Source organism: Prosopis cineraria, unplaced genomic scaffold (genome assembly GCF_029017545.1).
Source record: "Prosopis cineraria cultivar Desert tree isolate PC_DT_omini unplaced genomic scaffold, ASM2901754v1 PC13, whole genome shotgun sequence".
Taxonomy (NCBI): domain Eukaryota; kingdom Viridiplantae; phylum Streptophyta; class Magnoliopsida; order Fabales; family Fabaceae; genus Prosopis; species Prosopis cineraria.
Window position 1 is genome coordinate 11607101 of NW_026555344.1, and position 144179 is coordinate 11751279.

Consider the following 144179-nt stretch of genomic DNA (forward strand, 5'->3'; position numbering starts at 1 on the left):
TTCTCCCAATACTAACGACCATGAGGTGTCGTACCTTAATCTAGCCTCATCATGAACCGATGGAGACTAGTTAGGTTTGAGTCTCTCATAGAACAAGTGAGATAATCCCGAATCAACCATAGGATAATGGCTACCTCCCAATTCCAACGGTGGGTGCCATGGTTAGTTCCCGATTCCAACGATCATTACCAATACCATATAGATTTCAATCAATCTACTCCTCTCCCTGGGTGAACTCCCGCCAATGAGCATGCTATGCACATGTTTCACATAATATGTATTTTAACAATCAATTCATAACACATGAACTCACATAACTCAAATATTCCGCAATTCAACACATAATTCATCACACTTCTCCACCCATAGTAATAAATCACAATTAATTTCATAAAACACTAAAGGTGGCAAAATAAAGGTTTTCTTTCCAAAAACCATTTCACAAATCAAATACTTTACCAATATGCATCATTAATTTAACTCATAATTCACATTTTATAAACACAATTAACATTCAACTATAAAGATTAAGTTTTCCCTAGTTACCTCAAACCTTTGAGAGGTCAAAGATTTATCTCTCACTATACCAACTTCCCAAAGTTTTAACAAGCTCGAATGGTGCCAAAAACGAACCTCTCTACATCCATACCACAAGAATTTCATCATTGCTAACTCTTGAAGTCTTATCAACATAAAACTCCACACACCTATTTTTATCAACTCATAATCACTATACATTCATACCTAATGGGCTCATTAAATTTCATTAATACACATTATCATTAATAACACCTCAAACCATCATTAATGCACATAAACCTCTCCCAACTACCTCATAAATATTAATTTTCGGATAATAAATGCTCCTATAGACCAATCACTTTCAAAATCATCAATGTGGTGTTCCAATACATTAAACAACTCCCATTATACTCATTTTAACCAATAGAATTGGACCCATACTCTTATGGGCCAAAAATCTATCTCCCAATTCAAATCCTACCATAAATCATCATAAATGAAGGAGAGAAAGGAAGAATGAGGCTTAAATTACCTACCTTAGGTGTTTGGGAGCTTCAAAATGTTAACAATGAAAGCCAATATGCATGCCCTAGCAGAGCCCAGCGTTCTCTTCTTTTTCCTCTTCTTCTTCTCTTCTATTTTCTCGTGCAGACATGATTTGATTTATTAGAAATTTTGCTCGTGTGCTGCAATGCATGCTGCCCTTCGCCACGGCGCATGGCACAAAGGAGCTCGTTGTATTTAAATTTGTCTTCGTGCACTACGACGGACAAACCACGCGCCGCGGTGTGTGGCACAGAAAACAATGCTTCACTTTTCTTCCTCTTTCCTTGCCCAGGTGGCCCGCCATCGATCCGAACCTACTGCTAGGGAAATCATAACAATTATGCCAAGTTAAGCCCCTCTAGCCACACACCTCATTAACTCACTAATTACCCTCATTAAGCTAATAAACCATGGTTAAATTTTTCCGAATGTTACATTCACCTTCAAACCAGAGCTTTCACAAAAAGCTATGATACACTGATTAATAATTTCTGCTTGATGACAGGTCACCTCTAAGAAAATAAGAATATCATCAGCAAAAAAAAAAAAGTGCAATAAAAGGAGCCTAAATTTCATAAGCCTAATCGGACTCCAATCTCCTAACTCTATAGAATTCTAAATCAAGTGTGCAAGTTTTTCCATGCAAATAACAAACAAGTAAGGAGATAAAGAATCACCTTATCTAACTCCTTTCGATGAAAAAATTCATCAACTTTTTCCTCATTCCATGATAATATAAGATTTTTTTTTTCTATGCTAGTTGAGATAGAAGAGTTGCGTATTAAAAAAAAAACGAATAATGATATAAAAAATTTTGCAAGTTTACCAAATACTTTCAAAAATTAATTATTACCCCGATAAAAAGTAAAAACACATTCTCAGGGGTAGCGGATCCATTTGCCTTCGTCGACGAACTAACATTCCACGCTCTGTCGGACGCCTTCCACTGTTGTCAGCCCTGCGTGTTTGTTCTAGGGCAAGCAGTGAAGGATCGAACCCTAAGGCTTTTTCTACTACCAAAATCTGGTGAGATTGATTTGTTCAATCTGGCTTTGAATTTAGATTTGAATTTGTCCCCCGCTTCATCTGTTCCCTGCGTGGCTGCTCTTACTTTGTTTTAAATTTTTCATGTTAATTTGGCTTTGAACTAGGTCGTGTAATCGTTTGAATATTGAGGTTTTTTTTTTTGTACTGGTTTTTGCTTGAATGGTATGTAATTGGGCTATTATACTTCTTCCCTCTTCATTTTTATCACTAGCGACCTCTATGATTTGGATTGTGTTTTTTTTTTTTTTTGCAATGTTGGATTTGTTGTGAATTGGCATTCTTTTTATTAATCTTGTTATATTATCATCAATTTTGGAAAAGTCTCAAGGTATTTGTGATGTTCTTTTAAACGACTTGGCTCGATTTGTGTCAAAGCATCTAGAGCAAAATTGAAAGGGTATTATATCCACTATGCATATTTCAAAGATCTGTTTCACGAAGCTGGGGATGTTTTGGCTGTCTCGATAAAGTTAGACAAATGCAAAACATTCTCTTGAGGTGCAGGACCCCTACCATGCTCTGGGCTAAAGGCGTTAGAAAGGCACTCTCGTGTGTGAAATCACTAAAGTACCAAAGCTATGCTATATAAACGAGATATGGATGGACATAAATCTGAGATAGTATTTGACACAAATTAACAGTTCAAGCAAAAAATATCAGGTCATAAAACTGTAATCATCAAAGCACAAAATTAAGTCACTGATGGTCTGATATTTCTACTCAAGCGTGATAATCATTCAATACATGCATTGCAAAACTAAGCATACCCAACCTATTATTCATTCATACCATTCACATCTATATATCTCCTATGCATACTTAGAGTTAACGGGGTTTCCTTTCCTAAGAGTACTTACAAACTAACAGATCACTACTTACTAAGTATCCATTAACATCCATGTAATATTATCATATTGATATACTACTTTGGGTTTGAAACAGGAACTGAACACTCATGTATTCAAGACAGGCATATAATTTTTTGCATTGAATACCTTGATTGAACATCCACAAAATGTTGCAGGTTGTGTGTGAGTTTTGGTTTTGTTGAAGGATAGCTTATTCAACTATCCTTTTATTGGCACTAGCTATGCTACCCACTGGAGCAAAAGAGACACAATTACGTGAAAACAGTAGTCAGAAGGTCCATCCTCAACCTGTGGAAGAGGCCATGAATCAGAATCCTGAAGCTTTGGAAACTTTAATGTCTAGAATCTTTACAAATATATCTTCCCTGAAGTCAGCTTATATCCAGCTCCAGTCTGCTCATACTCCCTATGATCCTGATAATATACAAACTGCAGATAAACTTGTTATTGCAGAGTTGAAGAACCTGTCTGAACTCAAGCATTTCTATAGGGAAAACAACCCAAAACCAGTGTGTGTTTCCCCACAAGACTCTCGTTTGGCTGCGGAAATTCAAGAGCAGCAGAGCCTCCTGAAAACCTACGAGGTTATGGTGAAGAAGTTTCAGTCTGAAATTCAGAATAAAGATTCGGAGATCCATCAATTGCAGCAGCAGATCGAGGAGGCTAGCCAAAAGCGGGCCAAGTTAGAAAAGAATCTGAAGCTTAGGGGCTTGTTAACCAAAGATTCTGAAGATGAAAATAGGTTTTTTCCTGTTGATCTTACACCAGATCTTTTTACATCTGCTGCAGAAGCAGCTTCCAAAGCCATCCACGATTTTTCTAAGCCGTTGATCAACATGATGAAGGCAGCTGGGTGGGACCTTGATTCTGCTGCGCACTCAATTGATTCTAATGTCATTTACACAAAGAGAGCTCACAAGAAGTATGCATTTGAGTCCTACATATGTCAAAGGATGTTTGGTGACTTTGAGCAGGAAAGCTTCGGCGTCAAATCAGACCGTGTTACAGTCACTAAGGAGAGCTTCTTCCATCAATTTCTTTCGTCAAGGGAGACGGATCCCTTGGATATGTTAGGGCAAAATCCAGATTCCATTTTTGGTAAATTTTGTCGGAGCAAGTACCTAGTGGTTGTTCATCCAAAGATGGAAGCATCGTTCTTTGGAAATCTAGATCAGCGAAATTTTTTAGTGGGGGGTGGACATCCAAGGACTGCTTTTTACCAGGCTTTTCTGAAACTTGCCAAGTCAATTTGGCTTTTGCACAGACTTGCCTATTCATTTGAGCCAAATGTCAAGGTATTTCAGGTTAAAGCGGGGAGTGAATTCTCTGATGTTTATATGGAAAGCGTGATAAAGGATCTGGTCATGGATGAAAGTGAGGTGAAGCCCAGAGTTGGGCTGATGGTCATGCCTGGATTCTGGATTGGTGGAAGTGTGATTCAGAGTAAAGTCTATCTCTCTAATATGAAGGTAGCCGAGTGATTTTGGATAATACATGCGGACCTTTTGTCCAGACAGTCTGATGTATGTAGGTAGTTCAAGTTGCGTTTTCTTATCCTGCAATGTGTAATGTAATGCTGTTTGTAATATATTTCATTCCTGTTAGTGGTCTCTCAGATGAAATTGTGCTCTCTGGGTGTCCTTGTTTACCTTCAGGTTTTATTCTACTGTTTGCTCATATCCCACTTAAAAATCCAGAGAGATTAAGATTGTAATTTTTCTGGGACCTCATATCCAGAATCGTATTAATGCAGATATATATAAAATGCGTGGTGTTATCATTATTGTCCTTTGGAAAATGCTGTCATTTTCATTTTTCCTGGTGATATCTTTGTTGGCTGCCTCAAATACTACTTCAAGCATCCCTTTTTTCCTTGTGGAGAAGAGCGATTTCATCTCTATTAATTTAACAGGGTTTAGGTCTTTAACCCTTTGGTAAAGGAAGGGTGACAGATTATTATTATTTTTTATGTTATTTGAGAAATTAAGATAAGCATGATGGATAATCCAGGAAGAGAACCTAGAAACTCCAGCAACATCCCTCATTCTTTGAGGGTTAGACGAATCAAATGGTCCAGGCGTATAATCCTCTTAGACAGAAAAGCTAGATGTCGCACAAATTGGTTAAATCGAAACTGTACAAATGCTGTATCGTGATGTTCAAGGAGATCCGGTGAAATCTCCAGATATGTTATGGTGGCGCAAAATAAAGACCAATGGCGGACATTTTGATACACCGCAAATTCAAATAAGGTGGTGGTGGTGCGCAGAAGAGATGGAGAGGGATAGGAATCCAAATTGATGGAGTTTGCTGCTGTTAAAGTGGTTTTTCCTGTATCACCTGGTGATAAAAATCCTTCTCTCTTTACTTTTTAAGACTGTTAAAGTGGTTATATTAACTAAGAGAGCTGAACTTTTGTTGCATTATGTTACGTTTGGAATATCTGAAATCCTGTAACTTATCAATATCATAGTGGAACACGCATGCCTTTGTTTTACTTTATATATGTTCATCTAATGCTACTTCATCCAAGCTCATAAAATTGCTGTGTTTTTGGATGCCCTACAAAAAAATAGCATGTTCATTGGATAGTTTTATCAGGCAAGATGTGTTTAAGTGACCTATGAGGCATGCACTGTTTTATCAAATTACATTATGGGCCTGTGCTTTGCGTGGAGTTTGAGGTGAGTTGCAAGTTTGATGGTTTATAAATAATGCATCTTCTTATAGATTTATATTATGTATAGATTATGTAGACTCTATCTTCTATTTGGATGCCATTGCATCATTTTTCTTTGCCAGTTACGATCTGGCCAATGTTACTTAATTATTTTGAGCTGATTAACTTTTCCTCGTCTCTTTTTCATCAAGCGTCCTTTTGCAGGTACCTCTTTGCTCATTGTTCTAAGGGAAAACATAACATTGGATTCTTGCATTTTACTCGTGTTTAGTTATAAATTCCTGCATTTTTTTCGGTATTTTAAACTCCTACACTTTCATTTTTTGATGTTCTAGATTCCTCCAAGGCCTCTATACTTCATTCATTTAAAGACTTAGAATACCAACAAACAAGTATAAGAACCTAGAATATTAAAAAAAATACATGAGACCTATAACAAAACGTAAACAAAGTGTAGGGACTCAAAATTATGTTTTCTCTTGTTTTAATGATTAACTTCCCCAAAGTATTCCCTTTTCTTCAAACTCTTAACAGAAATTTCTGAACACGTGTTTGGCGTGATAGAATGTGGCCTGATGGCTGGACTGCTGTTAATGCAGATGGCAAACGCAGTGCTCAATTTGAACACCCACTTCTAGTTAGTGCAGATTGGTAAACTTAAAAATTACATGCTTGTGTTTTCTGAGTTCTAATATTATCAGTGAGGATCCTAATGTTTTATTTATTTATTCACTACCTCCAATCATACTTATACTCTTTTTAACTGAATGACAAAGATTAAAAAATTGATTAAAATTGCCACCAGACGCTTGGATCAATTGGCTAGAGACTTGGTCCAATTTATCGAGAGATTTTGAGTTTAAACCCTTGATATGCAACATCAATTAAATTCTTAGTGGAAGGTATGCCCTCCAAAGAAGTGCTTGCAAGCTGTTGACCAGATCTGAGTCAAAAGTCTCAGGATGTTAGAGCAAAAGAAAAAAATTGATTAAAATTAGTTAATGTTCTTGATTTTATTAAAAAAATTGTCATATTGTAAAATTGGCGAGCAAGTCATCCATGGACTTGGTGCAGCTGCGCTTGCCGTACCCGACCATGTTTAGGTAAACAGGGTTGGCCCATACAACAACAACAACAACAACAAGCCTTTATCCCACTAGGTGGGGTCGGCTACATGGATTGCAAGACGTCATTGTGCTCTATCATTTATCAAACTTTTAGGAATATTATTAATTAAGAGATTGCGTTCAACAACTTCTAAGAGTATTCTTTTAGGCCTTCCTCTACCTCTCTTAATCGGACTCAAAGTTATATGTTCCACTCTTCTCACTGGTGCCTCCCTTGGTCTTCTTTGTACATGCTCAAACCATCTCAACCGATTTTCTACCATTTTTTCTTCAATAGGTGCCACCCTTACTTTTTCGCGTACGTGCTCATTTCGAATTTTATCTTTACGTGTATGTCCGCACATTCATCATAATATTCTCATCTCTGCTACTCCAACTTTATGCTCTTGCTGTCCCGTTAGAGCCCAGCATTCACTACTATATAACATTGTCGGTTTGATAGCAGTGCGATAAAACTTTCCTTTAAGTTTATTAGGCACCTTACGGTCGCAAATAACTCATTTAGCTTTTCTCCAATTAAACCACCCAACTTGAATTCTATGTGAAATATCTCCACTGATTTCGCTATCATTTTGAATAATGGCTCCCAAATATCTAAACTTTTCTACTTGAGGTATAATTTGATCTCCCAATTTTACTTCCAAATTATTGTCGAATAGTCTTTTACCAAATTTACAATATAAATATTCCGTCTTACTTCTACTCAGACGAAAACCTTTCGACTCCAATATCCTCCTCCATAACTCAAATTTATAATTAACCTCTTCTCTTATCTCTGCTATAAGAACTATATCATCCGCGAAGAGCATACATTTCGGAATTTCCCCTTGAATATGTTCTGTCAAAACATTTAAGATCAAGTTGAACAAATAAGGACTCAGAGATGATCCCTGATGTAATCCAATCTTTATAGGAAAATCCTTTGTTTGACCACTAGGCGTTCTTATACTAGTTTTTACCCTCTCATACATATCTTGTATGGCTTTAATATAAGCAATCCGTACTCCCTTTTTTTCCAACGCTTTCCAAAGCACTTCTCTTAGTATACGGTTATAAGCTTTTTCCAAATCAATAAAAACCATGTGTAGATCTTTATCTTTACAATGATACTTTTCCATTAATCCCCTTAGTAGATAAATCGCCTCTGTAGTTGATCTACGTGGCATAAAACCAAACTGATTCTCAGAAACACTTGTCTCCAATCTCAACCTGTGCTCAATTACTAGATGAACCCTCTCCATCATTGAAAAGTTTAGAAAAGTAAGTCTCCCATCTATTTTTAATTTCATCATCTGTAACTAAAATTCTTCCCTCTTCATCTTTAATACACCTTACCTGTTCTAGATCTCTTGATTTTCTTTCCCTACTCTTAGCAATCTTATAAATATTTCGCTCTCCTTCCTTCGTCTCAAGGCTCTTATAAAATTCTTCAAAAGCTTTAGAACGAGCTTCACCCACAGCTCTCTTAGTTTCCTTCTTAGCCATACGGTACCTCTCTCAATTTTCTCCATTGTTACACAAATGTATAGCTTTAAAACAGTTCTTCTTATACTTGATTTTGTCATGTACACTATTATTCCACCACCAAGACTCCTTATCTCTCGAACTAGAACCTTTTAATTCTCCTAAAACTACTTTTGCAACCTCCCGTATCTTTTTAGCCATATCCTCCCATATGATGTTAGTACTTCCCTGAAATTCCTAAATTCCTTTATCCAAAAGATTTCGCTTGAAAATATCTTGCTTCTCACCTTTTAATTGCCACCACCTAATCTTTGGTGCTACTACTTGTCGACGTTTTTGAATTTTACTCATAATACACACATCAAGGACTAGGACCCTATGTTGTGTCGTTACAGCTTCTCTGGGGATCACCTTGCAATTTTTACAAAGTCTTCTATCTGTGTTTCTAACTAAAAGAAAATCAATCTGTGACCTTGAGGCTTCACTTTTGTAAGTGATGAGATGCTCATCTCTCTTCTTGAAACAAGTGTTGGCAATCTTAAAATCATACACCAATAAGAAATCAAGAAGAGTTTGTCCTTCATTATTTGGCTCTCCAAAACCAAAATCACCATGCACCCTTGCATACTAACCAGCTTCCCTCCCGACATGCCCATTGAAGTCTCCTCTAATAAAAATCTTTTCACTCTGTGGTATGTGTCGAATCAACCCCTCCAGATCCTCCCAAAATAATTCCTTAAGACTAGCTTCTGTCCCGACTTGCGGCGCATAAGCGCTAACAATATTAATAGTCTCACGTCCAATTATCATTTTTAAGGAAATAATTCTGTCTCTAATTCTGCTAACTTCTACAACGTTCTTCTTCCACTCTTTATTTATAATGATGCCTACTCCATTGCATGCACTTACTTTTCCTGTATACCAAAGTTTGAAACCTTGAATATCCTTAGCTTCTTCTCCACGCCATTTTGTTTCTTGCAGGCAAAGGATATTGATTTTCCTTTGAATCATAACCCTTACAACCTTTACAGATTTACAATTCAATGTCCCAACATTCCAAGTACCAAATCTAATTTTGCTCTCATGGACTAACTTCTTTAGCCGCATGCGTCCAGAATGACGCGGTAGCCCTTGCTCATTTAACACTACATCCGGGCGCCGATGCAGCAGCTCTAACTCACTTATCACTGTACTCGAGCCATGCAGCGCGTTACTTACGGGCAACGACCTAGCATTAACATTATAACGTCTATTGTCCATGTTCATGATAGATTCAACAAAGTTTTACATTGACTGTTGATGGCCTAACACAACCCTCCTCCTTTACCCGAGCTTCGGATCGGCTATAAACATAGGCGGAGTTGGTGAAAAGTAATCAGTCGTGTTTTGTCAAGACTTCAATCCAAATTTTAGTCCATTTAAATCCGATAGACATGAGAGTATTTAAATTAATAATACAATGTATGCATAGGATTTTAAATTACTGCCTAAATTTACTTGTGTTTTGAATTCTTTAATTATGCCATTTATTGAAACCATTTGATTCTTTTTTTAATCAGTGAAATCGTTTTGTTCTAGTTATACTTTTTTAACTTCTAAAAGCACCAAACTATTGTCTGCTTTGATTTTCTTGAAAATTCATATGCATGAAAGCACTGATAGATTTTTTTTTTTTTTGAATGGGAAAAAAGGAACTATCATTAAACCAATGAGGCAGCATGTTCAACGGCGAAAAACATACATCTCGATCATTTTGCATCCTACGACATTCGAGGTGGACAATGATATCGAATATTTGAATTTTTATTCGGGTGGACAACCCATTTAAACCGTCGTCCCTGTGGCTCTTAAAAGTTATGCATTAACTTGTTTTGCTTGTTTGATGAATTTAATAATTTTTCTTCACAATCTTCAATTTGATGTCATTTTGCTGCTTTTAAAGTGAAGATATGAATCATACTCTCTCGGTCAAAAAGTTTACATTTTTTAAGGAATTAAAAGTTTAAAAATATAATGTATTTTTAATCTTTTGAGATGTAATCATTTTTTTTTTCAAAAGTGCCCTATTGATAATGATTTTATATTTATTATAGTGTTTAATAAGAATAAATATAAAAAGATAAAGTTAGTTAGAAAGTAAGTAACTACTTTATTAAAAGATAAAATTTAATTAAAAATATCTTATATATTTTTAAATGATGACAGTACTGTTTTTTTTTTTTTCATTTTTGCTGTCAGTCATATATATTTCAAATCTTTCTTTTCACTTTGCTCGTCATTTTGTTTTGTACATCAAACAAATCAAATAGGTAGGTGGTTGAATTTGTCTGTCTAGATATAATATAAAATTTAGGAGGAACTATATCGTTTGAAAACCAAAAATGGTGCTTTTCATTTTAAATTTCATGAAAAAAAAAATAGAACCCAAAATCTAATTTTTACAATTTTACTCAATGTCACATCATCTAACCCACCAAAAGTTTCCAAGAAGTTCAGGTACCAACCGCATCAAGTGGGAATGAGTTAGGTACCAACCAAAATATTTGTTGGATATCATCTAACCCAAAACTATTATATTTTCTGAATTTTTTCCCTGACCATATTGTATTTTCAAAAAAAAATTAAATCATTTTTACTGCCATCAGGTTTTATATATCCAACAAATATGTAGGTAGTTGAACCTATATCGATATAAAATACTCCTTCCGTCCTAAATTATAAAACATTTTTAAATAAAATTTCATATACCAATAAAACTCATTAAATACACCTTACAACCTTACATTTTCGAGACAAAAAAAAAACTTTCAAAAATGTCCTTCATTTAATATTCCATTGATGAAATAACATTAAAGATAGAGAATATATGAGAAGGGTAATATTGAAAAACTATCATTAATAAAACTTTATTTTTATCAAAATGCCTTATATTTTGAAACGTTGAATCTTCCTTAAAAATCTCTTATAATTTGAGATGGAGAGAGTATAAAATTTATAGAAAGCTGAACTATTTATAAGCTAGGAATGGGTGTAATTCATTCCAAGTTTCATGCGAAAACATGAACACAAACTTTTTTTTTTTTTTTACTCAATGTCACATCATGGAAGCCACCAAAAGTTTCAGAGTTAAAATATCATCTACGTCAAGTAATAAAGAAAAGGAAAGAAATACTCTCACATCATTTTAATTCGTTTACTGCTTGAAGAAGAATTACGAATCCCTCTACTGGTCACAGAATATCTTGCAGATGCAGATTTAAGAGATGGGGACTTGTCAATGTATGCATGTCGTTCATTGTTATTCCAATACAAGATTATCCTGTTTGTGCACATATGTGACCAGCTATCACCTATTCAACATCACAACAACACACTTTAATCATAACCCATATGATAATGAGATTGCAAAAGTTTGTTCATAAAAAAATAAGTGAGTGAAATATAAAAAATGAATGAAAATAAAAATGGCACTTACCCAGTGCAAGGGTCAATTGAAACGAACCATCAATGAGCTTGGTTGTTACTTGATTTAACATTACAACCTGGCACAAAATGGAATTTATAACTGGAAATTAATGGAGCCATTATGGATATTATCAGAGAATGAAAAATATTACTTGACTTGAAGCCAACAAAGGCTTTTTTGTAAAGCAAGAGCTTAATATTGATGGTAAGACTTTAATCCAGACAGAAACTTTCCTGTGAGTAAAAATTAAATTCAAAACTGTAACACCTCTGACACAGAACATAGTAATTCTTACAGCCAAACTGAACTTTTTTGAGAGCTTCATAAATTTTAAAGCCATTTCACTAAGTAATCGAGTCCGGAGGGCCATATCATCAAACTCTTGGCGAAAGTGGAAAGTAACACTGTCAAGAATGATGATCTTCACCTGAAGTAACATAAGAGGAGAAAATTGGTTGGATTAAGGATGAGAAGGAAATGAGGTCAAAGCAAGAGTACTCTCATGGTCTAAAGTCGTAGCAGATTATGGAGCAAATGAATAAGGCAATTAAATATTAAAAATTATCCTCAAGAAAGTTGCTGGGAAAAATCTCAATACGATATATAAAACTTAATACCTACATTTTTATGTTCCGTGACGAATTTGTCCAAGTAATTTACCAACGCAATTTGCTCAGTATAGCTGCAAACACGAAAATAAAATATATTTTGCAAAATATTATTAGGGTGCATTTTAACTTCACAATTTTGAGCATCCTTGCGAAGGTGGCTATATTCTGACAAGTCTTCTATACAAGCTTCAGCAACTTGTAGTACACGTTCCACCATAAAGCTACCCTCTGTATCTGTGAATTATGCATGCACAAGAACAGCAATCGATAATCAATAAATCCCTGTATTCTCTTTTTGTCGGTGTTTCCTTGTATTTGTTCTTTGACCGTTTATTGCTAGTATTCAGATTATCATTCCAAAAAAAAAAAAAAAAGAATCAATAAATCCTGTTAAATGCTCAACAGTCAACAAGCACCCAAAAAAAAAAAAACACACACACACACACAAATGGCTCTTATCTTACCGATGTATATAGCTTGCCCGCTCAGCCCACCATATTCTATTGGAATTTGAACATTAACTGCAAGCTGAATCCTGTCAAAGTAAATATCATGCGATAACCAAAATATCTCACAATTGACAGGGTAAAAAAGTATGATATGATGTAGAAACTTGGAATGACAAAGCATACCCCATTTGTGTTTTACCAATTCCTGGAACTCCACCTAAGAAATAAAATAAATAAAATTGAAATACAGAAAAGGGAAGAAGGTTCTTGCAAAGCTTTGTATCTTCAATTAGCAGTCATTATCATACAATTCACAAAAAAGAGTTGAATGAAATTGCTGGCTAACCAATTTCAGTGACTTCTCCGCACCTAATACCTCCACCAAGGATGTTATCCAGGTCCAGACAAGACGTGGTAATGCATGACTTTTCCTCATTGAGCATTGCCCAAGCAGTCTGAGCACCTGCATGAAACAATGGCAGAAAATGAAGAGAAAACAAAGGGACTACTGATTCTAAGGGGCCCTTGAGAAGAATGTACAGAGAAGAGTTCAAAAGAGGGTGGACCAACAACAGAATTGCTAGTTCAATGCAATGACTTACCTGATAAAGAGGCCATTTGGTTTCAACCATTAGACATCTAGACTAACAGAAAATGCAGCCTCATTTTCATTGTTTCAATGACCACCCTTGAGGACAAGGGCTGTTTTTGGGGAAGGGAATGTTGTCGAGTGCATAGTTTAAGTGCTAAGAAGAATCTATCTTTAGCTTGCATGAGGATAGGCCACAGTCATGACAGTTGTGAATGCAAATTCTTCTTCTTAAATCCACTCTATTTTCCTTCCATATCAGAGTGTGTGAAGATTAGTGGGGTTTATTGGGGTTCTGAGCATGTAGTGAGGTAAGAAGATTTTCAGAGAAAACTGTAGGAGACTAGGAGCGGCATTTTCCTCTATAATGCCAATGGTGCTATTTTCCTTTACCTTCTGCATCTTTTTTTCCTTCTTTCCAGGTTACTGTATCTCTGAGTTCTCTCAAATTCCTAACTGGATTCCATTGTCAAGAATAGTTGAGAGCTTTTACACGCAAGTAATACTATGCCCAAAGGATCTTCATGATTCATCCCAGATTCTAAAAACTAGATATTAAAGACTTCACATTAAACTCAAATCTATCTTCCAGTGTCTGAAAAAATGCCCAACTATAGACTATCAAGTGACAATCAAATATGGTTTTTTTTTATCCTCACCCACTTTGGACCATCAAGTTTCATAACAACTGACAAAGATTTATCTACTGAAGATGTTCTCATTTCACTCCAAAAATTTCAGACAATTTAGTATAACAAGGCATCCATTGAATTCTTCACATTTCACTAATAGTGGAGTTCATTATTCATGCGAACCACTGTACAATGATGATCTTTCTAAGCAATTACTCGGTGCTTCATAATTTCAGTTATTTTGCTCAGTTTTGGCATCCAGTATTTTGGATTACGCTGTAACTTTTCCCCCCCAGTTTGGACAGACTTCACATAAAGCATATTGGATTGATATAGCCCAAAAAATTGCGATACCTAACTAACTGCATCTTTAGAAGAGGGCATGCATATGCTTTATGGAAGACTAATGCGTCACCAATGGGGATAAAAAAAGAATAAGGAGAAAGCACACATATATCTAATATAATCAGATGACAACACGTCAGGGGAAAATCCAATCAAGCCATAATCTGTAATATGATGAGTCACAGGGTGCGCAACAGTGGTGTCATACTAGTTTAGCATGCAAAAATGATGTATGTTATAACTACTATTATTTTTCAAATAAAAACATTGTCATTCAGAGAACAAATTTAGTACCATCAAAAGTAGCAGGACCCCTGCTTGACCCCTCCAGCCTACTAGTTTGTGATACACATTTCAAAATTTCAGAAGCTTCACTCTCTGAAACATCTAGATCTGTTTAGGAAAAAGAGTATAAAAGTGAGGAAAACATTTAACATATAAACAAGTCCAAATATAAGATATCTAAATATGAACAACTAGGAAGCTATATTGTATTGTACTCTAAATAAAAAGTATAGCATTTGCAAATGATCGTGAATTTAAGAACGCTGCTAAAAATGGGTTCCCACCACTCGAATACCTCGAATCAACCTGACAACCAATATAGCTAAAACAAAACAGACCCCAGTTTAGTCCCCTCAAATCTTAGGGGAAAATCCGTAGGAAAACACTAATTAGGTGCCTTGAAATTTAAATACATTTGGTTCAAGATCGTGCAATCTTCAGTAAAACAATAATTCCAGCAGCCAACCAAAAATCCAAGATCTCGCGATAGCCAATTCCTAATATGAGAAAATAACCACTCGAAGGTCTCTCTAAAGGATTACTAGTTCATATATCACGCCGAAAACCATGAATCTGCCTTAAGTTTCTATTGTTATTAATGAATTAATAATTAATGACGGTGCATGGTGATTCATCGCATAAATTCACAGACACACACACGCTGAGTTGTAATACTTGAGAGTGAATAAATGGAGAAGAAGATGGAAACCTCGAGCAAGGTCGGAAGAGGAAACGTGAAGGATGGTAGAAAATGTGGTATAGCCGGCAGATATAAGTTTCCCTCTCTTCGTCGCCGAGATCGGTAACCTTCCGACTTCCATCACTGTCACTCCCTCAAACGGGCGCCAACCAGCGGCTTAAAGGTTAATGGTTTAAAATTGAAATTAATCGAATTGAGTACTCGGGCACTTTTAAAAAAAAAAAATCATCTTAAAATATTTGGAGTAAATTAAAATTTCATTAAATACATTAATTTTAATATTATTTTTTTATAATTAATTTTTATCACTTCTCTTTTCGGTATATTAAATTATAGGTATTTTAGAAAGTTTATATTTTTATTTTAAAAATATTAGATTGTTAAGTGTATTTAATGAGGTTTATTGGCATGTAAAATTTTATCTAAAAATATTTTATAATTTAAAACAAAGAGAGTATTAAATTGGAAGACTGGCACTAAGACCCAATCAAAGAAATTTGCATCTGAAACCTAATATATATTAAATTTATTTTACATACTCAAAGGCCTTAAATACACTTTTTTTTTTTGGATGAAAAAACTCATTTACCCTTCAGTCTTTGCTGATTGTCCTATTTGTTTGATTAATGTTGAGACTAGGGAGCATGTTTTGTTTAAATTGTCCTTGGGTTAGAGCTAGTTGGTTTGGCTATAGAGTGAGTTTTGATTTCTGATTTTGATATGAATAATGTTGCTGACTAGTTTGCCATTATGTTTTATGATAATCAATTAATTGATTCAGTTGGGAGATCTGTTATTGCCGTCACATGTTGGGAAATCTGGAAATGTAGGTGTAGTTTGGTGTTTAATGGAGAAAATGTAGATGCTATAGAGGTGGTTTTGAATGCTAGATGAGTTGTTGATGTTGTATTCATTTGAAGATGATTAGAAAGTCTAATTTTTTGAAATCGAATCCTATTATGATTTCTAAAAATTCTTCTTGGATTTGTCCAATTGAGGGTGAAGTAAAAATTAATATAGATGGTTCCTTTGCTAAGAAAATGAATTATAGAATTGTGTATAGAGATTGGTTGGGGAATTTTTTACGTGGTCGTGGAAAGCAAGTGTTTGCTTCTTTTCCTTTTGTTTTTGAATGTATGGCAGTATTGAAAAATTTAAAGGTTGTTAGTAACTTTGAAGGAAGAAAAGTTATTATTGACATGAATTGTGAGCTACTTTTTCGTATTCTATTGGATGAGTTTTTTGAGAATCAAAATTGGCATTGTATTGATTTTGTATAGGACATTCTAGCTATTCATTAATCTAGCAAAGCTATCTCTTTTTTATTGGTGACTTGCTAAGGTAATGAAAATGTGAACATCTTCTTTATCTAGTTTATTACTTGCTCATTTAAGGACTACTAAAGCTTCTAATGCCACTGACTTTTATAATTCCTAGAATAGAACTAGAATTTGTTAATTCTTTTTGTTGTTGTTTCTTGCTTTCTTGTTTTTCTTAATTTTTTTTTGTGAGTTTGTATGTTAGTTTGTCTTTAAGTTTTTTTTTTAGTGTTCTTTTTAGCTTTGGCTATTGGTATTTGTAACATGTTTTGTGATTAATAAAATTGGCCCTTTTTTTAGCAAAAAAATGTACAATAAAATATCCATATATAACATGATAAGATTCATATGTTAATAACACAATATCTATTCAGTATACATAATTTATTTGATTTAGTTTAAACAATAATATACAAGTTTTCCTAGTGTATGAACAACCAAATGTTTTTATGTAACACAATAAGATTCATATATTAACAATAAAATATCCTATGCACTGTTATTTTTTTCAAAGTGAGGGATAAATGAGTTTTTTCACCAAAAAAAATAAATTTTCATGTAAGGCATTTGTCCTAACAAAATAAATTCAAAATGTATTAGGTCTTGGGTGCTAATTTCTTAGAAGAATCACATACAAGGATTATTCAAGAAACTTATTTACATATAATGACTGATAATAAGTCTCATTTAAAAAAAAATTATATTTTTATTTTAAAAACAATCAATTCTATATTAGTCTTTGTTAACAAAAAAAAAAAAAACTTCTTGTGTTGTTCTTAGACGTGATTTTCCATAATTTCTTTGATCAGGGACCTTATTTGCCATTCTCCCTATTCAATATAAAATTGATTTATTACAATCTAATAATATCAATATAAAATATAAAATATCTGTAAATTTTTTTATTTTTCAATAATTATTATGTTTGTGCATTATAAAATATCAAATATTTTTTTATCAAAATTTATATTTTATTGTTAATAAATGTTTAATATATTTACCTATGAAATTAAAATTTTCAAAATAATATTATTTTATTATTTCATATTTGTTATATATTTTGAATTATTTTTTTAATATTTATATATATTTTGTGTTAATACAAAATTATATACTAAAATATAACATTAGTCCTTTAATTTTATACAATATTTTATTTTGGGCATTAATTTTTTAAAGTGTTTTTCTAATCCTTCACTCCTAACACCTAACTTCATTAAAAGAAAAAATAAAGAATCATACATTAAATTTTTAAATATTGATAAAATATTTTCAAGTGTTAATATATTAAAATTATTTTTAAAATAACTATAATTGACATAAAAATAATAATATAAAATTAACAGTGTTGATATTAAAGGATTAAAAATATATTTTATTAAATTAAAGAATCAAATATAAATATTATATTAAAATATTAAAAATATACTTTAATTCAAAATTATGTGTTAAAATAGGTTTTTACTTGCTTTCAGCATGATTAATGTTTTTAAATTATTTGAAAAAAAAATTGAAGAAAATGGATATGTGAAAATGAGAAAAAGATTGAACATGAGAGGAAAACAAAATATAAATTTAAGAGTGCGTTTAAAATATTGAAGAGGTTAAATAAAATATTGGTAATACTTTTATTTGATTTGTAAGAATTTTTCAATACTATTTGAGAATGGAGATGAAAGAGTTGAGTGAAAAACAAGAATAATTATATAAAAAATTCATAAGTGTAATTTTATGAAATAACTTACATTATTTTGGAGTAATTAATTTTCGACCTATACAAATTCTTCTAAAAATTAATTAAAACCCCAAAACACGTTCTAGTGGGTATTGCCGTATTGGATCCATTCCTCTTCGTCGACGAGGAAGCATTCCAAGCTCTGTAGCACGCCGTCCGCTTTTGGCAGCCCTGCGTGGTTGTTCTCGGGCAAGCAGTGAAGCAGGTTCGAACCCTAGGGCTTTTTCTACTACCAAAATCTGGTGAGATTGCTTAGTTCAATCTGGCTTTGAATCTAGATTTGAATTTGTTCCTCGCGTCATCTGTTCCCTTCGTGGCTATTTTCACTTTGTTTTAAACTTTTCTTTTTAATTTGGCTTTGAATCTGGTCGTGTAATCGTTTGAATATCGACGCTTTTGAATTTGGGAATATTTACACATTGAGTTGTGTGTGTGTGTGTGTGTGTTTTTTTTTTTTTTTTTGGGTACTATTTTTTGCTTTAATGGTCTGTAATTGGCTATTATGCTTCTTCCCTCCTTATTTGGATGACTAGCGACGTGTATGATTTGGGTTGTGTTGTTTTGCAATGTTGGATTTGTTGTGTGTTGGCATTCTGTTTATTAATCTTTTTACATTATCATCAACCTTGTAAATGACGTGGCTCGAGTTGTGTCAAAGCATCTGCAGCAAAATTTGAAAGGGTATTATATCAACTGTACATGTTTCAAAGATTTCAGTGGGGGCAGATGCCCTGACTGAGTTTAGCATAGGTCCGCCTATGATACCCACCATTTGCAGTTTTTGTATAATAGATCTCTCTAGGCTCTGTTTCACGAAGCTTGGGATATTCTGGCTGTCTTAAGCAAGGTAGGCATATGCAAAAGATGCTCTTAAGGTGCTGGACCTCTACCATGCTTTGGGTTGAAGGCGTTAGAAAGGCACTCTCTTTTGTGAAATCACTGGCGTACGAAAACTATGCTTATAAACAAGAGATGGATGGATATAAATTTGGAGTAACATTTGACACGATTAACTATTCAAACAAAAAAATCAGGTCATAAAACTTTAACCATCAAAGAACAAAATTAAGTCATTAATAGTGTCATATTTCTGCTCAAGCGTAATAATCATTTAATTCATGCACTGCCAAACTGAACACATCCCAAATATAATTCATTTACACCAATCACATCTATATATCTCCTATGCATGCTTATAGAGTTAATGGGGTTTCCTTTCCGAAGAATACTAGCAAACTAAAAAATTCTGAAGAATACCTTGATTGAAGTTCAAAATCTTGCAGGTTGTGTATGAGTTTTGGTTTTGTTGAAGGATAGCTTATTTAACTATCCTTTTATTGGCGTTAGCTATGCTACCCACTGGAGCAAAAGAGACGCAATTACGTGAAAACAATAGTCAGAAGGTCCACCCTCAACCTGTGGAAGAGGCCATGAATCAGAATCCTGAAGCTTTGGAAACTTTAATGTCTAGAATCCTTACAAATATATCTTCCCTGAAGTCAGCTTATATCCAGCTCCAGTCTGCTCATACTCCCTATGATCCTGATAAAATACAAATTGCAGATAAACTTGTTATTGAGGAGCTGAAGAACCTGTCTGAACTCAAGCATTTCTATAGGGAAAACAACCCAAAACCAGTGTGTGTTTCCCCACAAGACTCTCGTTTGGCTGCGGAAATTCAAGAACAGCAGAGCCTCCTGAAAACCTACGAGGTTATGGTGAAGAAGTTTCAGTCCGAAATTCAGAATAAAGATTCAGAGATCCATCAATTGAAGCAGCAGATCGAGGAGGCTAGCCAAAAGCGGGCCAAGTTAGAAAAGAATCTGAAGCTTAGAGGCTTGTTAACCAAAGATTCCGATGATGAAAATAGATTTTTCCCTGTTGATCTTACACCAGATCTTTTTACATCTGCTGCAGAAGCAGCTTCCAAAGCCATCCACGATTTTTCTAAACCGTTGATCAACATGATGAAGGCAGCTGGGTGGGACCTTGATTCTGCTGCCCACTCAATTGATTCTAATGTCATTTACACAAAGAGAGCTCACAAGAAGTACGCATTTGAGTCCTACATATGTCAAAGGATGTTTAGTGACTTTGAGCAGGAAAGCTTCGGTGTCAAATCAGACCGTGTTACAGTCACAAAGGAGAGCTTCTTCCATCAATTTCTTTCCTCAAGGGAGACGGATCCCTTGGATATGCTAGTGCAAAATCCGGATTCCATTTTTGGTAAATTTTGTCGGAGCAAGTACCTAGTGGTTGTTCACCCAAAGATGGAAGCATCTTTCTTCGGAAATCTAGATCAGCGAAATTTTTTAGTGGGGGGTGGACATCCAAGGACTGCTTTTTACCAGGCCTTTCTGAAACTTGCCAAGTCAATTTGGCTTTTGCACAGACTTGCCTATTCATTTGAGCCAAATGTCAAGGTATTTCAGGTGAAAGCGGGGAGCGAATTCTCCGATGTCTATATGGAAAGCGTGATAAAGGATCTGGTCATGGATGAAAGCGACGTGAAGCCCAGAGTTGGGCTGATGGTCATGCCTGGATTCTGGATTGGTGGAAGTGTGATTCAGAGTAAAGTCTATCTCTCTAATATGAAGGTGGCCGAGTGATTTTGGTTAATACATGCGGACCTTTTGTCCAGACAGTCTGATGTATGTAGCTAGGTCAAGTTGCGTTTTCCTATCCTGCAATGTGTAATGTAATGCTGTTTCTCTGTAGTATATTACATTCATATTAGTGGCCTCTCAGATGAAATTGTGCTCTCTGGGCGTCCTTGTTTGCTCATATCCCACTTAAAAATCCAAAGTGGTCAAGATTGTAATTTTCCTGGGACCTCATATCCAGAATCGTATTAATGAAGATATAAATAAGATGTGTGGTATTATCATTATTGTCCTTTGGAAAATGCTGTCATTTTCATTTTTCCTGGTGATATCTTTGTTGGCTGCCTCAAATATTACTTCAAGCATCCATTAATCTTAGTGAAGAAGATTGTTTCCGGGTGATTTCATGTCCATTTATTTAGCAGAGTTTAGGTATTTAACGCTTTGGGAAAGGATGGGTGACTTTTTTTATTTTATGATATTTGAGAACTTAAGATCAACGTGATGGATTATCAATAACCTCAAAGTAGATAGGAATGAAATAACGTAACATACCTTCAAAATTGTCATATTTTGAATCAATAAGCCCAAAACGATGGCAGTTGCACTAATCGCTTGTGAAGCTGTGATCTGGTTTCTAAGATAGTATGGTACGAAGCAAGGGACATATCCTCAATGATGAGCTTATTAGTAGATGCATCAGAGCACTTACCGCTTATCTTCTATGATGATGAACATATTTACAACTTCTGATCTGGTTTTCTGCTTGTTTATAGAATGATTTGAAGTTGCAAGTGTTGAGAAACTTGGTTGTAAAAGAATCGATTTCCAGTAGCTGCTCAGGTCTGAACCTTCAGAGAGCAATAAGCATATAAATTTGTTTTCTTCTCTCTTAGTTTATAACCTAGTTTACCAAACCGCATCAGCATGAGCTTGTTTGATTATATTCTCTATTTTTATATATTTAAAACAATTAGGTAGAGTAATTTTTTAGAATAAATTTTGGAAAAATTTAATAAATTGTTTAAATTATTATTTTGAAAAATAAATCTAAATGACGAAGTGAAATATTAAAAAAATTATTTATATAATTGTCACTAATGAAAACATAACGTTATCTACCTCTATTATGAAGTTATAAATCAAAAGATAACAAAACATCACAAAGATGTTTTGGGTTTTTTTATTTTCTAGAATAAATTTTAACTTTTTTATTTTGCAGAACATATAATTTAAAACATTTTCAAACGGCTTTTTTTTTAACAAAAAATTTTCTGAAAATTTTTCCTCCTTTTTAACAAATGGGATCAAATTCTTTATGAAGTCTCTTACAACTTGAAAAATAAATGATTTTCCTAGATAAATTATATATTCGTTTGCAAGGTAAAAGAAATACACTGCGGAAGCACATTAACTTTTGGAATATGAAGAACTTCTAGGTCGATTCAAATAGTATCATTTTCAATTCAATTAAGAACAAAACCAAACATTATAGCTATAATTAATATCTTTTCATATCATAATTATAACACAAAGTCAACAACAGAACACAGATTAAAATTGAAGACGTCATACAAGTGCAACGTCTTAATATATTATTGTATATGATTAATCAACATCAATGAGCTAACCATAGTAAAGGCTGCTGAAGCTGCCACTCAATATTAAATTCAAAAAGCATATGTATGCACTTACCAAGTATGAAATTAGAATAGAAAATTAGTTTTCTCAAGGACTTCAAGATTGGAATAAAAAACGAAGGTGGTTACATCTAACATTCAATGTTGAACGGCACTTGCTTTTTTCACAACTGACTTTGCATTTTTATATGACCATATTACATTTACAAAGAATTCTCCAAATATTTCAGCTACAATCCCAACATAACAAATGAGCTCATGAGTATTTTGAATGAACTTTGTTACAATATACTCCTTCTGTCCCAAATTACAAAATATTTTTAAATAAAATCTTACATATTAATAAATTTTATTAAATACCCTTAAAAACCTTATATTTTTAAAATAAAAATATAAACTTTTAAAAATACCCGTCATTTAATATATTGAAAAGAGAAGGGATGGAAATTAATTATAAAGAAAGAAATGTAATATTAAAATAAGCCTATTTAATAAAATCTTAATCCTCTCAAAGTGTCTTATATTTTGAGATGTCGAATCTCTTCCAAAAATGTCTTATAATTTGGGATCGAGGGAATATTATCTATTGAGATATATCTTCTATCTCAACAGATAACATATCATAATAGCATTAATCTTTGTTGGGGTGATAAATTCATGGAAATAAACATGTGCACTAATTATATGAAAGTTTTATTACTCATCCAATACAATTTTTCCAGAAGACATCCCTTCTCAAGAATTATCAAGAAAATTGTGAATTTTATCATAAAAAATAAACAATTATTTTTTATCATGTGTTTAGAGAAATAAATAGATGTACCCATCTGCATGCTCACCAGACATCTCGCAACAACTTAGACATTATGATCTTTAAGCATTCACTCCCAATGTGCAGAAACCTAATTACATGATCAGATTTAGTCTCTTTGCACGTCTATCTGTTACCCTGTACTAAAATTTGTTTACAAAGAACTATAATTTTCCTAAGTTTTGAATAGCATAATTTTTATCATGCTCAATGTTATTATTGTTGTTGTTGTTACGATTTTGTCAAGTTTTCTCTACATATTAAATTCAATTCTTTGCACCAGTATTTTTTATTCTTTTAATACTTTCACATATTTTCATAAAATTTAAATGTCAGGAAAAATTGCAACTTTTTTCTGGAAAAAAAAACTTTTAAGTTGTTATCATTCTCATGCATCACATAGAAAAAAAAAATTCTAAATATTTGTAAAGAAATTCTTAATTATATTTTTTAGATTATAATGGCTATTTGTAATGAATTAAATTTTGATCTACGGACAACGAATCATCTAAATGAACATTTGCTTTAATGAGAAACATCTAGTTACGTATTTAAATTTTCTTTATTATACATCTTTTAATGGCTATATGATGAATATTACGATTCCTTGTATCATTTTCTTCTCTCTTTTCTCCATTAAATTGTCCTACAACGATAAAAAATCACATAAAAATTTTGAAATCCAACTAACTAATTGGAAGAATGATCTTTTAAGTCTCTAACTAAATTTTATTTTAAAAAAATAAGTTAATAAATATCAGATAATTATAAATTTAGAAATTTTAGTTGCAAATAATGCATTAAAATTTCAAATGTAACTTTCAAATTATAACTAAGATTCCTATTTACAATTTATCTAAATTGATATTTGCAATTAAAAAAAATTATCGGATATACAAATATAATTTATTCAATCTTTTGATGTTTTACCATCATTTTTCCTAGATAACACCTTATTCTACCAGATAGCAAGCGCCAAATGGAAATCCGTGAACATCACTAAATTTAACCGCAATCACAAAATTCAATGGCCAAATAGTTATTACAAATTGTCAAATTTATATAATTCTACTCTCCTTTCACCATAATGCTTCTTCAATCTTCACCATGAATCGCAAGCAGCAACAATCTCATGCTGCATTATTCAAACAAAGGAGACTGCTCTCAACAGATCTACTCATTCCCTACCTTGTAGAAACGAAAGCCAAAACCAGGAACTACAAAAACAGAGATTTCTAAGTAGTGAAGAACGAAATATGACATCTAACACATTTGCTTGGCTGCTGCAATAACAGCTTCCTTGGTGAGACCAAACTCTTTATATATTCTTCCGGCTGGTGCACTTGCTCCGAACCGATCAATTCCAATTGCCTTTCCCTTGCTTCCAAGGATCTTTTCCCATCCAAATGTTGTTCCCGCCTCAATGCTGACTCTAGCTGATACGGCAGCAGGAAGAACACTCTCCTTGTAGGCATCTGACTGCTCATCAAAAAGTTCCCAGCAAACAAACGAAACGACTCTAACGGCCTTACCTTCATTTCTCAGATCCTCAGCAGCTTTGGCAGCAATTTCCAATTCAGAACCAGTTCCAATCAAAATGACATCTGGCTTGTTTCCTGATGAGTTGTCTGAAATAATGTATGCACCCTTTTCAACTCCTTCAATAGAGGTTCCAGGAAGCTGGGGCAATTTTTGCCGAGAAAGGGCAAGGATTGATGGCCTATTCTTGTTGAGAACAGCAACTTTGTAAGCTCCAGCAGTTTCATTACCATCAGCCGGACGGAGCATCAAAATATTTGGCATTGCTCGGAAGCTTGCCAAGTGCTCTATTGGCTGGTGAGTTGGGCCATCCTCTCCAAGTCCAATTGAATCATGAGTCATAACGTAAATCACTCCAGCCCCAGACAGCGCAGAAAGCCTTATGGCACCTCTCATGTAGTCAGTGAAAACAAAGAAAGTAGCACAATAAGGAATCAATCCAGGGCTGTGAAGAGCAATGCCATTGCAGATTGCTCCCATTCCATGTTCTCTAACACCGAATCTAACATTGCGTTCTTCTGGGGTATCTTTCTGAAAATTCCCAAATATCTTCAACAAGGTCATGTTGGAAGAGGCAAGATCTGCACTGCCACCAAGCAGACCGGGAAGAACCTTTGCAAGGGCATTAAGGTTTTGCTGAGACAGATTTCTAGTGGCATCTGCTGGGCTCTCTGGCGTGTATGTCTGAAAGTTGAAATCAAATTGAAAAAATGATCAATAATCCAGCCATAATCAACTCTTGAATGTCAGGCGTTGATAATTGGAATAACGTTTGAAACCATGCAGAGAGAAATTGCAAGTGCAGTAATAAGGAGTTTGAAGAGGCTGTCTGACATAATTATGCCACTTATTAACGAAGATTTATCTTGAATTTTGTATTCTGTATTGTTCATGCCTTGCAGCATTAAATCAACATAAAGATAGAGAGCAACCTAATAGTTTAAAATATAGAGCTTGACTCACCGGAAGTGCTTTCTCCCAACCAGCAGGTAATTCTCCATTAATAATAGACTTTAGCTGTGCAGCATCCTCCTTGTATTTCTTCTCATATTCAGCAAACTTAGCATTCCAGTCAGCTTCAAGTGCAGCACCCTCAGGCACATGGCGACTCCAATGCCTGTATGAAGACAACCGAGTTTCATTCAGGAATTTACAAATCTTAATTGATGAGTAGAAAATGACGAAATCTTCAAAGCCATCATTAATACTTTTTAACATCCTCTGGAACATGGAAAGGCTCATATGGCCACCCAAGGCTCTTTCTCGTGGCATCAACTTCTTTGGCACCCAGAGCACTTCCATGCACACTGTAGGAGTTGGCCTTGTTTGGAGAACCATAACCAATGGTTGTAGTCACCTGTAAAACAGGATAAGTTCAGCAAAAGACATCCTGATACTAGAGCAGCATAAAACTCATATTGGAACTTTCTCTATTTTGCTTTCTCATCCATCACTTTCAGCTTCAGGCACATGGCGACTCCAATGCCTGTATGAAGACAACCGAGTTTCATTCAGGAATTTACAAATCTTAATTGATGAGTAGAAAATGACGAAATCTTCAAAGCCATCATTAATACTTTTTAACATCCTCTGGAACATGGAAAGGCTCATATGGCCACCCAAGGCTCTTTCTCGTGGCATCAACTTCTTTGGCACCCAGAGCACTTCCATGCACACTGTAGGAGTTGGCCTTGTTTGGAGAACCATAACCAATGGTTGTAGTCACCTGTAAAACAGGATAAGTTCAGCAAAAGACATCCTGATACTAGAGCAGCATAAAACTCATATTGGAACTTTCTCTATTTTGCTTTCTCATCCATCACTTTCAGCTTCTCTAATAAGAATAATCAAGTCATTTATTTGATTAATAGCAATCAAATGGAAAGATTCAGAACAAGTTTCAACATCAATGACTGATAAAGGTCCTCGAAAAATCCATTTTTCTTTGACTTTCAAGTCATGATGGGATCAAAAATCTGTCTTATATGCTAAACTTTACTTATGCTGTGAGTGTGAATTACTAACCTTGATCAAAGTGGGTTTATCTTTGACAGCTTTTGCTTCCTTAATGGGCAGCACGAATATCATCATAGCCCAGTGTTTCCATTCTTTACCCATATAACATGCCATCCAAGTGCCTCAAAACGTTTCTCAACACTCTCAGTAAATGCAATCTCAGTGTCACCATCAATGGAGATGTGGTTGTCATCATAGAAAGCTATTAGCTTCCCCAGTCCCCAGTGCCCAGCAAGTGAGCATGCTTCATTTGCAACTCCCTCCATTTGACAACCATCACCAAGTATAGCATACCTAGAGATAACAATTATTATTGGTGAGATGGCATACTAGAAAACCATAATTCCACAATAATAATTAATTTGAAAATATAGTTCATTTACGTGTAATGGTCAACAATCTCATTGTCAGGCTTGTTAAATCTGGCAGCCAAATGCTTCTCCGCAAGAGCCAAACCAACAGCATTGGCAATGCCCTGACCAAGAGGACCTGAACAAAAGGAACAGTGAAACTGAACTCTCTGTGTGCGTGTGCGTGTGTGTGTCCAACAGATCAAATGGAAAATGTTTTCTCATCTAAATGTAACCCAAGGTATATCTGACCTGTTGTCACTTCAATTCCAGGTGTCTCAAAGTTCTCAGGGTGTCCTGGAGTTCGGCTTCCCCACTGGCGGAACTCCTTCAGATCTCCTTCCTACGAGTTAACACAAACATATAAATTCCATAAATTAACTTTATATCACCCGAAAAAAAACGGATTACAAGAAGGTACAGAACTCCAAAATGACGTAAAGCACACATGGAAAGAAATTCAGAGAAAGAAAGCTACAAAAAAATGCCAGTGAAATAAACATTTACCTGCAAGAAAATTTTGCTACAAACAGTATAAGCTTAATGTGAAACATAAGAGAATAAATGCTAAAAGAAACTGAGCAAACAAAACAAACTCGTTATTAGGCTCTGTTGATCTAACCAGATGACAGGTCAAACTATTCAGCTGTCAAAAGAATATATCACAAGCATTAGCCTGCATAAATTGGAGAAACAGGGTCGAATCAGTCCTACTGAAATCCAACAGGTAAATCATACTCACCCCAACGCTTTCATACCCAGCTAGGTGAAGCAGAGCATACTGAAGCATACACCCATGGCCGGGACAACACGAAGCGGTCACGGTTAAACCATTTAGGATTCTTCGGATTGTATTTCATGACCTCATCGTAGAGAATATGCCCCATCGGAGCACAACCCATGGGCAGACCTGGATGACCCGAATTCGCTTTCTCAACCGCATCGATGGACAAGAACGGATCGTGTTGATCGACTTGTCAACCAAAGAGCTCTCAGTGGTCTTATCGAGAGTCTCAACCGCGGCAGCCCGAAGGGAGGAACCAACCCGACGAGGCAAATAGGAAACGGCGGTGGTTGGGTTAAACGAAGAAGAAGGGAAGAAATTGATCTGAGGGAAGAGAAGTTGGACAAGTAAACACGATCGGTGGATGAATTAGAGGAATGGGAAGAGACGGATCGAGCCAAGAGGGTTTGGTAAAGCGAGAGAGACGAAGAGGAAGCCATGGGTTGTTAGGAGGGGTAGAGGAGGAAGGAGGTGGTGAGTCCATTTTAGACAGAACCGCTTCTGGTTTTTGTAGCTGGTGGGAGCAAGAGGAGGTTGTTGAGATTGTCGTCGCAGTGTTGAACTTCTCGGAGAGAGAAAATAATTTCTTTATGTGTGTTGTTTTTTTTTTTTTTTTTTTTTACATTTTCTCCATTTCAGTACTGAAAAGCATTTCCATGGGAAAGAAGGGCAAAGCATAGCCCAGGCCCACTGATAGGAATGGAACAACTCGGCAAAATTACAGTTAAATTTCCAAAAAGAAAAAAATTTGGATTTAGAAAAAAACACTAGTCCCACAATGTGTCAATTAATATTTTATTAAAAATATTTACATTATGCTGATATTTTTAAATAAAATTATCTCTAATAAAATGATATAAACAAAAAAATTTCAAAAAAAATTATTCAATATGTATTATTTTTTATAAATTTTTCTTAAATGAATTAAAAATTAATTTAGATTAATTATAAATTCAAAAACTTTAATACAGATAAATATTTAAAATTTTTGTTGAGATGTGTAATAAATTAATATTTTGACATTTAATTATAATTCTTCGAAAACCAAGGCTCTGACAATTGGACTGGATGGATATATCGTTGTCAACTGAAAATGGATTATAAAGAAGGGTACGGTGAAAGCATCTGCCACTACTGTAGGCCGTATAGGTGTTTGCTGGCAGTGAAAAAAGGTCAAAACAAATCTCTGAAATGTAGGCTTTAGCAACGATCAAGGATTAAGAGCTAAAACCAGATGTCTTGAATTGGTATCTAAAGTGTGTAGCAACCATTAAATCTATTTATTTATATTTATTTTTTATGAAAAAACATGATTTCTTATTCTTATAATTTTATCAGATTTTATTTTTAATCTTTATAATTTTTTTAATATTTTTATATTTATAAAAATTAACATCAATGAAAAAATAAAATTATAGAAACTTAAAAAAATAAAAATTATCTAATTTTATTGAAATTATAGAGATTGAAAATATTTAAAAAATATAAAAATTAAAAATAAAATTTAATAAAATATTTTTATGAAAAAAACATGATTTCTTATTCTTATAATTTTATCAGATTTTATTTTTTAATCTCTATAATTTTTTTAATATTTCTATTCCTATAGAGATTAAAATCAATGAAAAATAAAATTAATAGAAACCTGAAAAATAAAAGTTATCCAATTTTATTAAATTATAGAGACTAAAAATATTAAAAAACTATAAAAAATTAAAATAAATTTAATAAATAAATATGAGATGTGCAATAAAAATGTGAGCATTAATATGCAACAATGATAATAAATAGTAGAATAAAATATAAAACTAAATAAAAATTTATATTTTTATGGATATAGAAAAATTTATATAGAAGATAGAAATTATCTTTAAATATGATGCATTTAATAAGAATAGATTGAAATTGTTTTCTTTTTTAGAAAAAAAACTAATTATTTAACCCATCTTTTTAATTATAGTGAAGTGATTAAATAAAAGTGAATTATATATAAAATAGGAGAGAACACTATATTATTAGCTATGCCATTTGCTTAATTTAAAGTTATTATTTAACATTTACAAAATTTCTATTTATTATTTTTGGCTATAATTATAATTTATAAATAAAATTATGACATAAATTATAATATAGTGTTTATTATAGTGTAAATTTTATTTTTCTTATGCTGATGCATGGGCCAATAAATTTTATTATTTTTTATTTTTAATATATTTATATAAGGCCCTTAAATAGTTACTCTTATGATATGGGGAATAAATCTAATTTTAATAAAATCATGATTGATTGGGATATTTTCCTCTTCATCACATATTTAGTTAGGAGTGTTCACGAAATGAAATGAATCGGGACACCCTTATCCCGTTTCCATTCCCAAAAAAAGATTAAGATTGAAGTTTTGTCCAATGTTTCGTCCCATCCCGTCCCAAACGTCGACTAGTTTCATTAGGAGTTGAGAGTTTTTAACTTGAAAAATTATACTTTTTTCATTAAAAATATAAACATTTTAATCGAATCTCACCCCCAATAAAGTAATTATGTATTTTTAAACTAATCATATCTTTACATATTTATCCCTATTTAATAAAGTGTTTCACCCTAAAAAATATAAAGTAATATATTTAATAGAGGTATTTTTGAAAAAAAAAGATAATGATTTCACTATAAAAAACTTAAAATACCTTACATTTTTTAACATCCAATCCCTTAAAAAATTTCTTAATTTTTTAATGGAAGGAGTAGGCTTTAGTATAGGTTCTGCTAGGTTGATGTTATACAAGGTTAGTTGTGTTCAAAGTAGGGAGAGGAACCTCTCATTTTCCAAAGTTTTGGTAAGAAAATCCAAAAGTCTTATACAATACTGTCTTTAATTCTAGTTATAAGTTATTTCTATCAATTTACTCAATATCAATATAATAAAAATATAAAGAATAAAAGTAAGTGAAATTTAAAATATAACCTTTAAGTAAAAAGTAAACAAACCATGTACTAATCTCTCTCTGCCCCCCCTCCCTCGCGCTTTTCAAAAGTAGTTTGGAATGACTTTTAGAATGGATTAGATTGCACTATATATAGGACCGGAGAGAATATTTGATGACAAAAAATTTAATTTTTAAAAAAGGAAATGATAAGTATACCCATCCCATCTCTTTATTATTTGTTTCTTTAGAAACTATCTTTTTTGTATACTAAACATGCACTTATAATTCACCTTGCAATAGTTGTACCAACCTAATTACAGTTTTCAAGTTTGATTCTTAGAATTTAAATATTTAGCAGGGGGCTTCGTTGTGTTGATGATCTTGTTCAGCTCAATTCAAGTTAGTACAAGCATCGTTCACTTATTAAAGTGGAAGGAGCCTGGAATATTGTGTAACCCAATTAAAAAATGTTTTGGCCAAAAAAGAATGGCAGCAAAGTATTGTACGGCAAGAAAGTTCATAATGGTGTTTCAAGGGAATGTGGAAAGAATATTAAGACTCCTTTTCTTTTTTGGGCCTAAGAAAGAATATTAAGACTTTAATTGCCATGTTTGGCAAGTCCTATAGCCCCATACTATTTTTGTAACACTAATTCATTTGTCCTTTTTCAAAAAAAAATCAATGCAACTACAATTTTTCTTCCCATTTTTTAGTAAAAAATTGAAAACCAGACCGGACCGACCGGGACCTGGCAACCCGACGTCCAGTCTGGTTCGATTCATCTAGACAAAACGGTCACTTTTGACTCGGGTTAACCCAAGTAACCCCGCACAATCCCCAGGTCAGGAGGGTTATTATTTTTTAAAAATTTGACCCCCAAAACGACGTCGTTTTGGGGGCCATCATATTAAACAAAAATAAAGCTTTGAGTTGACAGAACTCTGCTTCAATCATCCATCAGTCTCGCTCTTGCCTCTGCTAGTCTGCCTTGAATCGAAAATGACCAGCTCCAGAAGCCCTAAGCACTCCAGAATCCTCGAAGCCTCGCCCTGCCCTCATCTCGTCTGAAGCTCTGAATCTGAACCCGTGAACCAAGAAGGCAAGAAATCTGGCTGTGCTTTGTCTGAAGCTCTAAATCTCGTCTCCTCTCTGTGGCTGTCTCGTCTCAACCTCTTTGATCTTCCTCCTTTCCTCTTCAAGCTTGGAGGGTCTCATTTCATCTGCTATCGTGTGTCGTCCTTGGAGCTTCGGTGGTCCGTCTCCTGTAGCTACTCTCTCTCTCTTTCCTCCACTTGATTCAGGTATGGCTTCTCTCTCTCCCCTTTTCAGCAGTCCATCCTTGCTCGCTGTTGCTGTTGCTCTTTATCTTCAAGCTTCATTTGTGATTTGCGTACTATATTCTGATTTACTCTATACCTGCTGTTGCTTTGTATATTTGAAATCTGCTGTCCTGTACTCTTAGAGTAGTATGTGTTCGAGCTTCACTTCAGCTAAAATTAATCTGAGAAATGTGTGTTCGAGTTTCACTTCTTGAAATTATATTAGCTAAAATTAAATTGCTTTATATGTTGGAGCTTCACTTCTTGAATTTGCACTCTGTTGGCATGTCTGCTTTAATCTACACACTTCTTGAATCTTCTCTGCTAGCATGTTCGAGCTTTTTTTTTTCATTAGATGTTTATTTATGTTGACATTATCATAACTTGCAGAGTAAAGCTATAATATGGATATTGAAAATAATTCTAGTAGTGAAGGAACTGAGAATTCTACTCCTAATTCCAACAATCCCACCCCTAATTCCATTAACCCTCCCACAAGTCATAATGACTCCATATCTGGAACCCCATCATTTCATGGGAAAAAAGATCCTACATGGGCATATGTTGTCTTAAGAAAAGAGGGCAACAAAAATGTGTATACATGTCTTTATTGTGTATTGAGCTATAAAGGAGGTGGAATAAATAGATTGAAGCATCATCTTGCTGGTGTAACTGGAAATGTCATTTCTTGCAGCAAAGTTCCTTTTGATATTCGTCATCAGATGCAAGAATCATTGAAAAGTAGGAAAAAGAGAAAGTTTTCTAATGTACAAGCAGACATGGAGGAACATGTGTCTAATGCTAATGAACCCAATGCACCTACTCCATCTAAGTCAATCCCTAAGAGTAGTGCTAGTAAAAGAAACCTCATACTATTCCAGTTGAAAATTATTTTGCTCTTAGGACAACTTCAGGTTCCTAGCCAGGCATTAAGAGTGCATTTACAACTAAAGAAGCACAACACAATGCAAAAACGGCCATTGCTGAATGGGCTATTATCAATTGCATTCCATTTAATACATTAGATTGCCCTTTCTTTCAAAAAGTTATGGGTGCTATTGCTTCAATTAGGCCAGGGTTAAGGGTCCTAATGCTTATGAATTTAGAGTTAACTTGTTGAATGATTGGAAAAAGGAATGTCAACTACTTATTGAAAGTCATCGATCTAAATGGAAAACTTATGGATGCACACTCATGGCTGATGGTTGGACAGATATGAGGCAATGAACTTTGATAAATTTTCTTGTCTATTTTACACATGACATAGTATTTGTGAAATCTGTTGATGCTTCTGATTTAGTGAAAGATGTCAAGACTTTATTCTCATTGTTTTTTGAAGTGATTGAGTGGGTTGGTCCCAAAAATATTGTGCATGTGGTGACTGATAATGCTGCTAATTATATAGCATATGGCAAGTTGATTAAAGATAAATATGAAAGCATTTATTGGTCACCTCGTGCTGCTCATTGCTTGAATCTCATTTTGAAAGACATTGCAAACATGTCTCATGTGTCACAACTTGCAACAAAGGCATCAAAGATCACTGTATTTATTTATAATCATATGGTCTTCTTGTCATGGCTTAGAAAAAGAAAGGGTTGGAAAGAAATTGTGCGTCCTGGTGTGACAAGGTTTGCTACAATATTTATCACATTGCATAGCATATATTTATGCACAAGCATGATTTGCAAGCTTTAATCACTAATAAGCATTTTGTGGATCACAAATTATCAAGGACCGAAGCCAGAATCATCGTTAGTGCCATCATATTAGATAATCAGTTTTGGAATGAATGTCTTGAAGTTGTGAAGATTGTGTCTCCTCTCATAAAGTTGTTGAGAATCGTTGATTTAGATGAGAAGCCTTCTTTGCCTTATGTTTATGAAGGCATGCAAAGGGCAAAAAAAGCAATTAAGGCAGTCTTCAACAATAAGAAGGATCAATATAAGCCTTACATAGATATTATTCAAGCCCGATGGGATAAGCACTTGAAGACCAATCTTCATGTAGCAGCATATTTGTTAAACCCTGCCTTCTTGTATGATGATGACTTTGTTCACAAGAGAAGGTTAATGGATGCTATGCTTTCAGTGTTTGAGTCAACTAAAAATGAAGATATTGATTATATTGTGATGATGAAGCAATTGAGCTTGTATCGTGACCATAAAGAATCATTTGATAAAGCTTCATGTCATAGAGCAGTACAGAAACTAGAGCCTTGTAAGTGTTAATATTTAACATGGTCATGATAATTTTATTTATCATATAACATATAACTAGTTGTCCTTTATTTGCAGATGAATGGTGGTCGTTTTATGGAAGTTCTGTTCCAGAGTTGCAAAATCTTACAATGCATATTCTTAGCCAAACTTCTTCTTCCTTTGATTGTGAGAGAAATTAGAGCTTGTTTGAGCGCATCCATACCAAAAGAAGAAATAGATTGGAACATCAAAGACTAAATGATTTAGTCTTTACAAACTACAATCTACGATTGAAGCATAGGTAAAAATGAAAAGTTATGAATGTTTTTAATAAATAAGAATTTTATTACTATTTCATGTTAGATATATACTTATATTTGATTGCTTTGATCTCATCAAAGGAGCCAATTGAAGAAAAAGACAAGTTTTGATCCAATTGATTATGAATTTATTGACAAACTAGACTTTTGGATTGCTGAAGAGGAACAAGAACCAGCTCCAAAATTTGATGCTGATGATGTCACTAATATGAAAAGTGCTATGTATAATGAAAATGTTGTAGCTTCATCAGCTTTTGAGAGAAATAATGAAGGTTCATACTTACTAACATGTCTATATTACATAATATATAATTATTTTTTACACAATGATTAATGTTAATTCTTGTCATAAATAGGTGAAGAAGATATCAATATTCCAGAGCATCCACATTTGATTGATGATGTTGGAAGTGGTTCTAGTTTCTCTCAATCATCTCTTAATGTTTCAATCCCTACTCCTGGAGATTTGAATGAAATTAATGAAAATTTTGGTGTTAATTATTATTAGCTTTAGACTTTTTGGTGATTAAAGGATGTAATGATGAGTATTTTAAATGTTGTGTTTTTGATGATTGTGTTAGACTTGTATGTGGTATTGTATAAGATATTAAATCTTACAGAATTTATTTTTATTTAAATCATATTATTTTATTATGTCCGATTTGAATTCGGGTTGACCCCCAGTTTAACCCCAAGTGAACCTCTGACCCCTGACTCTTGGCCGGTTCAATGGAATCCGATTTTTAGTACCTTGTTTTTTACCCTCATTCATGTCTATCCTTTCATTAAATGATTTAGTAATTTAATTTTACATTGTTTACCGCAAAAAAAGTAATTTTTACATTTGAAGTTGGTACAGCTATAATAAAATAAAATGACAATGCCTTAAAATATTAATTTAATTATAACTAAAATTTCAAAATATTCTAAAATACTAGTAAAGGACCATTGTAGGAACTTATCTTTAAATTATGCCCAATAAATTCTGAAACATAACTATGAGATCAAGAGACTAGATGGAAAATTGGAAACTATATTTTGACGTAAAGATATTGGGCCTAAAAACAAGACCATCGCTGGTGGGTGATCAATGCTGGTCAGAATTCTGAAATTAAAGGGGCACGTACCATGTTCATCCTCAAATACCACGATAACTACACACAAACAAACAAGGACAATACCGTCAATTAAGATATTTGAATTTCATTTTTCATCAAAAATAAAAAAATTGAAACTGTTGGAATCAACTGAACAATCTGTTCCACTCAAAAAAATGACCAACATTTATCATATTATAAATATAAGATAATCCATAAACCCAAAATCGTTACTGAAGGTCTGATAATATAATATCCTTATAAAATTTATCCTGATACAACTCCTTTATCACTATCAAAGTAATGGAACATAAATAATTAAACCTTTTTGTAGTTGGATTCATTACTCAAACAATATCACGAAAATGAACGTGAATGAGTCAACCCGAGCGAGAGACGTTGACCACACATTATCCTCAATCCTCCTGGGATGCAGAGGAATGATGAGGAAACGTTGACCACACATCAGCCCATGTCCTGTGGCCTTCCGCCACCTCCTTAACAACTGAGGCAGCTTCTTCCACATTCACACGCACTTGATCTTTACTGTCTCTCTCCCTAATAGTCACTGATGATTCTGAATCTACAGTGATTGCAAAGGGAACACCAAGTTCATCTGTTCTTGCATATCGCTTTCCTATCGACGTACCTGTGAAACATTTTTTAGAAGATCCACAAGTTAGCAACATAAACTTCAGATGAATGTAATCTATCATGTAAATATTCAATGCATGCCAATCGCCTCTTATACAATGCCCAGATCTTCGTAATGTTAACCTTTCAGCCAATTTTCATCAGCCAAAAGGTTGCAACATAAGAGCAGAACAAGGGGGTTGGAGGGAGATCTCATTGCAGTGGGGAATACCTTTCAGCAACGAAAAATGCGTCCTGACTGATTACTTACCAGGGAGTTCCTTCAAGATATGATTAAGGACCATGGTCTTTTGTTTGAATTTCTATCATTTGATGTCCTCAACTAGAATAAATGATTTTATAGGGTCTTTAAATGTCACATTTCCTATGTTATTTGCTTTCCCCGATTTCTTTTACATTTTCCTCCCCCTTTTCTCTCCTCTTCTCCCTCTACATCACTTGTTCAAAAATATTCCAAATGCAATACAGATCCCCAAGGAAATTATCTAAAATGTTAGGCCCTTGTGCCCAAAGAAAGCATGAAATGGGTTCCTATGAAGCAGCCCACCAAGTGTCATTTTTCTAATGATGGCACTAAACAATAAAATAAAAAAAAAAATTATTTTGTCCAACTATAGCCTAAATTGGAACTTGGAAGAAAATAATCAACTGCAACATTCAAAAAACCAACAGATATGGGAAGTAAACGGAGACAACTAAAAGTAAACATCACATTTTCATCCAAAAGAAAGAATTAATACCAACTTTAAGCAGAAATTCCAGTATGCAAGCATCTAGTATTTTGTTATCATTACGCATTGGTATGATGTAAATGATAAGAGAGTGTTTCCACATTATCAACATACCCGTCACATCAATCTTATGTGAAATTCCAGCTGCCGTCAATGACTTGGAAATTGATTTAGCAACCGCTTCATATTGCTGGTTCTGGACTAGTGGGAAAACTGTGCATTTAATAGGAGCCACAATAGGGGGAAAGCGGAATACATTTAATTGCTCATCCCCGGCTTTACTTGGCCTCATGTAGAAAGAGTGCTCAAACAGGCAATATATTATCCGTCCAATTCCGAAGGATGGTTCAATTACAGATGGTGTAAAAACTCTCTGGTGTTCTTTTTTTGTCTCCTTGTTAATAGTCACCATATTTTTCTTAATAGTCACATTTTTCTCAAGTGTACAGACATAAAACTCTACTTCCCCTTTGGATTCCAAAGCTGCCTTCATATCCAAAGCTTCCTTCTCCTTCATAGCCTGGCCAGGAAAAGAATCCAGACGTGAGTGATGCAAAATGTTAACTAAGTACTTTACAACCATTAGCAAGGGGCTTCAAATCTATCAACTATAGGAAATAGATATGGCCAAATTTGTCCAAATCAAGTGATATGATATGAATTTTTTCGTTGTAAAACCAGCAAGATTCTGGTTGAGTTGGGTTCAGTTGAGTCCTGCATCACCTAAAATTGGAACTAGTTCACTCTTACTTTTATCTTTTGGGGAGGGGGATAGTAGGAACGATTGTCCAGAACAGCCAAAAACTTGGTCTGGGTCTTGTAGGGTGAATACTTACACTCTGAACCTTATTATTATTAGAATTACATTTGTCCATCTCTTGAAACCCAAAAATTTCAAAAATACCCAAAGCTACTTACATGTCTTATTATACAATAGACTAATATTTGTACTATTTAGACCCATATTAACATATGATTTATTTTGCACAAGACAAACAACCATGTCTAATAAATTTTAATGTATACTTTGTTGTAGCCGACCCCACCTAGTGGGATAAAGGCTTGTTGTTGTTGTTGTTGTTGTTGTTGTATACTTTGTTGTGAATCGTATTACTCATGATTCAAAAAATTGGTGGTCCATATAATTCACAATTTACCAACTGCAGTGATGGCATTCAAACCATAGAGAATTAACACTGCTTAATTACCTCAAGCGATTCAACCACCTTCTTTTGATTTGCCTTGAAAGCTAGACCCAACTCTTTTTTTACAGGAGCTATAACCAATTTCTGGAAACATTAAAATACCAGGTCAGGCGATGACACCATTGACTTCAAATGGATGTACCTAAAATTGCAGCAGCCAATCATGAATGCAGTCCATGTTTATGTGCTAATGATATCAAAACATTACCTCCACTTCCTTAGGTTCTGCAAATTTTTCAGAAGCTACTAGAGGAACACCACTCTTCTCCTGAGATATTATACAGAGAAACATTATGAGACTATAGCACATCATACGGTGTTGATAATATGGGAAGCAAAACAAGGAATTTCTAGTGTAGTAATAATACGTCATAAACATAAACAGTATCTAGTGAAATAAAAGTATTATAACGCTGGCATCAACAAGATTACTGACCATAGGTAAGCCCAAGGAAATTATAGAAAGCAAAGAATACATCCAACAGACCATGCTGTCTTGGTTTAAAGTTATGGATAAAAGATACGTGAAGAGAGTTAATACCGTGTGAGCATGCAAATCATATGCAGACCTATCTGCAATGCCAACACACTCAATCCAACCATAGGAACACTCAATTTCAGCATCCCAGCAGTCACAAGCATAATGGGCCATCTCATTAGCAAGGTGTTGTCTGAATCGTAAACGTTCTTTATCTATACCAAGACGAGTCAAGAAAAGATATACTCTTCCAATGAAGTAACCAAGCGTCTCATTATTGACAATTCCCTGAACAAATATTCAAAAGATAAAAAATGAAACGTCGTGTAACGACAATAGAAGGGACAAAAACAAGGGAAAAAAATCTATTACAATTCAAACTGACCTTGGAAACAGCATCACCAAGGCGTATCATCTTTGCAGATTGACCAGACATTTGCTCCTCCCTTGGGAACATAAGAAACTCTAAGCTGGCAACTTCTGAGTATTTTGGATGGGATTTATCTTCTGGATCAACAAAGTGCTCAATTTCTGCCAATGTGAATTCACGGACTCTGAGAAGGCCTTGGCGGGGAGATATCTACAAATGCAGAGAACCAGTTAACCCATTAACATTAAGAGAGGCACTTGAACATATTCACTAATCTAATGCTAGGCAACCCATGTCAAATCTGGGCCACAAGGAATGGATTATCAACCTCATTTCTAAATGCCTGTCCAATTTGGGCTGCAGCAAATGGGAGTTTATTCCCATTGAAATAGTACAAGTCTTTGAAATTAACAAAGATGCCTTGCGCAGTTTCAGGGCGCATATACCTGCAACATTAGACAAAGGTATTTGCTTCAGTATTAACGTCAGGCTCATAGTTATAGATTAAAAAAAAAATACAGACAGATATATGGACAAGGTCAGGAGAGTTACTCACCCAGGAAGCAAACCAGATGGGCCAATAGATGTCTGGAACATTAAATTAAATGGATAAGGATCAGAAAGTGGATTCTTTGTGTCTGGAGCTGTAATACCATACTCCTTGATCTTCACACCCAGCTCTTCAGAAGAGAGATCATCCAAGGTGGCTAATACATGCTTGAGTTCTGCAACCTTTTCTGGAGCCATGCTCAGGTCCTTCTGTAATTTTTCATTGCAATAATCCTTGAGCAAGTGATCAGCTCGGTAGCATGTCCCAGTTTTCTCATCCTTCACCATGAGGTCAGTGAATTTATCCACATGACCTGATGCCTTGAGTACAACTTCAGGTGTCACGCATGGGCAGTCAACCTCCAACATGTTCTCCTCAAGAACAAAATGCTGCAAACCATGAGAAACTGACAATAAGACGCATTGTATTATAGACATGGAAGATATGGTGGCCAATCAAAAAGATCAAAACCAAACCTAAAAGCTTTATGTCTCTCACATATCAGGTAGCATCGGGATACGTTTCTTCATACAGCTTCAACCAAACGAACCTCATTCACTAGCTGAACCTATTGATCTGATTGAAACCTTTAATTTTCAGGTTGCACTAATTTTTAACCTACCGCTGTAATGCAAATGACCAACTAATAACTATTGAACATTGGCAAATTATACAGCATATCAAAACTCCGACACAATAAGTTCCTGCATGTAGAAGTAATTTGATATGGAATTAAAATTCAATGCAATGAAATGGAGACCCTCGCCTACCTGACGCCAGAAGCTAAGGACATTGGACTTAATGGAGCAACCAGGTGGTCCATAATCGTAAAGCCCAGCAACACCCCGGTAAATCTTAAAGGAGGGTATGTAAAACAAACGCCGCTCCAGAGTGTTAACAACCGCTTGACGGAATGCTTCCTTACTAATGGAACCGTCACGGCCGGCGCCGCCGATGTGTGCTTGGAGCTGTTTCTCAATCGAAGCCTTGTCCAGCTTCAATTTGTTGAGGGTTTCAATGGCGGCATCGATTTCCTGCTTGGACGCAGAGGAGGAGACGGCGGCGGCTTTGAGAGCTCGGACAGCATTTCCCTGCGCTTCCACAGCGGATAGCTTTTCAGACAAGGCTTTGCGAAGTGATTCCTCGACGGCGTCCATCGACGATGAGCGACGGCGGACGAGAGACCGGAGACCAAGTAAATTCGATGTGGATAGAGTTCTAAGCCAAAGCATGCGACGCCAGATATTTGCGGGAACTACTTGCTAGGTTTTAAGCAACATCTTGAAAATTCCTTTTTTTATTTATTTATTTATTCTTTTTTTTTCTGCACTTAGTATTAAAACTCGTTAATTTACTCAATGAAATATAAACATATTTATTGAAAAATACGTACATATTTTAATAATATATTTTTATTAATATTTAATGTGAGTAAAAAAGAAATTGGTAATAAAAATTTAATAATATACTCCCTTCAATAAAAAATATAAGGTATTTTTTGAGAAGTCGGATATTTAAATATATAAAACATTTTTAATTTTTTAAGATATAATTATTGTCTTTTTTTTTAAGTGTACTTATTGATGAATGACTTTATATTTATTGTAGGGTGTTTAATAGAAATAAATATAAAAAGATATGAGTAATTTGAAAATAAGTAACTATTTTATTAGGAGTGAGATTCAGTTAAAAATGTCTTATATTTTTAAACGGAGGGAGTAACTTATAAATATATTGGCAAAAATAAATAATGTTATTGTATATAATTTTAGCAAATATGTTTTTTTGACAAAAATATATTGATATAGATGTTACATTGATAATTGATAATAGTATAAAACAAACTTGCAAGTATTTTATACATTAGTAAAAGTAAATTAAAATACTTGCACACACAAAACTTTAAAAAACAAAAACACTTCAAATGATTCCCAACAAAAATGATTTATGTAGAGATGGGGGAGAATTCTGGTTAAAGAGCTATAGGGGAAGAATCAATTTCCCACTTAGTTTCTACTTTTCGGATATTACTATTAGAGCCTTTAAATAAAAAAATGATTAAAAAAAAGCAGGGTAAAAGCATACTTCATCCTTTTTGACAACTACAGTTACTTCTTTAAACTTATAGTTGATAGTGGATTGATACTATTTTATAAAAGTATTACTTATATTCAAAGTAATATATTTAAAATATCATTATGATTTTGTAAGGATTAAATTGTGAGTTTTGAGAATAAATAATAATCTCAGGTTTTGAAAAAAAAATCATTTTTAAAATCTGTGTCTGGTGTTATTAGGTTTTATTTTCCCCATAACATAGGTCGATCACTAAGACATAGTAACAGTTAGATTACTTATAATTAGTTATTTACATACCCATGCAATCACTAAGAAAATGAATATAAAATAATTAATATGTATGGCTTCCATCTCATTTTATCATCATCATCATCATCATTTTCTTCTATAGTTATCCTTTTAAATAGCATTTATTTATTGTTATAACGCAAAAGACTTCAATTGTCTGCCACTTGCCAGCAACTTCAATATTTAATCAATATTTCCAATTCTTATTAATTTCCATGCATATCAACAATTCAACATGGTTTTATTTTAGAAAAAATAATAAAAAAATTCATTTAAATTATTTAAATAACATATTGGTCTCATGAAATAGTATAATTTTCTTAGAGTCTCATAAAATTTTTCTATCATTAGAGAATTAAAAGAAATGACTAAATTGCCAAAGTAATTGGCGCACGTTCTTGCCTTTGTTTCATCGTCTTTTTGTTCTTCTCTTCTTCATGGTCTTCTTTTGGTTCTTCTTCTTCTCTTCTTGCTTGCCTTTTTTTTTTTGGAGCTGCTGTGCATGGGTGATTTCTTTTATACATTGGTATATATAAGTAATTATTCTTCCTCTGTTAGTTTTGTTGTATGTGGGCAAATTTCTTCTCCTCCTTGAAACTTCTCCTCCCATATGTGATAATTAAAGTTGAAACGGGTTAAGATGCATAAATGATTGAAGTCTTCATTTTCTCTTCATAATTGAGGTCTTCATTTTCTCTGCTGTATATGAATATGGATGCTTACTCATAGATAAATGATAAATGATATATCATTTTCAGTTGTATTGTAATTGCATAAACTAAAATTGTGAATAACTAACACAAAGTTGTGAATATAAGAAAAATAATTATTGTTGGATAAAATATAACAGATATGTATCATGATATTTGAGAAATAGACATGTTGATGAATGGTTATTTTATTATTTCAAGTTGGCATGAGAAATGGCTTCTTCTGCTTCTAGTTTTGAAAAAGAACTATTTTGTTATTTCCACATAATAGGACATTTTGTAAAAAAAATTTGAAGGTAAAATTCAATATAATGGGGGGAGTGTGAGGATAAAAATAATAAGAGAAAGGAAGATATTTGAAGAATTTAGAACAATGATATCATTTTGTTTTAGCATTAACACTAATTTGAGTGACATGAAATACACTGTGAAATTTGATGAAATGACTTTTATAAACTTTGTTGATGATGGTGGAATTGCTACTTTATTTGAGCATAATATTAGAAGCAATCATGTATATATAAGTTGTAAAGGAAATGGCAATGGAGAAACAACAATTGAGAAAGGACCAGTGCAAGTTACTATGTTAATTCCTCTAAGTTGTCATTTATTATAGGATGGTTGTTATTTTAGTAACTAAAGTTATCATTGTCAAGGTAAATGTAAATGACACATGAAATTGGATGGATTGTGAATGCAGGATGGATCAATTCTTGTCACTTTCAAATCTAAACTCTCTTTCTCTTACTATTGAAGATCATGATTTTGAACATGTAGCCTTTAAAAGTAGTGGAGAATGTCTAACCTACCAAACCTCTGGAGAACGTCTAACATTACCATGTGGAGTACAAAGTGCACATACACCGATACTAGAGCTTAATTCTTCTAAGTGGATGGATTTGTTGTCAAGCGTAGGGCAGACCTTTTCTCATGTTGAAGCCTTTAAAAAAGCATTGTACAAATATAGCATTGTCTATAAATTTCCATACAAATATAAGAATAATAAGATTTATTACTGTTCACTATGCCATTAACCAGGTCATAGACGCAAGACCTGTAGAAATCCTAATACTATACCATTAACCAGGTCATAGACGCAAGAACTGTAGAAATCCTAATCCAATCTAGAATATGATATGGATATGACACCCTTTTTGTGTATATTCTGTGAATTCAGTTGGCTTCTGTCTTGTACAGTGTGCAAAGATGACTATTTTTTTTGGATTATAAATATGACATAGCCGAAGCATTTTATATATAGAAGATTTAACCCTCTATATATTTTTGTCAAAAGGATTGTATGGTATTTTGATACAAATTGTAGATCATGTAATTGACAACAAAATCTTAGATAGTTATCATTTTTTAAAGTTTTCTTATCATTTAAATTAATGAAAGCTAGAATTTCTTAGATTAGAGTGATAATTCATTTTTGTTGATTTAGTCAATTCACAACAAATATTGATAAATTATAATTCCTTGTTACATTGTTGTGAATTTAGAGACAAAAAGTTGTTAATATAAAAATAAAAGTTGTGAATGAAAAGTTGCAAATATTCAACATTTAATGCATATCAGAACCTGCGGATGCGGAGTTGTAAATGGCTCTTGAATTGTTGCGAATTTAAAAATAAAAGTTGTTAATATAGAAAATAAAGTTGTGAATGGAAAATTGTAAATTTTTAACACCTAATGCAAATCAGGATCCACACATATGGAGTTGCGAATTGCTATTGAGTTATTGCCAATTTAGAATCAAAAGTTGTTAATATAGAAATAAAAGTTGTGAATGAAAAGTTATGAATTTTCAACACTAAGATGCATATCAGGACCTACAAATGTGGAGTTATGAATGATTATCAAATTGTTACTAATTTAAAAATAAAAGTTGTTAATATAGGAACAAAAGTTGTGAATGGAAAGATACAATTTTTTTAATTTGAATAAAGGAAAAAAGTGTCATTTCTTATAATTTCTCAATGACAAAAAAACATCTTTGAGACTCTAAAAAAAATTATGCCATTTTGTGGGATCAATATATCATTTAAATAATTTAAAAGGATTTTACTGTCATTTTTCCTTTATCTTATACCATCATATTTGTAATTGTAATAATATTTAATTTTAAAACAATGATAGATGTCCCCTCAATTAAGTTTTATTTATTCAACTTCAGATGATATACTATATACTTAGTATTTGAATTTCGTAGGATTTTGATAAAATTACAATTTTTTAATATTTACATAAACCATAATGGGTTGTTTTTGGCCGAAATGATGGATAGGCATTCCACATTTTTTATTAGATATTTGGGAAAATTTTAAAAATGATCCAGTAAAAACGAAGTATAAAAAAAGTAAAAAAAAAAATCATGTGCTTCCACAGCAATATTAAAACTTAATGGCTAAAATTTATCAATAATTTTTTTTTATAAAAGATCAAATTTTAAATTAAATAATCAGGTTAAGAAGATAAGAATGACAAAACAAATAAGAAAGAACAACAATTAAGTTCCAAAAGAAGGAATCAATGACAATTAAATCTCAACAAAATTTTGTGAAAAGTAAGCTGCAAATAACGGTGCAAATAAATTTAAATTTAAAAATTTTAATTATAAATACAGCACTTAAATTAGGTAAACAAAAATGGCACTTAAATTTTAAATGTCACTTTAAGATTGAAACTGGAATTCTTGTTTATAATTGTCTATATTAATATTTATAAATAATGATATACTTTTTTAAAAATTATCAAAAATTCAATGGTCATTAATTTTTTTATTTTTAAAATTATACTATAAAAATAATGATTTGAAAAGGGTTCAAACTCAGTGACAAGTCAACAAAGTTTATCCGCGTGGCCTTAATTGCCAATCTTACGCATGACGCAGCATCAAGCCAGCTACAGGTGACCAATGGAATTTATTGAGAATGGAGCTCTCAACAAACGCACTATGCTATATGTGGAATAACTAGTAAAGCACCCATGATATGATAGTTTTTTTAAATATGTGACATTTATCATTTATGATCAAATTTAATACTTAGGTTTCTTCTATAATAAATTATGCAAAATTATGAACCTCTAGATATTGATGATTAGGGGGAATATGATAAATATTGAAATTTATAAACAAATTAAATTAATATATATGATGAAAATTTAATAACAATATTTGGCATACATAGAATAATTTTAATTAATATTACATGCAATTAATAACAAAAAAATTCTGTATTAATTCAAATGATCAATTTTAATTTATATGTTTTTAAATAATTTACTTAAAATAAAAAATACTTATAAGTACATATAAAATTAAGTATAATTCTTTTTTATTAATGAAAGGCTAATGTTAATTAACAAAAAATATTTTAATTGTTCTAAAAATTATATATTTTTGAAAAGAGTAGAAGAATTAAATAGTTTATAATGTGTTTGTGCGTGTGTGTGTTTTTTTTAATATAATACGTATAATACATAACATTATTGGAAGCAAGAAAGTAAGGAATGAGTCACTATTAGATGAGGGACAAAACCAAAGTGAAAATTAATGGGAAGGAGGTTTGCGGACTAATTACATTTAATGTGGAATAAAAAGTCGATGTTCTTCCCCTAGGGTAAAGAAAACGGCACAATATTAATTGGTTAATTGAATAAAATAATTTTTGTCTGTTTACTGTAGTCATTTCATTGATAATATGGAGGTTCAATGAATTGGAATGATTTCTTGTCTTCTTACATAGCTGATTAACATGGCTAAAGAGAATAAAAAGTCATGAATGGTCGCAATTTATATTTTTACATAATTTTTCTACTCAAGACAATTCATATACCTACAAAAAAACACCCTTCATGATATAATAATTTTTAAATAATTAGTATTTATTTTGTTATACTTTCATTGTCCAATTTTTAAGGCTAGCATTAAAAGTTAAAAAACTATCATAAAAAAGTCACCAATAAAATTTTGATTCTTTTGATCTCATTAAACGAAAGAAAGAATGCTAGTATAATCACTACAAATTGATCATATTTGGAACCAGTAGTTATTAAAATGAACAAAAATAGTCATCAAAACACAATACCCCAAAATGAAATTAAGGAAGACATTTTATTTAAACATAACATAAAACAGAACACATTGTATCTTCATACATGTTTATTTCCTTGCCTTTACATGCTTCACTATGTTCGATATAATTTCATCATCATTGCTATCCACATCAACAACTAAAGAGTGGTAAATTTATGGAATGGGTTCAATTGCATCCAAATATGTCTAAACCTATGTAGTAGGTTAAAGGCGTGAACCTGACCAAAAGTTTATATAATATTTTTTGTCATGGCTCAAATACAAGTCTGCTTAAAAGCTCAAAAGCCTACTTAAAAACTACTCCTTCCGTCCTAAATTATAAAATACTTTTAGACAAAATCTTACATATTAATAAACCTCATTAAATACACTTAACAAACTTATCTCTTCAAAACAAAAATATAAACTTTTAAAAATACTCATCATTTAATATATTGAAAAGATAAGAAATGAAAATTAATTATAGAGAGAGAAAGGATAATATTAAAATTAGTGCATTTAATGACACCTTAATTTACTTAAAGTGTTCTATATTTTGAAATGAAAAAACTCATTTAAAAGTATTTTATAATTTGAAATAGAGGGAGTAATTTAAATAGGCCTTTTAAATAGGGCTACTGGTGAGGCTTTAAAGCTTTAAATAGGCTTTAGGCCTTTAAAGCCTACTTTAAAGCTTTAATTATGTTTTAAATAGACTTTAAGCTTACAATAACAACATAATTTGATTAAATATTATAATAATATTAAGATCAATGCATAAGTTTAATTAGACTTTAAACTAAAAAATTAATTTGAATAAGTACAAAGTAAGTAAGATGCATTGATTAAATAAGATGTAACTTTAGAGATTTAAATTGACAACATAAAAAAATTTATGTTAGGATTTAAATTATAACAATATCTCAGCTCAAGCATGGTAGTTTGAATAAGAGCTACAAATACAAGTTGCTAGTTTGAACTTATATTTTAGAGCTTGGACTTAAAAATTAAAAAATTTTAGTATAATTGAGCTTCAAAGCTTAAACCCTTTTAGCCCTATAGAAAGGTGTTGGATTTGGGTAGCTTATTTAAGCTCGTTTTTATTCTGCCCTTGAAAAATAAAATGCTTTTTTATTTTTACATTGATTCTAGACTTTATAATATATATTTATACTTGAAAATTAACAGTTATGCTACTTATTTTTTATCCTTAACATTATAATTTATATTTTAAAAAAAGAATATGTAATAATATAATGTAAAAATTAAATCTTTTTAAAGACAAAAAAATTTAAAATAGGCTTATGAGCTTGGCCATAAGCATGTTAAATATAGGCTGGGCTTTGAAAATCAGTTGATTTTGAGATAATTGGGTTGTAGACCTAAGCCTATAATAGCTAGGCTCATATAGGCCATTGCATCTTGTTTCTCAACTATAGTTTGATTCTAAAATATGTACTTTTAGATGGATAATTATTTAAGTAAGTGTATGTAGTTAAAAGATATACATCTTGTAGCCATCCATAATTGGAATTTTAAGCAAAGATGTTGTATAAATGTTTAAAATGGTATTAGATGCTGGTCCATTAATTGTTAATGTTGCATGCCTAAATACATTAATTTATTATATTGAGTACAAATATTTATTCATTAACAAAAAGTACTTAATGTTAATGATACTACTTAGATTAAGTAATTACCATAATTAAACTAAGTTTAATAACGTATGATTAATTATATAAAATTTAAAAATATATGCATGACTTTGAACAGAAAAAATATTTAAAAATTGATTGGTTTTTTTACCAACAAAAAAAAAGATTGATTTAAGGGCTATAGTGCAAATCTGCCCCAGGCATTTTTTAGGAGGTGCAATTGGTATCATTTCATTTTTAAAGGCACAATGTCGCCCTAACATTTTTAAAATAATACAATTTTACCTTAAACAAACAGATCTAAGTTTTGACCATCAAGTTGACTGTTATCTGCCACATGCCATGTATTGTGGAATAAAAAAATTTTTTAAAAAAACAATACATGTTTTATCATCCCTACATCCTTTTTTTGATACTCCATTTGATTTTTTTTCTTTGAGTTAGATAAGGCAAGCATTGAGGCTTCAGAAAGTAAGATTACTATTAATGTAAACCTCATATTTGAACAAAATTTCGGACCACATCTTTATAAATCATCTTACAAAAAGCATTTGCATCCTTCAATTATTGGTGTGAACAAAATTCCATGGCTTCTTAAGTTCTTGACTTCTCTCAGATTCAAACAACCCGCCCATGGCTTCTCGAGTTCTTGTCTTCCCTCATGCTATCATTGTCCCCTTAATTATTGGTGTGAGCTTCAATGGAGTTTAAGGGATCATGGGTTTTGGAAGAGGCTCAAACTCACTCTCTCATACATCATCAACGATGACAATAACCTTCACGATTTCATGTTCAATCTTCCCTAAGCAAAGCTTGAAGAGTTTGTATCTTCCCTTAGGCCCATTGTCTAGGTTCCCTTACGACTGCATGTCCTTTCACGACTTCTTCTTCTACTCTTCCTACAGTCCTTGTGTCTTCGGTCTTCCCCTTGCCTTCTCAACCTGGTGAGTTTCTCTACCTTCTTGGTGCTCAATTTCTCTGCCTTCCCTCTATCTTCGGTCTTAGTTTTATGGATTGCTACATTTTGGGGCTATAATTTTTTTTGTGAATAATGATGTTTGGCTGTGAAATTGTTGAAGAAATTAGTTTTGGTTAGTTTGTTCATATACTTATATGCAATTGTGGTATTGAAATAGAGTGTTAAAATACCAATTTTGGTTAGTTTGAGGGTATGATTATGTGTAATTCCAGAAAGAAAATTTTGATGGAGCTTTGGCATTCTTGTGACAAGATGCTTTCAATTTGTTTGGATGAAGCCATGGAATAGGTGTAAGGGATTCATCTGGCTAATTAACTTTGATTTTTCTAAACTATAGACTGGTTGAAGATAGAGGTAAAATCATGAAGAAGCATGAGATTTAGGTTGATTTCCACTCAATTGGATAAAGGTGCGTGAGAGATTTAGGATTAATACAGAGTCCCCTAACTTGGAAGAAGAATGAAGAAGGACGAAGGGGGGAAGAATGAAGATGCTTGTACTAATGAGGGAACAAAATCTCATATGTGGCATCAATGTGGCACTCTAGCAAGGCAACTAAACAGTCAAACACGATCAAACATTTAGATTTGTTTGTCTAGGGTAAAATTGTGTGATTTAAAAAATATTAGGGTGATATTACGCCTTTAAAAACAAAAGAACATCAATTATGCCTCCTCGAAAACGTATGAGGTAAATTTATACTTTAGCTCTTAATTTAAATATCTTTCACCTAGGAGAATATTGAATTTTCTGCAACTTTATCCAAATTTAAATCTGCGGTATTCAAATCTATATATTTCACAATTTCACAATATTTTGAGATTTAAAGATTTAAATCTATGTGGAGATAGATAAAATTAATTTATTTTTATTTAAAAATATATACATCTTATAACAATTTTTTTAGGTTATATATATATATATATATATTTCAGTCTGATTCTATTCAAGTTTCATGGGCTACCACTATCAATTTAGATCCTTTTTTTCTCCCATGAAAATTATAATACTTTCAATTCTTAAATTAAATTAGACTTTATAATACATCCTTATACTTTAAAAATAACATTTATATTACTTACTTTTTATTTTTGAATATTGTAATTCATATTTTAAAAAAAATGGCCAATTTTAATAAATAGGCTTATATGGACTCTGCTTGCCTGTTTCTCAACTATAGTTTGAACCTCAAATATATATTTTTAGATAAATAATTATTTATTTAAGTTTACATAGTTCAAAGAAATGCATCTTTTAGCCACTCATGATTCAACTATATGCTAGCCTGTCCATTAATTATTTAAAGTAGCACGCATAAATTCATTAATTAGATTATATTGAGAATAAATATTTATATAATGACCAAAAGTCCAAAAAATAATACTACTTAGATTAAAGAATTGCGAGAGTTAAACTAAATTTTTAAAAAGTATGATTAATCCGGTAAAATTTAAAAATAACACATGACTTTGAACAGGAAAAATATTACAAAATTATTAATTTAGATATCTTTTCAATTGGAGAATATTGGATTTCATGTAATTTTATCCAAATGAAAATAGTTGAAATTCAAATCTATATATTTCATAATATTTTGAATTTTAAAGATTTAAATTTAGTGAATATAGATAAAATTAATATATTTTTTTTGGAATATATACATCTTATAACTATTCTTTTAGTTTATATATATAAACATTTAAAATTTTAGTTTGAATCGATCCACAAACTAATAACTAAACCTAACTCTCAAAATACAAAATCTCAAAAAAAGGCAACCTGAAACATATAAAAAATGATAAATTATCCTGAACCTAACTCTAAATCTAAATATTATATTTTATGTACATATAAAAATAATAAATTATTCCAAATCAAGTACCAAACTTGATTTTGAAACACAAAATCAACTATGTAGATGCATATGAAGAAATTTTCAAAACCTATATATTTTTTTAGAGGAGATGCAGTATATTTTTACATTAAATAAGATAAACTAATTACATAATCCAATAATGTGAATGAAAGAGAATGTCATAAAAGTGGGCAGATACATGAAAATATTATGAAATATTAATTTTTTTGTAACTAAATATTAATTTGAATTTTAAATATTATTTATTATTTTAGTTAACATATGTAAATATTTAAAAATTTAGTTGAAAACCTATCAATAAACCAACAATCAAACCTAATTTCCAAAGCATGGAAATGTGAGGCAGCACCTTGAAGTATAAGAAAACAAACACTAAATCTAATAATCATACTTATGTGTGTGTGTGTGTGTGTGTGTATAATGATTTATATATCCAAATTTTGAAAGTTCTACTCATGCATTTTACAATCTAAAATAGGAAAAAATTATATACTTAATTATGATATTCTCTTAATAACATCAAGATCCTTAATATTATTACTTCGAAATGATTATATTTCTATACTCAAGACATACATCCCTAATTAGGTTAGGATATATATTTTATTCATGATCTAAAAAAAATATCTATTATATTAAAAAATTGTAGACTCAAAATTAGTCTATTAAAAAATTATTTATTGAATTTTTATTTATACTACATTTTTTAAAGTTTTCTTTACACTGTAGTTATTAACAATTTTTCCCAAGATAAAAATTATTTTAAATTTTAAATATTATAAAATTGTAATAATCCAAAAATATTAATAGGATGTGAGATATTGGGATATTAAATATCTTAAGTGTAAAAAAGACTGCATCATTTGTTAATGGCATACTCACTAAATAATTGTTGTTGGTACCAACCTTCTTTCAAATGTCTACAATCCTAAAAAATCAAAACTACTATAAGATTGTATAGACCTTGGCCCCTCACTAAGGACTTTCAAGTAATTAGAGGAATTCAATAATCCCATAGACTATGGGTATAACTATAAAATAAAAAAAATGATAGAGTAAAATTTGACATTATTTTAAAGTATGAGAAAGGACTTTCAAAATAATTGAAAGAATTCAATCATCCTATAAATAGAGAGTATAACTATAAAATTAAAAAAAATATAGTAAAGTCTAGTATTACTTTAAAGAAGATCATACACACAAAAACTTACATTAGCATATTGGAAAACTAACTCAACACTGCATTTAAAACTCGTGTAAAAGAAATTCATGCATATCAAAGTTTGAAACTTTGTATATGCTTCTTTGCTACAAGCTATCGCCAAGTAAGTTTTGGTTTTGATTTAATTGCATAGTCTATAAATTTAAATGGTGAATACTAAGTAAAATAGAGGAAATTGTGGTTCTTTTTATTAATCTGATTGTTAAATTGATTTTTTTCTAACATGAAATTGTTATATTAATTTTTAATTTGAATATCAAATCCAACTTGAATTCTTAACTAAATCATCTATCAACAAAATTTTGATATTTAATATTTTCAAGTAAATTTTTTTATATACATATAAAAGATGAAGGGGTGAAATGTGATGTATCGTCAAAAACTATTAATTTATAATTGAATAAGGATGAATTGAGAGAGCGAATGAAATTGTAACTTTTTAAAATGGTGATAGATATTAAATATATATTTTTGTGATGATAGATACCTGGTACATATTAAATTATCTGAATTTAAAGTCCTAAATGATATCTATTTTTTATTTAATTATAGAGATTCATAGGAATGCCACCATTATTTCTGTAAATGATATCTATTTTTAATATAATGCCACCATCATCATATATAATGAAGTGTTAGTATTTTTAAACTCATAATCATTGTAGATATATATTTTGGAAATCGTAATCTGAATTAAAAATTTTAAACCCATAATAGTTTTCTAATATTTAAATAGATAGCTTGATATTAATTTGAATTCAAATAAATATACATCTAAAATATAACATCCTTTCAAAATTATCAAATGTGAATTTTAAATAGATAAACATAATTTTTTAATACATATAAAAATTGATAAATCAATCCAAACTTAACTCTGAACTCGACTTCGAAGCATTGAATCGCAAGAAAAATCTTTCAAAATATAAAATTGCAACAAACCCAAAAAAAGGCATGTGTCATTCATACATAACCTTAAATCTACTTTTATATATATATATATATATATATATATAATAATTAGATATTTCAATCTATACATGATAGATGAAAAAATGTGAATAATTAGGTAGGGCTCACAAATTTTTATTAAAATTATCAAGCTGACATGTATCAAATAAAAATGGGAAAATAAAAAATTGTAGAACATTAAAAAAATTAAATAAGTGAAATAAAAAGCATAAAATATAAAACCTAATTGATATATAATCTATTAAATAGCAAAAATTTCATATGCCTTTTCACTTCTATATAATATAGCGCGCAGCAACTATACATTGCATAGATATTAGACAAATGGCATTGGATTAGAATTGTGTAATCTCACACCTTTTTAAATATTGTTGTTGTCACTCTGAGTGATCATTTAAACTAATACAATATTTCTTAATTATTAATGCCGGTGTCATTTACAAGGTACAACAATTATGATTTTTTATTTTGCATGATTAATTAAATAAAATAAATTAGAGAAATAAACAACGATGAAGGAATCTGCTATGTATAAATAATAATTAAGGTATGATTATAAACAACATATAATTATTTAACTTTCATGTTCCAATATAGAAAGTCTAACTTAACATGCTTCATATAAATAAAGTATAATACTACATATATGTTTCATTAAATAAATTAAAAAAATAAATTTTAAGATAGAAAATTTTTTTGAATAGATAAGGTATTATATAAATGTATTAAATAAAGTTTTCAAATAGATAGGAAAATTATCTTAAACTTGTCAAATAAAATTTTCAAATAAAAAATTCAAAAAAGCTTAGGACATACCCATTAAGTAATCATTCGTGGTCTCTTGCCCTCCTTATCTTTAATATCATAAATACTGACAAAATTTAATCAAAAATAATGGATAGAACTTGTCTTAGAACGCAACTTTACAGTAGTCGAGTACATGAAGCTAATATTATACGGATGGTTCATTGTCTGATATGATCCAAAGCATTAGGAGACACCAAATTTTAAAATTTTATATATTTTAAATGGATGTAACCTATTTTTAAAATGACTCATAAAAAAACTTTCAAATAACTGTAGAGATCCAAACTCAAATAGATTTATTGAGTATTACACATATATTTCACAAATCATAAATAAAATTAATATTTTTAAACTATGCAATATTAAATATGTATATCAACTCATCAAAATTAATATTTTTAAATGTAAATAATTGATTATATACATTTTCGTAAATAAAAATATGCACTTTACTATTTTTAAACCTATAATTGTATATTAAATATTTAGATAGACACATATTAATTTAACTTCAAATAAATATATATCTATATTTGATTATACGATACAAATTTTTTGAAATCATAAAAATAGATCTGACTATTTAAATACAGATTCTTTTTTTAAATATTTAAATAGATAGATATTAATTTAAATTTACATTCAAATAGATATATGTATGCATATATACTCGATCGTATGAGCCTTGATTTTCAAAAAATCTTTAGGATAGATGAAAATTTTCAGAAATCACAATGACAGATGGAAAATTTTAAACAAATGTTATTTTTCTAAATATTTAAATAGATATATATATATATATATATATATTCATTTGAATTTCAATTAGGTAAACTTATTAAAATAGGTGATTTTGCTAATATTTCGGCACACTTAAAAATGGACACATGTCATTTTTTGTAGCCTTTAACCTTATTTTTATATATGTAATGATTACTTACGTTAGGATGGGATATAAAGACTTTTAGAAATTGAAACATTGCAAAACAATTTAGGTAATAATAATGCTCTCTCCATTTTTATTTATTGGAGAAACTATTACTTTTTGCTTGTTTTTTATATAAGCAAAATCATCTATTTTAATAAGCATTTATTACACATTTCTTAAATTACTCCTCATAATTTACATAAATGAGAAATAATTAATGCATGCTTATGTTAATTAACATAAAGCATTTTAGTTCAATTTTTTTTATTTTTTGATATAATTATTATGATTAACTAACTTTATTAAATTGTGTAATATATTTTTTTATATATATATAAAAACGAAGGAAATAGCATGTCAAAGAATGTCAAGCCTCGACTTAAATAATACTCTATTGACTTTCATTTTTCGGGAAGGGTTGTGTCCGTAAGTATCTCCATCTCTATCACTTCTTAGAGAATAGCACAATTGGTTATATTGGATGGTGTTGAATTTGAAGCATCAGTAAGAAGAATATATATACTATACCATCAACAACAAGTGATGTGACTTCTTGCTGCTTGTTATTGACTCTTGTTTGTGATTAAATTTTTTTGTCAGATCATTATCGATGATTTTTTCCTTTTTTTTATTTAACCCCGCCCATGTTGTTTTTAGTGAGTTTATTGTGTGGATTTTGTTAATGAAATTGACGACAGCTGATTCCCTTGCTGTTCTTGTTGGGGATTTAGGTTTGTGTTCAATATCACTAACACCACCAAAATTAATTTGGACCCTCTTTTTGCAAAACCGTTTATTCAACAGGATTGCATCAATATTTGAACTCAAGACTTTAAGATAAGCTGATTTGAATCTCTTAAACTTCAACTAGTTGAACCAAAAACCCTTAGATAAAAAAAGACCTCTTTACACACAGACAAAAGAAAAGAAAAGAAAAGAAAAGAAAGACCTCCACTTTAATAGAACACAACGATTAAGAGTTTGAATATTTTATCCGCTTCTCTTCTCGGACATTTCATGCAAGTCACATTATTCACAGTTCCTAAACTGTATCTCAGAGAAACATATCTTCCATATGACACTTCCGAAATTGAGCATCATTTTTTCCCTTTCAACGAACAAGAGTTATTCAAAAATGGAACAACTCGCAAATTAGCTCAATCCTTCCGCAGATTGTTGTTTCCTGCACTTAATGCCTCCTCAGTAAATTTTCATTTCCTAAATCACTCTTTTGCTATAAAAGAATAATCTAAAAAGCACAGGAAAAGCTAAAGAAAGATCCTGTGGAGCGGCTCTTATTTGAAGAAATAATTTGAAGAAGATTAAGACCAAACCCTGAACAAATAACTTACTTTTGCCCAAGCTAGAGATGATTTGAGTCATGCCTCCCTTCAAGACACTATTTAAACAACCAATTTCTTGAAGAACATCAAATGATATACTTCATAAAACGTTGAAAGCACAACAATATTATGACCAATAACAGCATATAGTTCCAACATTAGTTTTTCTCCAAAATCACTTCCATTTTGTTTCCCAACCAGCTCTATATTCTCATCATAGACACAAACTTAGGGTTCAAAATTGATCAAACATGATCACATAAGGCACCATTTTGGTGAAATTGTGGATGATAACACGTTTTCCTTGAGATTCAGGTGCCAAATGCGCTTTTTTTGCACTTGTTTTATTAACCTCCAAATAGGTTCAGCAACTCCATCTTTAAGACTTGGAGCAAGTTTGGTTCCGTGTTAAATTAAAAACCTTCAAAACCAATGTTTTGATGGAAGCAAGGCAGTAAAACCATGGTTTTAATGGTTTCCAACATGAAATCAAACTCAATGTTGTTAGGTGTTAGACTTCCTTCGTGAACCATCAATATACCTAGAAAGACAATATAAAAATCTGACTAATAATGGCAAACAATATGTAATATTAAAAAAAAATGCATTAAGCTACACTGTACACAAGGAACAAATATTGCATCTCATCTCAAGCATCGACCAAAAATGGCCCAATACTGTTAAATGAGTTCCCCGAAACCTCCTGACCTGCATGCACACAAAAGCGGCCCTCAACCAAAAACAGGAAAAGGGCATGGCAATGGTTGTGATTATAGCTGAACATTTCAAGAACTAAATGCTTAGAGCCAATTACATTCAAGAACCATGTTAAAGAATAAAGAAACGACAGAAACTTGATGCTCAGAGAAGCATGGCTAATTGAAGCGAGGAGTATTAGTGCTTTTACAAAGTTTGCTGAGCTAATCAACGAACTTCAGGAAAGAAGATACATCTTTACTTTATCAACCTTACATGAACCGAGCTAAAGACCATAGTGTATATTATTCTGTATCAATTTTGGAGAATGTGATAGCCAATCACTTGAATGGTTCTAACCTTGTTACATGAACTTTTATTTTTAAAGGTAACCCCTTGTGAATGAGGTAAAATATTCTATAGAGGTCTTTCCACCAGCTCAATCTCATATTAACTTTACTAATACAACAAACGAGATATTCTCACTCACATCTGTAATTCTTATGGCATACATTTACATGGGATATCTTGCACAGAAAATGAAACCTAATGGAATGAATTTTTCACCAAATATGGTTATGTAAACCCCCAAATATAAACCTAATAAACCCCTCAAGTCCGGATCCTTTTCAAACTAAACCCACAATTTTTACAAGTAAAGAGGCAAAGCATAAATAATATTTCACATTGCCTAATCAACTAATGCCCCCCTACTAACGTTGTAAGTAGAACGAAAAGCCCACAATAACATATGGACAGCAAATCAGTAATCCAACAGTGACCACAAGAACTGCCCTCAGCAAAGCAAGTTTAAAGACAATGCCAACTGATGAATTCCTGCTCTACACAAATGTGTCGTAAAGAATATTCTGATGGACAATAGGGAATCAGTGGAAAGTTGCAACTTCTAAGTACAAATTCTAATTCATCCACTAAAAATATGACAGAACTGCAAAGGATTAAAAGGGATGAATCAACGTTGTCTTTGTTATCCTCACCTTTCACTTCAGTCGTTAGTTCAGAATTTTAGACTTTGTCATAGGATCTTGGGCAAGTTATAAACCTCAACTATAACCAAGTCATGCATAACCTGATAAAATGAATTGTATCAAACAAAAATATAATCCATCCAAAGCACCAAAAACTTTTAAAATGTCTAATCTAACATGATTTACCTGACTACAGATAACATTATTAAGGTCCAATTTGAGACCTACTTTTTCAACATTGTCACTGCAATCGCACATCAAGCAATTTGTGGATGATCTAGTTCCTACACAAAAGTCAGAAACCGAATTGCCAAACCTGAAAGATAAGAAGTCGAAGCAATTGCAACAAGGTGATTGAAAGAATCGACCAAATTTGCAGAAGCACAGTATATTAGTCAATAATACCAAAGCAGGAATAAAAAACACTCTAGGACTATTGATACTCTTCCAAGAATTAATTATTACTGCACATATTCACTAAACTATACATACATATGTTGTGCTTGCGATTCAGCCCAATGCTTCAGCCAATGGTTTAATTTCCTGTTTATACTCAGTATATTGTCACTCTGGTAAGACTACTACAAATAAAGATCACTTGGCATAATAAAAGCAGAATGTTGCATTTGAGCTAAGCCTCATACACCCACCTTCATGAGCAATTGGGTACTTTTCAATCTTTATATCGAACATAAGTCATACAAAACGCTTTAAAACCAGCGTTAAGGACAAATTGCTCTTATTCTGCCTCAAGCTCTTGATAAAACTTCAAAGCACCGACCATGTATCCCTGCAAGACTCTTACTCGATCAACCAAGTCGTTAAATACTCTCAAAAAGTACTTCGTATGTTCACTTTGCCTTTCACACCTATCCATTTTCTTCTTGATATCCTTCAATATGTCCTTACATTCATCAACCATTTCCAGGTACTCAAGTACACGACCGTGATAGGACTTCTTGCTGTATGGATCTTTCTCCAATATCTCTTCAAATCCAATCTTCACCAGCTCCAACTCTTCGCTACAACTATAAATATGGGACTTCAACTCCTTCCAAGCTTGATCGTCAGGTTTTATTTTCGTAAAATCGTACACTACTGGAATTTTCTCCTTGAGCTTCAAATACCGCATTAAGCATCCATGAAATGGTTTGCGAGCAGGCCCCACAAACTCCTCGATTTCGCTCTCCTCAACCACGGATTCTTGGATGGCAGCCACCGGAGACGACGCAATGCACTTAGAAATTAAAGCATTCCGATAAAACCCATTGAAGAATAACGCCGATACAGCGGTTAAAGTGGCAAACGAGGCGATTTTGGGGAAAGAGTCCAGAATTGATTCAAAGGTGTCTGAGGAATTTGGAAATTCGGCTGAGTCGAGTCAGATGAAGCTCTAACGGAGGGAGATAGAAGGGCCACAGGAGGTGAGAGAAATTGGGAAAAGACACGATCTTCGGAGCGACGGACAACAGCAATCGACTGAGGAACCGAACAGTTGGTGACGGTGGTGAAGACTAGCAAGGGCCTCCATCTACGACTGTAATCTTCGCCTACCCTTGTGCGAAGAAGACAACGACGAATAGAAACGCAGAGACCTTGTAAACCGATGGACACACCACCTCTTTCGTGGGTTAACGGGAGCCAACGGACAATGATTGTCTAAACTGGGGTTGTCAAGAGGATAGAAGTTAATTATTGTAATGAATTTATATTTGAACATATTTTGTAAAAATCAATTTTAAATAAATAAATATTATTTAAATTATTTTGTAAAAAAATCAATTTTAAAATAAATATTATTTAAATTATATATAATAAAAAGATTTTTAAATTTATAATTATAAAAAAGAATGTTGGTTTTATGATATATTTTTTGTTATACAAAACTTAATTTAAAAAAAAATATATAATAACACAACATTTAATATGATAAATAATATAATATTTTATTGGTTGAATCATATATAATAAAAAAAATTAATTTGTAAGTCTTTTAATTTTTCATCAATCAATTTAAATTATAATATAAAATAAAATAAATTATGAGAACTTAATTTAAAAATAAAAAAATTAGGAGGACTTACAGATTAATTTTATCTAATAAAATATATTGATAATAAAATTTTTAAGAAGTAAAATATAAATAATGTAAAATTTGAAAACAAAAATATCATGATTAAATGGAGTATTGATCTTGAACAATTCTTTTCATTTAATAGATTGTCCAATTTTCAATGCATTGTATACACATTATGTCACTTCCAAATTTTCTGTATCTCCAAATGTAAGCAAACTCTATGCATATGACATCTAACTATACTTTTTTGTAATAGAAATTTAAAACTCTATTATATAATAAGAAAGCATTTTGATTGTCATCTTCCAACCTCTGTAAAAATAGGTGGTGAATGATTAAAAAGTCAAAATCCCAATATCATGAAAAAAGTCTAGTTAGATGATTATTCTGTAAAATATTTTCTCTATTTTATTTATAAATCTTTTATACCAATTCATTAATATCAATACAATAAAGTATTGTTAGGCAAAAAATAAAAGGGGATGTTACAAGGTTGTGCTAGAGATGCGATGTTCTCAAAAGGATGAAAAAACCTGACTTCTAATTAAACACAAAAAAACTCGAGCTCTCTTATCACTTTCACATATATAAAAATGCAAACTAAAGAAAATTAATATAGATATAAAAAAGTAAAGATACATTAATTAAAAAAAGAGGTGATCGGTTATGCTAGCCGCACAACAAAAAATAAAGACTAAAACACATAATAAAAAGAAAAATAAAATAAAGTAGCAAATGCAAGTCTAAAAATTTGGACTAATAGTTTGTTGATACTGATGATGATTGTTGAGAGATGGCTCCTCTATTTATAGATGATTCTGCTTGATACCTTGATCGCCAGTTTTCTTGAATTTAGGAACCACTTCTCTATTATAGTTACTCATCATGGGTGAAATGTGGATGGTCTTAACTTAGTGGCTAATGCTTCATGAATATTTTCTTATAGTTATTTTAAAGTTAAAAGTGAGTTGAGCCTGAGCCTTTAAATTTACAATTTGAGTGCAAATAAGTGCAATAAATAATTATAATGAACTTTTAAAATTAACCCTCAAATGAAAAGGTAAAAGATACAATCATTTAATATAATATAATTTTTCTGTATTTCTCTCTCATATTTTATAGATATGAAAATAGTTACTACCTTTTCGAAAAAAAAGTTATTCTCATTTTTTTTTCTAGTGAGGATTGAAAGGAATTGGCATGATGAATTTTAGGAAAGTTAAATCCCTTTAAAAGATAGTCAAATTGCATAGATACTAAAATACAAAACAAAGGCACAGAATTTTCAGTCTTCCACTATAGAAAAGTGCTTACTCTCCTTTGATTTAAATGCTCCAGCCAATAAGGAAGACAATGGGGATAGCAATATATTTCCTTGAACTTAAATGCTCCTCTCATATGTGAGAATGTCCACCTGGACAACTATTAAAGTGATGATCAACATATTGCAATCAATGAAGAAAAAAAAATAAGGATATCTTCTATTTTCATGAGGCCCATGAGTATCTTCATATAAAATTTACATTGTGAAGACCTATAAAAAAATATGAGTAATAAAATATGAAGCTTATACATTTAGAGTCTTGTAATCATGGCTAAGAATGTATCTTTAGTCCTTCCCAAATATTATGAAGATTAAAACAGATCTATAGTAATAAATATATGAAAGTTGGTGAACAATAAATATATGAAGCTTAAAACAAATCTAGAACATGACATCCCTATGATAAAAACATGCACAAATTTGCAAGTAAGTAAGAAAAACAATTCAGAACCCATATAACTCACATCATACTATTAAAAAAATTTAGAACATGTGGATATTTTACTTCACTTTTGAAGAGAGAAATGGGGTTAGAATTTTAAATTTTAAGTTTATTTTCTCAACCAGAAAAAACGTACACTGTAGCTAAAGATAATTAATCCATGAAAACTTCTACAATAAGAGCAAGAGTCACCAACAGAGACATTGACACTTTCAGACATAATTAGATAAATAACATTTGACATTATGAAAGGACAATCCCTACTTATCAATAGCAGAACATTTTTATGATTGCAATCGAGTATCATGAGACAGCCATCGTCTTTCATAAGAAACCAAGTTACTTTACTTTATTGAAACCACATAAGTGAATGCTCATCTTACTAACTCATAATATACTCAAAAATAGGAAAAAAAGAGAAAGAATACCATATTATTTCAAGCCATGAACTAATGAAGATCTTATCTCATTTGATTGGGCTAGAGTTTGTGGCTTGCATCTTTTTCATCTCCTAAAAGCTTGCTTAATTTGAAATATAACCTAGCCTCCCTTAAGCATTTTTCTGCAAAAAAAAAAAATTCATTAGATTATATGGTTTGCCATGAAATCTAACATCAATAAAACTTTTGAAACAAAGATAGATATGGAGACAATACAATGGAATCACTAAGGCAGGCACCATGTAAAACAAGAAGGTCTTATCAAATGAAGAATGTGTAGCCATTTATAAGATTTTGTTAAACTCAAACTTTCAAGATAAGTTGAACAATTTTATAACAAGAGAGAAATTCAGCATACTCAGTTTCAACGAGACTCATTCAATGTATTTGGCATTGAATTAAGGAAATAGGGGATGCAAGTCATAGAAAGAAAAATAGTGTACAAGAAGGGAGCTATGTGAAATGTAACAACTCATGGCAATTCCTGTACGATGAAGAACTTCCGAAGAACTTCCTATAGGTCTCTTGTAAGCACGTTAGAGCTAACAAGACATCACTAATCAGACTTTAAAAAAATGAGTTTTGTGGCACTACACTAGTATAATCAAACTGCATTTGAAGGAGCAAAACATAATTGCTATATTGAGGTTTGTTTGTCCATGGTAGAAGAAGAAAAGTATATCAAATAATTCCAACTTTTCAATCTATGCATAACATAATCTATATGGATAAAATAATGGTTTTATATGACAAAGAAATCCTAGGCCTACTACTTAATAATAGGGAGGAGCCGCCACATCAAACATGTAAAACAGAATTATGTGGTAAAGTTATGTTCCTAGTTATTGTGGTTAAGCATAGATTTGATGCACAAGGAAATTTAATTTTTTTAGGGAAGATGGGGTTGTTTTATTTTTTAGACAAGACGCAGCAAAGAAAAAGAGTGTGAATAGGAGTAGAGACACAATAAAAACAAAACTAGTCACTTCAATTACAAAAGAAGTGTTGAAATCTTTTTCAATTAAAAAGTACTACCAAATGACCAGCAAGTCATGCAAGTGAAACCATCTTTATTTAGTAAGATGATGCTCTTGTCACATTAAGGACAATGATGAGAATTTTCATATGGCAATAAGTGATACTAGGTTTGATATTCGCTTGATTTCTCAACCCTTAAAATTCCTCAAATTTAAACATTTTTTATCTAGCTATTTTAGAGCAATTCAAGCATTACAACACCAAGAAGCACTTAAAACTATAAATGACCTTGTCAAGGCTATGGAGAAGTCATTTGAAGTTTACACATCTAAGTAATTGAGCAGAATCTTTGTAACACTACAAGCTACTATGATTGACATTATGAAGGATAAAAGTTTAAATAAGTATAAGCAAAGACATTTGAAAATGGATGTGATGAAAAGAAGAGATGAATTGCTTAATCAACTTAAATGTGATCTCTCCACAGTGGAAGAAGTATTGGAGCACTTAGAAGAAGTGGATGGAGGATGAAAATTAAAGATGTTTTTGTGGAACCCTCGTCTGTGTTTGGTTATTAATATTTCATGTTACAATTTTTTATTTAAATTACAACCCATAATATTAACAGTCAATAGTTTTTAATAGATGCTATTGACAATAACGTATTTTAGCTAGCATGGGTTGTTTAAAATTGTAGACATCCTTTATTAAAACTGCAAACAACATTATATATACTTACTTGCTCATTCTATCTCTCATGCTGTCTATGTATATGAGAATGTGGTTTAAACTTCATCAACACAATTACCTGTTACAAACACAATTAAACCTTGCAAACTTCAGAAACCCCTCTTAGTTTCACTATAATGTGAACACACACATGTAATTGTGAACACAGACTACCTAAAGCCATATTTGCTTTAAGTTGCCAACTTCATTATAACATATTTAGATCCATATGACAACATATCTCTCACTAATTTAAATATTATCATCTATCATACTAACAGAATAGAGACACACATAGAACATAAATGCCTAAAGTATCAATACAATCATCTATTTGACTAACTAAAACAAAAGATGAGCAACATGCAACATTCAACTAAGGTTAACATTCAGGATTTATCAGAATAAGCTTAAATTCCAGAATAACCAAAATATACAGAAGGCTTGGAAATTTCAAATAAATCAAAGTATATGATACAAAGTGTCATACACAAATTGCTTATGGTCTTTCTCTTCCTCAGTCAGATGTGCATAGTCTTCCTTTGAAAATGGAAACTTGTTCAGGTCAAATGGGTGGGCAATCTTCTTCATTTTACTTGCTTTCCCGAACACTTGAACCTTGTTGCTACTATCGCTACTAACTTCTTCTCACCATCCTCGATTGCCTCTTCATTCAAATTAAAGAGTGAACTTTCTTTAACCACACCACCTCGACAAAATTTGAAGACTTAAGTGAAGAATTGTTTGGAAGAGGTGCTCTTAAAATTTTCCAATTTAGAGAGGTTACCTCTTTAGGAAAGTTGAATGGGTGTAAATCTTCTTCCTATCAAGAGAATAATTGATTATGCACCCCATTAGCTCATCCCATAACAAACCCTCAAAACCTTTTTCTATTGGATTTGAACGGCAAAAATCCTCGATATTTCAAACAACAACTTGGACAACGAGACTTAAGCAGACGACGATGGATGAGGGATGATGGGAGAGGAACAATGAGGAATGATAAGGCGAGACTTAAGACAAACAGCGAGAGAAGCGATTGACAAGCGAGAGCAAAGACAATGAGAGATGAAGCCATCCTAAAGAGAAGGGGGTAGAGCAGGCAAAAGTGAATTGAGAAAGAGAGTAAAAAATGTTAAACAAGTAAGGGTATTTTGAGAACTTCATTTTGAAATACAAATTTGGAAACTTCATCTTGAAATACGAACTCATCATCAACCAATGACTATTATTGTGGATCAAATTTTCCTTCTAGAACGTGACCAATATAGCAAAATGGAGGGAGTAGTATCTTAGTATACATGACTCAAATAAATTTGCTATTCTTTATGAAAGAACATTCTAGCTTTTTCATCTATATGCATGTTTGATTTTTTGTTGATAAAAAATTAGTTATCAAAATTTTATTTGATACTACCTCTGATTTTATTTATAAATTATATTTTAAAATGTTCATTTGGTCTCATTTATAAGTCACAGTGTGACTTTTTAAATAATATTTATAAAGTATTTTTTAAATTACCCTTCATACAAGAAAAAAAAAAAGTGACATAACATTAACTTTTTTCATAGTTAATAGAAATAATATTAAAAAAAAGAGGATGAAAAGTTAATATAGTAGCTGTGATTGTAACATATATCTGCCGTGAATCACAATCCCTAGGATTCAATTGATAGAATTGATATAATCAGAGTATACTTCGACCTTGGTACATCTTCTAGCCCAGCAAAGGTAGAGGTGTTCAGTCTGGACCCGTTCCGATTGGCCCGGTATTGTCCCAATCATATCGGGATGGGTCTTGTCTCGGCCCGAAAATAATCGGGATGGGACAGGAAAGAGGTTCAGGACGAGATGGGACATGGGATTAACATCGGGACGTCCTGTCCCGTCCCGAACATTATATATATTATTTTTTATTTTAAATATTTAATTATATTATATAATTTATACTTATATTAAGTATATCAATTATACTTTTAATACTTGTAATTCTTATTTAAAACTAAAGTTTTTTATGTTGATAATTTTAATGGCATGGAGTAAACATGGCGATATCTTTCTTTATAATATATTAATTATATTAATATAAATTTTTTTATATCTATCTATTTAATAACTTTTATTTATAACATATTTCTTGCTTATTTTTAGAAGAGTAATTAGCTTAGTACATCTTCACTAAAGTAGAAGAACAATGATTTGATATTGTGTTTGACTTGCTGCTGTTGTTGCTAATCTTATAGCATAAAGATCACTTGTATTTGTTATTATAATATAGTTGTGATTAATATAATTCAATAATTAATTTTAAATTATTGTTAGTTATGTGCTTGTGTTTGTTTTAATTTTAAACTTAATAAATTATTGATTTAAAATTTTAATGAACGTTATTCCCAGATCTTTTTCGACATTATTCCTTTATAGGGACGGCGGGACGTCCGATCTTGTCCCGATCCCGTCCCGACTCTTAACGGGACGGGACGGCTTTCAAGACGAGACGGAAGACTGGATCAAAATTCAGTCCCGATCTTTTTTTCAGATGAGACATGGGACGGGATTGTTCTGATCTCGTTCCGTCCCGTAAACACCCCTGAGCAAAGGTTCAGGCTAAGCATGATCCCAATCATCTCAGCTACAGCGAGAGGGACCAATTTCAGCTTACAAGTGAAACCATAAAACCAGTCATTGACTTCATACCATTTAGAGGATATTTGACTATGTACATCGTAGAATGCACGCTTCACCTGTGATGTCTGTGGGCGACCACCAATTTATTATTTTATTAATTAATCAATTTATTTATTTTCAAGCCTAGCTGGTTCTCTTTGTGCTTTGTCTTCACCCCTTCACAAAAGTGGAGGCAATCATGTATCTTCATGGTTTTGTTTCCTTTTTCAATAGCATATCGGATGTGTTTGAATAATTTACAATTAATTAAATTTATGCACACAATTTGTATTCAATAATCCAACGTATCTCAATTAATTTCATTTAGTTACAGTGTTTATTTTTTAATAACGAAATTAGGGTATTTTCTAAAGATGTTGGAAAAAATAACTATCAGATATAAAATTTAAAATTGAATAGACTTATATTATATGGGCTGAAAACATCACTTTCTCAAAAAATAAAAAAATAAATATAATATAAGAATCTAATTAAGTTAACAAAATTAACAATGTAAGTAGAAAATGATTAATATATAATTTGAATCCTAAACTATAATTTAGGAATGATTTGAATTCTAAATTTTTAAAAGATGCATTCTGAACATTAAAAACTTAAAGTTGAGGCAATTTTATCCCATTGTTAAGTTTAGACAAACGTTTGTCAAATTAAGGCCTGATGTGTAATTTTTACCAAATAAGGATAGGAGAGAAAGAGGAATAAAATTTGGTGAAAATTATATATTAGGCCCCAACTGATGAACATTGTTGAAATTTAATAGTGGGGGCGAAATTACTCCAACTTTAACTATTTAAAGTTCATAATGTATCTTTTAAAAATTTAGGATTCAAATTGCTCTTGAATTTATAATTTATGGTTCAAATTGCATATTAATTTAAGTGAAAAATAACATTCTATCTTAAAGAAAATTATTGATATCTTGCAACAGAAATCCATATTCAAACCAAACCACAATTGGCTTAGTAATGAGTAACTCAACATGGCTTAATTGTTTAGAGTTCAAACTTTGTCAATTGAAAACAAAACTAGTATGTTATAACTTGAAAATTATTCTTTATTTATATATTATTGAGCTAAAAATTACTTAAAATTTTTGAAAATGATTAAAGAACCAAAATCATCGAAAAAAATATCAATGATTATTATAAAATGCAAAATGTTACCTAAAATAAATTATATTATAAAACTATTATTTCACAAAAAAAAAGCACATATTTAGGTCAAGTAGGATAAGATTTAACCTCAACCGGATATCTAGCTTGAAATCTTGCCTGATGAGCTCAACCCAAATGACACCAACAAAGTTGGGGATATGAGTCATAGTCCACTTGCACAGTCTTAGATATAATAAAAAACATGGATTAAATATTTGTATATATTATATGACATTTAAAAAAATAAAGCATACAATTAATTCAATATAAATTTTATGATTTTTTCAAGCGCAGATGAGTTTTTATAAAAATAATGTCCTCGTGCAAATTTTATTTCATCTCTGTAGCTTCCACCCATCTTCCAAACAAAATGTCCAAGACCAATCCCATTTGTCACTTTCCTTATTTCTCTTCCACCTGTTGATCCAAAGTTCTTCACTCCTCTGCGCGCGCGTGTATATAATGCCCTTTCCTAAATCTTCTTCTACACTATACCTCCAAACCCTTTCAAAGCCATCTTCATCTTCCCTTTCTCCGCCTTTCTAGATGGCTTCTTCTTCTCTCTTCTTCTCTCCTCTTGTAATTTCCCCAAGAAAGCTTCGCTCTGATGTCTATTCTTACTCATACCAGGAAGATTCCAACACCCCATTGGTGATAAACGTGCTAGCTTCTCTGATTGAGAGGAGCATGGCTCGAACCGAGAGAATCGTCAAGAATTGTTCGTGGGATTTTGTAAATCAATCGGTTGTGGCGTCTTCAATTGCAGAGAGATCCCAGATTTGACTACCCAGTCCTATTTGGAGAGAATTTCACGATATACTCGTGCTGGGCCATCCGTCTATGTCGTGGCTTATGTCTACATCGATCGGTTTTGCCAGAACAATCCTGGATTCCAATCAATTCAAGAAATGTGCACAGGCTTCTCATTACAACTATCATGGTGGGCTTCTAAGTATGTGGAGGACATGGTGAGTTCTCTTTTCCATAGCTTTTTTTTCTGTCTGTAATTTTTACAAAAACCTTAAATGCAACAACTTAGGGACTACTTTTTAGTTTAATTTTAACTTCTGATTGTGGAAATCTGGTATGGGGTCCATTAACTGCACTCAATTTGTTAATATTCGTCTTCTTTTCATCTTTCCTGATCTTCATTGCTTGGGAATTTGTGAGGACTATTAATAAGCTCCATGATCTGGGTGCTAACTACTAAATTAACTTCAACATCTTCCTGCAAATTTCATGTGGGGTTTGGTAAATTAAGACAAAGTTTGTTTTCATTTCAATCTCAAATTACTGACACAACTTGGTAACAGCCAAGAAAGGTACATTTCAAATTGTTAGGTCGCCAATATTTTCTGGTCCATGATATTAAAGTGTATGATGAAGGGTCTTTTTCTTGCTTCTACTTTCCACTTTGTTGGATTAAAAAACTGGACATATCATACTGAAAACATCTGATTTGACAGGAATTACAGAAACTCATACTTTGCAAGAGTGGTGGGTTGACAACAAAAGAATTGAACGACTTGGAGGTAGAGTTTTCTGTTCTTGATGGGGTTCAAGCTACACGTGAATGTGAGTGTGTTTGAGAGCTATTGCCGCCATTTGGAGAGGGAAGTGAGCATTGGAGGAGGTTATCATCACATAGAGAGACACTGCGATTGTGCAAAGAAATCAAAACAAGGCACAGAGAAGAAGGGGCTGCACTCAGATTACTCGAGTAATGTTGTAATTGTGGGTTCAGTTCGTGAGGAAATTTTGTTGTTTTTGGGTTTCTTTTTTTTTTTTTTTTTTTGCTTGCAATGCAAAGGCAGTTCATTTGCACAGATCGACCATAGAGACAGATCTAATTCTCTGTGTTGCTGCCAGGAAGCTCATCTGAATATGTAAATTTCTCTTCTTGCAATACTAGGTCGCTGTAAGAGAAAAGATAGAAAGGTTGTAAATGGGGTTTAAAATTTGGAAGTTGAGAGTTTGGGATATGATGTATAATTCCCATTTTTTTTTTTACATTGAGATGAATATATATAATGTTTTTAAAGAATGAATCAAGGGCATTTTTTTTTGGTAGATCCTGCAAGATGAATGGAATGTATAATTGCTTGATTTCTTGGCAAGAAAAATAGAAGTATTGTGAACTTGGTTCATGTGATCTTCTAATATTATACTTCTCCCTGATGAATTCCTATCATGATTCATTACCAAAAATGTCTTCTTGCACATATTAATTATGATTTGTAGAAGGTAACAATTACTGTAAGAATGTCAGGAGACGAATCAATAGAATTCTCTGTAAAGATTGTCTTCGTTAAGAATAATCTTTGAGCTTTTGTTTATTTGATTTGATTTTTGATGTTCTTAATGAATGCATTCAAGAGGAAATTTTTAATTGCATGCTTTTAATAGATGATATAATTCTTGTTGTGAAGTCAAAAAAGAAATTAAGTTTAAAATTGAGATATGGAAAAGACTTCAGAATCAAAGGGTTGTTTGCTTGAATATGAGTTAGTCAAAATATATATATAGAATAATCTTAATTAATATTATATGCAAATTAAATAACAAAAAAATTATATATTAATTCAAATGATCATTTTTTAATATAATTAATATTTTTTTCAAATAATTTACTTAAAATAAAAAGTAAAAAAGACTTATAAGTATATATAAATATTATTTATTATTCTTTTTATTATAAAAAAATTTGTTTAATTTAATTAAAAAATATTTTGTAATAATTATATATTTTTAAAATGTGGCAAAGAATTATATAGTTTAATTGTATTTGTGTGTGTGTTTTCCTTTTTTTAATATAATACGTATAAGACATAATATTATTTGAAGTATGAAAGTAAGGAATGGGTCACTGTTGAATATGAGACTAAACCAAAGTGAAAATTAACAAAAAGAAAGTGTGGGGACCAATTACATTTAATGTGGAATAAAAAGTTGATGTTCAGCCCTTGGCGTAAAGAAAATGAACACAATATTGATAGATGTAATGAAAAAAAAAAACTAACTAACAGATTAATGAAATTAATGGGAAGGAGGTAGGGGAACCAATTTTATTGTTGAAAAACATTACACAATGATGTAAATATTTATTTTGATAGAAGCTGGCTATGACACACATTAGTCTCTATACAATTCTTAGAATAAATTTGATTTTATAATTAAAGAGAGCATTTCCAAGTCAAGTAAATCCATGTCCTGGCATAGAGAAGTGAAACAACATGTGTTTTTGAAATTAGAATTGTCCATAACATTTCCACATTTGAGTGTCGTGGTTCTTTCAAGATAATATCCCTCCCACTTGTCATGGGTTGAAATTGACACTAAGAAAGGAGAAGAAAATAATTTATTAATTTCACATACAAACTACAAAAAAAATAAAAATAATTTCTCATAGATAGATTTGTTTGCTTCTAGTAATGTTTTATGGAGTGTTTCAATGATCCAAAGTCAATTAATATTGTTGCAATGTTGAAATATGCGCATTGGATGCGCATATGTCATTCAGAGTTCGTTGACGTAGCAAGCAAGAGGAATTAATTTATATATCCATAACTTTTCAAGTGGCAATATTATGGATTTTTCAGGAATTGAATAGCATGCACGTTAATTTGTAACGAATTCATTTTCAACATTCATTTTTGTAATTTGTTTAAAATAAATGTTTATAAAATACGCGAAATTGATTTTAAAAGGATTCGCATTCATATTCTTTTTAAGTCGTTATCATCATTTCAAATTGCAAAAAGGAATGATTTTTCCTAGCCAAAAAAAAGGAAAATGATCCCCAGCTAGAATATGATCGATGAATATATAGATCATACATTCCTATAAAAATAACTAACTGAATCATTAGGAAATATGGTAACAGCAATACAAGTCAGTGAAAACTTCTCAACAACATAAGGAGGGACAATTATAAGTAGTGCCCCACTACATTATAAGTCCTATTTATTATTATATTTAAATTCATCGTTAAAATACACGCTGAATAACCGCTTATCTATTTTGTTTTAATTACAAAATTTTAATTGAAAACATACATCCATCCAACTACTAAGTAATTGTTAAATCATATTAATTACTAAAAAATTATAAATTATAAATTGGTTATCTTTTGGTAGTATGATTTATATCAATTATATAACGTAAAAAATGACACATTGATACATATGTGAATGGAATAAGAACAAATTATGTATATTTATTTTAATCATTTCATGATAATATTGAGGTTCAATGGATTAGGTGTTTTTTCTTGTTTTCTTATACAACCAATTAATAATATGGCCAAAGACCAAAAGAAGTCATGAGTGGAGACAAATCATGTTTTCAAATAATTTTCCAGTCATGACAACTCATATTACCATATAGTGAAAAAAAAAAAATACAAAATGATATAGATTTTTTTTTATTTGGGCGAATATGATAAATAATGAATTTTTAAAAAAATAAGTCAATATATATGAAGAAAATTTGAAAACAATATCTGGCATACATAGAATAATATTAGTTAAAATTATATGAAAATTAAAATAACAAAAAAATCTATATTAATTCAAATGATAAATTTTAATAGTAATTAATATTTTTTCAAATAATTTACTTAAAATGAAAAATAAAAAAGACTTATAAGTATATACAAATATTATGTATCATTCTCTTTTATTATTAAAAAGTTAAGGTTAACTAACAAAAAAATATTTTAATGAACTAATAAATTATATATTTTTAAAATGTGCAAAAGAATTATATAGTTTATAATGTGTTTGTGTGTTTGTTTTCTTTTTTTAATATAATACATATAAGACATAATATTATTAAAAGCATGAAAGCAAGGAATGGATCACTGTTGGATGAAGGATTAAACCGAAGTCAAAATTACGGGGAAGGAGGTGTGGGATCAATTATATTTAATGTAAATAAAAACTTAATGTTCAGCCCTTGGCGTAAAGAAAATGGCACAATATTGATAAGTTAATAGAATAAAAAATAATTTATATCTATTTACTTTAGTCATTTCATCGATAACATGGAGGTTCTATGAATTGGAATGATTTTTTGTCTTCTTACTCAACTCATTAATATAGTCAAAGAGAATAAGAAGTTATGAATGGTGATAATATTTATATATTATACGTAATTTTCTTGGTCAAGAAAAATTCATATACCTTGTAAGTTCAATGTGAAGCAAGTTAAAATGATTTGGAGGTGAAAACTAGACATCACATCATATAGCAAGTGACAAAGTTCATGTATAAGGAATCAGTTTTACAAGACGGAAAAAATTGACGGGAATGCCAAAGATAGAATACAAAATGAATGGTTAAAATAGAAAAGATATATCAAGAGTTTTTTGTGATCAAAGATACTGAATAAGTTAAAAAAAAAAAAGTTTTATCAAAAACAGTTATAAGAATAATAATTCTATATGGTAGTAAATGTTGAGTAGTAAAGAAATAATATGAACAAAAGTTAGGATAGCATAAATGAAGATATTGGGATGATTGTTTGACCATACAAAAAAATATAAAATTTATGATGACCATTTACAAAAAAAAAAAATCAAGATGTTATCTATCAAAAAAAAAGATAGTAGAAAAATTATTTAAAATGATTTGAATGCATATAAAAAAGCACTAATAAAAATAGTTGATAAGATTATTTTTAACTTTGATGAAAAGAGGTGGAGGAAAACTTTTAAAAAAATACTTTAAAAAGTTATCAAGCAAGGCTCTTTAGTAAACGGTCCATGCAAAGTTCAGACATTTAGTTATTGATTGAAGGAGCGCAATAATGTAATGCGATCTATATAACCATTATAGATACAACTTCTTTTTCTCTTTTAAATTAATTTTAATTTGATTGTTTTAAATACATATTTTTTTCAATTTATGAATGTGTATTTTGATTAACGTGACGTGGCTAGGACGTGTTTTATATTTGACATTGATGCTTGATATTTTTTTTTAATTTAAATGTTATTTAGGGCTTTTGACGTTGCCTATAAATCAAAGATTGTTTTCTTTTAGAAATATTTTTAAGTCCAATTTTCAGTTTCCGCTTCAGTTCGGCATTGTGACAAATGCTTTCATTCTACTTCTCTGTCCTCCTCAAGCTGATCGGATAAATTATATTTTCAATTAATAAAAGTAATTTAATGTTTTGTTTGGATCAAACATCTTAACAAATCATCTTTACTTTTTTTTTTTTCCCCGAAACAAGTCATCTTTAATTTGAAAGGTTTAGGTGTAAAAGTACTCACCAAATAATTAGTGAGGAACAATTAGTAGCCTAAAATAAAAGGGGGAAAAAGATACACATAACGTTGTTAGAATTGATATAAAAGTAATTAATTTATTAAATTTTTTAAATATCAATCGTTTAACTGATATCTAAATAAAAATTGACCATGTTTTCGCTGCTGTAGACAAGAAACATTCTCAAGTTAATTTTTATAAAAGCTGATTAATAACATATCTCATCAAATCTTTTTTTTTTTCCACCAACATATCCCACCCCTTCCCTTTCTCTACTCATTTTTCTTATTTGCAAAACCTGAGATTTAATACAATGAGATAAGTTATACACAATTAAAGATCGAGACTAAGTATACCTCTTGTGTCGCTTACCTTAAGAACATTGTCAGAATTTTAAGCAATTTTATTCATGATAAGTTCAAAATTCTCAAATGATTTTCATCACTATTACAAATAAGTGAGCAATTTAATTTGATGTTCAGTTAAAATGATATTTTCCTACATAATATTCATATAATAACTAATCAACCTTTATAGAATTTCACTTAGGAATAGTTTTTGTTCACGTAAGTGAAAAAATGATCAAATTCTATTTAGATATTCATTAAACAGTCAACATTTAAAGGATTTGATAGATTGGTTATTTTTACACCAACTTTAATAACATTATTGGTATTTTTATCTTTTTCTCACTTTAGGCTGCTGAATACTCCTACATGATGATTTCTTAGGTATTTTTGCCCCATTTTGATTCATGTCAGCAAATACTAACACATGATAAGAATAATCAGTATTTAATGTTGAAAACTAACAGTATTAGGATAAAATAAATGATTTGATCACTTTTATATCAACTCTAATAATATTATAAATATTTTTATTTTTTTTTACTTTAAATTATTAAATGTTCACTTAATAGGTATTTTTATATCATAACCCTAATTTAAAATAGCTTTCTTCCCATTACGCTCGAGCCACGCTCCATCTGCTTTCTTTCTCTGTTAAAAAGGTTTATTTCTTTGTCTGAGTTTTTTTTTTTTTTTTCATGTGTAAACTGTAATGATTAGTATTTATGACTTTTTTCACACGGAGAAGATCAGCTAAAATCACGGCTTGATTTATGGAAAAAAGTTATACTTCACAATTTACACTTTATAAGACGACGATAGTCTTGAGATTGAAACGAGTTATCATATTTTTTGGCCGGAAACAAGTTGTCATTGATGCTTCTAAATGATTAATGATGCTCTTTAAAATCATATTTTAATATAATTTATAATCTCTTTGGCCACAAATATATATATATTTGTAAACATTTATTGTCTACAAACATTTAGCAGAAATGTATTTTTTTAAAAAAAAATTTTATCGACAATCATTTTTAAATTTTTGGATATTTAAATTTTCATTCATCTTTATTTTATTGGAAGGGAAATATAGTCTATAATAATTAACTTGGAGATCCACCAAAGTTACAACAAAATTAACAAATATTAATTTTATTTAAATAAAATCTTGAAGGATATGTATAAATGTCAGGCCTGAGCAAGTGAATACTGAATTTGTGGGACCTTCATAAGTTGAACATATTTTTCATTGGGTGGGCTTCTGAAGAGGCTCCCTCGCTTTTTTAAATATTGTTTTTTTTTGGGTAATATGATATTTAAATCTGGTTATGTTTGAATTATTTTGAAAAACGAAAAAGGAAATTCCTTCTATTTATACATTTGTTTGTGGACAAAAAAAAAAAAACAGAGAGAGATCAAGTCCAGCTAAGTTTAATTAAGACCAAATATCCACAAGAAGATATTAAGTTAATAATTGTATCTTAGATGGAAATCCAGGTCTTGTTTAATTCAATAAAAGAAGGCTTTATCTTTACAAATTAATTGATAATTATTTTAACAAAAATATGAAATTTAAGTTAAGATGAAATTGATAAGTTTAAGTATTATATCTCTTTATTTTGGCCAAAAAAAAAGTATTATATCTCTTTATGAATGATTATCATTGATGTATCTTTTGCTTTTTTAAAAAAAAAGACAGAAAAAAGAAACTTGTTGAACTTTTGTTGTGTGTTTATTTTTATAAGTATTTTCTTATTAAAAATAATCATATTTGATGCACAATCAAAAATTAAATATGAATACCTCTTTTAATAAGAATTCAAGCTTTAATTCATTACCTTGTGATAGACTAACCATTTGTGCTAGATCCTATCTGATTGGTATTATTTTATTAATTATTGATATAAAATATATGATCTAATGATGTATAATAAGTTGTAGTACCTAAAAAAAAACTTATATATTTGATGTACTTATTCTCAATTAAATTATGACATGTTGATATTTTATATTATTTATTTTATAATAAATTTTTATTATTAATATATTAAAATTTACTTGTTTTGATTTGATGAAATAAAAGTATAGTTATTTTAATCATTTCATTGATAATATTGAGGAATTGATTGGGTGTTTTTTCTTGTTTTCTTACCCTACCAATTAATATGGCCAAAGACCAAAAGAAGTCATTAGTGGTGATAAATCATGTTTTCAACATAATTTTCCTAGTCATAATGACTCATATTACTTATATTGTAGGAAAAAAATATACAATGATACAGATTTTCTTTTTTTGTTAGGATATGACTGTGCCACTCATCATTATCTAAAAATTCTTATTAGACTATTTTTTACCCATGAATTCGTATAATAAATTTGATTTTTATAATTAATGAGTGTTGTATTTTTAAATTAAGTCAACTCGTAAGTTCAGCATACAGGAAGTGTGGGACAATAGCATGTGGTCTTTAACAAGTTGATATGTATATTTTTGTAATCATTATATATTATTAATTAAAGTTTTCTATAACTTTAAAAGTCAAATCATAATATAAAAAAGTCATGTATTTAAGTTTTTATATACAATGTACTTTAATAAAATCGTATGATTTTTGCAGGAAAATATATGATTTTTTAACCCATTATTTAATCTATAACTCTATCTTATCATTAATATTTTCTATTTTTAATTGAAAATTCAATTATAATTATTTCATTTAAAAATACATTATTTACTATCTAGGTTTTTTCAATAATAAATTATGTAAAATTATGAACCACGAAATATTGATGATTTGGTGGAATATGATAAATAATGAATTTTTTAAAAAAAATAGTCAATATATATGAAGAAAATTTAAAAAAAAATATTTGGCATACATAAAATAATCTTAGTTAAAATTATATGCAAATTAAATAAAAAAATTCTATATTAATTCAAATGATCAATTTTTATAATAATTAATATGTTTTTTAAAATAATATACTTAAAATAAAAAATAAAAAAGACTTATAAGTATACATAAATATTAAGTATCATTTTTTTTATTAAAAAGCTAAGGTTAACTAACAAAAAATATTTTAATGAACTAATAAATTATATATTTTTAAAGTATGCAGAAGAATTATATAGTTCATGATATGCTTGTGGGTTTGTGCAAAAGTATGCAGAAGAATTATATAGTTTATAGTGTGTGTGTGTGTTTTTTTTAATATAATATGTATAATATATAATATTATTGGAAACAAGAAAGTAATAAATGAGTCAATGTTAAGATGGAAGACTAAACCAAAGTGAAAATTAATGGGAAGGAGGTGTGAGGACCAATTTCATTTAATGTGAAATAAAAAGTTAATGTTTTGCCCCTAGCGTGAAAAAATGGCACAATATTGATAAAGTTAATAAAATAAAAATAATTTATGTCTATTTACTTTAGTCATTTCATTAATGATGTGGAGGTTCTATGAATTGAAATGATTTCTTATCTTCTTACACAATTCATTAATATAGCTAAAGAGAATAAGAAGTCATGAATGGTGACAATTTATATCTTATATATAATTTTCTTGGTCAAGAAAATTCATATACCTTGTAAGTTTAATAAGAAGTAAGTTAGAAATGATTTGGAGGTGAAAACTGGACAACAAATCATATAGGAAGTGACAAAGTTCATGTATAAGGAATCAATTTTACAAGATGGAAAAACTGATGGGAATGCCACAGATAGAAAACAAAACGGATGGTTAAAATAAAAAAAGATATCAAGAGTTCTTTGTGATCAAAACAAACTAAATAAGCTAAACGAAAATTTTTATCACAAACAGCTATAAGAATAATAATCCTATATGATAGTAAACGTTGAGTAGTTAAGAAACAATATAAAGAAAAAGTTAAAATAGCATAAATGAAGATATTGGGATGATTGTTTGACCATACAAGAAAATATAAAATTCATAAGCACCATATATAAGGAAAAATCAAGATGTTATCCATCAAGGAAAACGGTGGTAAAAAATTATTTAAAATTATTTGAATGTGTATGAAAAAGACCAATAAAAGCACTAATAAAAAGAGTTGATAAGATTATTTTTAATTTTGATGAAAAGAGGTATAAAAAGTTATGAAGCAAGACTTTTTAGTAAACTGTCCATGCAAAGTTCAGACATTTAGTTATTGATTGAAGGAGTGCAATAATGCAATGCAATCTATGTAACCAATAATAGATACAACTTCTTTTTCTCGTTCAATTAATTTTAATTTGATCTTGATTCATAGAGTGCCTGCATAATTTTTAATTGGATATTTTTTAAAAGATTGAACTAAATATTACTTGTTGGAAACTTTAAAATATAAAGAATAGAGGCATTTTCACTGATGAAGTTTTTATCCCTACTAGTGTTCGCTCCCAAATTAATGTTGTTATTGATCACACTTTAAGATGCTTTTTTATTTATACGTATTTGATGTACTTTTTTGAGTTTTGCTTTTAATGTTTCTCTTAAGAACCTTGTACAGTTTTTTCCTCATTGCCATTGAATATCTCATTACACTCAAAAAAATAATAATTTTAATTTTATATATATATATATATTTCAATTTATGAATGCGTATATTGATTAACGTGGCCAGGACGTGTTTCATACTTGACACTGATGGTTAATATTTTTTTATTTTTTCTAATTTAAATGTTATTTATGGATTTTGACTTTGACTATAAATCAAAGATTGTTTTCTTTTAAAAAAATTTTCAAGTCTAATTATTAATTTCTGCTTCAGTTCCGCATTGTGACAAACTGCTTTCATTCTGCTTCTCTGTCCTCCTCAAGCTGATAGGATAAATTATATTTTCAATTAATAAAAGTAATCTAATGTTTTATTTGGATCAAATATCTTAACAAATTATCTTTAATTTTTTTTCTTGAAATAAGTCATATTTAATTTAAAGAGTTAAGGTGCGAAAATACTCATTAAATAGTTGGTCAAGAACATCTAATAATTTAAAGTAAGAAAAAAAAGAAAAATACTCATAATATTATTAAAATTGGTGCAAAAGTAACCAACTAATCAAATTTCTTAAATTTTAACTGTTTAACTAACACCTAAATAAAAGTTGACCATGTTTTCATTGATGTTAACAAAAAATATTCTCAAGTTAATTTCTATGGAGGTTGACGTACTCCACCCCTTCCCTCTCTCTCCACTTATTTTTCTTGTTTGCAAAATTTGAGATTCAATACAATGAGATAGGTTATACATAATCGAAAATCAAGACTAAGCACACCTCCTGCACCACTTTTTTTTAAGAATATTGTCAGAACTTTAAGCAATTTTATTCATAATAGGTTTAAAATTCTCAAATAATTTTTGTCACTATTGTAAAGAAGTGAACAATTTAATTTGATGTTCGGTCAAAACGACATTTTCTTACATGATATTCATACAATAACTAATCAATTTTCATAGAATTTCACCTAGGAATATTTTTTGTCCATATAAGTGAAAAAATGATGAACTTCTATTTAGATGTCAGCTAAACGATTAACATTTAAGAGATTTAATGGATTGGTCATTTTTGCACCAATTTTGATAATGTTATTTATATTTTTATCCTTTTTCTTACTTTAAACTGCTGAATACTCCTACATGATGACTTTATAAGTATTTTTATTCTTTTTTGATCTATATCAGCAAAGACTAACACGTAATAAGAACGATCAATATTTAACATAAAAAACTAATGATGTTAGGATAAAGTTAACAGTTTAATCACTTTTATATCAATTTTAATAATATTATGAGTATTTTTATTTTTTTTATTTTAAACTATTAGATATTTTTGATTGATAATTTAGTAAATATTTTTGCATCTTAATCCTAATTTAAAATAGCTTTCTTCCCATTACGCTAGAGCCACGCTCCCTATGCTTTCTTTATTAAAATGGTTTGTTCTCTCTTTGTTTTTTTTTTTTATTTTTTTCATGTGTAAACTGTAATGATTAGTACTTATGACTTTTTTCACACGGAGAAAATCAGCTAAAATCACGGCTTGATTTATTGGAAAACACATAAAATATTTTTAATTAAATTTTATTTCAGATAGTTATTTATTTTTAAATTAATTTTATCTTTTTACATTTATTTTTATTAAATATTTTATAATAAATATAAAATTATTATCAATTAGGACACTTTTAAAAAAAATAATAATGACATTTCAAAAAATTAAAAATATTTTATATTTTTAAACATTCAATTCTTCAAAAAATATCTTATATTTTTAAACGAATGAGTATTTTATAATTTATATTTTATAAGACGATGATATTCAAGAGATTTAAACAAGTTATCATATTTTTTGGTCAGAAACAAGTTGTCGTTGATGCTTCTGAATGATTAATGATGCTCTTTAAAATCATATTTTAATATAATTTATAATATCTTTTGCCACAAATATATTTTGAAATTAATATAGGAAAATATATTGGCAAACATTTATTGTCTACAAACATTTAGCAGAAATGTATTGTTTAAAAAAAATTTATGGACACTCAGTTTTAAATTTTTGGATATTTAAATTTTCATTCATCTTTATTTTATTGGAAGGGAAATATAATCTATAATAATTAACTTGGAGCTCCACCAAAATTAACAAATATTAATTTTATTTAAATAAAATCTCGAACGGTATGTATAAATGACAGGTCTGAAAAAGTGAATATTGAATTTGTGGGACCTTCATAAGTTGAACATCTTTTTCATTGGGTGGGCGTCTGAAGAGGCTCCCTCGGTTTTTTGAATCTTGTTTTTTTTTTTGCCTTTTTTTTAATATGATTCTTTCTCAGATCAAAAAAATAAAATATTTTTTACAAATTTGAATGTTAAAAAATATATGATATTTTTAATTTTTTGAGTTGTAATTATTGTATTTTTTTTAAAAATACTCCTATTGATAATGACTTTATAATTATTATAGGGTGGTTAATAGAAATAAATATGAAAAAATAAGATTAGTTTGAAAGTAGTTATTTACTTTATTGGGGGATGAGATTCAGTTAAAAATACTTTATATTTTTAAATAGAGGAAGTATTTAAATCTGGTCATGTTTGAATTATCTTTGAAAAACGAAAAAGGAAATTCCTTCAATTTATACATTTACTTTGGGGCAAAAAAAAACACACACAGAGAGAGAGAGAGAGAGAGAGAGAGAGAGAGAGTCCAGCTAAGTTTAATTAAGAACAAATATCCACAACAAGATAATAAATTAATAATTGTATCTTAGATGGAAATCCAGGTCTTTTTTAATTCAATAGAAGAAGGCGTTATCTCTACAAATTAATTGATAATTATTTTAACAAAAGTATGAAATTTAAGTTAAGATGAAATTGATAAGTTTAAGCATTATATCTCTTTATTTTGGCCTAAAAAAAGTATTATATCTCCTTATGAATGATTATCATTGATGTATCTTTTGCTTTTTTTTTTTAAAAAAAAAGACAGAATAAAGAAACTTGTTGAACTTTTGTTGTGTGTTTATTTTTCATAAGTATTTTCTTATTAAAAATAATCATCTTTAATGCCCAATCAAAAATTAAATATGGGTATTTTTTAATAAAAATTCAAATTTCAATTTGTTATCTTGTAATAGACTAGCCATTTGTGCTAGATCCTAACTCATTGGTATTATTTTATTAATTATTGATATAAAATATATGTTGTAATGATGTATAATAAGTTGTAGTACTTGCAGGAAAACTTATATATTTAATGTGGTTATTATTAATTAAATTATGACATGTGGATACTTTATATTATTTATTTTATAATAAATTTTTATTATTAATATTATTATTAATACATTAAAATTTATTTATTTTGATTTGATGAAATAAAAGTATATTAAATATATAATGTTATGTAGCTAAATCTTGCTTTATTAGCTGAATTTTATAGACAAGGAATAATGTAACTCGATTAAAAAACCGGACATAGTACTGAAAACATTTGATTTGACAGGAATTACAGGAACTCATACTTTGCAAGAGTTGGTGGGTTGACAACAAAAGAATTGAACGACTTGGAGGTAGACTTTATGTTCATGATGGGGTTCAAGCTACACGTGAATGTGAGTGCGTTTGAGAGCTACTTGTCTCGATTCATGAAATTTGATGGAGTTAAGGAGTTCCGAAACATTTTAGAATCCTTTAGAAGATTGTCAGATAATTTTAAGAGTTTTAGAGAGTACAAGAACATTTTAGAGAAGTTTACACAACTCTAACATCAATATTTTAATATTTATCATTAAATATTTTTATGTAAGTATCTAGATATTTGTTGTAAATATTTAGGAGAGGATTATAGAGAATCAATTGTAATTATATGATCGATTTAATCTGCACCGTTCATTAAGGAGATGGAAACTTTTTAGATCCAAGAGAATGTCTATAAATACCTTACCCCTCCTCATTTGTAATCAATACAGAATTCTCAAAGTAATATTACTCTCACGTTTTTCAAGCTCTCTTTCAAATATCTTTTGCCCTCAAGCTTTTCCTTTTCTCAACTTAGTCAAGTATCCTCCTTTCCTGTGAGTTAGACTTACTTAACAACTTTCAATAAAGATTATTTAAGTGTTGTACGGACCAAAAAACTAGCCCCGTGACATGCTGCTACCATTTGGACAGGGAAGTGAGCATTGGAAGAGGCTATCACATAGAGAGGACACTGCGATGTGGAGAAGAAATAAAAACAGGGCATGGAGGAGAAAGGGGTTACACTCAAATTACTCGAGTAATGTTGTGAGTTGTGGGTTCAGTTCGTGAGGAAATTTTGTTGTCTTTAGGTTTCTTTCTTTTCTGCTTGCAATGCAAAGGCAGTTCATTTGTACAGATCGACCATAAAGACAAATGTAATTCTCTGTTACTGCCAGTAAGCTCATCTGATATGTATATTTCTCTTCTTGCAATACTAAGTTGCTGTAAGAGAAAAGATAGAAATGTTGTAAGGGTTTATTTGGAAGCTGAGAGTTTGGGATATGATGTATAATTCCATTTCTTTTTCTTTTTTTTTTCTTTTTTTACATTGGGATGAATGTATATGATGTTTTTAAAGAACGATCAAGGGAAGAGAATTTTTTTTTTTTTGTACATCCTACAAGACAAATGGAATGTATAATTGCTTGATTTCTTGGCAAGAAAAGTAGAAGTATTGTGAACTTGGTTCACGTCATCTTCTAAGATTATACTTCTCCCTGATGAGTTCCTATCATGATTCATGACCAAAAATGTCTTCATGCACATTATTAATTATGATTTGCAGAAGGTAACAACTATTGTAAGAATGTCAGGAGATGAATCAAAAGAATTCTCTATAAAGATTGTCTCCATTAAGAATAATCCTTGAGCCCTTGTTTATTTCACTTGATTTTTTATGTTCTAAATGACTGCATTCAAGAGGAAATTTTTAAGTGCATACTTTTAATAGATAATATAATTCTTGTTGTGAAGTCAAGAGAAGAAATTAAGTCTAAAATTAAGATATGAAAAAGACTTTAGAGTCAAAGGTTTTTGCCTGAATATGAGTTAGTCAAAATATATATAGAATAATCTTAATTAATATTATTGGCAAATTAAATAACAAAAAAAATTCTATATTAATTCAAATGATCAATTTTTATAATAATTAATATTTTTTCAAATAATTTACTTAAAATAAAAAAAGACTTATATATAAATATTATGTATCATTCTGTTTTATTAATAAAAATTTAATTTTAATTAACAAAAAATATTTTTAATGAATTATATATTTTTAAAATGTGCAAAAGAATTATATAGTTTGTAATGTGTTTTTGTGTATGTGCGTGTTTTTTAGTATAATATGTATAAAACATAATATTATTCGAAACATGAAAGTAAAGAATGAGTCACTATTGAATGGAGGATTAAACCAAAGTCAAAATTAACGAGAAGAAAGTGTGGGGACCACTTACATTTAATGTGACATAAAAAGTTGATGTTGAGCCCTTGGCGTAAAGAACATGGCACAATATTGATAGATTAATGGAATAAAACTAACTAACGTAGATTAACAAAATTAACGGGAAGGAGGTGTGGGGACAAATTATATTGTAGAAAAACATTACACAATGATGTAGATTTTTATTTTGATAGAAGCTGGCTATGACACACATTAGTCTCTATACAATTCTTAGAATAAATTTGATTTTATGATTAAAGAGAGCATTTCCAAGTCAAGCAAACTCATGTCCTTGGCATAGAGGAAGTGGAACAATATGTTTTTTGAAATAAGAATTGTCCATAATATTTCCACGTTTGAGTGCCGTGGTTCTTTCAAGATAATATCTCTCCCACTTGTTATGGGTTGAAATTGACGCTAAGAAAGGAGAAGAAAATAATTTTATTAATTTCACATACAAACTAACAAAAATAAATAAATAAATAAATAATTTCCCATCGATCCATTTGTTTGCTCCTAATATAATGTTTTTGTAGTTTCAATGATCCAAAGTCAAATAATATTATTGAAATGTTGAAATTATGTGAATTCGATGAGCATATGTCATTTCAGAGTTTCATTGATGTAGCAATCAAAGAGGAAATTAATTATACATCCATAACTTTTCAAGTGGCAATATTATGGATTTTTCAAGAATTTGAATAGCATGCGCGCTACTTTGTAACGAATTCATTTTAAACATTCAGTTTTGTAATTTGTGCAAAATAAATGTTTACAAAAATACTCAAAATTGATTTTAAAATGATTCTCATTCATGTTCCTTTTTAAGTTGTTATCATCATTTCAAAATTGCAAAAAGGAATGATTTTTGCCTAGCCAAGAAAAGGAAAATGAATCCCCTGCTAGAATATGATCGATGAATATATACTTCATGCATTCCTATTAAAAATAACTAACTGAATCATTTGTGAAATATGGTAACAGCAATGTAAGTCAATGAAAAAGTTATCAACAACATATGGATGAACAATTATAAATAGAGCCCACTACATTATAAGTCCTATTTATTATTATATTTAAATTCATCTTTAAAATACACTGCTGAATAACCTCTTATTTATTTTGTTTTAATTACAAAAGTTTCATTGAAAACATGCATCCATCCAACTACTAAGTAATTGTTAAATCACATTAATTACTAGAAAAAATTATAAATTATAAATGTTGGTTATCTTTTTGTTAGTATGATTTATACCAATTATATAGCGTAAAAAAAATGACACATTGATACATATGTGAATGGAATAAGAACAATTTCTGCATATTTATTTTAATCATTTCATTGATAATATTGAAGTTCAATGGATTGGGTATTTTTTTCTTGTTTCCTTACACAACTAATTAATATGGCCAAAGATCAAAAGAAGCCATGAGTAGTGACAAATCAAGTTTTCAACATAATTTTCCTAGTCATGACAACTCATATTACTTATATTGTGGAAAAAAAAATACACAATGATATAGATTTTCTTTTTTTGTTAGGATATGACTGTGCCACTCATTATTATCTAACAATTCTCATTAGATATTTTTTTTTACCATGGATTCGTATAATAAATTTGATTTTTATAATTAATGAGTGTTGTATTTTTAAATCAAGTCAACTCAAAAGCCCAGTATCAAGGAAGTGCGGGACAATAGCATGTGGTCTTTGTAACTTTTTTAACAAGTTCATATGTATATTTTTGTAATCATTATATATTATTAATTAAAGTTTTCTACAACTTTAAAAGTCAAATCATAATAAAAAAAGTCATATATTTATGTTTTTATATACAATGTATTTTAATAAAATCATATGATTTTTTCAGAGAAATATATGATTGTTTAACCCATTATTTAAGCTATAACTCTATCTTATCATTAATATTTTCTATTTTTTAATTGAAAATTCTATTATACTTATTTCATTGAAAAATACATTATTTACTATCTAGGTTTTTTCAATCGTAAATAATGTAAAATTATGAACCACTAAATATTGATGATTTGGGGGAATATGATAAATAATGAATTTTTTTAAAAAAATAAGTCAATATATATGAAGAAAATTTAAAAAAAATATTTGGCATACATAGAATAATCTTAATCAAAATTATATGCAAATTAAATTACAGAAAATTATATATTAACTCAAATGATCAATATTTATAATAATTAATATGTTTTTTTTAAAATAATCTACTTAAAATAAAAAAAAATAAAAAGACTTATAAGTATACATAAATATTAAGTATCATTTTTTATTATTAAAAAGTTAAGGTAAACTAACAAAAAATATTTTAATGAACTAATAAATTATATATTTTTCAAGTATGCAGAAGAATTGTATAGTTTATAATGCATGTGTTTTTAAATATAATACATATAATACATAATGTTATTGGAAGCATAAAAAGTAAGGAATGGGTCACTGTTGGATGGAAGACTAAACCAAAGTGAAAATTAAGGGAAAGGAGGTGTGAGGACCAATTTCATTTAATGTTTAAAAAAAAGTTGATGTTCTACCTCTGGTGTAAAAAAATGGCACAATATTGATAAGTTAATAGAAGAAAATTAATTTATGTCTATTTACTTTAGTCATTTCATCGATGACGTGGAGGTTCTATGAATTGGAATGATTTCTTGTATTCTTACATAACTTATTAATATAGCTAAAGAGAATAAGAAATCATGAATGGTGACAATTTATATCTTATACATAATTTTCTTGGTCAAGAAAATTTATATACCTTGTAAGTTCAATAAGAAGCAAGTTAGAAATGATTTGGAGGTGAAAACTAGACATCAAATCATATAGCAAGTGACAAAGTTCATGTATAAGGAATCAGTTTTAGAAGATGGAAAAATTGACGTGAATGTTACAAATAGAATGTAAAATGGATGGTTAAAATAGAAAAAGATATCAAGCGTTCGCTTTGTAATCAAAAGATACTGAATAAGCTGAAAAAAAGTTTTATCACAAACAGTTGTAAGAATAATAATTCTATATGATAGTAAATGTTGAGTAATAAAGTAAGAATATGAACAAAAAGTCAGAATAACATAAATGAAGATATTAGGATGATTGTTTCACCATACAAAAAAATATAAAATTCATGATGATCATATATAAGGAAAAATCAAGATATTATCTATCAAGAAAAAAGATGGTGGAAAATTATTTAAAATGATTTGAATGTATATAAAAAAGACCAATAAAAGCACTAATAAAAAGGGTTAATAAGATTTTTTTAATTTTGATGAAAAGAGGTAGCGGAAAACTTTTAAAAAAATACTTTAAAAAGTTATCAAGCAAAACTTTTTAGTAAACGGTACATGCAAAGTTCAAACATTTAGTTATTTATTGAAGGAGCGCAATAATGTATCTATGTAGCCAATTATAGTCATCGATACAACTTCTTTTTCTCATTTAATTAATTTTAATTTGATTGTTTAAATATATTTTTTCAATTTATGAATGAGTATTTTGATTAACGTGGCTAGGATGTGATTTATATTTGACATTGATGGTTGATATTTTTTTATTTTATCCAATTTAAATGTTATTAAGGGATTTTGACTTTGACTATAAATCAAAGACTGTTTTCTTTTAGAAAAATTTTTAAGTCCAATTATTAGTTTCTGCTTCAGTTCAGCATTGTGACAAAATGCTTTCATTCTGCTTCTCTGTCCTCCTCAAGCTGATAGGATAAATTATATTTTCAATTAATAAAAGTAATTTAATGTTTTGTTTGGATCAAGCATCTTAACAAGTCATCTTTAATTTTTTTTTCTTAAAACAAGTCATCTTTAATTTAAAAGGTTAAGGTGCAAGAATACTTACCAAATGATGTTTCAGGATCATTTGATAGCTTAAAGTGAGAAAAAAAAAGAAAAATACTTATAACGTTGTTAGAGTTGATGCAAAAGTGATCAATCTATCAAATTTCTTAAATGTTAACTATTTAACTGACACCTAAATAAAAGTTAATCATGTATTTGCTGATATAGACAGTAAATATTCTCAAGTTAATTTTTACGGAGGTTGATCAATAATGTATCTCATCAAATCTTTTTTTTTTTTTGCTGACATATCCCACCCCTCTCCTCTCTCTCCACTCATTTTTCTCATTTACAAAACCTAAGATTCAATACAGTGAGATAGATTATACACAAATGAAGATCAAGTCTAAGCATACTTCTTGTGCCGCTTACCTTAAGAATATTGTCAGAACCTTAAGCAAATTTATTCATGATAAGTTCAAAATTCTCAAATAATTTTCGTCACTGTTGCAAAGAAGTGAACCATTTAATTTGATATTCGATTAAAATGACATTTTTCGACATGATATTCATATGAAAACTGATCAACCTCCATAGAATTTTACCTAAAAATATTTTTTGTTCACATAAGTGAAAAAATAATCAATTTCTACTTAGATATTAGCTAAACAATTAACATTTAAGAGATTTGATGAATTGGTCACTCTCGCACCAATTTTGATAACATTATTGATATTTTTATCCTTTTTCTCACTTTAGGTTGCTAAATACTCCTACATGATGACTTCATAGATATTTTTGACCCCTTTTGATCATGTTAGCAAAGACTAACATATGATAAGAACAATCAGTATTTAACATTAAAAACTAACGGTGTTAGGATAAAATTAACAATTTAATTACTTTTATATTAATTCTAATAATATTATAAATATTTTTATTTTTTTTATTTTAAATTATTGAATGCTCTTGATCAATTATTTAGTGAGTATTTTTGGCCCTTAATCTTAATTTAAAATAGCTTTCTTCCCACTGCGCTAGAGCCACGCTCTATCTGCTTCCTTTCTTTATTAAAAAGGTTTATTCTCCGTCTCAGTTATTTTTTTTTTTCATGTGTAAACTGTAATGATTAGTATTTATGACTTTTTTCACACGGAGAAAATCAGCTAAAATCACGGCTTGATTTCTGGAAAAAAGTTGTATTCCACAATTTATACTTTATAAGTCAACGATGGTCAAGAGATTCAAACAAGTTATCATATTTTTTGGCTAGAAACAAGTTGTCATTGATGCTTCTAAAGTGATTAATGATGCTCTTTAAAATCATATTTTAATATAATTTATAATCTCTTTTGCCACAAATATATTTTGAAATTAATATAGGAAAATATTTTTGTAAACATTTATTGTCTACAAACATTTAGCATAAATGTATTTAAAAAAAAAATTTTTGGACTATCTGTAACACACTAAATTTTTTTTTTAATAATTTAACTCAACCATAGTTGGGTTACAGCCACCCAACACATTTTTATATCAATAATTTCAATATAAAATATTTTATAATTGACTTCAACTCACACACTATAACATTTCAGATAAATTTTTACCTCACACATGCCATTAAGCTAAATCACATTTGTCCATCCTTATACTCCCAACAAGTAAAATAAGCAATTTAATAAATTTTCAACATAAGCTAGTTATTTGGCCTTATAATCATGCCATTTTAACCAATCCAAAGTAAACCAAATATTAAAATTACAGTCATCCAAATTGTACCAAAAATAGAAATAGTTTGAAAGGCATGATTACATTTATATATTCATATAATTGACAATAAACAAAAAAAAGTCCTAATATTGGCAATGTAACACATTATAAATCATAAATTAAATACCCAAAAGAGACAGTGGATCTATACCACTAAGCCTCTGGGACTCCTCCACGTGTCACTCGTGGCTCTTCTCCTGAAAATTATTAACCACATAATGAGACTCAAAAGTCCCAGTAACCAAAGCCAATTTATGATAGTGTATACAAATAGTTAAGTGTGTGCTTACTAAGTGAGAATTAAAAATAATATAATTCCAACAAATATAAGAAATATTACAATATATTTCTAAAGTGATTAATGATGCTCTTTAAAATCATATTTTAATATAATTTATAATCTCTTTTGCCACAAATATATTTTGAAATTAATATAGGAAAATATTTTTGTAAACATTTATTGTCTACAAACATTTAGCATAAATGTATTTAAAAAAAAATTTTATGGACTATCTGTAACACACTAAATTTTTTTTTTAATAATTTAACTCAACCATAGTTGGGTTACAGCCACCCAACACATTTTTATATCAATAATTTCAATATAAAATATTTTATAATTGGCTTCAACTCACACACTATAACATTTCAGATAAATTTTTACCTCACACATGCCATTAAGCTAAATCACATTTGTCCATCCTTATACTCCCAACAAGTAAAATAAGCAATTTAATAAATTTTCAACACAAGCTAGTTATTTGGCCTTATAATCATGCCATTTTAACCAATCCAAAGTAAACCAAATATTAAAATTACAGTCATCCAAATTGTACCAAAAATAGAAATAGTTTGAAAGGCATGATTACATTTATATATTCATATAATTGACAATAAACAAAAAAAAAGTCCTAATATTAGCAATGTAACACATTATAAATCATAAATTAAATACCCAAAAGAGACAGTGGATCTATACCACTAAGCCTCTGGGACTCCTCCACGTGTCACTCGTGGCTCTTCTCCTGAAAATTATTAACCACATAATGAGACTCAAAAGTCTCAGTAACCAAAGCCAATTTATGATAGTATATACAAACAGTTAAGTGTGTGCTTACTAAGTGAGAATTAAAAATAATATAATTCCAACAAATATAAGAATATTACAATATACACAAACAACCATCCTTATATCCCTCCATTAACCTCAAGCCGTAGCCCTCACTCGGTGCTAAATTACCCGGCCAAAGGTAGATTAGCCCGAGCCCTTACAAGCCACCTATTGAGCTCCAATAGGGGCCTACCACGTGGCACATAAATACAACAATAAGAGGCAAGTCTCCCAACACTCCCACAATAATTAAACAAATCATAATAATATTGCACAATTATACAATATTACAAAAAATTCATAATTTTCTCAATAATCACCCAATTAACATGAAAGTAACACTAATCACAAATTAAAAGCATGGTTACCTTGTGGCTTTTTCAATAACTTATCCTTAAAAATTCTCTCTCACCACAATCTTCACCAGTAATACAATCTACAAATAACATATTATTTATAAATATTAGTTTTAATTTTTGAAACTAATAAAATAATTCTAATAATAGAATTAAAAATATAACATAATTCCTCAATCTCAATCTTAATACAAATCTAGAGTCAATACTATTAAGTAAAATTTTTAACTCTCTTTTAATTATCAATAAACATTTAACAATCTAAAAATCAACTTCTAAACTAATTTTTATTATCCAAAATTTTCTTTTTATTTATAAATTCGTACCTAAATACCCAAAAATTAAAAAATTAAGTCTCTAGCTTAGAATCATAATCCTATAGCCATAATCTTCATTTCTCATCCCAAACAATAATAACCTCATAATATTAACCTTTAAATAATATATATATTATATCATAATAAATTTATTCTCATTAGATTATAGCTACTAGAATTCATAAGCCACAAATCACACAACTAAATTTATACTCTAGAATATTATTATACTACTAACAACCTCAAAAACCATATTATTCAACATAAATCATCCCTCTTCCAGATCTTAAATTTTCTACCACTCAAAAATCAGAAACCAAAGAAGAAGGATGACTAAGAAAAATTTTAGAACACCTACTTAGTCTTAAAAAGCTTAAAATCATACCCTAAATATTCCTATTAAAAACTCTTACCTTAAAAACTTAGATCTCCCGCACCGGTGAAACTAGACGCTCTTTCAGTCTCAGCTCACGCACACGAAGAATGAAGAAACAAAAGAAAACGGGTGAGTTTTTATAAAAATTCAGTGGGTCCCACACATTTTTTTTTTATTCTTTTCTCTCTCTTCTTTCTTTCTTTCTTTTTATTATTATTTTATGTTCATGCGCGCCGAACGCAGTTTGTTCTTCTTCTTCTTTCCCCCCTTTTTTTTTAATACGTTTCCCTTTTCTTTTATTATAATAATAATTTAATAATTTATTTTTTATTTATTTATTTTTTTAATTATTTTTTTTAAATTTTTTTTAGAATTATATCCTAAGTTAGATTTAATAATCATCTCCTACTAATTTTCTACCCTCTAAATATTATTTATTTTTTTAAAATTTCTATTAACCCAAATTAACTATTAAAATTTAAATTGGGATGTTACACTATCAGTTTTAAATTTTTGATATTTAAATTTTCATTCATCTTTATTTTATTGGGAGGGAAATATGGTCTATAATAATTAACTTGGAGCTCCACCAAAATTACAACAAAATTGACAAATATTAATTTTATTTAAATAAAATCTTGAAGGATATGTATAAATGTCAGGCCTGACAAGTTTAAATCTTGTTTTTTTTTGCCTTTTTTTTGGTATAATATGATATTTAAATCTGGTTATTTTTGAATTATTTTGAAAAACGAAAAAGGAAATTCCTTCTATTTATACATTTATTTGTGGGCAAAAAAAAAAAACCAGAGAGAGAGAGAGATCAAGTCCAGCTAAGTTAATTAAGACCAAATATCCACAACAAGATATTGAGTTAATAATTGTATCTTGGATGAAATGCAGGTCTTGTTTAATTCAATAAAAGAAGGCGTTATCTTTACAAAGTAATTAACAATTATTTTAACAAAAATATGAAATTTAAGTTAAGATGAAATTGATAAGTTTAAGTATTATATCTCTTATTGTGGCAAAAAAAAGTATTATATCTCTTTATGAATGATTATCATTTATTAGGTGCTTTTGCTTTTTTTTTTTTAAAAAAAAGACAAAGAAAAAGGAAACTTGTTGAACTTTTTGTTGTGTTTATTTTTCATAAGTATTTTTCTATTAGAAATAATCATATTTAATGCACAATTAAGAACTAAATATGAATACTTTTTTAACAAGAATTCGAGCTTTAATTTGTTACTTTATGATAGACTAACAATTGTGCTAAATCCTATCTCATTCTTATTATTTTATTAATCATTGATATAAAATAAATGATGTAATGAGGTATAATAAGTTGTAGTACGTGAAAAAAAAAATTATATACTTAATGGGCTTATTATTAATTAAATCATGACATGTGGATATTTTAATTATTTATTCTATAATAAACTATTATTATACTATTATTAATATATTAAAATTTACTTGTTTAATTTGATGAAATAAAAATATATTAAGTATATGATTTTGTGTAGCTAAATCTTGCCTTTTTACTTGAATTTTATTGATAATGAATAATGTAATTTGACTTTCAGATTTCGTCAATACAAGGGAAAAGCATAAAAAAAGATTTGGAAAAAGAAAAAAAAAAAAACAAGAGGTGGACTGCATTGTCATTGTCATGCAAAAAAAAAAAACAAAAACAAAAAAAAAAAGAATGAATGAATAGATAAAAGTAGCCACATGGTTACTTTTTAAGCCCCTTCAGATCCATACTTTGGATTGTGATGGACCCCCAACCCAACATATCCTGTGTGTGTGTGTGCAAGCCATCAAGTACACATCACCTTCCATTTTCTTCATTTTGTATTTAAAAATGCTTTGATTTTGATTCTCCTTCCTTGCTTCTTCTTCTTTTTCTTTTTTTTTGAAGTTCTTTATTAGTTTAGAAAATAAACAGATGTATAATCTGTGAGATTCGCTTTAAACTGTAAATCAAATATATGTAGGGACTGACAACTTGAATGATGGATTTTATATATTCTATTGTATTTATTTTAACTTGACAAAATAAGGAAGAAAAAGTCAGAAATGATTCACATGTAAGGAATTGATTTGATTCTCTCATCTCTACTCTTTATTTTCACTTTTAATAAGTTTGGAGGAGAAATAAATAATAGATATTTACATTTTTTACAACAAATATTTTATGATTAAATTATATATCATGAGATAGAATAGGTTAGATTGAAAGTTGGAATACTTGTATCTCTTCTCTAAAAGGGTGAAAGGCCATCTTTTTCATCCTGTCATGAGGGTCCCACTTTTGAAGGGATGGGATAGAATAGGAACAAGATTTAAGATCTGAACTAAATTCTTCTTCTCTTATTTGAATGAATTGAACTCAAAATCCAAATAAATTATATCAAATAACTTAATTCAAATACAACTAGTGAGTGTATAATGACGAAGGAAAAACTTTTATATTTATCTTTACATACTTAAGGTTTTGTTTATAATTAAATAAAAGACATTTGAATATTTATATATTTTTTTATTCTATAAATTTTTTTTATTATTAATGTTAGTAATATATTAAAATGGATTAAATAGTAATTTAACCTTTAAATTATAGATTCATAAATGTCTAAGACTTGAAGCTCCTTTTTTATACAATGTTTATCCTAAACTTTTGAAAACAATGTAATATAATTTCTATTGCTAACAAAAGTTAATTTTAATCATTGGTTGGCTATAAAATGACAAAAAAGGTCATTAAAAATTATAGAAAAGAATTTTTTGATCTTTTTATGTAATTTTTTATCTTTTTTTTTTTATTTTTTGATAAACTAATGATCAAAGTTAATTTGTATTAAGGGTAAATGATATGAGCTACATCGTATTGTTTTCCAAAATTAAGAGGAAACATCATACAAAAAATAAGTTTAATATTCCAGACACTCCTAAATTTATAGTTTATGGGTTAAATTGCCCTTTAACCTTATTAAAATCTATTTGTTTTGATTAGATTTGATAAAACATATATTAAATATATAAGATTAAATATTTAAGTTTTGCCTGAATGAAAAAGAAAACATCCACCACACTTGGACAGATTCTTTTCAATAAAATGAAAGTCAGGAGCAAAGATGAACGACTAAGTGGGAAACATTCACCAAACTTATGTCCTTTAGTTGATATAAAATAAATGACTTGTTAATATAACAACCTATCTCAATAATGCTTTTGAGTTATTTATGTTGTTCTAACACCGAAAATTAATTCATGTCCTATCACTAAACCAGAAAAATATTAAACATTTCATATATAGAGGCTTCTGGAAACTATTATAATTAGTAAATCTAAAACCAATTATCGAGATATATATATCTTAATATAAGGTTTTGAGTTGTTTCGTATTATCAACCCAATCATGCAAGTTAGGAAGGGGGCAAATCCCATTTTCTCTCTTCTTTGGACTTTTTGCCTTTTTTTTAATATGCTCATAGTTCGTCTTATTATTGTTTTTTTTAAATTAATTTTTTAATTTTTTAATTTTTAACTCACTTATAACTTAATCCTTTAATTATAATTTATTATGACTTAATTTTTTAATTATAACTCATTGCGACTTAATCCATTAACTTTTAACTCACTTATAATTCAATTTTTATTTTTTAATTTTTTTAAAAATTATCCTTATCAAATAAGAAGGACAAAACAAAATACTCATGTATTACTCTAAAACTACCCTTCTCTTGCTCTTTGATGTAGGATCTTAGTTAACATAAAAAAAATAAAACTAACAAAAATTGAGACATTGAGTTATAGACAAGTTAAGAGTTGAAGGACTAATTTATAGATAAGTTAAAAGTTAAAAAATTGAGTCATAATGAGTCATAATTAAGAAATTAAGTTACAAGTGAGTTAAAAAATTAAAGGATTAAAAGATTAATTTTTATTTTTTTTCAAAGGATCTCATATAGTTTGTCTTATTATGGCCTTGAAAGTGCAATGTATATGCAAGTGTTTCGAGCATATGAAGATATTCTGTTACCTCTATACATGTGCAGTGTTCATGTATGTCGTTTAGATCGTTGATAATCAAAGCACGCATACTTTGCTATAATTTAAATTAATTTTTGATGATTAAATAGAAATTTCTGGTCATCTACAACTTAGAGATATATATAAAGAATCCAATTAATTATATTTTTCACTTTGCCTTTGGATCCAAATAAGTCTTGTTGAGTGTTGACACCGCATGGATCCGACTCAGGATGTGGACACAATGTGTTATATGTCTGGGCCTTATACTCAAGTGCAAAAGCTCTAATTTGGATCCAGCAACGAAAATAACCTTTGAATTTAAACTTGAAGACCATGAATTGATGAAATTGAAATTACACAAAGGAGAATTACAGATTTACAATCCTTAACTGAAAATTTAAGAAAGGACACTTGACAAAGAAAATGCCCTAAAGAAAATAGGGCCAGAAAATAAAAGAAATCAAGGACCTATTTGATTGTGTCATCATTTTTTAAATATTGCTTTGCAAAATAATTTACATAATTATGTTTTTGAATAAATTAAAAAGAAAATTTGTTTGATTTTTTAATTAAAAACAGTTTTAGAGTTAAAAATCAGCTAATAGTGATAGTTGTCGTGGTTAATAGAAATGGCTTGTAATAGTGATTGACCATTGCTAACAATAGTTTAATTTTCAATTGTCTAATGTATTTTCTAGTTTCTTCTATGCCTTGTCAAATAATGGGGGCTAAGTCTTTTAATATTTTCACAAATTGCAAATTAATACGGGGCTTGGGATCTTTAATATTTGGTAGACCATGGCTCTACTACATAAGTCATGTCTTTTCATTTTAGTCTTTTCTCTTAAAAATGTTACTACTTTTGAATTAATATATCGATCGGTCAATGATAGCTTAGTTTTCAATACATTAATGATATCACTGTGGCACAATTTTCATCAGCAAAAAAGGTTTCCTCTGTGATTTATAGGATGAGAGATATCAAGATGTTGCCTCATAGCAGCCATGAAAGATCATATTTAGAAAACTTAAGACCAATATTTCTCTCATCCTGTGTTAAATACCGTTATTCTTTTATTGGTTTTCCCATGGATGGTAGCGAGCAATTTGAGTGGAATGCTATTAAATCTCTCGAAGCTATTTTGACACGTACTCGACATTTTGCTAACAGATTGGCTATGAGCCAAAGCTCCCCAGCTACACGTCATAGTGCTTGAGCTGTCAAGACGCTTTTGAGGAACGTATGTGTAAAGAATTCAATTAGACCCATTTCATAGGGTGAACTTGTTTGTCAAAGGTTGGATTTAACCATTTTATTTCCATAGTTGAACCACTTATTTGAATATCCTACTATTGTTGTTATTATGAAAATATATCGGACCCAAGTACTGGATTTTTTTTTAAATAAAAACTTATGTGAGTGGGCCCAAACTCTTGAAACTCATTAGAATAAGTATAATTTTTAGGCTCAAAAAACGTTTATTGAAGTATTTATAAATTATTCATAAACAAAGTTTTCACATTGACAACAAAATTTAAACTCACAATTTATGGATTTTGAGCCAAATAATTACCACCTTGATCAATTTTTTTACTTAAGTATGAAAATTTATTTGTAGTTTAATGTAAGAGAATCTGTCACGGATAGGCTTAAGGATAATATAATTTAGGTTTATGAGTTAACAATTAATGGACCAGAAATTGTTATTAGTGGGCTTACGAGACATGGGTTCAATAGGAAGAAATTTGAGTATATAAATAGAGCAAGAAGAGTTGTGAAACCATTAAAAAATTAATTCAGTTAATAAAGATTTAATTCATAACTTAAAACAGTTATGAAATCAAATTTTATTGTATGTAAAGATTTTATTGATAATTGATCTTAAATACCTTTGGAAGCACTCATTAAGGAAGGCAAGCACATTATAATCTCCACACAAATTTGTAAGGGGGATGATGAAATTCTTTTATTTTTACATCGCCAAAATACAAGAGTTTACACGTGGCAGGAAGCTGCAAGATATCATTGGAGGGCTTGTTTACTTGTAAAAAAGTGATGGAATGAAATAAAATAGGTCGATAGATAATAAAATTAAAAAAAATTAATCTTTAGTCCTCTAACTTTTTAAATCACTTATAACTCAGTCTTCAATTATGACCTTATGACTCAATCCCTCAACTATAACTCGCCTATAACTCAATCCTCAACTTTTGAATCACTTACAAATTAATCCCTTACCTTTGTCAATTTTTTTTCATGTTAACTTATATCTCACATTAATAAATAAGAAGAGGATATTTTAAAATAATATATGAGCATTTTTTTATCCCTCTTATTTGTTAATTTTTTTTAAAAAAAATTAAAAAAAGAATAAGTTATAAGTAAATAAAAGTTGAGGACTGAGTTATAGCGAGTTATATTTGAGGGACTGAGTCGCAGTGAGTTATAGTTGAAGAATGAGTTATAAGTGAGTTAAAGTTGAAAGATTAAAAGATTAATTTTTTTTAAAATTAATTAAAATAACATCATGATTGAAGAGAAGTGTGGATAATAAAGAGAGGAAAGCCATGAAGTGATAAAATGTGGGAGTGGGGCTTGACCTATAAATAAGGGAACAATCCCTATTCTGACCTCTTTATCACTCCACCATATCTCTCATCTCTTTATTATTTTTATCTCTCTATCATTTATTTTAGTTCATTTTATTTTTTATCAACTTATTCTATTCCATTTCATCTGTTTTTAATAACTAAATGAGCCTAAAGAGTTGGGATGCTTAGGCTTCTTTTATTTTTGGCTTGGGCTTTTTTATTTTTCACATTTTCATATTTCCTTTATGAACAATTTTTTAGTCTAAATAAGGACATTAGTCTTTCCAAGCAAATTGATAAATTCATGATCCGTTATGTCATTGGAAGCTTGATAGGTATAGGGCATGTTTTTAGGCTTAATGAATGCTTATAAAAGTAAAGTACTTATAAATCACTTACTAATAAGATTTTTATATTAACAGTAAAATTTAATTCTATAACCTTAAGAATTATAAGCTAAATTTTTATTAATTGTGTTAACTTTTTTGTTGGTAACTTACAGATATTGGGGTGCGCGTTATATATATAACCAACTACATGTTGGCCCAACAAAAAGACTATGGGCTTCTAGACATTTCTACTCCACCTAACAAACCAATGTATACACAGGTTAGAAAACTCTGTCCCCCACACCAAAAAAAAAAAAAACAAAAAACAAAAACAAAGAAAGAAAGACAAAAGCACAAAAAAAAAAAAAAACAAAACAACACACAAAAACAAAAGTGTTGAAACCAATACATCCTGACATGAAATCAAATAACACAAATTGCATGATGACTTACTAGTGAGAGTTGGGTCTATTAAAAGGAATTAATCCTTTATAATTGATAAATTAAGGTTTAAATTTTTATTAAAAGAGATATTGTATTTAACATCTAACAATATATCAAATAGAATTGCTTTAAATGGGAGGATACCTATAATAATAATAAAATAAACACAATGACTTTTGAACTGTCTTTATATCATTTTTTTTATATGTATCATTTCTACCCAAAAATAAAAATCATCGCGATGACTTTAACGAGTGGTCTAAGATGGCAATTTAAAACTTGCCCAACGGGTATTGACTCTTTTTCTGGGGGGGGGGGGAACTTGTCCAACGTGGTAACTAAAGAATTAAATTAAATCAATTTAAAAAAAAAAAGAAAATAGAACTTTGTCTAACGTAAGCCATGTGTGATTTCCGGCCTGCAATTTTTCTACCAAGTGATTCATATATTCCACGTCTCTTACCTCCTTTTGGTAACCCTTGACTTATGTTGGTCTCATTCTATTTGCTTGTTAATTTTTTTTTTTTTATGTTCTCTTGTTTTTCTCACTCACGTGAATCTCCTTTGATAGAGGAGGCATGCAAGTGGGATATACCTAAATTACCTAATGGGATATGGAAACTTCCATAATTCTTGTGCGTTTCCTTTAATGAATAATGACTAAGGACATTTATTTGACACATTCACTACTTTTGATAAAAGGCCACCATAGCTTTTTTATCTGCCCCTTTTATTTTATCATTCAAAGGCATTAGGTTTCGTAGGCTAATCTCTTGCGACCTAGTCGTGTATGGATAACTCATTGATTTTCTAAATTTGATATAATTTTTCAAATTTTAAATTTATACAAATAATGGTTTAATTTTTTTCAAATAGTGCTGGGGCAAAAAAAAAAAAAAAAAGATAGGCAATCTCCCCTCTTATGTATTTGTATAAACAAAGATTTTGCATTTCACCCCTTAAAAAAAAGGACAATGAGCTATAAAAATTGTATAAGAGAGATGTGAGAGGAAAGAACTAGCTAGAAAAATCAATTAATTTTTTTACCTTATTTCTACATTTTTTAAAATTAAAATAATTAAAATATCTCCTCCTCTCATCAACATTTCCCTTAAATCAAACTACCCATACAAATAATAAAATAAATAAATATTAAGTAAATATTAATTTGATAATTTTACAAAAAGTAACAGTTTTTAGAACAATATGTGGATAATTTTTACTAGAATTTTATAAAAAAATACAATTTTTAAAAGGTGTGAAATAGAATGACATAAATAATTACAAATGAATAACTATAATAATAAAAATATAAATAGCCATATTTTTATTCCTTGTGCATATGGTTTTAGTGATTAGAGGAATAAAAATTAAGAATAAATTTTTTATATAAAAAAATATAAATAAAATAATTATTTTATTCTATAATTTCTTACTTGAACTGAAATATGCTCAAATATAGATAACAATTTTTTTAGTCTATAAACGATTATATCTATATAAATCAAAAGTCTAAGACACATGATTTGTTTTAGAATTTATTTCTCTCACATCTATGAAACACTTGTATTTTAAAACTTGTTATCACGTTCATGTACATATTAAAAAAATATAAACAATACTTATCTTACTCCCTTACAAATTATTTTGACATTTCTTAACTTTTAATATTAAAAACATATTGAAATTTGATTTTAAATGAAGAAAAAATGACAATTAGGAACCCTACAGAACATAATAATAATTATAGATCTTGAACCAAGAGGGATCATTTACGTATTTTCCACTAATGAAAATCCCCCACGCCAGTAAGTAGAACTCACGCGCTTACAAAATATTAATAAAAAATGATAATTACAGACTTGGTATTAACAAAATTACAGGTCTCGAATTATTAAAATGTCATGGAAGGATCATGATCTTTATTTATAACTAAAAAAATAATCATTAAAATAACCAATGGAATGTGTCTCATGAATTCAAATAAAGTTTAATTGTGAAATTTAAGTAGTATTATTTGTGAATCAATGAAAACCCAATCAATCTGATATATATATATATAGTTTTATAAATTTATGTTTACCCACTTATAAATTTAAATATAGTCACTTGTGAATTTTAAGAAGGTCAATAGTGAATTTATAAATTTAATTGTGATCCAAATGGAACAGAGAGCTTGTGAATTTATGTATAACTTATAATTAAGGATAACTAGTTGTAAATTTAAAGATATATTATTTGTGAATAAGAACGTCAACTGTAAAGGAATATGAATAATTTTAATTTAATTAATGATTTAGGCACCCTTTAATGTTTCTAAATAGACATCTATTCACAAATGATTTTTCATATAAATTCATGAGTAACTTCCAAAAATTTACAAGTTTTTTTCTTTAATTCACAATTAATTTGGCGATCAGCTTCGATCTATTAGTTATTTAAATAATTAAAAATATTTTAATTACATATTAAGATCAATATCTTTTTTTGCGTTTCAGTATTTGAGTTTTCAATTTTTATCAATGTCTTTACAATGTCACTAATTGATTATCCTTTTTTATAACTTTGAATGCGGATCCAATTATTAATTGAAGCATGCATGTTTGGGTCCCACAAAATGTGTGGGTACGTAAGAAAGATTAGAGATGGAGGAAAAAAAAGAAAAAAATAAACAAACTTTGTTATTCATGATTATAATAAAAAATTTCAATGAAAAAATCATTCCTCTAAGGAATATTACACATCTAACACCAAAATCCAAAACTATCTTAAAAAGTACTCTTTTCGTTCAAAATATAAGATATTTTTTAAGGAGTTAGATATTAAAAAAAGAAGACATTTTTAATCTTTAATGTATAATTATTGTTTTTTTTAAAAGTACCCTTATTGATCGTAACTTTATTATTATAGGATATTTAACAGGAATAAAATAAAAAAATAGGGTTAATTTGAAAGTAGATAATTACTTTATTGAAAGGTGAGATTCGGTTTAAAAATACTTTACATTTTTTAATAACGGCGTAACTAAGGCATAAGGATAAGGGTAATTTTTAATGCCCAAACAATCTCTAAATTATAGATTTTAATGAATAAACACCTTGAATTGCAGAGATCCTTTGCGTTTTGATGACTTGACTCAGGGCTCATTTGCTTACTGGGGAAGAGATGAAATGAGGTAGATTAAAAAAAATAAGAATAAAAATAAAATCAATTATTCAATTAAAAATATGAAAAAAAAACTCAATATCACTACTTTAAATGTGTAGGAATCACTAGACCTATTACAATCCTAAAAAATTATAACTTTCAATCTCATGATAATAATTAATATTATCTTTATATTTTTAAATATTTAATTTTTTTTAAAAAATTTTTATATTTTAAACGGAGCAAGTGTTTTCGTTTCTTCCCTTAATGTCCTCCTATATGATCATTGACTTTCCCCTGCACCTTATCTCAAATTCTCAAGCCACTTGAGTTAATTGAAGATGGCTAGATTCGTGCACATTATTCGATAAGCACAGTAACTTGTACATCCTTTTCGGTCCTCATGACGTAAAATACTCTTTTTTCCTTTGAGAAGACTAAAAATTTTGAAAGTAAAAAAAGAAGAAAGGAGAAAGAAAGAAAAAGAAAGAATGAGAGAGGAACGTGACAAGCGTGTCACTTCAACGGCTAATACCACCATTAACGGCAGCATATTAGGGAGAGAGTCTCAGGCAAATGACCCACAAAGTTTGACCCGGGTTTCCGCCTCAATTAAATTCATTTGGATCCGTATTTCTTCCGAAAGCGACCCCGAATCCGCCTTCATGTCTTCATCCCCTATTCATTTCCCTCATTTTCTTTTTCTATTTATTGTCTATATAACATATATACAGGCAAGATTTATGTATTTATTTTATATATTTAATTTTATCTATTGAAAAATATAAAATATTTTTTTAAGAGTTAGATATTTTAAAAATATAAAATATTTTTAGTCTTTCAGATGTAATTATTGTTTTTTCTCAAAAGTGCTGTTAGTGATAAATAATTTTATTTATTATAAAATGTTTAATAAGGATAAATATAAAAAAATAAGGTAGTTTTGAAGGCAAGTAATTATTTTATTAAGAGATAAAATTTAATTAAAAATGTTTTATATTTCCAAACGAAGATAATATGTTTATTTAATTAAATTAAAATAGTAAGAACTTTGCAATGAGCAATTTAGAAATATATTTTCAAATTCACTCTTTAAATTTGAAGATATCTGATGATTTTAATAAAGTTTTGAAATTTTAATTTATATAATTTTTATTTTAAAAAATAAGATAGTTGAATTTAAATGTATTAATAATATAATAACAAAATTTATTGTATAAAAAAATTATATATTTTAATTTATTAAAAATTATTTCCTTTAAATATATAAAATTAAATATCTAAGTTTCTTCTATATATCTCCACCCACGTTATAGTGTGTGTGTATATATATCACCAGGGTCAAAGTAGGCCACACCCCCATGTGGCTATAGGCTTATAGCCTCACATCAGACCATATATGTGAGGATGTGTGTGTGTATTTTAAGGGAAAATTTATTTAGTTGCAACTTACTCACTTTAAATTTTAATATATAACATCAGTCTTTATAATTAATTTGGTTAAAATTTAATTTTTAAATTTTAACTTAATACAATTATGTTTTATATTTTTTATCCAATTAAACTATAATTTATAAAATTTAAAAATAACTTTATTTCTTATATATAGTTTTGTTTAATAAAATATAAAAAACCAACATTTTAAATGATTATTAAAGCATAAGAAATTAAAAGTACAAGAATTAAGTTATACAAAGTCAAATTTTATGAATATAGTTTCAATCGAATTAATTTATAAAGATGACTTACACATTATCAAAAAGTAGGGATGGGGTTCAACTAATTGAGTCAAAACTTATAGGCACTACATGATTAGTTTTTCTAGTTTTTTAATATAGGCAACAATACATAGAATTATGATGCATGGAAAACTAATAATCTATTTAGATTTTTTTTAAAAAATTTGGAAATTAAATCCTACTTTGAATTACCTTTTTTTTTTCAAATTGATAGTTATAAATTATCTTTATTTTAAATTTTGTATATATTAAAAACATAAATTTTATCAAATACAGACACTTTAAATTGGTGCTCATCACAATATATACTTGCAGTTATGTAAATTCATTTTTAATTTTCTTACCTTAAAACTTAAATGGATTTTTTCTAATTTAAGATTTAAGCAAAATTCTCTTGATCAATAGCCTATCTCTTATGAATACCGCGCATATATTTGCAAGTCTAAAATATATATTGCAGTTTAAAAGGAAAAAACATATATCAATTGTTGAAGTATTTAACCATGCATTTGATTATCAGATTTTCACCTCAGCATCCATAAAATATACTTAACTAATTATCACGTCGTTGGCTTGCATTAAATGAATAGTGTTGTCAGGCATATTATATTAGACAATGCATCTGGTGAAATCGAGAATTATAAAATTTCTCGAAATTTATATTTTTAGAAAAGAGAAGATTTTGTATTTTATAAAAACAATAAATTAGGGGGAAAATGTTTAAAAAAATTCCATAAATGGAGCATCTCAACCTTAGAAAAATTTCCTCCCATATATATACGTATAATAGTTTATGATGCTAATAGGGGGCCCTCTTATGAAAATACAAAACCGTAACGTGCATGAGTCATTTCATAGCACAAGTTGACGTGCGCGTTACGTAATCCTAATCTTGCCCATGTGATCTTAATATTTAAAAGTTTTATTGTTGGATTAATGTGTAAAATAGATCATGAAGTATAGTATAAAAAACATCATGAAACTTAAAAACTTTAAAAATATATAAAATAAATCTTAAATTTTTAAATTTATAGTAAATTAAACTCTATCATTAACTTTTTTAATGTTGTACTGTTCATTTGTTAATTAGCGCTACGGACCTTAAACTATTACATGAATAGCGTCATGGATATTGAATTTTAAAATTTTGAACAATTATTCCCTCTATTTATGTATAGAATGTTGACTATTATATAGATTAATTAACCTCAGTGTGGTTGCCGTGGTGAACACATAATTGGCCGTGGCACATGACTCATAATTTTGTGAAATGACATTTTTTGCAAGTTTTCCAAAACAATTGTATTTCATACTTTTATATACTTTATAATTCTAATTTAATCTTATTTTGAACAATTTTTATTTATTTAATGATTAAAATTTGGGATCCCATTAGAAAAGAAGTTTAATATTAAAGAATTTTAATTAATCAGTTAATTTAGGTTTTAAATTTGTTGATGAAATTGTCAGCTTTTACATTCATCGTCTATAAGATCCTCCAAAACTTCTTTTCAAATGGGATCTTAAGTTTTCACTATTAAATAAATAAATATCATTTAAAATAAGACTAAATTAGAGTTATAGAGTGTACAAGAAATACCAATCATTGAAAAATATTACAAAAAAGAGATAAAAATTTATTTCACAAATTATGGATCATTCGCCGCGGCTAACGATGCATTCACCACAGCAGACTAGGTTTAGGCTAATTTGGTTTACATAATAGTCAACATTCTATACATAAATGGTATGGGTAATTTACTTAAAATTTTAAAGTTTAAAGTCCAAGACATTACTCGCATAATTGTTAAAACTGTGGCACTAACTGACAAATGAATAGTAACAGCATTAGAAAAAGTTAACGGTAGAGTTTTTTTTATTTAATTTAAAAATTTAAAAGTTTAAGTTCATTTTATATATTTTAAGAGTTTAGAGTTCATGGCACTTTTCACTCAATACTTCAACGTTTGTTTTGTTCATTAACCCTTTATTATTCACAATTTATTAATAATGTGACTTCCATTGGCAAAAAAAGAAAAAAAACTTGTTATTAATAACGTGGTTTCCTATGCCTTAATGTATCCCAATTAACAAGGACCAATGAAAAATATTCTCAAAATAGTATATCATTCACTCCTAGGTTAATTATAGTGATTTGAAATACTCATTAATTTTATTTGGCAAAAAAAAAATACCCATTAATTATTGATGGTTAGAGAATGTTAATATCAAAGATATAATGCTCGAATTAAAATACCACATGATCCTTGAGATGAGTTGAAAATTTAACTAGATTAATAGTCAATGAGACTGAAGCTGATGAAAGTGTCAGAGAGGATGTCCTAGAATTACAAATTTAAAAATCGTTGTTTAAACTAACATTAATCATGTTAATCTAGTGGGACCTAACCCTATGCACTTGATACAAAGCACAATAACAAAATGACTTAATTAAATTAATACCTTAATTATGCATATATATGAATTATATGATGGAAACGAATATATTCATTGGAGGATGTTGGTTAGTTAATTAAGGAATATCAAAGCTAAGTATCTTTAGATGAAAAATAATATCTTATGTTGCCAAAAAAAAGAAGAAGATAAAGTTTCTCATATTAACGATCATTGAAGAGAAAAAAAGTATTTAAATCAGTGTAATGTTAAATTTTTACTGCAACTTAATTATCATGTAACATGTCAGGTTTAAATGAAATAATTTTCTTCAAACTCATGCGAGTGCAAAATTATTAAGAGTAAAAATAATTTAAAAGGCTTGTGCAAGAGTTTGTACTGATGTTAGGCCTACATATTTAGTTGCATATAGCAACAGTTTATATCCAGGATGGAGACAAGGAAGATCAACAAGGGCCACGGCCCTTAACTTTTAATTTGTTTTTATAAAATATAAGAGTTATGTATTTTTAACTTCTTAAATTGGCACATTATGAAAATGTTGAGACACTAGATGTAATTCTTATTTTAATTTTATAGTAATTTTTTTATACATGTATAGTCTAACTGTGTAGTAACTTAATAAAATTTGTTATAAGATTTACTTATTTTTAATAAGATAATGCTGCAGTTACTCTTAAAGCAATGATATCATTTGATTTAATTTTCATTTTATATTTGATGAAAGAAATTATGAGAATTATTGAAATAAATTTTATAAAGCATTGCTACAAAATCTCAACAAAATATTGAATGAAGAACATATCAATTAAAAAAATTAAATAGTAAATTTAATAAACACATAATATATTTTTTTATTGAAATAAACTTCAAATTCTAAGGATGCATTTAAATTATTCAATGTTTTGAAAAATATAAAATATTCACCCATTTAATGACAGTTTACATTGAGAAATTTTTTTAAAAAAAATTTTATAGTAAACATGATAATTAATTATTCATATGCCATAAAAAATTAATGAGAAAAATTTTAAAAATGAAGATATATATTATCTTTGTTATGTATATAATTAAATATAAATATATAGGTTTAAAATATTATGTTATTATGTTAGTGATTATATAAATATATATTTCCTTTTATTTCAATTATTATATATGCTTTGTTATTTCAGCCTTCTAAATAAAATTTTTTGACTCCACCCCTATTTATATCATATTCATCTTGTTCGAGTGGATTATTTTCTCGAAGTCCATGAATTAATAACAAATTTCTTTAAACTATTTTAATTATAATTAAAAGATTAAAAATGAATAAAAAATAGGGTGCAATATATATATATATAGATATTTATATATAGCAATGAAATTAAATTATGGACGGTCGAGGAGAAAGAAGTGAACATAAGATCAGATGGGCAACCCACACACACACACACCCACACACCACACACCCACACACACACACACAGACAAGTTCGATAGTTGGCAAAGACTAGGCAACTATAAAATGTCCCGTGAATCTGCGAGATTCAATTAGATTTTTAAAATTTAGAATCCTCTTTCTTTGTTACACATTTAAAGAGCAGTGGCCGAGGAAGATATTGAAATCAACAAATACTCAAGGTCTCAATTTATAAAAAAATTTAATTTTAAAATATAAAATACTTTGATAAAAATAAATTTTTTGTTACTTATTTTTTAATATTATTCTTCTTATATATTATCTTTCTTTATATTTTTTCTCAAGTAGAATGTTACTGTTAAATGAAGTATATTTTTAAAATTTTATAGTTTTATTTAAAAAATAAAGTTATAAAAATAATTTAATGAATTTTATTGGTATATGTGATTTTGTCTAAAGTATCTTATAAATTGGGATGAAGGTATTCTATATTTAAAAGTGTATGATTAGGAATTAACAGAAATGTATAAACAAAGCAAATGAAAATTTTAGAGAGAAAGAAATGGAAGAGTTTTCTTATTTTGCTCTAACTCACATGTGTACAAGACTGTTCACCCTTCCTCTTTTAAGAGTTTACCCTCAGGTTTCCTTGGTGGGGCAGAAAGTGAGACTCTCTTGAGCTCATTTTACTCGACAAGGTACGTTGGTAGGAGAGTATATGAGATCAAACTTAGGGGTGCGCATTAAGTCAAATCCCTAAGAATTCAATCATTAGAAGGGCGTTGGGATGACTATACTACCAGCATACCTTGTCTTGAGTAAATGGGTTCTAGAGAATCCCACACTCCACACCATCAGAGAAACCTGGCGGGTAAACCCTGAGAAGAGGGAGGACGAACAAACACTTTGAGGTAGCTTTTATTTATAAACATCCAATCATTAAATACGAATAACACATGAGTTTATGATGTCAATTTTCTAAAGTAAAAAAATTCATGATATATTTGATAGTAGTATAGTACATGTGAATGTTTCCTGTAATAATTAACTTGGATTCATGAATGTCAATTAAGGAAAGATAATTTATGAAAATCATAATTATAGGTTATTGAATCATGGAGGTCAACAAGTCATAGACATCTATAAATATTTTCTTTTCATGAGATCTGTTATGGTTTTATTAAGGATGAGCCCTTGTTTTAACTATGAAAGAGAAAGCATGAGCTTGAAATAATCAAATGCAATATTGCCACTCTTTTATTCAAAAGAATTATTACCGATTTTTTTAATAAAAGGAAATAGTATAGATCAGGTATATATAATGTTGAAAATGAGTGGCATCATACATGATTATAAATAAAATACAAACTTGTTAGAGGTTTTATATTATAATGAGATAAACTAAATGAATAAATCCAGCTTCTTACTCTCCTCAGGATTAATATGGTTTCAGTTTATTTCTTTCTTCTTTCAACAAATATCTGAAATAACTAATGCTATCAATTAATCTAGATTGAAGTTTAGGTTGAGAGCTCTCCAAGCATTATATTTCTTTCTAATTAATAAAATTCAAATTAATTTGATAACATAGATGAGGGGTGTTGAATTTTTTACCTCTTAATCCAACGGCGGTTGTTGGTTGATCACTTTGAGCTTTGATAGAATGAGTAAAATAACCTTAATCAAACAAAAAAAAATAATATTTGGAATAAATAGTTTTTTATAAATTAATTAAAATTACAAGAACTAACCAATGAGATTGAATTTAATGAAGAAGGAGCTAGTTTTCTCACAATGTGAAACAAACTAAAGTTTGGATTCTCGCTAATAAATATATTTATATTTAATTTTTAACTGTTTTTTGAATACAATCTCCTGCAATAGAAATACCATTGTGAAATTATTAAAAAAAAAAGTTACAAGGATTAAGTATAGTAGTCAAATAAACAAGGAGCTAGAAATTATGAGCATAAAAGGGCATTAATTGAGCACGGATTTCAAACATATAGTTTGTCATTCTCAAAGAAAGTGAGACAAATATCCCTCATCTTCTCCCTTGGGGTTAATTAAATTCTCCACGTACCCATGTGTGAATAAATTTAATATTAATTACTATTAGGCAAAATTACGAACTTCTCACCTCCCTCGCTCTCATTTTTCCTCTATAAATAGCCACTTAGTCACACCCTATATTACTCAAGCCATTAAAATCACACTCTGAGATTTAACTCTCAAACACAAACACTATCATGGCTCTCACTTTCCAATTTCAACAATATGCATTCATCCCTGCTTTCTTGTTCTCTCTCTCTGTTTTCTTCTCCATTTTTCTGGCCACTCCTTCATCTTGCTCCATCATTCCTAGAAAGTTCCTTAATGCATCTTCTTACTCTCCTTCTGGTTCAGACTGGTCTCCGGCCGAGGCCACTTGGTATGGCAGCCCCCACCGGACGCCGGAAGTGATGGTAACCTAATATATATAAGCTTTTCCATATTATGTGTTACAATATATATTCATGTATGATGACAACATGATATAACAAAATCTATAGTAACAAAATAGACAACAAAGAATGAATTGTACTGTTTATAACTCATGAATCGTCGTCATGATCGTGTAGGGGGTGCATGTGGATATGGTGGTGCTGTGGAGCAGCCTCCATTTTCTTCGATGATATCAGCTGGAGGGCCTTCTCTGTATGAATCAGGCAAAGGCTGTGTGGAGCTTGTTATGAGGTGCGAGTCATAATAATTGAAGCTGTTTCTGGATTGTGTCAAACGAGGACGTTCACATGCTTGGCATTTGGTTGATGATTGATTAATTTCGTTATGATGATGAGTTTGTAGGTGAAGTGCACTGAGAATTCAGCGTGGCTCCGGCAGCCCGGTGGAGGTGGTGATCACCGACGAGTGCCCTGGCTGCGGCGGAGCCGACAAAGTTCACTTCGATTTGAGCGGCACGGCCTTCGGCGCCATGGCTGTGTTCCGGTCAGGCTCAGAAGTTACGCGATGCTGGGATTTTGCAGATTCACACCGAAGGTAATTAAACCTGTTTCAAAAAAAAGAAGGAAAAAAAAAAACCAAAGAAAAAAAAAATATAGGTCTGTTCTTCCCTATTTTACATGTGGGTTGCACAATAAAACGGTTAAAATATAATAATTTAATGCAACTAAATGAACTTAACTAAATTTCATACCAACCGTTTCTTTAAATTCACAACTAATATATAAACACATAAAACATCTGATCCTCGTTTCTTATTTTTGAGATTAATTGCTACGAAAATAATTATCCAAACTCGACTTTAACGTCGATCAGATGTGTTATTCAATTAAACATTTTTCCGAAAAGAAAAAGAAAAAAAAATATAGGTCCTTGCTTCTTCCCTATTATACATGTGGGTCAACTCAACAATGAGAGAATAATACAGTAAACTCAACGAATTAAAACTCAGGGGTGACTTGACTATTGTGTGTGTGATAAAGAAAAGATGAGAATTATAAGAAGCAAAAATCACGACGATTAATACTAATTTTTCCACGATGTCTCTCAACTTTCATGACTTTATTTTCGTCTATTATTCCAAATTAGCATTTTCAACACTTGAAATTGAAGTTGAAGTTGGAATTTTTAATTTTACCTCTAGAGTTAAATGCAACTATCGTGGCACGTCACTGGCCTTCCACGTGGACTCGGGTTCGAACGCCAACTACTTCGCATGCTTGATAGAGTACGAGGACGGAGACGGAGACCTAGCCAAGGTGGAACTCAAGGAGGCAACAGATTCTGCCACGTGGAAGCCGATGCAACAGTCGTGGGGGTGCCGTCTGGAAGCTCGACGCCGGCGGGCCACTCAAACCCCCCTTTTCTCTGCGGCTCACCACCGTCGAGTCCGGCCGCACTCTGGTGCTCAATAACGTCATCCCCGCCGGTTGGACCCCTGGTCAGACTTACCGATCATCGGTCAATTTTCAGACTTAACTAATCATCAATTTAAAAAATTGCATGTGAAGTGGTGTGATATAAGAAATGAGAGAGAAATATTCTTTCATTTCGATCCACCTACCTTTTTTTTTTTTTTGTCTCAGAGTACCTAAAGTCAGATAACGTCGGTGGTTTTTGTGAGCTAGGGTTGTACTTATATGTATTTCTAGCTATAGCTGGGAAACCTTTTGATTCTATGGTGAAGAAGGTGATCATGAAGTGCTGGTATTATTATATTATGTACTGGTCTTTAATCGAATTGTCTTCTTATATAAATTATTAATGAAGTGTGGATAGTTGATTGTCTACACGAGGTTTATTAATTTTTCTTTTTGCCCCTTCCTTTTGGATAAAATTTTAAATTTTTTAAAAATAATTAGATGAAATAAAAAAGTAAATATAAATTACTGGAATTATATATATATATATAACCTTAAGAGAATGACAAAAAATATTTCTAGAATGAGCAAATAGCAAATAACTCATTCTCAATCAAAAAGTAGTTACTAATTTTTAAAAGTTATTTTTACTTTAAATTTTAATTAAAGATAAATATGTCATTTTGTAAAATCAAAATGTCATACATGGCATACAAGTCCTTAGAGATTATAATTAAATGGTTACGTTCTATTGTACTTATTTGCATAGTTCGAGTAATGTTTTATATTTGTCATTTTCCTAAAACCTTTGTCAAGTTAATTTATCAATATTGTGCGACTTGAGATTAGGGCAATTGGTCCAATTTGATTGCCCAAATTGTTACCATATTAAAACCGGAAAAGGAGGAGGAAAATAATGAAAAGTCATACCAGTATATAAACTTTTTAAAAGTTGGGTTTCTTAATAAAAAAAACTAAATGTTAAATAATGAAGTGGATATTGAAAATTTTGAGTTTAACATGTGTGGTGACGCAGATAAAAACGACTTGAATGATTTAATTATGACCTCGCGCTTTCACGTGGTTTAATCATTTAAGTACTTTAACTATATGATTTAGATTCATGGTTACTAACTTTTTAGCTGTTATTTTAAATTTTAAATGGGCGCAAATATGTCATTTTGTTAAAAAAAAAGTTCAAAATGTCATTCAAGTCCTTAGAATTCCACGAAAATTATGACATTCTACAGTATTTATTTATCATTTGTGTATTTCAAAGTATTTTTTTTTCTTGTCATTCTCCCTAAAACCTTTGCCAATTTGATTGCCCCAAATTGATACCACATCAAAACGGAAAAGAAGGAGGAAAATAATGAAAAGCCATCCCAGTACGAATAGTTTTTGAAAGTTGGAGTTCTTAGAAAATATTAAACAATGAAGTGATATTGAAAAATATTTCTAGAATGAGCAAATAGCAAATAACTCATTCTCAATCAAAAAGTAGTTACTAATTTTTAAATGTTATTTTTATTTTAAATTTTAATTAAAGATAAATATGTCATTTTGTAAAATTCAAAATGTCATACATGGCATACAAGTCCTTAGAGATTATAATTAAATGGTTACGTTCTATTGTACTTATTTGCATAGTTCGAGTAATGTTTTATTTTGTCATTTTTCCTAAAACCTTTGTCAAGTTAATTTATCAATATTGTGCGACTTGAGATTAGGGCAATTGGTCCAATTTGATTGCCCAAATTGTTACCATATTAAAACCGGAAAAGGAGGAGGAAAATAATGAAAAGTCATACCAGTATAAATACTTTTTAAAAGTTGGAGTTCTTAATAAAAAAAACTAAATGTTAAATAATGAAGTGATTTTGAAAATTTTGAGTTTAGCATGTGTGGTGACGCAGATAAAAACGACTTGAATGATTTAATTTATGACCTCGCGCTTTCCGTGGTGTTTAATCATTTAAGTACTTTAACTATATGATTTAGATTCATGGTTACTAACTTTTTAGCTGTTATTTTAAATTTTAAATTGGGCGCAAATATGTCATTTTGTAAAAAAAAAGTTCAAAATGTCAACAAGTCCTTAGACATTCCACGAAATTATCACATTCTACAGTATTTATTTATCATTTGTGTATTTCAAAGTATTTTTTTTCTTGTCATTCTCCCTAAAACCTTGCCAATTTGATTGCCCAAATTGATACCACATCAAAACGGAAAAGAAGGAGGAAAATAATGAAAAGCCATGCCAGTACGAATAGTTTTTGAAAGTTGGAGTTCTTAAGAAATATTAAACAATGAAGTGATATTGAAAAATTTTGAGTTTAACATGTGTGTGTGACGCAGATAAAAACGACTTGAATGATTTAATTTATGACCTTGCGCTTTCATGTGGTTTAATCATTTAAGTACTTTAATTATATGATTAGATGTATACTCTTCCCCGAAAATGAAACGCAACTGTGGGATTAGGGCCCATTAATATATGCTATTAGATATTCACAGTCTAAACGACCAAAACTTTAATAAATATCAATTTTTCATGACACTAAATTGGAGGTTTAATTAGCTTAGTTTTTTGTATATTTGATAAAAAGAGTTATTTAATCAATTAATGGCCGGTGATATGTACTGTAGAGAATCTGGACTTCAATTCCATTCATACTTAGCTTGATAGAACAAGTAGGAGAAAAGATAATTCATTGTAGTATAGCTCACTAATTAAATTAAGTTTGATTAATGTATAACTTTGTGCTTCTCAATTATAATTTAGCTAGTATTCACGAATTTCTTAGGACCCATTTGGTTGTACGTGACTGCCACCAACGACGGATAGATGTTATTTTTCAAAATAAATTGAAAGGTATTTTAGTTATTTTTCTATAAAACACAATCTCAATTTAATTCATCGGTCTTATACTAAGATTATCCCCATTATAAAACTTAATATTATATCATATTTTATATAATTCCTTTATTATATTACTAATGGAATAAAAATAATTATTAATATATTATTATTTAAAAATTTTAAAATACAAATAAATACAAAATAAGAAACACCATGAAAAATGAAAAAAGAGGGTAGAGATATGCCTTGGGACCAAGACAAATTGATTTCCTAGAGCATTGGAGTTTGTTGAATACAATAAGCTAACTAAATAATGAAGGAGAATTCAAACAAAAATAGGAGACTATAAGAAAATAAATGAAAAAATTAAATGATAAATTTGGAATGATATTTTTCTCTCCAAAATCTCTCCATTTTCAACTAGAAAAGTTGGGGGGAACATATAAATCTCAAATATTATTTCCCCCAATTTCCTCTCCCTTTTATTTTTCTTTTCTTAGTGAAGCGAGACAAATTAGAATTTTCTCGTCACTTTTTTCTCATACTTTTCTTTGCCCCAATTTTTTTCCTTGCTAAGTACTAAGCACAATATCAAGAAAATATAATTGCACCATGACTAAAAACTAAAGCTTTTGATAAAATAGTCACATTTGATCCTACAAATGGTATCAATACAAGTTTTTGGTGCTCTGATACCATGTGTAACATTTTAAAAATTTAACCCAAGATTAATTAAGTTAATCAAGAAAAAGTGAGTAATTTTAGAGAAATGTTTAGAGATAAATAATTTTTGTTAGGAGATTATTATTGAATTTAATTTAGAATAAATTTAAATCCTAAGTTATAATTTTTTTAGAAATAGAAATTATTATTATATAAAAGAAAAAAACAAGAGAAATAGATAGGAAATGGGTGTTTGTGCTTGTGTGTGTAGTGTGTAATATTATTAAAAAAAACAAGAAGAAAAAGAAATAAAGAAGAAGAAGAATGAAAAGGATTAAAATAAAAAAATGAATGAAGAAGGGGTGGATGAGTTTCTCATGTTAGGTGTGTGTATTAAATAAAACAAAAGGGAGAGGTGTGAATTCTCTCACGTGGGACCCATAGATTTTTTTTAAAGCAATACACCTGATTCTTTTCTTCATTTCCCTTCCTTCTTCCTTCATTTCTTATGGAATAGAGAGAGCAAAAACAGAGACAGCGAGCACGATGCTTGTGACCAAGGTGAAGTAGAAGATAGGGTTTCATAATAGGATACTTCATATGAGATTTTAAATATTTAAGACTAGATACGTGTTCTAAATATTTTTTTAGTCATTTTTTTTGCCTTGAGTTGTAGATTGAGATTTTGAAAAACTTAAGGTTTGAAAGAGGAATGTATTTTTGATGAGTAAATCTAGTTATTGAGGTGGTGGTAGTGTAATAAATATTTTAGAATATTATTTTGTTAATAGAATTGGAATTTGAGGTCTTTGAGTTTATCTCTAGATCTCTATGAGTAAATTTTTAATTAAATTTAAAAATATAAATTAATTTATTAATATTTAGATGATTATTTGGGATGAAAAGTAAATTATTATGGCTATCAAACAATGATTCTAGGTTTGAGATTAAGTTTGCAATGAGTATTTTTATATGCGAATTTTTTGAATAAAAGGGGACATTGTGATATTAAAAATTATTTGAATAATGTTTTTAGCCAAACTTCAATAAAATTATTGTGAAGGAGGCTATTGAACTAAGTAGATAGATTTAAATACACGAAATTAAATTTTAGAACTCAAGAGGTTAAGACTAAGGTATTAAAAGAGTGAAATAAAATAAAATAAATATTTAAGTATTGGAATATAAGTGAAAATTATGTTAATGACATACTGAGATATGATTAATTGTAGATTAATTTTTTTGGTACTGATCAAGCTTTAAAAAGTTTTAAAAGTGTTGTAATTTTAGGGGTAACCTTTGATCTCTCAAAGATTATGGTAACCAAAGAAAATCTATTTCATGCATTTGTGTGTTAATTAATTATTTATATTTGTGAAACAAATGAATATATATATATATATATATATCTAAATTTTGACATTGTTGTTTGTAATGCATATGTGGCTTTGTTGAGACCCTATAATGTGTGATCAAGTTAATTGTGACTTGATGTGAGTAATGAGATTGATGGTTGGTAATGATGGGCATACTCTTGATTATAAATTATGGATGATGCATAGTAATGAATTGTACATGAGCATATTGAGTTTTATATAATGTTAATGTGATTTATGTGGCAATATAAAAAATTAATACAAGAGGCACGATTGGAATATGATAATTTTTTATACTTGTTGAGTAAGAAAGTTGATGAGTATGTGGAATAATTGTTAATTATATATATGAGTTTTTGAAATGCGTTTTTCTCGTGGGCATGATCATATGACGGAAATTTATCTTAGTGAAAGAGTTAGAGGTTGTGCAAAACCCATATGGTATTTGGCTATTAACCGATAATCCTAGGGGTTAGAGCCGCTACTTACCTTGTAGGGTACTATAGCATTGTTCCTGTTAAAGAACTTAACCTTACTAGCTTACCTAGAGTTTTAGATAGAGTTAGTCTTGGATATGACACCTCATAGTGTGTGATTCAGGGGATACTATGTTCAAAAATGAGTAAGGTAACCTTGGCTCAATAGCCCCTCATGCTATAATTAAAGCCTTGGGTAGTCTCACTACATAGACGATCTCTTCTGGTTGTTGGCCCGCAGATTTCATGTCAGAGGAAATAAGGAGAGATATAAGGAAAAGATTGATCATGCATATTATTATTATCATACCATTTAAGTGATTGATTGCTATATTTGAGAATATAATTGTAATTATGGAAATGAGAACATGTGATAAATATGTGAATAATGTATATGTGGCCATTTATGCCAATTTTGTATGAATATTTAGTACTTGTGAGAAATCATGCTAATTTTTACTCAACTTTATTCTTGAGATTATTCAAATAAGTTAGATGTTAATGTGATTAATGTGTTCTTGATATGATTGTTTACATGGTCACCTTGATGAATTTATTAGCCACTTGCATTGATGATTAATTGTCATGCATTTATATAACTTATATGTACTTTGGTTATTGAGTAATTGTACTCACCCTTCTCTTTTAACATATTACAGGAGCTAGTTCATTGAAAAAAACAGAGGAAAGGAGCATTAGGCTAAGTGATAATAATCACTTCTCTAGGCCTTTCTCATTTTATTTTGATATATGTATTTAGTTTATGATATTGTCAATTAGGATAATATATTTTTGATTCACTTGCATTATAGTTTTTATATTAGGTAGAAATGTATTTTAGACTCTTGAGAATGTGGTTTGATGCTTGTGTTTATATTAATAGGTCCAAATATTTGTGCAAGTGAAAATAGTCATTATCTACTTAATTTGAGAACTTAAATGTTGTTTTGGTCTTCCCTTATGTTTTTTATCTCCAAGGGTGAGTAGTTGATATTAATTATATGTGAATGAAAAAGAAAATTCATGCATATGATGGGCTATTGATAAATAGATGATATATAGAGTATGATGACTAAGTAATAGTTATTGTGATAAATGTGATTGAGACCTTGGTCGCTCGTTGCTAGTTATGGAAGGATTTGAGTGGGTCAAGTATTATGTTGTAAATATATATATATATATATATATATATTGTGGAGTAAGGCATAGAGAGAAAATAAAAGGGGAAGTTTTTCTCCCATGTTAAAATGTGTTTCCTTTATCATGCTTTTGCATATGTTTAATTGAATGATATGAGTTTTTGAAATATTTTAAAGACTTAAAATCCCTTTGCTTTAAATCGTTTGTGAAAATACATGTTAAGAATTTCTTTAAGTTAATCTCTTATAGCATAATCTTTTTAGATTAGTCCTTAATTAACTATAGTTAGTGTGATGACTTAAATCCTAATTTAGGATACCCTTTACACTTAAGTCAGTGGTATTAATGTTGGCCATAACTTCACTGACGTAGGAGAGGTTGGGAGCTTGATCCCTGGGAAGGTTCTAAAAGACCTCTTTGGTGGGGTGAGGAATAATTCAAGTATCACCATGGGGAAAGTCGTATATGGGCCCATGAGGGGACACATGCTAGCACCACATTCGTTAGCGTAAGGGGTTGGGGGTCATGCTATTACATAAAAGGCATGTTAGTGAATGCAATGCTAGCACATGTCTCCTCATGGGCCCATATACAATTTTCCCCAAGATGGTACTTAGGTTATTCCTTATCCTACTAAAGAAGTCTTTTAGAACCTTCTCAGACTCGAACCTCTAATCGCTACCACCTTAAGGAAGTTAAGGTTAAGTCTGGCACTATTGAGACTCAATAACTTAATGGTACCAGACTTAGCCTTAACTTCTTTAAGCTGGTAGAGGTTGGAAGTTTGAGTCTGGGAAGGTTCTAAAAGATCTCTTTAGTAGGATAAGGAATAACCCAAGTACCATCTTGGGGAAAGTCACACGTGGGCCCGTGATGGGATATGTGCTAGCACCGTATTTGCCAACGTAAGGGGTTGGGAGCTGTGCTGTTACACCATGGGGGCGAGATTCATGTACGCCTAATCCTAAAGATCCTTGTGTCTTAGTGTTATAAGGTATTGATCCAAGTAAGGCTCCTAAATTCCTTTTCTGGGCAAACCTAGGCCACTTTAAGATCCACAACCCATTAGTACCCATGAATCTCTAAGTGTAGTGATATGGGCGCACACACATGGATCATCGATTGGATTCTTTCTAATGCACAGGTTCTTCAAAGAGGCAAATATAGAGCATACTTGAATATGTGTATAACAGAAACAAGATATTAAAGAATAAAGCTTTTAAGAGAGAGAAAGATCTTAGAGACATAATGAAAGAACACACAAGTTTTATTTCTAAAACGAGTCATATCTTACAAGCAAACTGCTTTGTCTAAAAGTCAAAAGTGACTTTTGACAAAGTAGTTACAAGACAAATACTTAAAAGAAGATATGACTAATAGTAGATTCCTTTCGGATTAGTGCAAGCTTTTATGGATGCACTCTTGATCATGTGACAGGTTGAGCTAACATTTTTCTTCCTTTCGATGCCATTTAACAGTCAAGATTTTAAAGGGAATCTTATTTTCATTAATATCCTAGTCCATATCTTGAGTGGGTTTAGGGGTTGGTTTGTCTTTTAATTCAATAAAGAGTTAGTAGGTTTATGACTCTATTTGATATAGGTCCTAATTGTCTGGTGTAAAAACAGGAAGAGTGGATGAGGATGCTTCGTGGTAGGGTTCTATCCAGGTGAAATATCCTATTTGTATAGCAAGGTTAGTGAGCTATTTATGGAATTCATATTGGATAGCTAGAGATGGATTACTTAGGAGGATGAGTTGATAAGGGATTGGATTGAGAGATGTGTACCTGAGATAGGGATCTGAAACTGGATAATTATTCATTTCACATAAATTCTTTTAATTCAATTAAAGTAGAATTTTCATGTGTTATCCAGTTGGTGGCAATCTTTCATAGACATGCTTGGTTGGCCACATAGAGCTTTCCTTTACTATCAAGGTGATCAGGATCATGGACCACAAATAAGGAATAGGCTCTTTATTTGTGTAAAGGGATTTTTCATAGTAACTCCTTTTCAATTACTCAAGAGAGTTCCTTATGCCATTTGAAAATAGGTGTGAACCATTTAAGAAGTTTTCGTAAGTTTGAACCTTTATGAGTTGAGTCACATATATAATAAAACATCTCTCAGGGAATAATAGCTATGACACAGATATAAAGAGAGGATAAAAACCAAATATACCATATAAGTTCATCTAGAATATGACCTCTAATAAAGGAAATGGCAAGGTAAGGAGCTTGAATATTAAAATATTTAAGTTGAGGTTAGATGTGAGTTTTTTGAAGGAGAAGGTAAAGCTAGTAGAACAAACTTCTTCTGGCTAGTCTTTGGATTTTAGGGATAGTGGTTAGACTATGTCCAAGAGGAAAAGGTAATCTGCTAGGCATGATGTTGAGAATGAAAAGAAATTAAATCTGAGAAGAAGTTACAAGGCTTTTTTTTGGGTTTGATAAAGTAATCTGTAATGGTGTTGTATTTTTCTTTGATGTGTCAGACTGTGAATTTATAGCATACAAACCAATCTTTCCATTGAAGGAGTTGAGCTTTAGGGTAAATTTTCTTATTTTGATCAAGAATCTTTGGGAATGACATGTTGTCCATTTCTGTGACAAAATGGTAGGAGTTGAGATGAAAATTGAATTTTTCAATGACATGTTTCATAGCTAGGACTTCTTTGTATGCCATGTGATAATGCTTTTCAGAGTCTTTGAATTCTCCGCTAGTATGGCCACAATAATGTCTTTTTCCATCTACTTCTTCAATAAGTAAAGCTCCCCAATAATCACAACTTGCGTCAATATGTAAAATACGTTATCCTTTGTCAGGAATCTTTAGTAGAGGGGGATGCTAAAAAATTTGCTTTAGGTGTTAGACAACTTTTGTCTGAATGGGGCCCTAAGTTGGTAGATTTTTCCTCAAAAGTTTAGATAGATAGCCGGCATGATGAGATACTTGAGGGATAAAATCTCTTATATAATTAAACATACCCAAAAAATGTCAAATTTGAGTCTTGAATAAGTCTTTATCAAGAAAGCTTAATAATTCCTTGATAATGTCTGGGCTGAGCTGGGTTAGTACTATCCATCCTATATGAGCATTCTCAAAAATTCTATTTGAGCTATACCAATATATCCTTTTTAGGGTGAAAGCATAATTTCATACTGTTGAATTATTTTGTAGAATCTAGTCAGCAAATCTTTGTGCTCTTGTTTAGATTTTGAAAATAATAGGATATCATCAATGCACACTAGAGCATTGTAAATGATGAGCTCAAAGATTCGGATCATGACTTTTTGAAATAGTGATGGAGTAGTTTTAAGCCCAAAGGACATTACTGTCAATTGATATTGAGCATTTGGAATGTAAAAGCCATCTTATATCTATTTGCAAGATTTATATCCAATTTTGCCAAAATCATGCTTTGAAATCAAACTTAGCAAATATTTTAGTCTGCTTAAGATGGATCAATTGAGTGTTGATCTTGGGTCGAGAGAACTTATCATTTTGAAGAAAAGCATTGAGGGGCTTGAAAAGCATTAAAGGGCTTGTAGTCAATATCCAACCTCTTTTTTTCTCTTTGTTTTTCAAATATTTTCTCAACATAAAAAGCTTAACAAGTCCAATTTGACTTAATTAGTTCAATGAGACCTTCTTTAAGTAAAGTTGTGTAACCTCCCTGAGGTTAAACCACAAATTAACTCCAATCTCATAATTATCTGAGGTATTAAAGAGAATTTCACAAAAATTATTTCACAGGAATACCAATTTGTCATTTCAAATCTCATACATAAATTTAAGGACTTTAAATCAGAGTTTTAAAAACAAAGCGAAAGCTTGGAAATCAATTGGGACCCAAATAATGAGTGTTAGAACTCAAAAATCATTTCTGTGTAGAAAATGACACATATGCTGTGGCTTACGGCTCATGCGCCGTGGCGTGTCTTCTCTGTGCTATGCACCACGGCACATTGCATGAAATTAGATAGATCAGTGCTGCTATTTGACAGCACAGGGAACTTCTGTGTGTGCCACACCTTCATCCGACGTCCGATTGAGATGGTTTCAGTGTCTCTATGGAGCTTTCTCTTAACTCTAGTTAATGGCATAAGTTTCACATTCAAACTCATTTTCTATTAAAAGTTAGACACCAAAATCCATTTCTACCATATTTTTATAAAATCTCCCAAACTGGGTGTCCTAAGCCAATAGCTTACACAAACTATTTGATCACACTCAATAGACTCTTACGGACTCATGCAACACGCCATACACAATCAAACACACTTATTTCTCAAAATCACCACTCAATCCCAAATTTTACAAAACATAGAGGGGTGAAAAAGTTGCACAAAATCAACCATTTCATTCATATTTCTCAAAAACACATATGTTCCTACTTGCAAAAGTATTTTGGCCCTATCCACGAGTTTACAATAAAAAATCACTAACTCAAGGCATAAAATATACTAGTTAAATATAAAATCATGCAAGTAGTACATCAATCATAACAATTAATCCTAGTTGGCAAAGGCATTAACAAATACACATATAAAGAGCAAAAGAGAGGCATATAGAGGATTTACTCCACCAATCCTAAGCCCCAGTATGTTTTTCCTGACTCAGATTCGATGAGCTAGGTCTTAAAAATATTGAGAATTGAGGGATGAGTACAACAATTCAGTAACTAGGTTTTACTTAACCCTTACAGTTACATATTAATTGTAAATAAATGCAATTAGGCACATAAACATATATTTCACATAACATTTGGCCATGGTTCATAAAACTAACAACCATATAATTGGGCTTGCCATAAAACACTATATTATGTTATTTTCAAAAACATAATTCAGGGTCACAAAAATAATAACCACGCGTCCTTAACATGCGTCGAACCACAAAACTAACACCCATGTGGTCGAACTTATGTGCATGATCATATGCCAACCTTATATCCTCCTGTTACCTCCGATATGAAACCAGTGGTATCACATGGCTACGTCCTTCACGGACTAACCCAGCCTTTCACTTGTGAGGAGCTGCTGGGCTAGGATTAACTCACTCACTTATGTAATCCAGTTTTCCCCATTACTAACAACCATAAGGTGTCATATCCCTAATCTAGCCTCCTCATGAATCGGTGGAGACTAGTTAGGTTCAAGTCCCTCGTAGAACAAGTGGGACAATCCCAAAACAACTATAAGACAAGGGCTACCTCCTGATTCCAACGGTCAGTGCCAAGGCTAGTTCTCGATTCCAACGGTCACTGCCAATACCACATGGATTTCAACCAATCTACTCCTCTCCCTAGGCAAACTCCTGCCAATGATCATGCTATGCACATTTCACACATAATATGCATTTTAATAATCTTTTCTCAACATATGAACTCACATAACACAAATGCTCTATACTTTAATACATATTTCATCACAATTCTCCACCCCTATTCATAAATCACAATTAATTTCATAAAACATCAACGGTGGTAAAAATCAAGGTTTTCTTTTAAAAAAAACATTTCACAATTACGCACTTGCCAACATGCATCATCAAATTAACCATAAATAATATTTCACAATTCAATTAACATACAACTATAAAATTTAAGTTTTTCCCGATTACCTCAAACTTTTAAGAGGTTAAAGGTTTACTCCTCACTATATCAACTTCTTAAAGCTTTAACAAGCTTGAAAGGTGCTAAGACGAACCTTTCTACAACCAAATCACAAGGATATCATCATCATCTAGATCTTTAAGCTTTTTCAACATAAAACTCCTTAAACACTATTTTACCAACTCATAATCACTACTTATTCATACCCAATGGGCTCATTAGATTTCATTAATATACATTATCATTAATAACACCTCAAACCATCATTAGTGCACATTAACCTCTCTCAACTATCTCATAAATGCCAATTTTGGATATTAAATGCTCCCATAGACCAACCATTTTCAAAATCATTAATGTGGTGTCCCAATACATTAAACAACTCCTATTTAACTTATTTTAACTAATGAAATTAGACCTATACTCCTATAGATCAAAAATCTCAAACCTCACCATAAATAATCATAAATGAGGGAGAAAGGAAGAAGAAGACACTATGATCTTACCTTGGGTATTTGGGAGCTCCAATCTATCAACAATGGGACCAAAAGTCATGCCCTAGTAGAGTCAAAACCAAGCTCTTCATTTTCCTTCTCTTTCTCTCTTCTGTTTTCACACAGCTCATAAGCTAATTTATTTGATTTTTTGCCGTGCGTCGTAGCATATGCTGCCCTCCACCATGGTGCATGGCACAGAGGAACCCATTATATTTAAATTGTTTCTGTGCACCACGATGAACCAACCACGCACCGCGGCATGTGGCACAAAATACAACTCTTTACTTTTTCATCCCCTTTCCTTAGTCGGGTGGCCTACCATCGATTCGGACCCACTTTTAGGGCTGAAATCACATCAATTATGCCAAGTTAAGCCCCTCTAGCTACACACCTCATTAACTTACTAACTACCCTAATTAAGTTAATAAATTAGGGTTAAAATTTTCTGAATGTTACAAGCTACACATTCTTCTTAAGCCAGTGCAAAGTCTTCTGGATTCATTCTAGAATGGGATGCTTTGGTGGGATTGACTTCCTCATTCTTTTTAAATCAAAGCTTGAGAAAAATTCCCTATTTTTTCATAAAGGAGATGGATGCTAAAATTGATTATGACTTTCACAACAAAATTCAAGGAGTTGATCTCTAATTAATTTATACCTTAGCTCTGAATTTCCATGACGCTTAAAATATCAAAGTATTCCTGAAAGAATTGTTTAAAATTGATTCCTTTAGGAGTATTTGTAGATTAAGTTTGATAGTAAGCATTAAAACCTACAAAGATATCCTTTGTTAGAAGGTTGCTTTCAAGAATTTTCATCCAGATAGTGCATCTAAGGAAAAATCTTATACCCATTTTCGTCTAGTAATAAGATCTATTTTAAATAGCTTTCCATCAACAGTGTCGAAAAACTCATTATGAGGAACCCACTCTTCCTTTAGAAGAATATAAGGTTTCGTGACATTTATGCAAGAGCTAGTGTCTATGAAGGAAATGACAGAGACAAGGACATCATATTTGGATGGTAAGATTTTAATTTTCACATTAAACTATAAGACATGTAGAGGATGTAGTGGTTAGTTGAGGTTTATAAGGCCTGTTAGTGCTAAGCTTAAGGGAGATAAGCTAATGTTTTGGATTGGGCTTGGTCCAATAGTGTATAAAAGTAGATATTAGGGGAATACCGTTCTTTATTTGAGTTGTCATCTAATATAGGAAGAACATATTGAGCATCTTAATCTCTTTCAAATTGTTCTTCAAGAATAGATTCAAAATTTTGATCATCTTTAAGAGCGATTATAGTCTTAAGGGATTGTAAAATCTATCTTTTTAGGCTTGTTAAGACACTGTTTGGTAAAATGCACTTTTTTTTACAGATAAAACATTTTTCTAACTTCTTTACCTTTGAAGTTCATCGTTTGAAGAATCTCATTGGTCATCTTTTTGGCTTGAAGGTTTTGCGCTTATATGTGTGAACATGATTCTTCTTCTTGAAAGAGCAGATTTTGTAGTCTTTATACATAATCTTCAAATAAGGCTTTTTATAGGCTGATTGTAACTTTGGCTTTTCTTTAAGCATAGACTTTAAAAATTATTGTTGTTCACATAGCTTTTCTAGCTAGACAAAGATAATTGGTAGATTTTTCTAAAAGAGATTTGAGACATATCATTCTGTAAAACATTGATAGCTTTATGTATAACAGCCCTCCTGGGTCACCACTGCCTCTCCAGGGTCTTTTCTCAGGCGCTGGACAACACACATGTCACCACATGATTGCCGGCTTTCCCACTGGTAGTACAGTGATTATTCCTCACCCCACCCTCACGGAGGTCTTTTGGAACCTCCTCAGACTCGAACCTCCAACCTCTACCACCTTAACGAAGTTGAGGCGAAGTATGGTACCATTGAGTCAAGTTGACTCAATGGTACCAGACTTCACCTCAACTTCGTTAAGGTGGTAGAGGTTGGAGGTTTGAGTCTGGGGAGGTTCCAAAAGACCCCCGTGAGGGTGGGGTGAGGAATAACCACTGTACCACAAGTGGGAAAGCCGGCAATCATGTGATGACCTAGAGGGCTGTTACATTATGCAGTTTTGGTTGAAGTTCATCTGGCAAGAAGGCAGTGACTGTATGCCTAAGATTAACAGCATTAGTACTATTCAACATATAGTATTTTTCAAACATCTATTGAAAGTGTTTTTGTAAATCCTTTTAATTAAGTGAATAACATTTCATTTTAAAGAACTCTTGTCTGCTTTGTCTATCAATAAGATTGAAATCACCAAGGAATTCCTTGTGAATTGCACAAGGAATGTAGAAGCATCAACTTGGGATGCTCAAATTTTGTCATATTCACTCAATCTCTGGAACCATTCTCTTAAGTTTCTAGTCATCCTTGAGAGAAACTCTAAGATCACCTCTCTCATTGTTACATCTAGGTTAGTAATATGCAAATCAATCTAAGCATTGACTTCTTGGAGTCTTTCTCTCCATCTGTGTGGAGGTAGATTATAAAAAATGAACAAATGACCAGAAGTAGGTTTGAAACTAGAGGCATGAGTTGTGGGTTCAAAAGGTATTTCTTTCATAATTCTTGACTCATCATCAGAAGGATCTTCTACAACTGTCTCTGTATAAGTTTCATATTAAGCTTGTATTTGCGAAGAAGACCTTTGAGAAGGAGGTTGAGGTTTGACCATTGTAATTTTTGATAAATCAACCAAATGCTGTTGTTCTTCAAAGTCTGTATACTTTATAGAAGTTTGAGAAGACACGGGTGATTCTATACTTTCTTTGTCTGAATAAACCTAATCATATACAGCCTTTCTAATAGAAGCAGTTGTTCCTAAAGGGTTTGAGGGATCTTCTATCCCTTTGAGTTTAGCAGTTATTGATGGTAGTTTAGGCTTTAGTAGTGATGGTAGAGGTGTTTTAATGGTCAAGGGTTTTTCTGGTATTTTGGTAAAAGATAAAGATGCTTGGTATTCTTGAGATTTTATATGAGAAGGACTTTAATAGAAAAGTAGTTTTTCTTGGTAGTTTACTAGTGACTTTGTCTAGGAGTAGGCTTTTTCTAAGCTTTTTTGAGAGTACAGTAATTCATTCTGAATACTTTACTATAATCAGTCTCAGTTAGATAGGTTAGATGTATGGAGGTATAAGTGAGGAATTGTCTAGACAAGATAGGATAGGTTAGATACGATTCCTAAATTGATCTTGGGTTAAGTTTGCTTCTATCTACTACAATTGTCTTTTGACTTTAGAAATTTCCTTTTCTTTTCTAAAACATTCAAGTCCAAACTACCCTTCTTTGATAAATCTATGAAGTTCCGCATCCAGCTTTTGTTCTTGTTTGTAGAGTCTTTGATATAAATTCTTTGCTTGATCATTAATTTTGTTAACCTGTAAAGATAGGTTTTCAATTGTTGTTATTAGGTGATTAAGCTTTGAATCTATCCTATGTAGGACTTTATTTTGGCTGACAACATTTTGAGACTGTTAGTTTAGAACTTCTTCTATAGGTGAGATAGGCTTAAGAGTGCCTTAATGAGTTACTTCTATCTATGGGACAAAAGGTCTAGTAGTATCCTTTATCTTGTCATCTATTTTTCTCTTAAGAAGAGGAAATTCTTTCTCATAAGGTCGCATCATGGAAATATAAGGCAAAGCTTGTACTTGTGCAAGTGGGAGCATTAAGATCACAGGTTTTAGAAGTGGTGGAATTACTGGTTTTTCTTTCTCTAAAAGGAGAAGATCTTTATGACTAAGTTTTTTGAGGAGTTCGAAAAGCGTGCTTCTTTTTTGGGGGGGAATTGGAAGTTCTACCCATTTTTCTCTTTATAGGTTGTTTACGGCCATGATCAACATCATCATTCTTAGGAGGACGTTTATATCTACATAAGCGTATAGGATGCTTAAACTTTCTTGTTCTTCTTCATCATCATCAAAATCATTCTAAAGGTAACAATCAAAACTTGGATCACACAATTCTGAGGCACAGTCCCAAATAAAATGTCCATTGATATGAGAAACATAAACTAGCTTGGCATCTGATGTGAACCACTCTATTAAAGGATCATCTTTATGTCCAATAAAGGCTGGTGTTATGGACAAGATTCTTTTAGAGATCAGATTTGGATCTTGAGTTCTTAGTCTTTTAAAGACAAACTTAACAGTACCATTTTGAAGTCTATAGAGTTCAGAGGGTTCTATTGTGTGTATATCTCTTTGAACACCATAGAACTGCCTCTCATAATTATTGATCCATTGCAGAGGCATCATCTCTACAACTTCCTCCATAAGCAGATGTCTTGGTATTTGAATGATTAATGAGTTGTCGGGATTATCAGCAACCATATACAAGGCATCTCCAATTGCATTAGGTAAGCTGAGATCTAAAGAATGATCCTGTAGTCTGAAAATCATTTGGTAGTCCAAAGTGGGCATAACAGCATTTAATTATTGTTCAGCTGTATGGATCTGGATCTAAACTTTAAGTTTTTGGAAAAGAGTTGGATCTGTAAGTTTGATGTTAAAATCAGGGGCTATGGTAAGAACCACGCTCTCATTGCTGAGGGTAGTCAACATGACACCGATTAAAACATTTCCAAATGACTTGAAAGTAAACTCTAGTAAAGCAACCCTAGCAGTGGCTGCTATACCTTTTCTTCCAAGGAAGGTGAGAGCAAGGGAGATAGCTCCTACATGAAGGTGGGTATAACCTTGAGTGATCCATCCATCAATCAAAGGCTGTACAATTTTAAGGGTAATATACTGTTCAGCTATAGTTGCTTGAATACCACACTGACCAAGATTAGAGGTTTGAATGATTTCTTTTAATTGAGAACAGTGGGTGTGGATCAGAGATCTGATTCCACGAGTAAAAGCATTGTCTTTATGAGTATTTTATGTGTGGCTGGGATATGAGTATTTTATGCAACAATAGAATACTCAATAAGATTTTTTATTTTCTCAAAGAGTACTCGTTTTACAGATGATGGTAAGTGATCAAAGGAAAAGGTTGAAATAAGAGTAACAGGCTCAAAGGAAGTAGAACTTTTTGAGTTATCACTTATGATTACTCGATACTCCTTATTTACTTTTCATCAATAATATCTCGCTTGTATCAAGAAGATGCTCTTGCAAGAGATTTCTGTAAATTTTAAAAAAACAAAGAAAGTTATTGTAATCAAACAAAATTCATGGGATATTTAATTGTAGAATTTATTTAATATTTTAATAAATATATATTATTTCAAAAAATGATTCAAATGTAATAAATAAAAAAACTAAAGAAATTCTTTTCTTTAAATTAAACTAATTTAAGTCTTGTATACTATATGGAGCCTGTGAGATGAATCCTATTAGTAAGTTTATGAATCATAATTAAGGATAGTCAGTTTCTAACCTCTTGTATATTTGGGAAAATTTATTGAAGGACTGCTGGAGCATATTAATTAATTGTGAAAAATGATTAAAGCATTTTGAATTTACTCTGAACTCCCTGACCTTACACCTGACAATCAGATTTGAAGGAGAAAAGATGAAAATATCCATACTTGTTATACATTTCCAAACTTGTGCTTATTAAACTGTTATCCTTGTCATCATTTTAATATACACATGCTTGTCAAACATAATATTTCTACTCGCTGGAATTCTAAATGCTTTGGTCTTTTTCCATCATTAATTAATGTGCTCCAGCTGTCCAAGTGATTTTTTCTTTATATTTTTCCCTAATTAAACTATTTTTTAACTAAAATATCCTTTATCAATTAACATAACTATTATGTAGTATTATTTTCAATATATTTTCAACTTTTTAAATTTACGCACCTTTATTGTATTGTAAAAAATAAATAAATATAACTAAAATGCAAAAGAAAATAAAGGAAAAAAACAGGAGGCATAATAAGTGGATGGATGTTACTGAAGTATTTTATATTGTGGATTTTCAAAGATCAAATTCAAAACCTTGTAAATAGCAGAAAGACAAGCTGTGTTGTAAATGTGACACTACACCTACGGGCTTCCTCTGGTGTGTCTCTCCCTCTCACCTTCCTCCTCCTACCACTTGTCACCCTTTCTCTCTCTTTCTCTCTCTCTCTCTCCCTTCTCATCCACAAATCCATCCTATCACTTACCTCTCCACTAAACTAGGACTTGCCTCCCCCTTATTTTCTCATCCCTCCTCCTCCTCCTTCTTCACTTCACGTCACATTTCATTCTTCTTCTGACCTTCTTCTCTGATCTTTGTTATATGCCTCTCATGATCGATCACCAATCTAGCTCCAAGTACTTCTGCAAGATCTGCAAGAAAGGATTTGGCTGTGGCAGAGCTCTCGGAGGCCACATGAGGGCGCACGGCATCGGAGATGAGAGCAGCGGAGCTATGGATGACGATGACGACGCGGCAAGCGACTGGGAAGATGGCAAGCTTGTTGGTGGAGACGACAATAATAATGCTAATGTTCCTCCGGCTAACAAGCGGATGTACGCTTTGAGGACGAACCCTAATCGGCTAAAGAGTTGCAGGGTTTGTGAGAATTGCGGGAAAGAGTTCTTGTCTTGGAAGTCCTTCCTTGAACATGGCAAGTGCACTTCCGATGATGCCGACGAGTCGTTTGTTTCATCGCCGGGATCCGACGGCGATGATGTGGCGGGTCGGAGAGGTTGTGGTTGGTCCAAGAGAAAGAGGTCATTTCGAGCCAAAGTGGGCAGCTTCAATAATAATAATAATAATAATCCTAATTGCTCTTCATCCAATGAGGAAGAAGATCTCGCTAATTGTTTAATGATGCTGTCCAACGCCACTGTGGATCCTCTCGTGCCTGACGCCGACGAATCATCGGCATCGGCGAGCAAAGACGATGAGAGAAGAAACGCTAATTTCAGCTTCATGGCTCCCATCTCTCAAGTCCCTTTGGATCATAACAAAGCCAAGGAGGTAAGCAATAAGGGCTTGTTTGAATGCAAAGCATGCAAGAAGGTCTTTAATTCCCATCAAGCATTGGGTGGTCACAGAGCCAGCCACAAGAAAGTCAAAGGCTGCTTCGCTGCTAGGCTCGACAACCTCGAAGATGGCGGTGGCGGCATGGGCGGCGCAACCGGTGGCGCCGATGATGATGTCATCACACATGAAGACCAACTCTTTCCAACGAATAAATCAAGCAATTCAATGCCTCATTTCGATCATGGCTCCAACAACGCTGCCTCGTCGTCTAAGAGGAAATCGAAAGTTCATGAATGCTCAATATGTCACCGAGTTTTCTCGTCGGGACAAGCACTGGGAGGACACAAGAGGTGTCATTGGATTACGTCGAACGCGCCGGATGCTTCGACGTTGGCTAGATTTCAACAATTTCAAGACCACATAGAACAACACATGATGAATCATAATAGTAACAATAATCAAATACTTAAGTTTGACGATCCCGACCCAATTGATCTAAAGCTGGACCTCAACCTCCCGGCTCCGTCGCCCCCAGAACTTGCCGGCCGGTGTAATGTCTCCGCAGGGATTTACTTACAGTCATGGGTAGGAGGAGGAGGAGGAGGAGGAGGAGGAGGAAAGGAGCAACATAAAAATGACAATAGTACTCACGACATGGACATTGAGAATAACGATGAAGATCAATGCAAGAACAATGACAAAAAACTTAATATTAGCAATGGTACGACGATGCAGAGCATGGAAGACGAAGCTGACAGTAAGGTGAAGCTAGCGAAATTAAGTGAACTAAAGGACATGAACGTAGGAGGGAGTTCTTCGCCATGGTTGCAGGTGGGAATCGGTTCAACTACAACTGACGTGGGAACTGACCCATAATAAATTTATAGATTTTTGCAAAACCACCAAATCAATCATTATGTTGGGGTTTTCTCTTTCGCTTTTGTTTTTTGTCAAAGGAAAAAACAAACACAGAAACGGTAAATAGGTAATCAGAGTATACAGACACACACGTCAAAGTTAAATTTGTTAATCATACACAATTATTCACGGCCTTGGCCGGGGCGTCTAATGCCCCATTTCCAATGTAGGCTCCTACATTTCATTTGTTTTTTTATCATTAGATTATACATATAAAAAGAGAGACAATTTGATATTTTACAGTGATAAATTAGTGCAGTCTTAATTTGTTTTCTTTGTTGTGGTTTTCTCTTTCTTTTCTTTTATTAAACAAGGAAAAACAACTGTATACAGAGTACAGCTACAGGTATGCTCACATATCAAGATTCTATGATGTGTTACATTTTGTAATATATAAAAAGATTGATGTTATTTACCACTTAGTGTTGTTATAAACTATGCATTCCTGGTAAAAAGTTGTCCTAATAAATCTTGTACCTTTGTCCTTGGCCGACATATATAGTTTTGATAATATCATTGTGGTGCAAGAAGTTATTTATACAATGCGAAATATGAAAGGGTAAAAAAATTTTTATGAGAGCTAAAATTAATATAGAAAAAGCTTATAACAAAGTAAATTGGAATTTCTTTAACAATTGTCTTTTGGAATTTCGATTACCAAGTGAGATAGTGAATGTTATTAGGAATTGGTTTCCACTTCGTGAATGCAACTTCTTTAGAATAGTAGAAGAACTGATACTTTCACACTCTCTAAAGGAGTACGGCAAGGAGATCCAATATCTCCTTATCTTTTTGTGATTTGCATGGAGAAATTTGCTCATTTGATTCAACAAAAAATTCAAGAAAGGAAGTGGAATCCTGTGACAACAAGTTGATATCATTAATGATCGCTTGCATAAGTTTTGCATGAGCTCTAGTTTAAGAGTTAATGCTACAAAGACCAAGGTGTTTTTCTCCGTGAATGCATTATACCAAGAGTTTGGAACTAATTAAGTAATGCACTTGGTTTTACGATGACTACAGACTTGGAAAATACCTTGGAGTCCCTATTCTTCACAAATGTGTTAAACAGGGGCACTTACCAAGAATTCATCAATAAGATGAAGAAGAGGTTATCCAATTGAAAGGAAAACCCAATTGTCTTACTGGGAGAACTACCCTGGTCAATGATGTTACTTCTAATATTCCTACTTATACTATGCAGACTAAAAAATACCTCCATACTACTGGTGATGAGCTGGAAAGGAATAACTGGAAGTTCTAGTGGGTCTCTATTGATGAGAAGAGGAAGTTTCACCTGATTCCTTGGGACAAAGTTTGTAAACCTAAGACCTAGGGAGGACTTGGAATAAGAATACAAAACAACAAAATCATGCCGCCTTTCAGATGAAGCAAGAATGGGGTCTTGTTAAATGATGGGATGACCCTTGGGTTGGTGTGGTTTAGAAGCAAATGTAAATGTAGTTTAGATGTGTTACCAAAGATTGATATGAAACTATCAGGTTTGAATATCTAGTAGGAGATTAAGGCCACTTGGGAGCATGTCAAATGTATTGTAATTTGTGATGATAACAGTAATGCTACATGGAAATGGAATAAAAGTGGTCAATATAATTTATCAGTGAAGTCTACCTACAAATCTTTGGAGGCGATTATGGAAAACTACACGTCCAATAACGATACAAGTTTATTTTGTGGTTATCATATCATAATAAACTCAAATTACACGTCCAATAACGATGTAAGTTTATTTTGTGGTTATCATATCATAATAAACTCTTTACTAATGTAGGTCAAATGGAGCGTGGCATGCAAGCAGATGATTAATGTGAGATATGCAATGCTGCTATTGAAGATATTATCCATGTGCTGCATGATTGTCCAAACACGAAAAGCTTCTGGAAGGAGCACCTTGATCATGAACACATGATGAATTTATTTAATTCTGGGGTTCATGATTGGATCAAATGTGACGTGCAGACTCAAAGAAAGATCAACGGTGTTCTTTAGTCCTAGTATTTCTTAGTTGTTTATAATTGGCTCATTTGCCGAAGATGGAATGAAAAAAAAAAAAAGGATAAATCCACTTCCAATGGAACAATCGATGCTTACATCCTTGTTATTATTCATATGTTCAGTGAGTATTGCAATAAGCTGAAGGGCGCGATTGTGGTGGATGGAGCTTTATTTGCTTAAACCGAGCAGAAGAATTTTGCTGGTTGTGGTGGTTTTATTTGTGATTTTATGGTGTATTCAAAGCTGGCTTTACGCACAAGAGGTATGACGGAGATCCTCTAAATGTTGAACTTTGGGTTTGCTTATGGGGCCTAAAAACGGAATTGGACCTTGGCATTACTCATCCTTGAGATTGATTTTTCTTAGGCTAATGAAGCTATTATTAGAGATGTGATAGACACCCACCAAGATTAATTATGAATTTAATTATCTCAGAGATCAAGTCCTTGCTAGCTTGTGATTGGTTGGTTACTATTCAGAAGATCTCGTGTGATACTAATGAGGCTATTGATACTCTTGCCAAGGCAGGCGCTTTCATTCATTGTTGGGTTTCATCCCCACACTCTCCCCCTGCCGAGTTAATTCTAGTTTGGGAGAATGACAGAAAGATTACAAAAAAATTAATTACTTTAAATTAACTCTAAAGTGTTAAATTTTATGAATTTACAACTCAATTCTTTAATTTTACAACTCTATTATGATGAATTTATAAATTGTATTTCAAATTTTAATAGAAAAAATAAATTTTTTTATTATTCAACCATGTTAAAATTTAAAAAATAAGTTATAAATTCATTACAACACAATTGTAAAATTGAGTTGCAAATTTATGGTGTTTAGCACTCAAAACCTAATTTAAATTAATTAATCCTTTTGAGACTTTTTTGTCATTCTCCCTTCTAGTTTTGCAGCAGGACATTGATACTGCTTTGTAGGGTTTTTTTAAGAAAAAATTGATCTTTTAGTCCTCCAACTTTTAATTCACTTATAACTCAGTCCCCCAACTATGACTCACTATAATTCAGTCTCTCAACTATGACTCATCTATGACTCAGTCCCTCAACTTTCAAATCACTTACAAATTAGTTCTTGAACTTTTGTTAATTTTTTTTCATGTTAGCTTATATCTCACATCAATGAGCAAGAGGAGAGTATTTTAGAATAATATATGAACATTTTTTATCCCTCTGATTTGATAAGAAATTTTTTAAAAAAATAAAAAATAAGGAATGAACTATAGGTGAATCAAAAGCTGAGGGACTGAGTCGCAGCGAGTTATAGTTGAAGGACTGAATCGCAACGTGTCATAGTTGAAAAACTGAGTTACAAGTGAGTTAAAAGTTGAGAAATTAAAAGATTAATTTTCTTTTTTTTTTATTCCCCTGATATAAAAACAAATGACTGTACATTTTTCCTATAATAACTTCTTTATCTTTTCTTCATTGAAGTACCCCCATGCTTCTCCAGTACTTAGTATAAGAGGAATTTTGAAATCTATTTTTGGTTCTTAATATATAAGAAAAATTAGAGTAATTAATTTTTTTTAATTTTACCCTTTGTTTACTTATTGTCATTTGAATTCCTAAATAATAATTTATTATGATTATTAATTATAAAAAAGGGTAAAATTGAAAAGTGACAATTTTTTTTACAATTTTAAGGTTATAATTAACATTTTTTAATAAACGTAAAGTTAGTTTAAGTTCATCATATATATTATGTACTGGATGTATTATAGAAATCTCTCATATGCATGTTGTCTTGCAGTTCCATCTAACTCTTGAACTTTTCAAGTTATTTTTCATGTTATCTTACTGTTTCTTTATTTTACCACCACAATCAGGTTATCTAAAGTACTAAATTAAGTTTGTGTTAGCATTTAAAGATTATTTATAGAAAAATCATATTTATTTAATGTTATATTTGGTTTAATTTCCACCCCCTGCAGATTACTTCTGAATTATTGAACCATGGCCATAGCCCAACCTTAATTTCTCTTTTCATACAATTTTTTTTATTTAATATCCGATACTATTAGGTCAGAGATAAGCATTATCAAAATGAATTAAAAATAACGTCTTTCTCTGGTATACCGAAAGGAACTTTACTAACACAATTTCTTTCATCTGTTTAGATATTTTATTCAAAGAAAATCAGTTTTTTTCGTTACACCCAACCACAACCTAATTTCTATTCTAAAGAAAAAAAGAAATTGTGCTTTTCGTACATCGTAATGTTCCTATTCAATTAAAAAAAAAATTCAACTCCAAGTCTTTGTATTTTTTTTTCCAGGCAAAAAATGCAGCTGTGAATTTTTCACCTAAGTAATAATGTATCTGTCACTTGATTATCGTGGCATTTGAGTTTTCTAAAATAGCTATATATGTGTGGGTGAGAAATAGTTCCATAATTTTCGTTTGTAATTCCATATTTATATTATTGACTCTTTACAAAAATATGCCCCAAGGTTAAGCCTGGAATATGATGTGGCCAATAGACTACTTATTTAAGCTTTTTTTTTTTTTTAGTTCAAGCTCTAAAAATTGAATTTTTCAACATAAAAGAGCTTCTGGGCAAAGATTGTATGAACTTCACGAGGAAAAAAAAAGTAAATGAGTAAATTATCTTTTAAACTTTATATCAAATAGCACTATAAATTCTAAATTTATTTATTGTACAAATCATTCCATCAACTTTCTAACAATACAATATTGCTTTCATCATTAATAAAAATTAACTTTGATCGTTAGTAGACAAAAAAAAACCCTCAAAAATTACCCAAAAAAATAAAATTACAATAAATGACACAAAAAGATACAGATAATGACCCAAAAAGACAAAAAAAAAATTCATTTTCTATAATTTATGAGATCTTTTTTATCATTTTCTTGTCAACTAAAGGGGACAATTTGCATAGTAAATAAATTTATAATTTATAATGTTACTAGATCTAAAGTTCATAAGAGTAATTTGCTAATTTATTTTTTAAAAAAAAGCTCGAAACTCAAGCTATACATTTGAGCTAATTTATTTGTTTTAAATAAATTATCTCCAACACAATTCGTAACATTTGCTTCTTCTTATTTAGGAATTTGTTTTCAATGATCACCTTTCCCCTTATCTGATTATCCAACTTACATAAATGTAAATGATGATTGAATATTATCAATATGTTCCTTTTGAAGTTTGGAAGCATGTTATCTATGATGTTCCTTTTGCCATGGCCCTCAAGGTTGAAGGGTTGACCTTACAGGCCTTAGCTCTATTATACATTTCTTTTAATTTAAAAAATTTAATAAATAAACTTATAATTTAAAAAAATTATTACATATAAAATTAAGTTTAAAAAAATAAATTTAAGTAAATTGATGCCAAACAAATATGTAAAGCTTAAACATTCAAATTTAATATCATAACAAATGGTGACATCATCAAAAATCAACACCAATAAAGACTAGCTAGCAATATCATGATGATTTCATTATTAATATAATTTGATCCTAGGGTTTCAATCTTTTAAATGTATGGTTTAGTTTTACTTTGTATTATTTTGACTTAATTTTAAAAAAAAATAATAATAGGACTTAATGGGGATAGCCCTTGTATTTTTAAGCCTATTATAATCAGCCTTTTTAAGCTTGAAATTCCATTTTACACCCTAAATTAATAGCCTAGCCCTTACTATTTTCAAATTTAATTAAACGGGCCAGCCTACCATGATTGGCTCGTTTTCATGGCTTTACTTGAAAGTAATTTTGGATGTTGTTATGATGTTTACAGCAATGAGATGATAATTTGTCTCGCATAATTAGATCGTGAAATGCTTACATGGGCTCGTACATGAATTTGATTCATAATTTAGACTTTAAGATGCCCTGAGCCCACTGATTTTGATTACTTTGATAAAGGGAATTCCCTCATCATTTGCAAACCGTTTTCATTATCAAATGCTTTCTGGAAATGTTCAAGTATACAGGATCTATAAGGTATATTATTACAGTATCCACAAGGTTGACTGTAATCAACTATAGAATTAGAACATCGCCTTCCAAGAGGAAAATGGTTGTAAATATTGCACCTAGATTTGCAAAACCTTGCAGCTTGCATCAATATGGTCCGAGTGTGTCAACATTATGAGCCATAGGCCCAGCCAAACTCTTATCATCGCATTTCATGTCAACATTTTTTATTGTGTATAGGTGTCCTTTTATTGAAAATAATTATATTCAAAACACAGTCAAGCACTAAATATGAATACCTTTGACAGTGTATGGGAAAATATTCAATACAGGAAGATAAAAATTATACCAATCAAAAGCACCCATCACTTGCTGTTACTAGATAACTGCAACAGAGGGGTGTGGAGGGATACTTCCAATGAAGTTATAGTATTACTGACATTAAAAAAGGAAACTTATTTTGCATATATATATATATATATATATAAAGGAAACTAATCTGACAAGTGCTGAGAGAAAGAAGTTATGAAAAGCCCAATTTTTGGATTCATTTCAAACTAGTAAAGCCATCAATGGTCATTGCTTCTAGAAGGAGAATAATTCATTCTTCGATCATCATGATATGAACATGAACGATGAAATTTATACTTGACATACACATGTCAGTGTATAAAGTTAAAAGAGAAGGCTGCACACTTAGTTTTAAGTCAATACAAAACTAGATATTACACCAAAACATGCATAAAGTGCAAAGAGCCAAAAGTGGGAGAGGAGAAAAAAAGGAAAAAAAAATCAGCAAACCCACTTCTTGATGCTGATTCCCAGTATAAGAAAAAATAAACATAGTCAAGCTAAACTAAAACAGAGATGGCTATGTGACATGCAGAATACCTCCAAAAGACCAAAACTCAACAGGGTGCAGCAAATGATTTTCATTCCTATCCTACAATAGGACTTCTCAAATTTGCAAGACTTGCTCAAGGCCACTACATAATGTGCCAACCATATAACAACACTACCAACAAGCCTTATTTTACAAAAGCGAGGTAGCTATATAGATTGCGTAACTGTTATTGAGTTCAATCAACAATCAATAACAGTTGAGTCTAACAAAAGGAACTAGTTTTTCACAAAGTGACGAGCTAATTGTCAAATCCCCACAGAGAAAAATACCCACATTTAATGCTCAATAGTACCTCGAACATAATTGTCTCTAATAGGAAAGTACCTGAGAATACCTGTGTGCAATAAAAAAATAACTTTTATAGAAACATTACTCATCATGAGATCTTATTCTATAACTTCCTTATGTATCCTTTTTGGTCTCTCTACTGTGGACACATCACAGAATAAACTCATATAGTCTTCATAAAATACATGAATAATGGATCTTCACCGACTCTTGACTCTTATGATCTCTTTCTATTTTTCTGCCGCTTGATGTAGAGAGAGGAGACAGCCCAGAAATAGTCAGAGAATGACTATATTAAGATGATCCAAAATGAAATGCGCATTAAATAAACTATAAGTTCATCAGTCATAATATGTATTATACAGGTGACAATTATAACATAAACTCCCATTACATAGATACAATTTATACTCCATTTGAAAACATATAAAAATTCGTACTACTAATAAGAAAGTAACTGACACCTTCATCCATGAAGGAAAGAAAACTCGGTTCTGATAATAATTCATCTAAATTTACAAGCAAGAAAACCCGTTTAATATGCATTTCATGTCCCATAATTCTGCTGACCGTCAAACCAAAATGACCACTGTAATGACATAGACTGCAAATAGTTTAATTTTTCAGCTGTAAAGTTCAATTCAGTTCAGAGGCACTTGCATTAGAACTGAACAGATGCCTATTATACAACAGGACATTTTATTGTAGGGAAAATGTAATTTTTGATCCCTTAACTTCTCCTCTTGAACATTGACTTGAAACAAGTCAATTCCTATAATTTCTTAACTCGAAATGCATAACTCAGTTCATAGAATTTCTTGACTTGGAACAACTTAGACCATATAATTCCTTGATTCAAATCAACTGAGTCCTTATACTTCCTTGACTCAATAAACTAGAAGGATTGAGCTGTATTATAGCAAAGTTCAAAAATTAAAATCGATAATTGGGAGATAGTTTAGAGGCTAAAAGTTATATTATCCTTTTATAGCAATTCATAATAGAAATTTGAAAATCAGGGACGTTTGACACCCTTTCCTTATTGGTGTGTCCTTCGACAATCTTAGTTGTTTCGCAACCTAGGAAAGGGTCTTAATTGGAAATTGAATCTCAATCTCACAGTAAATCCTTAAAACTCATTCATAACCAAAATCTCACATTCAATTTTTTTTTCTTTTAAAATATTTGTAGCCCTTATATCGAGCTTAAGCTTGCTCAACTGGCAAATAACTTTATGAAATAGAAAACTAGATAAAGTTACAGCAGGCCTATAAGGACCATGTGATCAATGAATAAACTTTTATCCGATGTCCGCATTAGAGCATAATGTGTGTGTGTGTGTATCATGCCTTCTCTTATGGGTGTATCTACTGCAATCACCCCTTGAAATTTCAAATTATATTACTGGTACGTCTAAAAGTTTACATGCAAGACCAAAATGGATCCATAGATTACTCTTAATTTCATGAGTTCGCATGCATTTTCCAGCGTTTAGCTCATTGGCATTTGGTAAAAGGAACAACTGATATGATGACAACAACCATATCAAGCTGAGCAAACACTTCGTAACTAATCAAAAACTTATGATAGAAACATTCCATGGCAATATAGTACTACTGAATCGGGGAAAACTTAAAAACATCACAAACCAAAGAAAATGGAGGCCAAATGGTTTAAGTAACTAAAAGCAACATTGCAACACACCATCGATCTCAACAGCAATCACATGCAAAAAAACAAAAAAAAAATCCTGACCCACGAAGACCGACCATCAAACAGTTAGCGAGCATCTTCCCAAATGATCAATTTTTACAGAAAGGGAAAGAAAAAATTGATAATTTCCCAGGAACAACTGAAAAACGAGTTAGAGGCGTGTAAGGTAATCAGAGCTGGTTGTTGAGACTTTAACTATTCAAACGTTGCCTCACCAGAATGCGGCCTCCATTGATAGGAACTGAAGCGTGACCTGAGGAACGATTATCGAAGACCACCGAAACGAGAGAGTTCCCTGTTCAGCGCAGACTTCAGGCTTTCAAGATAGACTGAAAGCGCTAAACGGTGCCGTTTTGATGTGCTTCTGCTTTTTGCATTCTGAGTGTTAAAATGGGCTTTGCCCTTTGGCCCATCACAATGGGCTTAGCCCACTCCTACGATCTGTTTAATCTGAACAAATTAGGTTGGACCAATAAATTAACTAACGGCTGGGCTCACACCCAATGAACTATAGAATCATGAAAGTTTTTGTTTTTTTTTTTAAACGCATCTAAGGATCTTTTAAAAAAAATTATTTATAAACAAAAATTAATATCAAATCATCATTCAAAAAAAAAAAGTTACTATTATCATTTTAACAGTAAACAATTTCATATTAATCATTGTCTGTAAATAATTCTCTATGGAGATCATTGAAAAAAAAAGGGAAAATTGCATCCAAGTGCATGTAAAAAAAGTTATTTGCAAATAAAAATCAATAACAAATTACCATTGGAGAAAAAATAAATTTTTATTTTTATTTTAATAATAATTTATTCCATATTTTTATCCAAAAATAATTTCTTACATATTAATCTTTGCCTATGAATAACTTTTTCCACAAGTCTTTATATGCAATTTTCCTCTTTTCTTATGGTAACAAAATTTTTTTTTTTTGTTATAGCCTTTTTTTTTTAAATTTACAGTTGTACATTTTGTGTTATTTTGAACAAGAGTGTCCAAACACACACTTTGACCTTATCATCTCACTTAATTGATTTGAATATTTTGTTAATTTGTAATTTACAAACTTATATTTATCAAGATTCTTTAAACTGTCAAATCGACCTAGATGTGATAAACTTATAGAATCCAATTCATTTTTCTGTGAAAAAGTAAGAGATCAAAGAAAATGGAGCCCAAATGGTTAAGTAACTAAAAGCAACATTGCAACACACCATCGATCTCAACAGCAATCACATGCAAAAAAACAAAAACAAAAAGAAAAATCCAAGTGCATGCCATTTGAAACTTAAAAATTGTTAAGAACCGAATCCAAAATTAGTATCCTACTAAAAGATTCCCTTCCTCCTTAAAAATTTTGACTATTTTATAACACACAAATCACCTATCAAAGCGGGAGATCATGCCATTTGAGCTCTATCTGATTGTCATTGGAAACTTGCATTTAATGCCCACAGGGTGGATTTTATTATTAAAAAAAATAAAAGACCACATTTAAAATTTATAAGTTTGGTCAAGCCATTTTTTACCCAAAAAAAAAAAATAGTGACAAATGCGACTTCTCTTATCTTATCCTATTTATAAAGAGAATTTGATTTTATTTATAAAACATGTCACTGACTTTTTACCATTCATTAAATACCTGTAAAATTCTAGCAAAAACAAGAATATTGATAAAAGAAAGTACATTATTAAAATATATTTATTTAACAGGAAAAAAATTAAAAATTTATTTTAGATAAAGTTAATGAATTTTAAAATTTTTTTAATCATAGTAAAAATATATTAATAATGACTTATAAATAGGAATAGAATAATATTACCTTTGTCTCAAATTGTAAGACAACTTTAGAGGTATTTTATTATCTTAAAATATAAGATAATTTGACAAAAATAATATTTTATTAATGATGGTTTTTGAATATTACCGTTCGAGATGAGAGAGAATTGAAATGATTATATTGTAATGATTAGTGTGTAAATTTAATATTATATTAAATGAAGTGTATTTTCTAAAAGTTTATATTGTTG

General features: G+C 30.4%; 8 protein-coding genes, 1 long non-coding RNA gene and 2 pseudogenes across 13 annotated transcripts; 6 read left to right on the top strand and 5 right to left on the bottom strand.

Annotated features, from left to right (window-relative positions):
- The first annotated feature begins 1956 nt into the window (after window positions 1–1956).
- On the top strand, window positions 1957–4782 carry LOC129290511 (protein GRAVITROPIC IN THE LIGHT 1-like). 3 transcript variants are annotated; one of them, XM_054927294.1, is made up of 2 exons: window positions 1957–2094; window positions 3140–4782. In XM_054927294.1, the coding sequence occupies exon 2, from the start codon at window positions 3206–3208 to the stop codon at window positions 4463–4465; it is 1260 nt and encodes a 419-aa protein (XP_054783269.1). In that variant the 5' UTR covers window positions 1957–2094; window positions 3140–3205; the 3' UTR covers window positions 4466–4782. The 3 variants fall into 3 exon arrangements, with proteins under 3 accessions (XP_054783269.1, XP_054783271.1, XP_054783270.1); XM_054927296.1 differs by having other exon boundaries at window positions 1961–2094; window positions 3204–4782; XM_054927295.1 differs by having other exon boundaries at window positions 1963–2094; window positions 3058–4782.
- Window positions 4783–11289: 6507 nt separating this feature from the next.
- LOC129291027 (DNA repair protein RAD51 homolog 3) lies at window positions 11290–15497 on the bottom strand. The gene is made up of 9 exons (XM_054928121.1): window positions 15342–15497; window positions 14642–14740; window positions 13128–13244; window positions 12965–12998; window positions 12797–12867; window positions 12343–12566; window positions 12017–12148; window positions 11731–11797; window positions 11290–11605 (listed from the first exon to the last, which is right to left on the bottom strand). Exons 1-9 carry the CDS (start codon window positions 15451–15453, stop codon window positions 11430–11432), a joined length of 1032 nt encoding a protein of 343 aa, XP_054784096.1. The 5' UTR covers window positions 15454–15497; the 3' UTR covers window positions 11290–11429.
- Window positions 15498–18471: 2974 nt separating this feature from the next.
- LOC129291026 (protein GRAVITROPIC IN THE LIGHT 1-like) lies at window positions 18472–21276 on the top strand. Of its 2 annotated transcripts, none has more exons than XM_054928119.1 (2): window positions 18472–18628; window positions 19670–21276. In XM_054928119.1, the coding sequence occupies exon 2, from the start codon at window positions 19736–19738 to the stop codon at window positions 20993–20995; it is 1260 nt and encodes a 419-aa protein (XP_054784094.1). In that variant the 5' UTR covers window positions 18472–18628; window positions 19670–19735; the 3' UTR covers window positions 20996–21276. The 2 variants fall into 2 exon arrangements, with proteins under 2 accessions (XP_054784094.1, XP_054784095.1); XM_054928120.1 differs by having other exon boundaries at window positions 19734–21276.
- A 3138-nt stretch (window positions 21277–24414) lies between these two features.
- On the bottom strand, window positions 24415–28671 carry LOC129291376 (transketolase, chloroplastic-like). The gene is given in 12 exon segments (XM_054928681.1): window positions 24415–25663; window positions 25943–26096; window positions 26557–26705; window positions 27005–27049; window positions 27051–27074; window positions 27076–27289; window positions 27379–27484; window positions 27598–27688; window positions 28088–28148; window positions 28150–28303; window positions 28306–28422; window positions 28425–28671. Coding segments are annotated over 12 exon segments (2220 nt in total). The 5' UTR covers window positions 28570–28671; the 3' UTR covers window positions 24415–24703.
- A 4102-nt stretch (window positions 28672–32773) lies between these two features.
- On the top strand, window positions 32774–36081 carry LOC129289892 (uncharacterized). Its single transcript, XM_054926649.1, has 8 exons — window positions 32774–33283; window positions 33441–33573; window positions 33637–34000; window positions 34105–34589; window positions 34667–34756; window positions 35034–35162; window positions 35247–35303; window positions 35960–36081. The coding sequence occupies exons 1-8, from the start codon at window positions 32774–32776 to the stop codon at window positions 36079–36081; spliced, it is 1890 nt and encodes a 629-aa protein (XP_054782624.1).
- LOC129291380 (glycine--tRNA ligase, mitochondrial 1-like) lies at window positions 35857–41220 on the bottom strand. 2 transcript variants are annotated; one of them, XR_008588670.1, is made up of 10 exons: window positions 40746–41220; window positions 39982–40364; window positions 39754–39871; window positions 39441–39635; window positions 39119–39343; window positions 38786–38845; window positions 38581–38661; window positions 37487–37892; window positions 36312–36636; window positions 35857–36044 (listed from the first exon to the last, which is right to left on the bottom strand). XR_008588670.1 is itself a non-coding variant. In XM_054928684.1 (9 exons), the coding sequence occupies exons 1-9, from the start codon at window positions 41205–41207 to the stop codon at window positions 36404–36406; spliced, it is 2163 nt and encodes a 720-aa protein (XP_054784659.1). In that variant the 5' UTR covers window positions 41208–41220; the 3' UTR covers window positions 36150–36403. The 2 variants fall into 2 exon arrangements, 1 of the variants encoding a protein (XP_054784659.1); XM_054928684.1 differs by lacking the exon at window positions 35857–36044 and having other exon boundaries at window positions 36150–36636.
- A 16879-nt stretch (window positions 41221–58099) lies between these two features.
- On the bottom strand, window positions 58100–60128 carry LOC129289893 (uncharacterized). The gene is made up of 4 exons (XM_054926650.1): window positions 60065–60128; window positions 59090–59974; window positions 58784–58913; window positions 58100–58698 (listed from the first exon to the last, which is right to left on the bottom strand). Exons 1-2 carry the CDS (start codon window positions 60126–60128, stop codon window positions 59337–59339), a joined length of 702 nt encoding a protein of 233 aa, XP_054782625.1. The 3' UTR covers window positions 58100–58698; window positions 58784–58913; window positions 59090–59336.
- Window positions 60129–68795: 8667 nt separating this feature from the next.
- LOC129291450 (cyclin-U2-1-like) lies at window positions 68796–70076 on the top strand (annotated as a pseudogene).
- A 41036-nt stretch (window positions 70077–111112) lies between these two features.
- On the top strand, window positions 111113–113101 carry LOC129290238 (putative expansin-B2; annotated as a pseudogene).
- An 18553-nt stretch (window positions 113102–131654) lies between these two features.
- LOC129290496 (zinc finger protein ZAT4-like) lies at window positions 131655–133244 on the top strand. Its single transcript, XM_054927279.1, has one exon. The coding sequence runs from the start codon at window positions 131655–131657 to the stop codon at window positions 133221–133223; it is 1569 nt and encodes a 522-aa protein (XP_054783254.1). The 3' UTR covers window positions 133224–133244.
- A 7024-nt stretch (window positions 133245–140268) lies between these two features.
- On the bottom strand, window positions 140269–142460 carry LOC129289796 (uncharacterized). The gene is made up of 2 exons (XR_008588234.1): window positions 142361–142460; window positions 140269–140721 (listed from the first exon to the last, which is right to left on the bottom strand). It is a non-coding gene; the product is annotated as an uncharacterized LOC129289796 (long non-coding RNA).
- Between the last annotated feature and the right edge of the window lie 1719 nt (window positions 142461–144179).

Excerpts from the sequence above, each read along its gene's own strand:
- LOC129291027 (XM_054928121.1), bottom strand. The coding sequence starts at position 15,453 with ATGGAAGTCGGAAGGTTACCGATCTCGGCGACGAAGAGAGGGAAACTT. Across the intron at positions 12,999-13,127 it reads CGGAGAAGTCACTGAAATTG|GTGGAGTTCCAGGAATTGGT; the intron begins GTTAGCCAGCAA and ends TTTATTTCTTAG. Across the intron at positions 12,567-12,796 it reads CGGGCAAGCTATATACATCG|ATACAGAGGGTAGCTTTATG; the intron begins GTAAGATAAGAG and ends CATAATTCACAG.
- LOC129290496 (XM_054927279.1), top strand. The coding sequence starts at position 131,655 with ATGCCTCTCATGATCGATCACCAATCTAGCTCCAAGTACTTCTGCAAG.
- LOC129289892 (XM_054926649.1), top strand. The coding sequence starts at position 32,774 with ATGGATATTGAAAATAATTCTAGTAGTGAAGGAACTGAGAATTCTACT. Across the intron at positions 33,574-33,636 it reads ATGCACACTCATGGCTGATG|TATTTGTGAAATCTGTTGAT; the intron begins GTTGGACAGATA and ends CACATGACATAG. Across the intron at positions 34,001-34,104 it reads GTGCGTCCTGGTGTGACAAG|GACCGAAGCCAGAATCATCG; the intron begins GTTTGCTACAAT and ends CAAATTATCAAG.
- LOC129290511 (XM_054927294.1), top strand. The coding sequence starts at position 3,206 with ATGCTACCCACTGGAGCAAAAGAGACACAATTACGTGAAAACAGTAGT.
- LOC129289893 (XM_054926650.1), bottom strand. The coding sequence starts at position 60,128 with ATGGAGGCCCTTGCTAGTCTTCACCACCGTCACCAACTGTTCGGTTCC. Across the intron at positions 59,975-60,064 it reads TTCCTCAGTCGATTGCTGTT|ACTCAGCCGAATTTCCAAAT; the intron begins GTCCGTCGCTCC and ends TCATCTGACTCG.
- LOC129291026 (XM_054928119.1), top strand. The coding sequence starts at position 19,736 with ATGCTACCCACTGGAGCAAAAGAGACGCAATTACGTGAAAACAATAGT.
- LOC129291380 (XM_054928684.1), bottom strand. The coding sequence starts at position 41,207 with ATGCTTTGGCTTAGAACTCTATCCACATCGAATTTACTTGGTCTCCGG. Across the intron at positions 39,872-39,981 it reads CCATCTGGTTTGCTTCCTGG|GTATATGCGCCCTGAAACTG; the intron begins GTGAGTAACTCT and ends CTAATGTTGCAG. Across the intron at positions 39,636-39,753 it reads GACAGGCATTTAGAAATGAG|ATATCTCCCCGCCAAGGCCT; the intron begins GTTGATAATCCA and ends CTGCATTTGTAG.